Raw genomic sequence first — 140130 nt, forward strand, 5'->3', positions numbered from 1 at the left:
TAATCTGTTTGGGGGATAATTGTATTCCTTCAGTACTTCAGTTATGACCTAGGTAATGTACAGTGTCTAGAGATAGTTGTTATCTTTCATTAGAGACTTTGTGTCTCTTTTCAGCTAACTGTTATAGGAAATAAATAGAATCGTTTATGGACGCCTCTTGGAGAACTGAGCACAGCAAGAGTTCATCTACATATGGTAAAAGAGTTGATTGCCTGGGGAACTGGAGGGTGCTTAGATCTTGGTGGAGCACTTGAGAGAAATAAGAAGGGGCCTCTGTGGACCCTTGAGACATGAGTGTCCAAGTATATTGTTGATTGTTCAAAGTAAAGGCAAATAGATATTGGCAAATAGATTAGCGCAGGGATGCTAAAAAAAATAAGCTAAACAAAGGTCTACAGCAGTGAACCACTTTGAGTCTGGTGAAATTAGTGACGAAAGAGCGTGTGTGTTTGGAACAACTGGGAAATGGGGGATAAGGATCTTGTAAACAGCTTCCCACCCATTAGGGTTTTTTGTGTTAAACTGGGCTCGTACAGGAAATGACTAACCCCTGGTTGATTAGGTCTTGATTGTTGGTGTGAGACCTGTATAGATTCAGGCTTTAATGAATATTGAGGCAATTTAGGAAGAGGTTTAACCACATATTTTACAGAATTTTTACAGTTCTGTGCTTTTTGTTCTCCCAGTGTCAGGACTAGAAGTACCCATAGGTTTGGGGGGCACCTCTGTTACACTAGAGGATTTTTGTTGTAATTCTTCCTCATCTATATCAAGGACAGATTATAACAGACATGAAAGATCACGTTCAAGCCGTAGCCTGCAAAAGGCCCTAGATTCACTAGCCAGAACAGTACTAGACAATAAGATTTTTTTAGATTATATTTTAGCAGAAAAAAGAGGAGTATATGTAGTGGCCAATAGGTCCTGTTACGTATATTTTAATACCACATCGAAGTAAAAAACCTTCTTAGACAAAATTAGACAACTTGGCTCCCACAGGTGTCATCACAAGAACATGGATTCAATCCCTCAGGAAGGACCTTCTCATGGATCCCGTAGGGAATAAGGTCTGTATGGGAGGGATTTTGCTTAAACTCGGTATTATTGTTCTGTGCTCGCTAGGATTTATATTCCGTCTTGTCCTAACTCTGTTCTTGCTGTCTGTCTTGCATCCTTAAGCCCAAAGCCTTGTCCTCATCTTGGGATTTGTGCGTACTTGCAATCAAATGCACACCAGTTTCATTTCTCAAACCCTTGGTGGGCCTGCGCCCGGTATCAGCAGGAAGTAGCCAGCATGGTCTCGGCCCCTCTTTCCTCAAGATTGAGGAATGATCAAAAGATAGGGGAGGGGACTTCCCTGGTGGCGCAGTGGTTAAGACTCCGTGCTCCCAATGCAGGGGGGCCCGGGTTGGATCCCTGGTCAGGGAACTAGATCCCACATGCATGCCACCACTAAGAGTTTGCATGCCACAACTAAGGAGCCCACGAGCCACAACTAAGGAGCCTGCCTGCCGCAACTAAGACCCAGCACAACCAAATAAATACATAAATTGTTTTTAAAAAGATAGGGGAGACTGAAACCATGCGCCACAGGGTTAATAGAGGCTGGCGACTAACAGAAATTCTTGAGCTTGTTTTACAGAACACGAGATAAATGAACTTGCTTAAAACCCTCTGCTTGTAAAATGCCTTCACTAAGTAAGCTGGCTTTAGTTATTTTTTTCTTTTCTTTTTTCCTCTCCTTAATTGGAAGCTTCATGTACCCTAGGTAATGTATCACAAGACTCCTTAACCACCCCTATAGATAACACCTCTGATATAGGGGATGCTATAATAATGGGGGCTTAAGTTGTTTTTTAGGTAACTGGAGTCAGCTCTTGTCCAGTTCAAGCCAGCTAAGACTGGTTGGGACCACCGACCCTAACACTAGGCCTGCACAGGTGTCTGATGAATGACAGTTTGACATCAGAGAGCCAAAGCCTCCACCCTCAGATTATGCTAAGCACCTCTATTTTTGAACACGCATCCCATGAAGAAGCATGTAACCCAGATACGCCTATGCAAAGCACTGATGACCTCATCTCTTCCCTACCTACAACCACCTTCCCCCAAACCTAAGACCTTTTTTATCTCATAAATATCTCAAGCCCCTCACCTTTGGGTAGGCGGATTTGAGATTCATTCTCCCATCTCCCCATTTGGCTGCCTTGTTGAATAAACTGTTGCTTTGCTGCAAACCTTGACGTATCAACGTTTGGCTTGCTGCATGTAGGGCAAACGACACTGGCTTAGTAACAAGACCAGTGGCCTCCCATCCTATTTTCTGTCTTTTTATTAGCCTGCTAATCTCAGGAAATAATCTGTTTACGAATAGGGCAGCAAGAGCAGATTGAGTGACCTCATTTACTGAATGGAATCCAGAATGCCATCAGAAGAGAGCTTCCAAACGGGCTTTAAAATCTGCCACAGATTCCTCTTTCTTTGTTTGCATGTTTGAATAATAGACCAATCAATGTAGGCAGGGAACACCCTAGGCTCAGTTGCCACATTGGGAGATTTTTCTGGTCTATCAGAGGATCATGTTAGAGATGGAGGATCTTAACATGTGTTTTGGGGTTTTTTTTGGCCGCACCCCTGTGGCCTGTGGGATCTTAGTTCCCTGACCAGGGATCTAACCCGCACTCCCTGCATAGGAAGCGTGGAGTCTTGACCACTGGACAGCCAGGGAAGTCCCGAGACTGAGGATCTTGAATATCATCCTCAGGATGATGCCATTCTGCTTCCCACGTCTGTTTTTGGGCTTCACCAGGTCCTACCAACACAGACACAAGTTGGTAAAGATCTGGCAACCCAGGATTCTAAACGTTTCAACAAAACCTTTGGGGATTAGAAAATTCTTTAACGATGGCTCCTTAGTCTTTTTTTTTAAATAAAAAAAAAATTCATTTTTTTTTTGACCGCATTGGGTCTTAGTTGCAGCACACAGGATCTTCGTTGCGGCATGCGGGATCTTTCGTTGTGGCGTGTGGGCTCTCTGTTGCAGCATGTGGGCTCCAGAGTTCGTGGAGGCTGTAGTTGCCGCACATGGGCTCTCCAGCTGTGGCTCGCGGGCTTAGTTGCCCCACAGCAGATGGGATCTTAGTCCCCCACCAGGGATTGAACCCATGTCCCCTGTATTGGAAGGCGGATTCTTAAGCACTGGACCACCAGGGAAGTCCCTTGGTTTAGTCTTTGACCAAGGAGTGAAAGCTGTCTGAGGAGGATCACCTGCAACCTCAGGCCTTTTTATTTCAAAAGGTAACTATTTAATAGTCTCCAGAGTGGAAAGGCTGTCCAGACAGGGAATGAGTAAAACGTGAACGCTCAGGCAAAGAAGGATAGAGGGGAGCAGAGTCCTGTCAGTCCTGTCATCTGTTGTCTTAGGTACCTCTGTTGTCTTTCACTTTTCACCAGCCTTCGGTAACAAGTCCTTTAATGAAGCTATTTTGGAATCTTGATGCCTTTGGGAAGTTCACTTCAACCAATTGAAATAGGCATCCCATTCTCTTCATTGAATTCGTGAACCCTTACTTTCAAGTGCAGTTCTTAAGTGAAGGATCTCGTCTAACTGGAACCTTCCCTCGTTGTAACTCTAGATTGTTTTCAGTCAGATTTGCCTATTTTTATGGATATCTATATCTTCCGGGACCATAGTTTTTAGACATAAAATAAGCAGGTGTGCTGGAAGGTGGGGCGTTTAACTCGTGAGAACTTAAGGACCCCATTAGCTAAGCCTTTGGGTTTCTCAGAGCCGAATCAACACCTAAAAGGGATGCGCCCCTGGATTGGGGATTGTATTGCATCTTACAGTGTAGCTTATTGCATGGACATTTTCTTGAGATTGGTAGGTGACCTACTGTCCCTCTAACCCATTCCTTGACCAACTTATCCTAACACGATGTCTTTGGGTTTGATGGTGAGCAGGTCTTAAGTGCTCGATCCACACCCACCAATTTTTGCGGCTTTTTGACCTCTGAGGTCCCAGTCAGCAGCAACTCTCACTGATACAAAACAAGACAAACACACACATGCCCTTTCATATATTGGCAATAGCCCAGAGATGTTACCGCATCCTGGCCAAGGAAAGGTCCTGGGCATACCATGAGCAACTCCCAACATGGAACTGGGGACTGGGGAAAGGATTGAACCAGCAGACCCCAAGGAATGGGAACTGCAGGCATCTTCCAGACAAATGGGAAACTGTAGCTGTCACCAGCTGTTCCCGACACGGAACTAGTGATTCCAGACAAATGGGAAACTAACTGGAAAGCCGAGTGGATCAGGAGCTTGACGCAAACAGAACAGAACTCAGGACCGAGAGAAGCCCACCCGAGGCCCTCGGAAATGCTGAGAAAGACAGTGAGCTCAAAGGATTCACGGGGTACTACACCTGTGTTTCTTGCTGTCCCCAAAGCCGTCGGAAGTCTCCTTTGGTCCCGCTGCTGCCACCAAACCTGTTAAATAACGAGAATTCAACTGAGTAAATTTAAAGATCAAACTGGCTTTATTCAATGATTCATGAATCGGGCTGTGTCCCATCTAGCAATAGAAAGGAGCTCCACTGAGCTGTAGAAAAGAAAAGGTTGTTAAAGGCAGAAAGAGGGTGGAAAAAAGGACCTTCTTAGCGAAGAATTCATTGTTTGAATTCATCCTCCGAAGGGGATGGAAGGGCTTATCGGATGAATTACCTCACTAGTGCTGACCAGGCGATTCTAGGTTGAATGGTTAAAGGTTACATTCTGGTGGGGTTGAAACTACAATTAGGTCTGTTATTAAATCTCGTTTTGCTGACCTGGGGGTTAGCACAACTGACTCCATTTGGGACCTGTTGTCTTCTTTGTATCACGGTTGATGAAATATTTCTAGAAATGGATAGTGGTGACAGTTGCACAATATTGTGACTATACCTAATGTCGCTGAATTATATATATGCTTTAAAAGGGTTAAAATTGTAAAATTTATGTTACGTATATTTTACCACGATAATTTATTATTAAATAATAATAATTTAATCATATAATAATAACTAATTTTAATTATTATTATTAAATAATATCCATAATAAATAATAATTATAGTTTATTATTATTAAATGATAAATACTAAGAACAAGTGAAAAAAAATATAGAATTTGCAAAAGAGGAACGAGGAGGAAGGTCACGTAAAGCCGCTGTAAGGGCTTTGGCTTTTACGCTGCCCAAGCAGATAATCTGTAGGTCAGGTTCTTCAGACAAACTGTGCATTGACAAAACCCTCTAGCGACAGATCGCTGTTATCAGTTCTGGCTCCCAGCAGCATCTAGGTTGAGTTCAGTGACCCAAACGGTGGTCATCTGTGGGCACCCTTTGCCCAGCTCTGTGGGCTGAGAGACTGGACGTACACCTGCTCTGCAGGGATTCAGGACAGACATTAAGCCCAATTGTGGCCCAATTAGATAGGGGCGGTGCTAGGACCGATGGGCGAGGCTACTGGTTAAAATAAAACCCCCCAATGGGCGTGGCTAGAGTGAGGGGCGGGGCGGAATTCTTGACTAGCAGTGTGGGCGGGGCTAAGGCGGAGTAGTCAGGCCAGGCTTGAAATAGCTGCTCCCAAAGAAAGCCTCGTTGGCCCTAGGTTGGATGACTTGTTAGCTGGGGTTGTGATGGAGTCGGATTGGGATGTGCTGAGAGTGCGGGGAGGGTTACCGCCACGTGCCTGCTGCTGTGGGCGACTTGGGGGGCGAGCTACACAGTCTATGTTTACCTGCTGCCCAGGCACGCCGGGGCAAGCCCTGGCTCCGGGCGCACAGAGCCTGGGCAGGTGAGGAAGGAGGGCTCCGAGCCAGGCAGGTAGGGGTGGGGACAGCAAGAACGAGGACAGATGACAGGTGAGGGTCCCTAATCAGGGCAGAGGCCAGGGACTCCTGGAAGAAAGACAGGTGAAGGCTGGAGCAACTAGGGCAAGGGAGGCATGGAATGCATGAAGTTCTCGAACCAGGAGGGGTTGGGCTTCAGTGAAGGAGGGTCCCAGAAAAGGTGCAAAAAGGGACAAGAGGGACAGTGGAGGGGCTGATAGGGGGCTGGATCTGGGGGTGCTTCCCTCCTGCCCTCTTTCTAGTGGTGACAGGAGCCACCAACGGCATCAGCAAGGCTTATGCACATGAGGTGAGCCAGGGCTTGGCGTGTGTGGTGGGAGAGCTTCTCCTGTCTGTCTGTCTGTTGTCAGCTAACCCTATTAGACTGAGAATTGTGTGCCTTATCTGGTTCCCTCAGACGTCCTCTCCTCCAGGAAGCCTTCCCTCTGCTCCCCAGGGTGGGGGTGGGTGTTTACACTGGGCTTCTACAGACCCTTGATGTTCTCCCATCATTGCCCTGATTTGTTCATTCAAAACATATTTATATACCCCCTCCACGTGCCAGGCATCTTCTAGGTGCCAGGGGTACAGCAGTGAACAAAATAGATTTAAAAAAAATCAAAAGACCTTGCCATCATGAAGCTTATGTTGAAGTGAGGGGAGACCGGTGTAAATAAGATAAACAAATGACACGTATAGTGTATCAAATGGTTGTAAGAGTTAAGGAGAAAAATAAATGAGGAAAGGAGAACAGGGAGCCCTGGGGATGTGCACGTTCCAATTTTTATATAGGATAATTAGAAGTGTCACTGAGAAGGCAGCACTGAGCAAAGAACAGAAGGAGGTGAGGGAGGGAGTCTTGTGAATAACTGGGAGAAGGAATTTCCAGGGAGAAGAAACTGCCAGTGCAAAGGCCCTGAGGTAGGAAGCATTGCTTGTTGGAGAAGCAGGAAAGGGGCCACTGTGATTGTATCAGAATGAAAGGGAGAGGGGAACAGTAGGAGACGAGGGCAAAGATGCAATTTCAGGGCAGATCATGGGGAATCTGGTAGGTTATGGTGGAGACTCTAACATTTACTGAGTGACATGGGTTCTGAAGAGGGATGCGATACTATAGGAGGGTGAGGATGGAAGCAGGGAGATCAGCTAAAAAGCTCTTGCAAAGTCCAAGCAAGAGATCTTGATGACTTACACCAGGATGACAGCATAGAGGCATAAGAAGTACTTGGATTTTGGATTGATTTTGAAGGTAGTGCTGACAAGATTTATTAAAAAGATTGGATGTGGAGTATGACTCCAAACTTCTGACCCTGTAACCCGAAACCTTGCTAAACTCAGCTCTTCATTCTTGTAGTCTTTTTGTGGATTTCTTGGGATTTTCTATGTAGACAGTCATGTCATCTGTGTAAGAGACAATTTTATTTCTGACTTTCCAATCTGTATACCTTTTATTTCTTTTTCTTGCTTTATTGTACCGCCCAGGAAATTAAATAGGATGTTCAGAGGAGTGGTAAGCGTGAACGTCATCGTCCCTTGTTCCTGATCTTAGGGGAAAAGCATTCAGTTTTCAACCGTTAAATATAATGTTAGCCGTAGGTTTTTAAAATGTACGTATGTGTGTATGTATTTATGTAACCTTTATAAGGTTAAGGACGTTCCTTTCTATACCTAGGTTGCTGAGAGTTTTTATCATGGATGGAGGTTGACTTTTGTTAAGTAACTTTTCGGTGATTGTTGAGGCGATCATACGGTTTTTCTTCTTTACTCTGTTTATAGAGTACATCACATCAATTGATTTTTCAAATGTTGAACCAACCCTGCATTCCTGCACTAAGCCCCACTTGGTGATTATTGATTATCCTTTTTCTGTATTGCTGGATTTGATTTACTAATATTTTGTTGAGAATTTTTGTGTCTAAGTTTATGAGAGATATTACTTTATAGTTTTCTTTTCTTGTAATATCTTTGTTTGGTTTTTGGTATTAGGGTAATGCTGGCCTCATAAAATAAATTACTATAAAATTTTTGACCAGAATACGTCAAAAAATGCAGCTGCTGTTACTGCGATGGAGTTGAACTGAAGGGAGGACCAAGTTTGGGGGAAACAGGAGGGAGTTTCGTTTTGGACATTCCAAGTTTGAGATACCAATTAGGTATCCAAGTTGAGAAGTTCCAGAAGTTGGAAATGCCATTCCGGAGTTCAGAGGGGAGGTTGGGGTGGAGATATAAGTGGAAGCATCATCAACATAACGATCTCATTTAAAGTCATGAGACTAGATGAGGTGCCTGTGGTAGCGGGTGTTGATGGAGAAGGGGAGCACAGTCTGAATCACCCCGGAGTGCTCCCTGGAGCACCCAAAGTTAAGAGGTTCAGAAGATGCAAAGGCACAAGAACTGAGAATGGGGGGGAAACCAGGGTTGGAAGAGAGGTCTTGGAAGCCACGGAAAAGAATGTTTCCAGGAGGGGGTGCTGAATGTGTCAGTTGCTGTTGGGAGGTGCTGAGAATACAGCACTGGGTTTACCATCATGGAAGTTATTGGTGACCAGAGTGGTTTGGGTGGCGTGGCGGGTGTGGGAGACCGATTGGATTGGGTACCAGAGGGTATGGTAAGAGAGCCAGGATAAACAATCCTCTCTTAGAATGCTGAGTCAACTGCGGTGGTGTGATGAGACATGGGCCAATGCCTGAGCAGAGAAAATGAGAGAGATTCTGGTAGGATTTCCTGCTGATGGGAATCATCCAGAAGAGGGAGGGGTTTTGATGAAGGGGGAAGATGGGGGAAAGCTGGAGTGATGGCCTTGAGTGGACAAGGAGGGAGGGGAGGCTAGTGCATGAATAGAAAGGCAACCCTGGTGGAAAGGGAGAGAACTTGCGTCTGGATGCAAGTCAGCCGGTAGTGATGGCCACTCTGAGTCGTTGCCATCTGGGGACCGGTCTGTCCCAGCACTGCCCTGTGAACCCCAAGAGGGCAGGGCTGTGGCTGTGCTGGTCAGCCCCACCTAGCACAAGGCCAGGCACAAGCAGATTCTGGACAAATGTTTGTTGAATGAATAAATGCCCTTCACAGCATCAACCTCTCAGACGCTGGAGCTGTTGAGATGTTTGTGCCCAGCCCCCCTCCAAAGCTGATGGATGCTCAGTCCCACATAACATGTCACCCTCAGACAGGCAGGTTGAGAGGGTCAGATATGCAGCCAAACTCCACAGATATTGGCTGACTTTGTTTCAAGCAGAAGGGCATTCAAGGCAAAAGGAACAGCATGTGCAAAGGCCCAGAGGCAGGAAAATTCAGGTGGCGATCTTGGGACTAGATGAACTATCTGCTGTGCCTGGATTCCCATAGAGGGCCACCGGCAGGAGAGACAGCTGAAGACTCAGGCCGGAGCCAGGCCACTTGAGGCCACGGTGAGGAGTGTAGTTTTATCTCAGAGACGCTGGGGAGTCAAGGCAGGGTCTGAGTAGGGGAAGGCAGGAACAGGTTTGTATTTCAGAGAGAACCCTCTGGCTGCTGAGTGAGACTGGGTCTATCTTGGGCATGCTGTGTCCCCAGCACCGCCCAGCAAAGAGCAAGGGCTCAATAGACACATTTTGAATAAATGCATGAAGGAAGGAAGGTATAAAAATTATTGGATTCTTATGTCACTGAGAATAAAAGCCAGAGTCTTTACTGGGGCATTCGAGGCGCCATGATCTGGGCTCCTGTACAACCGGCCACTTCATTCAGTGCACACTGGACTGTATGGCGTCCTCGAAGCTGCCAGCCGTTGTGCAAGGGCCTTTGCACTTGGTGTTCTGTCTGGAATAGTCTTTCCCCAGAATGCATGCTCCAGGAGGGCAGACTTTCGTATTTCTCTTTTGTTCACCTCTGCATCCACAGTGCGATAACACTGTAGCACCCTGTCAGCAAGCAGTAAATATTTGTGGCTTTCGTGAATAAATAAATGAATGCATCCCCTGCAGCTCGCCGGGAGAGGTCTGAACATCGTCCTCATCAGTCGAGACCTGAGCAAGTTGGAGCACGAGGCAAAGGCGATAGGTGAGGAGGGGAAGAGGGGAGCGGGTTAAGTTCTGGGTCAAGGGCTGGGGCTAGACGGGGGCGTGGCTGGGGGCGTGGCTGGGGCGTGATCCCGGACGAGGTCTGTAGGTGGCCGAGGCGCTTGCGGGGAGCTAGCTATGCTAGCTATGCATCTATGCATCTGGGGCCATCATATAGGGGCTGGGGCTGAACAGGGACGGGGGCAGAGGTCGGACCAGATTCCAGCTAAGGGCCTGGCTCCCACTGCCCTTCCCAGAGAGGCTTCATGGCAAAAGCACACGAGTCATCCAGGTAGATTTCACCAGAGGCTTGGAGATCTACGAGGCCATTGCGGCAGGACTGAAGGACCTGGAGATCGGAGTACTGAGTACGTCCCTGTGCCTGTTGGGAGGAGCGCTGCCCTCAACTGCCCCCGAGCTCACCCTAACCCGGAACTCTCCGTGGCCGCCCTCCCTTTTGCCCCTACCCCGTCTCCCTGGGACCGTTGGAGTGAAACAAGCAATTTGTCCCCTCTCACTCAGTAAACAATGTGGGCAAGCAATACGCACCTGGCTTGAGGAAACTGCTCGACTGTGAGGACGTCGCCAAGTGAGTAAAACCGAGTACTAGTCCGCGGGTGCCTCCGCCTCACACGGCTCCCTCTGTTGGAAAACCCGGCGCAGCACACTAGCTTTGTTCATTGTTTTGAGAGCTACAAATCTACGATGTCTAGGACGTGAAGGAGGTCTCTCCTTCCATGGGGCGCCCTTCTGCGGTGCCCAACGGGGACCACTGTTCAAGTTGAGTCTGCTAACTTTAAGGGGAAATGAGCCACGTGGGAAAGTCAGTGCCTCAGTTTCATATCTATAAAATGGGAATCCATATTTTTGCTGACCTCACAGGGCTGATATGACAATGATAAAATGATGCACCTAAGCCTAAATTGTGTGCTCCGTGAATGTGGGCCATTATTATTAGACACAGACAAAATAGGAGATCAGGACGGCTTTTAGATTTTACATATTATTATTTCAAAAGTAATGCATAGGGCTTCCCTGGTGGCGCAGTGGTTAAGAGTCCGCCTGCCGATGCAGGGGACACGGGTTCGTGCCCCGGTCCGGGAAGATCCCACATGCCGTGGAGCGGCTGGGCCCGTGAGCCATGGCCGCTGAGCCTGCGCGTCCGGAGCCTGTGCTCCGCAACGGGAGAGGCCACTACAGTGAGAGGCCCGCGTACCGCAAAAAAAAAAAAAAGTAATGCATAGGCTCATTTTAGAAAATGTAAAGAGAGGCAGTCTGTGTATTCTGCCTCTGGTGTTAGAGGAAGTTGTCGTTTAAGACTAACCCTGCAAATGAGAACGATTAGGAGAGCTGGATAAAATATTTTTAAAATAACTGTTTGGGGGCTTCCCTGGTGGCGCAGTGGTTGAGAGTCCGCCTGCCGATGCAGAGGACACGGGTTCGTGCCCCGGTCCAGGAAGATCCCACATGCCGCCCAGCGGCTGGGCCCGTGAGCCATGGTCCCTGAGCCTGCGCGTCTGGAGCCTGTGCTCCGCAACGGGAGAGGCCACAACAGTGAGAGGCCCCCGTGCCGCAAAAAAAAAAAAAAAAAAAAAAAAAAAGTAAAAATAACTGTTTGAAGGCATCAAACTACTAAGGCAATGAGGAATTGTCGCACCAAGATTTGAGAGAAGAAAGAATCCAAGAGGGGGGAATCTGACATTTGAAGCAACATTTCCCTTCAAAGTGGATGAGCGTTTAAGAGGCAAAGCAGAGCTTTCAACATAGTGTGCGAGCTGCAACAAATAATGTAGTGCAAAGCTTTGGAAAATATCCCAGGCTTTAGGCTGGGATTCTGAAAACTATAATCCGGGAGTTAGGGTAAAGTAGGTTTCATAGGAACTGAAGCCAGGTTTTAAATGATCTCGATTCCCGTCGGGATTAAGTTGATCTTATATTTTAGCGCCCCCTAGTATAGCTGCCGTGGAGAAGCAAAACCAAACCAAACCATTTTTAGAGAAAAACGATGTCGTCCAGGGACTCGAATTAGCAATACGATTTTTTAAATATTAAATATCCAGCACTCAACAAAATACAACCAGGAATATTAGAAGAAAAATCGTGATTGAAAGCAAGAGAAATAATAGGTAATGTAATGAGGTCCACATGTAACCAAGATAATGGAAATAGCATAGATTTTTTTAAAGAATTGTAACATATATAACATAAAACTTGCCATTTTAACCATTTTAAAGTGTGCAACTCAGTGGCATTAAATACATCCACAGTGTTGTAAAGCTGTCACCACTATCTGTTTCCAGAACTTTTTCATTCATCCCAAACAGAAACTCTGGTCCTGTTAAGCAGTATCCCGCCATTCTTCCCTATTCCCCACCGCTGGTAGCATCTATCTCTCCTTTCTGTCTCTGTGAGCTTGCTAATTCTAGATACCTCATACAAGTGGAATCATAGAATAGTTTTCCTTTTGTGTCTGGCTTATAGCATAATGTTTTCAATTTCATCCATGTTGTTAGCAAGTATCAGAACGTCATTCTTTTTATTTTCTTTATTTTGAAGTTATGGCAAATATACATAACTTAAATTTTGTCATTTTTAACTATATTGAAGTGTACGGTTCAGGGGTATTATGTACATTCAGATTGTTGTGAAACAATCCACCACCAGCCACCTCCAGGATTTTTTCAACTCTTTACCTATTAAACAGTAACGCCCACCCCCCCATTCCTTCCCACCCACAGGTCCTGGAAACCACCATTCTACTTTCCGTCTCTATGAATTTGGCTATTCTAGGTGCCTCATATAAGTGGAATCACACAATATGTGTCCTTTTGTGCCTGGTTTATTTCATTTAGCATAATATTTTCAGGGTTCATCCATGTTGTAGCATGTGTCCCAATTTTCTTCCTTTTTAAGGCTGAATAATATTCCATCATATGTGTATACCACATTTTGTTTACCTCTTCATCTGTTGATAGACACTTGGGTTGTTTCCACCTTTTGGCTGCTGTGAATAATACTGCTATGAACTGTTGGTGTACAGATATCTGTTTGGGTACCTGCTTTTAATTCTTTGGGGCATATACCCAGAAGTGGAAATGATGATGCAAGATTGGTCTGGCTAATCTCAGGGTCCCTTGAGATTCCATATCAATTTTGGGCTGGGTTTTTCTATTTCTGCAAAAATGCTGTTAGGATTTTGGTAGTGATTGCACTGACTCTATAGATCACTTTGGGTAGTACTGACATCTTAGCAATATTAAGTCTTCCAACCCATGTATATGGGATGTCTTTCCAATTTGTATCTCTTCTCTAATATCTTTCAGTAATGTTTTATAGTTTTCAGTATATGTCTTTCTTCTTTGGTTAAGTTAATTCCTAAGTGTATTTATTCTTTTATTCTTTTTGATGCTATTGCAATTGGAATTGTTTTCATAACTTCACTTCTGGGTTGTTCATTGTTCATGTAGAGAAATGCAACTGAGTTTTTGGTGTTGATTTTGTATCCCACTTCTTTGTGAGTTTGCTTATTAGTTTTCACTTCTTTTGTGGAATCTTTAAGATTTTCTACATGTAAGATCATATCATCTGCAAACAGAGATAATTTTACTTCTTCCTTTTCAGTTTGGATACCTTTGACTTCTTTTCTTGCTTAGTTGCTCTGGCTGGAACTTCCAGTACTGTGTTGAATAGAAATGGCAAAAGCAAGAAGTGCTTTCAGTATTTCACCATTGAGTGTGATGTTAGCTCTGGGCTTTTTATATTATTATATGTATTATTTTATGTGCATTATTCATATCTTTATTATGTTGAGATAGTTTCCTTCCATTCCTAGTTTATTGAATGTTTTAATCATGAAAGGTGTTGAATTTTGTCAAATACTTTTCTGCATCAATTGAGGTGATCATGTGATTTTTTTCTTTATTCTGTTAATGTGTTGTGTTACATTAGTCAAGTTTTATATATCAAACCATCCTTGCATTCTAGGAACAAATCCCACTTGGTCATGGTGTATAATCCTTTTGATATGCTGTTGAATTCAATTTGCTAGCATTTTGTTGAGGATTTTTGTGTCAATGTTCATGAGGGATACTGGGCTGTAGATTTCCCTTCTTGTAGTGTCTTTCACTTTGGTATCAGGGCAATGCTGGCTTCATAGAATAAGTTAAGAAGTGTTCTCTCCTCTTCAATGTTTTGGAAGAGTTTGAGAAGAATTGGCATTAGTTCTTCTTTAAATGTTTGGTAGAATTCATCAGCAAAGTCATCTGTCCAGGAATTTTCTTTCTTGGGAAATTTTTGATTATTAGTCCAATCTCCTTACTAGTTATGGGTCTATTCAGATTTTCTATTTCTTCCTGATTGAGTCATAGTAGGTTTTGTGTTTCTAGGAACTTATCTATTTCATCTAGATTATCCAATTTATAGGTGTACAGTTGTTCATAGTACTCTCTTATGATCCTTTTTATTTCTGTGGAATCAGTAGTAATGTCCCACTTTCATTTCTGATTTTAGTAATTTCAGTATTTTTTTTCTTAGCCAATCTAGATAAATGTAAATTTGGTATGTTGAGTTTTAATTTCTATTTTCATTTGTCTCAAAGTATTTTTAAGTTTCCTTTGTGATTTCTTCTTTGACCCATTGGTGTTTGAGTTGTAGAAGCTCTTTATATATTATGGTTATTAATCCCTTATCAAATGAATGATTTGTAAATTTTCTGCCAATTTGCAAGTTGCCTTTTCACTCTGTTGATAGTATCTCTTTTTTGTGTGTGTGGTACGCGGGCCTCTCACTGCTGTCGCCTCTCCCGTTGTGGAGCACAGGCTCCGGACGCGCAGGCTCAGCGGCCATGGCTCACGGGCCTAGCCGCTCCGCGGCATGTGGGATCTTCCCGGACCGGGGCACGAACCCGTGTCCCCTGCATCGGCAGGCGGGCCCTCAACCACTGCGCCACCAGGGAAGCCCGATAGTATCTTTTAATGTGCAAAAGGTTTTAATTTTGATGAAGTACAGTTTATCTATTTTTCTTTTGCTGCTTGTGCTTTTAGTATCATCCGAGAAATCATTGCCGAACCCAATGTCATAAAGCTTTTCCTCTGTTTTCTTTCAAGAGTTTTGTAATTTTAGCTCTTACGTTTAGGACTTTGATCCATTTAGAGTTTTTTGTATATGGTGTTTTGCTCCACATATTTTGGGGCTCTGTTGTTAGGTCTGTATATCTTTATAATTGTTATATCTTCTTGCTGCATTGAACTTTTTTTAGCCTTTTTTAATAAAATAAATTTGTTTATTTTATTTATTTATTTCTGGCTGCATTGGGTTTTCATTGCTGCGCGCAGGCTTTCTCTAGTTGCCGTGAGCAGGGGCTACTCTTCGTTGCAGTGTGTGGGCTTCTCACTGCGGTGGCTTCTCTTGTTGCAGAGCACGGGGTCTAGGCGCACAGGCTTCAGCAGTTGTGGCTCACGGGCTCTAGAGCGCAGGCTCAGTAGTTGTGGCGCACGGGCTAGTTGCTCCACGGGATCTTCCCAGACCAGGGCTCCAATCCATGTCCCCTGCATTGGCAGGTGGATTCTTCACCACTGCACCACCAGGGAAGCCCTGCCCTGAACTTTTAAGAAATAAACCTCATTCTTATTAGGGTACTGCAGATTAAAACCAGAGTGAGATACAACTACACAGCCACTAAAATGGTTAACGCTAAAAATATTGTCAGTGCCAAGTGTTGTTGGGGATGTGGAACAACTGGAATTCTTCCTTTTTTTTTTTTGGAATTTAAATATTTTTTAATTTAATTTCTATTTTATACTGGGGTATAGTTGATTTACAATATTGTGTTAGTTTCAGGTGTACAGCAAAGTGGTTCAGCTATACATATACATATATTCATTCTTTTTCAGAGTATTTTCCCATTTAGGTTATTACAGAATATTTAGTAGAGTTCCCTGTGCTATACAGTAGGACCTTGTTGTTTATCTATTTTATATGTAGTAATGTGTATATGTTAATCCCAGCCTCCTAATTTATCCTTCCCCCCTTCCTTTCCCTTTTGGTAACCATAAGCTTGTTTTCAAAGTCTGCAAGTCTGTTTCTGGTTCATAAATAAGTTCATTTGTATCATCTTTTTAGATTCCACATATAAGTGATATCATATGATATTTGTTTTTCCCTGTCTGACTTATTTCACTTAGTATGATAATCTCTAGGTCCATCCATGTTGCTGCAAATGGCATTATTTCATTCTTTTTTATGGTTGAGTGGTATTCCACTGTATACATGTACCACATCTTCTTTACCCATTCCTCTGTCAATGGACATTTAGGTTGTTTCCATGTCTTGGCTATTGTGAAGAGTGCTGCTATGAACATTGGGGTGCGTGTATCTTTTCGAATTATGGTTTTCTCTGGATATATGCCCAGGAGTGGGTTGAGTAGAGAAATAAAGCATGCCGCCTTCATACGATGCAAAATTATAGCAGTGAACATGAATGAACTTCTGCTACACATAACACGGAAGAATCTTATAAACATAGTGTTTAGCAGACAAAGCCAGAGATAAAAGGATACATACTCAGTGATTCCACTTAAATGAAGTTCAGAACTGAACAAAACTCTTCTAGAGTGTGTTAGAGGTCAAGACAGTGGTTAACTGGGGAAGAGGCAAGCGTAATGACTGCAGGAGATGAAGAATCTGGGAAACTGTCAATACTTTCTTTATGTGGGTAGAGGCTAAAGCTTTGTGTTCATTTTTTACACTAAAGATTTATGCACTTTGGTATGTGTATGGTATACATTTATAAAAATCTTTACTGATCAAAAAATCCAAAGAGAGAAGTTTATGAAATGAAAGTGAAAATTTCCCTTCTCCCTCCAATCCTATCCCCCCAAAGTGACCCCCGATTTAAAATGTGGTAGTTTTTTGTCTCTGTGCATAGAGAAGTATGTACATGGATCTTTTATCCAGATGGCGGCAGCCTATTGTTCTGCACTTTACCTTTCACAGGTAGGCGTGTATCTTGGGGATTATTCTAATCAGAATAATTAGCTGACCCATTCTTTTTACCTGGTGCGCAGTGATCCATCCATTGGCTACCCTGTGTTTATTTAGTCATCTCAGTATTGATGGGCATTCAGGGTGTTTCCTAGTATATGTGACTACAAATTGTGTTGCGATGAATATCTTTGGACATATGCAGTTCCCACATGTGTGAGTATCTTAGAAAGGAATAAATTTCCAGAGTGGAGTTGATGTGTCAAAGTTTATGTGCATTTTAAATTCTAGTAGAAGCTACGTTTTAAAAATGTGTTCCAGGGGCTCCCCTGGTGGCGCAGTGGTTGAGAGTCTGCCTGGCGATGCAGGGGACGCGGGTTTGTGCCCCCGTCCGGGAGGATCCCACAGGCCGCGGAGCGGCTGGGCCCGTGAGCCATGGCCGCTGAGCCTGCGCGTCTGGAGCCTGTGCTCCGCAACGGGAGAGGCCACAACAGTGAGAGGCCCGCGTACCACAAAAAAACTGTGTTCCATATTAAAAGAAAAGTAAACTAGAAAATATCAGAGTTGTGGCAGGGCTGGTGAAGGGAAGAACTGATTGGTTCCATTTTCTTCCCCCAGAAATTCTTGGATGTTATAAACTGCAACATGATGTCTGTGGTCCAGATGAGTCGGGGCTGGGAGGGACTGGGTCCAAGGTCAGCGAGCTCTGACCACTCTCGGTGGTCCCCAGCGTCCCCCAGAACTGGGCCTGGCATAGAGGAAGTGCTAGAGGAATACTCCCTGAGGGAAGGTAGGGGGATAGGAGCGAACTTGAGGAGGGGCAGGAGTCTGGGCAGGTGAAAGCAGTGGAAAGGGAAAGACAGGGTCCTCTCCATTCCTCCTGCAGATGACTAGGATCGTCCTGCCCCAAATGGTCACCAGGTAAGGCGCAGTCTCTTTGTCTTTCACTCGGGATCTTCCCTCATCCAACCTCCGGGCTTTTTCCATTCCCCAGCTGTCCCATCCACATTTCCGGTTCTTCCCCGTCTCTCTGATCTTTCTCAAATTAGGACAGCGACTAAGGGGTGGAGGTGGGAAATCACTGGGACCCTCTGTGCCCTGGCAATGACTCCCTTCCAAATGATGCTTCCTCCTCCAGGGGCAAAGGTATCCTCATCAACATATCTTCAGAACTGACAGGAGCCCCTCTCCATTTGCAGCGACGTATGCAGCCACCCAGGTACCCAGACCCACAGATCAGGCCAGGGCTGGCTGCCATGCTGGGATTCCTGCAGTAGCCCTTAATTCTGGCACTGAAGGTTATGGTGGGAAAGGCTTGCACGCATGTGTGTGATGTGCCACCTGAGTCTGAGGCTAATAATAGTTCAGACAGACATCTGGGGCACAGTCCAGTGGACAAGCCAGGTTTTTCGTTCGTTTTTTAAGAGAAACAGAGGCTAGGGGTCAAGAGAACCCGTGAGGTGGGAGAAAGGGAATTCAGAGACTGGCCCGGCTGGAGTGGAGAGTGAGTATATGGGAACAGAGGGAGGGCTTAGAGCAAGGAAGCTTTCAGGCGTTACGGTGAGGACTTGGGCCTTGAGGGAGGGGCCCCTCCTGGCGGTAGAGTGTTCTAGGATCAGGGACGGCGCTGGGGCAAGGGCGGGCTGGAGGAGTTTGCACGGGGAAAGCTCTTGGCCCTGGGACCCTCCCTCTCCTTCTCCGCAGGCCTTTGTGCGAAGCTTCTCCGTGGCAGTGGGCGCAGAGTACCACTCCGAGGGGGTCACTGTGCAGGTGCCTGACTCCGCGGGGACTGAGCTCAAAAGGGACAGCAGTGGCAGCTCAGAAGGGGAGGGCTCTGAGGGGGGAGGAGCTTAGAGACAGCTGAAGGTCTTAGGAGCAGGGGCGGGGTGGGGTGGGGTCGGGGGGTGCGTCTGAGAGAGGACCGAGACTCAGACTCGGAAGAGCTTCAGTGGATGTAAATCAACTATACTTCAATAAAATAGAACGGAAGGAGGGAAGGGAGGAAGGAAGGAAGGAAGGACCTTAAAAAAAAAAGAATAAGATGAGCTACCTTGGAGCCACGATCGGAAGCGGTGGGTTCTCGAGGGGGCGTGGCCTCGAAGGCGTGGCCGGGGCGTGTCTGGGGCGTGGTCGGCAAGAGAAGTGGGACTCAGGGATTCTCGGAGGGGGCCTGGGAGCTTAGGCTTAGGGGGAGGGGAGTTCTTTTTCTTGACTCCCTTCCTGCCTGCAAACAGTAAGCCCCTTTTTGGTTGAAACAAATCCCTTGAAAAGCGGGCTGCTCGAAGTCCCGAGGACTTCGCTTGGCAGGCGTTGGACACACTTGGCCTCACCTCCCAAACCCCTGAGTGCCTCCGCCACGCTGTGCAGGTGCTTTCCTGGGGCAATCCTAGGCAGAGAGCTGGATGCGACAGTCCCTGGCCCGGGTCCACTAGCCCTCAGAAAGGGGGAGACGTCCAGAGAAGGGGCGGGCCCCCACCCCGGGCTGGGGAGCCAGGAGAGGAGATGGGGGACTCAAGAATGGGGGGTGTCTTGATCCTCGGTACCTCTCCTTCCCAGGGTTTCCTGCTGACCATCTTCCTGCCCAGTTGGTTTTTTCTCAGTCGCTGGGGATTAAAGCTTTTATCTCTGTTGGTGAGCTGGAATAGGGCACGGTTTCTTCGTCACAGAACTTGACTGAAGGCCTTGAAGAGGCGTGGCCACATGTCCGTCGTTCCCCACCCCCACCCCCGCCCCCTCCAGAATCCTAGGCCAGGGCTGTAGTTAGCAAAGACTTCCCACACATGGAGACAGATGGACAAGCAGACCAATGAAACGTAGTCGGACCCCCGAACACCCAGAAATTTACTAATAACTGCAGCATCTCAAATCTCTGGCAGAAAGATGGAGTTTTTAATATGTGGCGCTGAGACTACATAGACATTTGGAGAAAAACAAGCAAACAGATATATACATACATAGATACGTACATATATAGACTGTAGCGATGATGGCTGCACAACTTTGTGAAATACTAAAACCCACTAAATTGTACACATTAAAAGGGTTAATTTTATGGTATGTGAATTAAATCTCAATTTAAAAATCTCAATAAAAATATTTTTAAAATAGAGACTCCCTGTGTGTGTGTGTCTGTGTGTCTGTGTGTATACATATATGTATAAAATTGGATCCAGTCCTCACACCATGTACCGGCATAAACTGCAGATGAATCAGAAATCCCTAAATCCCTGTGTAAAAATAGAAACACAACAACTAGAAGAATCCACGAATGAATTTCTTTCCATCTTGGGAGTGGAAGAATCTTTCTTATTAATACTGAAAATTAAAAGCAGCAAAAAAAGCCAAAACCAAACAAAAAACCACTAACAAATATTGAACTGTAGTTAATGATATGCAGGCTGAATTATTTAGGAAAAGTGCACTGATGTCAGCAACTTACTTTGAAATGCATTTAAAAGTTAGACAGAGCGAGTAGAAATATGGTTAGACAAGTATGGTAAAATGTTAGTAGAATCTAAGCGGTAGACACATGTACACCTCTTTCAACTTTCCTGTATATTTGAAGTTTTTCATAATAAAATGCTGGGAGAGGGACTTCCCTGGTGGTCCAGCGGTAAAGAATCCGCCTTCCGATACAGGGGACGCCGGTTCGATCCCTGGTCGGGGAACTAGGATCCCACATACCGTGGGGCAATTGAGCCCGCGTGCTGCAAACTACTAGCCCTGGAGCCTGCGCCCAGCAACTAGAGAGAAGCCCGCCCGCCACAACGAAGAGCCCCTCGTGCTGCAACGGAAATATCCCGCATACCTCAGCGAAGATCCTACATGCCACAACTAGGACCCGACACAGGCAAAAAATTAAAATATAAAAATAATAAAATAAAAATGTCTTTTAAAAATGCTGGGGAAAATCCAGGAGCAATAAAATTAAATTTATAAATAAAACGTCTTAAGCAGATTTAGAAATTACTTAAGAAAAGATGATACGCTTCTTATTATCACATTTCCGGAGAAGGACGGCTCGAGCCCTGGAGAATAAACGGACTTTTTTGCGGAGAAACGCGGATGCAGACCATCGAAGAGACATCATAAAGCGGCCCTGATTTTGAGCTTTCGCGCGGGTGGTTGTGGGTAGCGCGCCCAAGAAGGAGGATGAACGAGGAGCGTCCCCGCGCGCCGAAGGGGCGATGCTGGTCGCCGCGACCCTGGCAGGAGCTGCAGGCCCTGTGCTAGGAGCTGAACGTGGACGAGGGGAGCGCAGCTTAAGCCCTGGAAGACTTCGCAACTGTCCAGGGCAACTACAGCCTAGAGGGAGAAGTAAGTTGTACACAGGTTGGCTTGTTCATTATATCTTGCCTGCCTCAAAAGCATTATTCCCACGGTTGGAAAGGGTATCATGGAAGGAAATTGTGTTTCACTTACCAGAATACTACCTTCAGCTAAATTAAGTTTAATACAGTTTTTTAGTAAAATGAAGAAGTGGATGGACCTGTCTAGAATTTTGTGAACGTATGGAAAGGCTAGAAAGAAATTTTGAGGGGTCTACTGTAATTTTCAAAAACGTTGAGCCAGTTTCTTTTTTTATATTTATTTTATTTATTTATTTATTTTGGCTGCGTTGGGTCTTCGTTGCTGCACGGGGGCCTTCTCTAGTTGCAGCAAGCAGGGGCTACTCTTCGTTGTGGTGCACAGGCTTCTCATTGCGGTGGCTTCTCTTGCCGCGGAGCACGGGCTCTAGGTGCGCGGGCTTCAGTAGCTGTGGCACTCGGGCTCAGTAGTTGTGGCTCGCGGGCTCTAGAGAGCAGGCTCAGTAGTTGTGGCACACAGGTTTAGTTGCTCCACGGCATGTGGGATCTTCCCAGACCAGGGCTTGAACCCGTGTCCCCTGCATTGGCAGGCAGATTCTTAACCACTGCGCCACCAGGGGAGCCCTCTTTAACCCTCTTTAATCTGCATCCATTGCTCATCTTTTCCTTGTGCTGTGCGACATTAACATTTTTGAAGCAGAAATATTTTGAAGTTGAAAAACACAATAAGTTTTATGGAAGAGAGATTGATGAGAGGAATAAGATCTTATGCAGTTGAGGCAGTGTCGAGAAGGTCCAGAAAGGGGAGTTAGGGGATCAGTGGAAAATACCAGTCAGCCTTCTGGAAGCAGTAGTGCAGGTGGACAAGTCAGAGCTTTCAGGAAAATCTGGGAAGTTGTATATCCAGCTGCTAGAGTGGTATCACGAAGGACAGCTGGTGAGGAAGTCTGTGGAAGGCATCTGGTCGTGGGCCTGGGGTCACTGTTGGTCAGCAGGGCAGAAAGTTGAGAGGAGATGAGCAGAGTTTGGGGGAAACAAGGTCCCTGTGCTTTTTCATCTCTCTTTCTCTACACTGAACGGGAGAGTGAGAGCAAGCTGGAACCCACTGGCACATCTGTGTGGGTAGAACAATGACCATATGTGGGTAGAACAATGAGCAGGCTTCACTTCTTCCTTTATATTTTCATGCAATTTGCTCTTTCAGCCAACTCTAACCTAGTACCATACAGGGAAGAGGGAGTCTAAGAAAGAGGGGTCCTCCTTAGCCCAGTTGACACAGTACAAAACCACCACAAAAGTGTGCCCTGTTTTCTCTATTTCAAAAGAGTTTTTCTGAGATTGGTACTCCTCCCTTAATTGTCTGGAAGATTTCACCAGTAAGACCATCTGGGCCGGGGCTTCCCTGGTGGTACAGTGGTTAAGAATCCGCCTGCCAGTGCAGGGGACATGGGTTTGAGCCCTGGTCCAGGAAGATCCCACATGCCATGGAACAACTAAGCCCGTGCGCCACAACTGCTGAGCCTGTGCTCTAGAGCCCGCGAGCCACAACTACTGAGCTCGTGTGCCACAACTCCTGAAGCCCGCACGCCTAGAGCCCGTGCTCTGCAACAAGAAAAGCCACTGCAATGAGAAGCCCGCGCACCGCAACAAAGAATAGCCCCCCCGCCACAACTAGAGAAAGCCTGCGTGAAGCAGCGAAGACCCAATGCACCCAAAAATAAATAAATTAAATAAATTAATTTAAAAAAAAACATCTGGGCCTGGATTTTTGTGGTTAAAGTTTTAAATTGTGGGTTAAATTTCTTTGATAGATATAGGACTATTCAGATTTTCTATTTCTTCTTGGGTCAGTTGTGGTAAGTTTTTTTTTTCAAATAATTTTTCCACTTCATCAAAATGTTCAAATGTATTGATATGAACTGGTTCATAATATCCTCTTATTACCCCTTTCATGCTTGTAGGATCTATAGTGATGTCTCATTTTGAGTCCTGATATTGGTAATTTTTCTCTTTTGTTTTTCTTCATTGGTCTTGATAGGGATTTATTGATTGTATTGAGCTTTCAAATAGACAGCTTTTGGCTTGTTGACTTTTATATTGTATATTTGTTTTCTATTTTGTTGATTTCTGCTCTTATCTATATTATTTTATTTTCTACTCTGTTTTAAATTTGTTTTTCTTTCTCTACCTTCTTAGATCTTTGATTTTTAAATTTTACTTTTCTGATACATACATTAAAGCTATACGTTTCCCTCTAAACATAATGCTTACAGTATCCATAAATTTTGCTATGTTACGTTTTTACTGTCATTCAGTTAAAAATGATTCCTTATTCCCATTTTAATTTCTTCTTTGACTCATGGGTTATTCAGAAATATGTTGCTTAATTTCCAAACAGAGATATTCTAGTTCTCTAACTACTGTAGTGCTCTAATTTAATTCAAAAGTGATTGGAGAGCCCAGAATATAGTCTATTTTGTGATGCCCTTCTTTATCACTGATAACTTTCCTTGCTTTGAAGTCTGCTGTGTCTGAAATTAATATAGTATATATTATAAAAATAATAGATCTGTTGGCAAAAAATTCCCTCAATTTTGGCTTGTTGCGGGAAGTCCTTATTTCTCTTCCTTTTTTTTTTTTTTTTTTTTTTGCGGTATGCGGGCCTCTCACTGTTGTGGCCTCTCCCGTTGCGGAGCACAGGCTCCGGACGCGTAGGCTCAGCGGCCATGGCTCACGGGCCCAGCCACTCCACGGCACGTGGGATCTTCCCGGATCAGGGCACGAACCCGCGTCCCCTGCATCGGCAGGCGGACTCTCAACCACTGCGCCACCAGGGAAGCCCCCTGCCTTGTAATTTTTTCTTGATAGCCAGACATGATGTGCTGGGTAAAAGGAACTAAATAGACCTTAAGCAATGTGGTGGTGAGGTGTAGGTCGGGGCGGCAGGGGAAGAATTCTACAATCCTATGATTGGTCTCAGTCTTTTGGTGAGTTTATGCCTCTAGACTATGAACTTCACAAGTGTTTTTAATTTTTTTCTCCCTCTTAAGTGGGAGAGTATGACTAGTGTGGGCTGGAGTTGGGTATTCCCCTTCCCCAGGTGAGTTAAGCTCTGATAATACCCCAGCAGGTTAGGATCTGGTTAATTAGTTCTCCCTGGGGCAGGCCTTGTTAGGAAGAACAGAGAGCTCTGATGAATTTCAAAATGGTCCTTTTTCCCCTCCGCCTAAAGCACAAGGGGATTTGTCTCTAGTATTTACTGTGGGAACCAGCTTGAGCTCCTGGAGGTAAATCTCACAAAATTGTGGGGGGCCCTCCTGTGACTGGGTACCCCTGGAGTTTTTTTTTTTTAATTAATTAATTTATTTATTTTTGCGGTACGCGGGCTTCTTTCACTGTGTGGCCTCTCCCGTTGCGGAGCACAGGCTCCGGACGCGCAGGCTCAGCGGCCATGACTCACGGGCCCAGCCGCTCCGCAGCATGTGGGATCTTCCCGGACCGGAGCACGAACCCGCATCCCCTGCATCAGCAGGCGGACTCTCCACCACTGTGCCACCAGGGAAGTCCCTATTTATTTTATTTATTTTTATTTTTGGCTGCGTTGGGTCTTCGTTGATGTGCTTGGGCTTTCTCTAGTTGCGGCGAGCGAGGGCTACTCTTTGTTGTGGTGCGCGGGCTTCTTACTGCGGTGGCTTCTCATTGCAGAACACGGGCTCTAGGCAATCAGGCTTCAGTAGTTGTGGCTCGCGGGCTCTAGAGCACAGGCTCAGTAGTTGTGGCACACGGGCTTAGTTGCTCCACGGCATGTGGGATCTTCCTGGACCAGAGCTTGAACCCATGTCTCCTGCACTGGCAGGCAGATTCTTAACCACTGCGCCACCAGGGAATTGCCCCCCCCCCCTTCCTGGTGTTTTTAACTCTCAGAGTTGCCCACACTGAGCCTCCAGATTCATCAATTACAGCTCTGGTTTTCCTACCCTGGCACTGGTTCCCGCAGCAGTTTCTGCCCATGAGTCTCTGCTCTGGTAAGTTTTTATTCTCTGTATTCACCTGTTGGGTCTCTCCAGTCTTGGGGGCAGTGGTTTGCCCTGTGTCCTCACCTCTCTTAAGGATCCTAGAAGTGGTGATTTTTCAGTCTGTTCAGCTTTTTCCTTGTTAAGATGGAGTGGTGACTTCCAAGCTCCTTGCATGTGAAGCTGGAAAACAGAAGCTACCTAAAGGGCCATATATGCTTGAAAAGAATGTACATTCTGCAGTAGCTGGATGTAGTGTTCTATATGCTTCAGTTAGTTCAAGCTGATTAATTGCATTCTTCAAATCTATATTCCTTATGACAGAGTTTTTGCTTGTTCTATCGGTTACTGCATGAAGCATGTTAAAATGTTTAGCTATGATTGTGGATTTGTCTACGTCTCCTTTTAGTTCTGTTAACTTTTGCTTTATGATTTTGTAGATATTAGGTGCATGCAAGTTTAGGATTGTTACATGTTCCTAAAAACCCATTTAAAACTATGAAATGTCCCTCTTCAACTCTTGGGATACTTCTATCTAAAGTCTGCTTTGTCTGATATTAATATGGCCACACCGGCTTGCTTTCTTTGGGTTAGTATTAGCATTGTATCTATTCTCCCTTTATTTTACTCTAAATCCATCTGTGATTTTATATTTAAAGTGTATTTCTAATAAAGAGTACTTAGTAGGATCTCCTTTTCTCTCAAGTCTGACAATATTTTCCTTTAATTGGAGTGTTTATTTTCATTTACATTTAATATATTTGGTGATATAGTTGTGTTAAAGATTACTGTGTTAGTTATCTGTTGCTGTGTAACAAATCACCCCCAAATTTACTGGCTTAAAACAACAGCAGTCATTGATTATCTCTCAGTTTCTGTGGGTTAAGAATTCATGAGTGGCTCGTCTGTATGATAGTTCAAAATTTTCTACATCCTTGCCAACACTTGTTTTTTGTTGTTTTTTTAATTTATTTTTTAAATTTATTTTTTATTTATTTATTTTTGGCTATGTTGGGTGTTCGTTGCTGCACGTGGGCTTTCTCTAGTTGCAGCGAGCGGGGGCTACTCTTCGTTGCAGTGCGCAGGCTTCTCATTGCGGTGGCTTCTCTTGTTGTGGAGCACAGGCTCTAGGCGCGCGGGCTTCAGTAGTTGTGGCACGTGGGCTCAGTAGTTGCGGCTCGTGGGCTCTAGAGCGCAGGCTCAGTAGTTGTGGCGCACTGGCTGAGTTGCTCCGCGGCACCTGGGATCTTCGCAGACCAGGGCTCGAACCTGTGTCCCCTGCATTGGCAGGCAGATTCTTAACCACTGCGCCACCAGGGAAGCCCTGCCAACACTGGTTATTATCTGTCTTTTTTATTGTTGCCATCCTAATGGGTTGAAGTGGTATCTCATTGTGGTTTTGATTTGCATTTTCCTAATGACTAATGATCTTGAGTATCTTTTCACGGGCTTATTGGACACTTGTAATTGGACACTTGAGAAATGTCTACTCAGATCCTTTGCCCATTTTAAAATTGGGTCGTCTTTTTATTATTGTTTTGAAAGAGTTAATTACGTATTCTAGATACAAGCCCTTTATCAGATCTATGATTTGCAAATATTTTCTTTCATTCTGTGAGTTGTCTTTTCACTTTCAATTTTAAAGAAGTCTAACTTATCTATTTTTCCTTTTGTTCACCTTGCTTTTAAAAGGTTGCTACCACTGGTATAGACTTCTGGGTTAACAGTTTGTTTTCTTTCAGTGCTTTAAACATGTCATTCTCTTGTTTTTTGGCGTCTGTTATGGGTTGAATTGAGTCGCCCAAAAAAAGATGTGTGGACATCCTCATCCCTAGAATGCAACCTTATTTGGAAATAGTGTGTTGCCAATGTAATTAGTTAAGATGGGGTCATAATGGGAAAAGGTGGACCTCTGATCCAGTATGACTGGTGTCCTTATAAGACGGCCATGCAAAGACAGAGACACAGGGAGAGTGCCATGTGAAAAGGAAGGCAGAGATGGGAGTTCTGCAGCTGCAAGCCAAGGAGTGTCCAGGGCTGTCAGAAGCTAGAAAGGAAGGATTGCCCTAGAGAGCAGGACGCTGCTGACACTTTGATTTTGGACTTTTAGCCTTCAGAATGATGAGACAATACATTCTTGTTTTAAACCATCTAATTTGTGGTACTTACGGCAACCCTAGAAAACTAATACAGCTACATAGTTTCTATTGAATAGTCAGACACACTCAGAAATTGATGTCTTTTTTAAAAATTTATGGAAGCATAGTTGATTAACAATGTTGTGTTAGTTACGCTGTACAGCAAAGTGATTCCGTTTTATATGTATATATTCTTTTTCGTATGATTTTCCATTATGGTTTATCACAGGATATTGAATATAGTTCCCTGTGCTTTACAGTAGGACCTTGTAGTTTATTCATTCTGTATATAATAGTTTGCATCTGCTAATCCCCAACTCCCAATCCATCCCTTCCCCCACCCCTTGGCAACCACAGTTCTGTTCCGTATGTCTGTGAGTCTGTTTCTGTTCTGTAGATAAGTTCATTTGTGTCATATTTTAGATTCCACATATAAGTGATATATGGCATTTGTCTTTCTCTTTCTGACTTACTTTACTTAGTATGATAATCTCTAGGTCCATCCATGTTGCTGCAAATGGCAAAATTTCATTCTTTTTATGGCTGAGTAGTATTCCATTTTATATGTATCTAATACCACATCTTTACCCGTTCATCCATTGATGGCCACTTAGGTTGCTTCCGTCTCTTGGCAGTTGTAACTAATTGTAACTAATCTACTGTGAACATTGGGGTGCATGTATCTTTTCAAATTAGTGCTTTTAGTGGTTTTTTTTGGATATATACCCAGGAGTGGAATTGCTGGGTCACATGGTAGTTCTGTTTTTAGTTTTTGGAGGCAGCTGCATACTGTTTTCCACAGTGGCTGCATCAGTTTACATTCCCACCAGCAGTGTAGGAGGGTTCCCTTCAAAAAAGCTTCTTTAGAAATTGCTTCTGCGTTCACGTTCTCTCTTGTCTCCTTATGCTACTCCAGTTATACCCGTAACAGACCATTTAACAGTGACCCGCATGTCTCACGCGCCTCCTTTGTTTTTGACTTCCGTTCTTTTGTCTTGGAGCTTCATTATGAATGATTCCTGTTGACCTGTCTTCAAGTTTACTGTTCTTTCCTTCTGTTAGCAGTAGTCTGCTGTTAAATCCATCAAATGAGTTCTTTTAAAATTAACATTATAGAAGTATAATACACGTATGATAAAAATGCTCACACTACCCTTGTTTGGTTCACTGAGTTCTGCAAAATATCTGCCCTTCCATAATCACCATACAAATCAAGGTACAGAGTGTTTTTATTATCCTCCTTCCAGCCAATCTTCCTTAACTCCTCCAGGCAATCAGAACTCTGATTTAGGTTATGATTGATTAGCTTTGCCTATGCTAGAGTTTATATAAATGAAATAACATCACGTGTACACTTTTAGGGCTGGCGTCTTTCTTTCAGCATAATGGTTTTGGATTGACCCATGATGTTGCATGGATATGTCCTGTTCCTTTTTATTGGGTGGTATTCCTTTGTATGAATATACTGCAGTTTGTTTCTGTTCACCTATTAATGAACATTTGAGTTATTTCCAATTTTTTGATTTTATGAACAAAGCTTCTATGAACATTTGTGTAAAGTCTTTTTAAAGATATATATTTATATTTCTTTTGGACAAATACCCAGGAGAATTCTGAATCATAGGGTAAATGTATATTCAACTTGACAAGAAACTCCCAGTCTGTTTTACAAAGTGCGGGTACTATTTTAGACTCCCTTCGATACTGTGTGAGAGTTCTGTGAGTTCAATACTATGAGAGCTGTAGCTGCCCCATACTTTTCCAGTGTTCGGTATTGTCAGTCTTTTAAAATTTTAGCCTTTCTAGAAGATGTGTAGTGATATCTCTTTGTGGCATTAATTTGAATTTCCCTGGTAATCGTAGATGTTGAATATCTTTATATGTTTGTTGGCCATTAATATATCTTATTTTGAGAAGTGTTCAAGTCTTTTGCCCATTTTAAAGTTGGATTTTAAAAAATCTTTTCATTATTAAGTTGTAAAGATACTTTATATATTCTGAATTCAGCTGATTTGGTAGAAAACATAATTACACATATTTTCTCCCAGGTTCTGGCTTACAGTTTCATTTTCTTAACTTTGTCTTCTGAAGGACAGAAGTTTTCAATTTTGATGTAGTCCCCTTTATCTTTTTTTTTTCCTTTTATGGTTAGTGCTTTTAGTGTCTTGTCTAAAAGCCTTGGTCTCCGCCAAGTTCGTGAAGATTTTCTCCATTTTTTTCTAGAAGTTTTATAGTTTTAGCATTTATATTTAGGTCTATGATTCATTTGAGGTAATTTTTGTGTGCATTGTGAGTTAGCTTCGGTTTTGTTCATGCAAATGTCCAGTTGTTTCAGCACCGTTTATTGAAAAGACTATCTTTTCCTCTCCTTGAATTACACTACGTATTTATAGAAAATCAACTTTGGGTCTATATTTGCACCTCTGTTCTGTTTGTATGATATATTTCCTTACACCAGTACCACACTGTCTTGATTACTGTAGCTTTAAAAAACATTTTATTGAAGTATAGTTGATTTACAATGTTATAAATATATATTCTTGGGCTTACCTGGTGGCGCAGTGGTTAAGAATCCGCCTGCCAATGCAGGGGACCCAGGTTCGAGCCCTGGTCCGGGAAGATCACACATGCCGCGAAGCAACTAAGCCCGTGTGCCACAACTACTGAGCCCTCGTGCTGCAACTGCTGAAGCCCGCGCGCCTAGAGCCAGTGCTCCACAGCAAGAGAAGCCACCGCAATGAGAAGCCCGCGCACCGCAACTAAGAGTAGCCCCCGCTCGCCGCAACTAGAGAAAGCCCACGCACAGCAACGAAGACCCAACGCAACCAAAAATAAATAAATAAAAATTTTTTTAAAAGTCATGCCAAAAACTGAAGAAAACGTTTGCAACACATATATTTAATGAAAACCTTGTCTCCAGGATATATGAAGAACTCAATAATTAATTAAAAGACAAAACACCACAACAAAAAACAGGCAAAAGCCTTGGACACTTAACAAAAGAAGATATATGAATAGCCAGTAGGCTCGTGAAAAGGTGTTCAATATTTTTAAACATTATGAAAATTCAAATTAAAACCACAATGAAATGCCACTACACACCTGCTAGAATAGTTAAAATTTTAAAAGACTCTCAATATCAAGTGTTGACAAGTACAAAGAATAACACCTTCCTGGTGCTACACGGGAAATAGCCCAAACGTCCATCCATAATAGAATGGATAGATAAATTCTGACAAGTTACTACCATGAAATCCCACAGAGTAATGAGAATGAGCAAAGTACCACCTTCACAACAAAGCGGTTGAATCTCTCAAATGCAATGCTGAGTGAAAGAAGATAGAAACCAGAGTCGCTGGAATGTATGATTCCAACGATATAAAGTTCATAAACTGGCAAAAGTAATCGATGGTGTTGGAACCAGGATAGTGGTTACCTTTGGGGGGCAGAAGTGGTTGGAAGAGGGTTTAAGGGGGAAAGGTCTATGCCTTGACCCATTTTGGTTACATAGATTCACTCTGAAAATTCATTGAGCTTTGCACTAATGATCAGTGTGCCTTTCTGTAAAATCCAAAGAGGATAGTTTTATAAATCAGAAAGTGGTAGCCTTTCTTCCTCCAATCCTATTCCCCAGAGGTAGCCATGGATACAAATTGGGTAGTGTCTTTATCCAGTTAAAAATATATTTACTGAGCTGTCTCCACTGTCCCTCACTTTGCATTTTTCACGTAACAGTGTATCTTGGAGGATGTGGCATATCAGAACTGTGAAGAGCTGCCTCCAATCTTTTATCAGTTACGTTGTATTCCATTGCGGGGAGACCCAGTATAAACAGTCAGCTGTTGACTGTTTTCCATATTAGCCACTTTGAGCAGTGTAGCAGTGTCCATTTTGCACCTGTGTGAGTATTGCAAAGGGATGCATTCTTAGAAGTGGGGTTTCTGAGTTCAAGGATATGAGCATTTTAAATTTCCCTTTGAAAACCGCTCCATGTATAACAAAGTGCTTTAGGCGAGACTATAAGGAAATGTGGGAGAGCTATTGATACCATTTTCCGCCTCAGGGCCTCTGGGATCTTGTGAACTGCAAGATGATATCTGTGTTCCAGGTGAAGGTTGAATCTCAGAGCAGATGCTTCTTCCTCCAAGAAGCCCTCCCTGATTCCCAGACAGGGTCAGAGAATTCTTGGGCTTCCCCAGCTGCCTGAGCTCCCCACGTCTAGTCCTGACCACTCTGAATGATAGATGTGTCTCACCACACACACACACCCCCGACTTGTCAGTTCCATAAGAGCAGGGCCAAAGCTGTTGAAGTCACCACAGTGTCCGCAGCACCACCCTGCACAAGGTTGGGCACAGAGGATGAACTCGGATGGATGGATGGATGGAATTTATAGGACTAGAGAGAGTGGAGACTCAGAGCGGACGGGACTCAGCTCCCAGGGGCTCAGAGAGGGGGGTAGAGACTTGAGGATTGGGAGGGGGGCTTCCAGAAGGGGACAGGGTCTCAAGGAGAGAGATAGAGACTCAGAGAAGGGTGACATCTCAGGGATAGGCATGGGAACTCAGAGAGGTGACTGGGGCTTAGAGACAGGAGTTAAAGCTGGCGAGGACCACGGATGCTCCGATAGGGGGTGCAAGTTGCAGAAGGCCAGGGAGCTGAGGCGCCAAGGCAGGGTGCGGGCTCGGTAAGTTCCCTCCTTTGTCCTCCTCCTTTTGCAGACAGCGAGACCCAGGCTTGTCTCCTCAAGCTTGACACCTGCTCAGATCTGGAGGGCTGGGGAGGGGCCCAGGGGCTTTGCTGGGGCAGCACTGGACGCCGTTGATCTCTCCCCTACACCTCAGGGGCGTCTTCCACACTGTTCATCAGAGAGGCATTGGGCTGAAAAGGAGGGTCCCCACCCTCTCTGGGCAGGGATGGAGGGGAGGGGGCGGGAAGCCCCAGGGCAGTGTGGATCCTGACCCCTGGTGCCTCTCCTTGCCCAGAATTTCCCGCCCAGGTGGCTTTTGGTCCTGGCTGCAATTTCACGTTTAGATGGAGTTGAATTATCCTGATCCCAGTTGACTCAAGCCCAGTTCGAGGAGAGGGCATGGCCACCGGGAGGCTCCCTGCCTCCCTTTCCATCTGGACCGTGGCCATGGACAGTCGCCTCCCCATCTGGCTTCATCTTTCTCCCCAGTGATGGGGCCGCTCAGCCGCTTCCTGGTTGTGTGACCAGGGTGACCGTCAGAGCCTTGGGGACCTCATCAGTGCACCAGGGAAAATAACACCATCCACCTCACGAGGGTTGACGGGGATAGGACCAGGCAGTGAGGCACAGGGTACAGTGAGTTAGGAGCACGTTTGTCCTGGCACGCAGCGGGGCTGGCAGACAGTGGCCAAGAGCTCTTGGAGTCTATCTGATTGGGGTTCAGATTCCAGCCACTGCCTCTAACATACTGTCCTAACCTTCTGAGCCTGCTTCCTGTCTGACAGAAACAGTCCCTTCTCCCAGGGCCAGGGGGATGGTGCCGTGAGATGTTCTGCATCTCAGACACACTCAGGGAACCCCTTGCACAGAACAGGTACCCAGTAAACAGTTGCCGCCCTGCCCCAATCCCACAGCCAGAAATCACCTCCGTCTGAATCCAAACAGTGAGTATTTTACAAGCGCTGTCTCTGGGTTAGGATCTGAGCCAAACGCCTCACACACAGCCTCCTCGCTGAGCGCTCCCAGCCCACTCGCTTGGCAGCGGGGCTGTTGTCAGAGCCTGGGGTGAGCAGGAGGGGTCCCGCCCCTGGCACTCGTTGGATGGTGACTTTAGCTGCACTCCTGCCCCCATCTGGGCCTCTGTCTCCAAACCTGCAGGTTTGTTGAGCGAATCCTCGGGAGCATCAACTGTCAGGAGTCTCTCCCCCATTTTACAAACATGGAAACTGAGGGAGTTCCCTGGTTGCCTAGTGGTTAGGACTCCAGGCTTTCACTGCCGTGGCCTTGGTTCAGTCCCTGGTTGGGGAACGGAGATCCCGCAAGCCGTGCAGCGAGGCCAAAAAAAAAAAAAGAAAAAAAGTGGAAACTGAGGCTCAGGGTAAGGTCAGAGCTTCTCAGGGGACCAAGAAAATGTTTGTAATCTAGAAAAAACGTGGAGCACAATGTTCATAACCAAAAAGTAAAGAACGCCTAAATGTCCGTCAGCGGATACATGGGTAAGTAAAATGTGCTGCATCCAGACAGTGGAATGTTATCTGCCGATAAAAAGAAATGATACACTGACACGTGCTACAACATGATGAACCTTGAAAATATTATGCAGAGTGAAGGAAGACAGACCCCAAAGATCACTTATTTATTCACAATAGGCAAGGTACAGAAACAACCCAAATGTCCGGCAGCAGATGAACGGATAAAGAAAGTGTTGTATAGCCCATACGGCAGAATATTATGCCGCGTTTACAAAGAAGGAAATCCTCCCATTTGTGACAATATGTTTGAACCTGGAAGCCATTACGTGAAGTGAAATAAGCCTGTCACAAAAGGACAAATTCTGCCTGATGCCGCTCACGTGAGGTATTCAAAATACTCAGACTCTGGGGGTGGGGGAGGGATGGATTGGGAGTTTGGGGTTCGCAGGTACAAACTACTATATAAAACAGATAAACAGCAAGGTCCTCCCGTAGAGCACAGGGAACTCTAGTCAATATCCTGTGATCAACCATAATGGAAAAGAATATGAAAAAGAACGTCTATATATGTTTTGCTGTGCAGCAGAAATGAACACAACATTGTAAATCAACTATATACGTCAATAAAAAATAATAAAAAATTAAAATACTCAGATTTGTCAAAGTAGAGAACAGATGGGATGGGATGGGGAAGTCCAAAGATCTGCTGTACAACATTGTGCCAGTAGTTAACACTCCTGTATTGTGCACTTAGAAATGTGTTAAGAGGGTAGATCTTATGTTGTGCTCTTAACACACACACACACACACACACACACACACACACACACACACACACAAGACCACGTATTCTGTGATCCCATTTATACGAAATGTCCAGAACAGGCAAATCTACGGAGAGAAAAAGTAGGCCAGTGGTCACCAGGGCCTGAGAGGCATAGAGGGGTTGGGTTGATGGTTAAGGGGTGCAGGGTTTCTTTGCGGGGGTGCTGAAAAGTTTCTAAAATTGACTGCAGGGGTGATTGCACTGAATTGTGCACTTCAAATGGATGAATTGTCTGCTGTGTAAATTATATTTCAATACAGGCATTTTTAAGCGGGGCATCCAAATCTGAAAAGAACCCGGCCAAACCAAGGTGAATACATCTTTAATTAAATACGTACAAAATGTTCATTCCTCAACTCCTCTCTTGTATATCAATGACGTTGAAAGTGTCATTTTAGGACGTCAAGTGAGGTGCCTATATCCTCTGGGCATCTCACTTTGTCTTGGGCAAAGAGAGGTTAAGCAGTTCCTCAGAGAGGGACGGGAACTACAGCCCAGAGAGGCTCAGCTTCCTATCCGGCGTCACACAGCCCTGGAGCTCCAAGAGTCCCGAGTCCCCACCTTCAAACGTGAGTTCAAATGTGCGTGAGGTTTCCAACCGCAGCTTCCACGCTGACCCCTGGCTGCCTCCTCCTTCCGACTTCGCAGGAAAAAAGAAAAAGCCATGCCATGTGCGTGAGGTTTCCAACCGCAGCTTCCACGCTGACCCCTGGCTGCCTCCTCCTTCCGACTTCGCAGGGAGAAAAAAAAAAAGCCACGCCAGGAAGCATCCATCACAGGCTGTCCAGCTGGGGGGAGGGGCAGGGGTCAGCGAGGAGGCGACCTCAAGGGCTCCGTGGGGACCAGGATCCGGCAGGGCTGGGGGTGAGAGGCTGGAATTTCTCCCACCCTGACATTTTCCTGCGTCAACCCAGGAGGGCGCCCTGGATGCCGCCAGCCCTGCCCCCAACCTCCTTCCTCTCTGGATACAGTTTCCCGGCTAAGGATGAGGGGGGCGGGGGGGGGGGGCTTGCCAAGGTGGAACCACTAGGCCCAGGAAAGAAGGCACTTTGGGGTTGACAAAATGAGGGACGCTGGCTCAGAGAGGCCAAGGGCCTGCTGTGGAGTCACGCAGCCTCGGGAACTTGGTGTAAACAGGGCGGCCCGGCTGCTCCTGCATTGCAGGCCCTGCCTCAGCCACCACTGCCCTGCCCAAGAGTTGGACCCTAGCCCGGCCTTGGGCGTGTGAGAAGCCCTTGGCCCTGGTCCCTGCCCCGGGTCCTTCCTCCCCCCCACACACTGGGGACTCAGCCCTTCCTTGTGTTAAATAGAAACCTCTTTATTCTAAGTATCGTACGTTCCTTAATACATTGGATTGAGGCCAGACCTTGAGGTGAGGGGAAAGGGGGGGCCTGGGATATTTCTGTAGAGCCTTCCAAAACACCACCCACCACTCACGGGGCTGGGGAGGTGGTGCTGGGAACGGGCTTCATGGCCTCGGGCAAGTCCTTGCTCCTTCGGGCCACTTTCTCTTCTGTACAGGGAGTTTGGGGGTAGGTGAGGAGACCTCTAGTGATCTTTCCTCCCAGGGGTCTGTGGCCCCAGACAGGGAGTCAGGAGGATGTTCTGTCAGCAGCAGAGATGGGGGGGCACTGAGGTGGAGCCGGGAGAGTCTCAGTGTTGGGCCCGGGGCCGTGATGGAGATGGAGATGGAGGCCGAGGCCAGGGCAGGCAGGCCAGCCGGGAGAGGGAGAGGCGGCCCAGGAAGAGAGGGAGGCTGAGGCAGAAAGGCGGCCGGGGCACGGGGATGTCTGCAAAGAAGGCACGGTCCCGGGGGGGCGACAAGTTTCCCCCCTCAGAGAGTTCCAAGTCCCGGGCCACCGCCAGGATCTCGTGGCGGGCGACTGTGTGGTGCAGGCCACGGATGTCCAGGAGGGCTGCCACGTGCTTCCGCCTGGGGGTAGAGGAGGGGACAGGTGCACGGGGTCCTCCAGATACACTCCCAGCCCACCTGTGGGCCCCACCCGGCCGTCTGTTCCAGAACCTGCCTTAGCTCTGGAGCCCCTTTGCTCCCTCTGGATTCCCCCTCCATACCAGTCCCTCCGAGATCCCGCCCTCCCACCAGCACCCCTAGATCCCCCCCTTCATACCAGCCCCCCTCCAGAGCTTCCCTTCCAAACACTTCCAAATCCTCCTACTCACAGTGGATTCCAGAACTGTCACCTCCCAACCCAGCACAAGGATATTCCTTCTTGCCGCATCTCAGCTCCTGATTAAAATAACCTTCCATCTTCACCCCCAACTTGGCTCAGACAGCTCCTGAATTTCCATTCCGGTACCCTTGCACCTGTTTAAGCTCTGGACTCTAAAGCAACCCTTAACCTCATTTTCACTTTCATCTCAAACAGCCCCACGGCATCACTCAAATCCAGCCCGGAAGTGCTCACCCACAGCCCTACCCTAACCCTCACCTCACCCCAACGCCAGGTCTGGAGTCTTCACCACTGCTGTTCCAGAGCCCTCATCCAAATTCAGCCTTGGAACACTCACTTCACCTCTAACCCCTTCCTGGAATTGTTCTCAACGAAAATTCTCCCCCAGAACTTAAAATTCACCTTGGGGACCCTCACTCCAACCAGAAACTTTGTGCTCAAAGCTGGCTCTGTTCCACAACCCTCGCCCCTAAATCCAACACAGTGGAAACTTCCCTTCACCCCAATCTCAGCTCCAGATCCCGGATCCAAAACTCAACTCCAGAACCACCATCATATTTCAACTCAAGATCCTGCCCCCAACGTTCATTTCCAGAACTTTCATCTCAAACAGAGTTCTGGGGTCTTCACCACCCCCTTCAATCCAGCTCAGTCTCTTCACCCTCCTGCATCCCAAGTTTGGAATCCCCACAGCTCCAAAACACTCATCCAAAATGGGGCTCAAGAACCTTCCAGCTCAACAGAGATGCAAAACACAGCCCCCAAACTCAGCTTTGGAACCCCTCCTCCCAGCCCAGCTTGAGACCTTGCGAACTCAGCTGCATATCCAAGTTCAGATTCAAGTTCAGAAACCCCAACCCAGCAGGAATGCCGGGACCCTGGCCCCCATGCGACTCCAGGGCTCTGTGCTTTCCCAAGGACATAAGCCCCACACCTCAGAAGTGGAACCGCCCATCCTGAATCAGTTCCAGAATCCTCACCTTCAGCCCCACGTCCTCCACTTCAACCCAGCTGATGCCTCACTCCTGGGTCCTGGGGGATTGTCTCTCTGCATACAGAATGTCTGCCCGACTAGCATCGCAGGACTGCCGCCACCTTATGCAAGTGGCAGTGTTGTGTGGTGGTCAGGTGTACCAGCTTCAGAGCCCGCTGCCTGGGCTCAAGTCCCCACTTCGCTGCCGGCTAGCTGTGACATTGGGGTCAGCTACTTAATTTCCACCTGCCTCGGACGGTGCTAGGCACTCAGAACAGTGCTGCCTTTGACGTGCAAAGATTTTCTCAAATAGCTTCTCTTCTAAAATAACTCTTACATGCCGCAGCCTTGCGGCCAAAAAATAAAAAATAAAATAAAATGCTCAAATACTGCCTACAATAAATAAATAAATAAATAAAGTAACAGAGTGGGTAGGTAAGATGCTTTCTTAGGTCTGACATAAGAACTCAATAAGCAAGAATTGGTATTGGTACTGCTGTCACCACGGATGATGATTAATCAGCCCCCAATAATCCTACGAAAAGAGTATTATTGTCCCCATGGATCAGAAGAGGAAACTGGGGCTCAGAGAGGATCACAGAGAAAGGAAATGGTCCATCAGGATCTGAACGGCGCCTGCCACTGTCCCAGTGCGTGTGCGCCCGTGTGCCCGTGCGTGTCCCCGTGTCCCCCGCGGCTCCCCAGCTGGGCCGGCCCTTCCTGCCGCCGGGCGGCCCCGCGCCCCCCTGCCCTGGGCTTCCTGTGACTGCTTGTTTGTTTGCGAGCCCTGGTGGCGGCGGCGGCGGCAGCGACGGCGGCGGCGGCAAGAGAAGGAGGGAAATCGTATTAATAATGCCCTGGTTCCAGCAGGAAACGGCCGTCAGACACGCTCGCCGCCTCCCTCCCTCGCCCAAGGGGCAGGAAACGCAGGGACGGATGCCAAGGCTCTCCGGGAGACCTCGGCCTGGCGGCCGCGCGGGCAAAAAGGAACCAAGCCGGCGTGGGGGTGGGGATCTCACCTGATGTCTGGGTAGTCCCGCACCAGCATCCCCACCTCCATCTGGATGCTGGGCGTGTCTTCCAGATGCAGAACTTCGGCCAAACGGGGCACCACGGCGTCCAGCCACGAGGCCTGGGATTCCTGCATGGGAAGACCCCGGGCTCACACTCAACACCCACCCCCTCGAAACAACAGCCTCCCAAGGCCTCGCCTCGCCTGGCAGTTTTCTCGTCCGTAAAACCGGGCAGAGGGCAGACTGCAGTCAGAGGTTACCTGGAACCTTTGGAAATTTGAAGAAAAATCCATAATATAACCTACTGCCAGTTTTGCAGATAATTTGGGGCTCGGGGACACCCCTCAAAACCTATTCTAAATTTGCAAAATGTTACCGTTGGGGGAAACTGCATAAGGTATGCCAGCGATCTCTCTGCATTCTTTCTTATAACTGCATGTGACTCCACAATTATCTCCCCCAAAATTAAAAAGAAAATTTCAAGGACTCTAGGTTAGAAACTCCTGGAAAAGCGGCTGAGTGAGACCCTTCCCGTCCAGCTCATTACAACTGGGTACAAATAAGATTTGCTGACTTTTAAATGCTTGGATTTGGGAACGCTAAGGTTCTGAGTTTCTCTTGCATTTAGCGACTATCTGTGCTCATAATAATGGCTAATGTTTAGGTCCTAAGCCCTTCTAATGGGACTTATCTAATCCCCACAACAAGGCATAGGGACCATTTTTCTCTTCATTTGTGCCCAGAGCGCTCTCTCTTTCAGTTAGAAAGGCAATTTTTACCCTCAGAGGGCGAAGATCAGAGTGTTACTATTGGCTGCAAATTGGGTGAGGGTCTTATTCTAAGCCCCCGCCCCCGGCTCTCGAGTCTGGGGATTCCCGGAAGCCAAAGTTTTCCGTAGTTTCGGAGCCCCCCGCCCCCGAGGCCGCACTGACCAGCCGTCGGAACAGCCTCTGCAGCTGCGCCGCGTCCTCCCGGAGCCTGCCAGCCACGCGGCTGCGGGTCCGCGCGGAGCCGCAGCGCAGGCGACCGCGGAACAGGGGCCGCACGTACTCGACCAGCGCCCGCCGGTGCAGCTCGGCCACCAGCTCCTGGGGACCCGGGAAGACGCGAGGGGCTGTGAGCCGCCGGTGACCCCCCTTCCCCGCTTCCCACCCGCCCGCTCCCGCTCCGGACACCCAACGGGAACCCCTGCCCACCCCCAGCCGCCGGCGGCCCTCCCGGCTCCCAGTGGGTGACCCCTGTCCTGCTCCTCCTAATCAGCTCGCGGACCCTCCCCCACCGGCCCCCAGAGGGTGCCCCATCCCAGCCCTCTCCGCTTTCTCCGGAGCTCCACCATCCAGAGGCCCCAACCCCGCCAGCATACCGCGCTACACCCCGGTATCCGCGGGCACCCTCCGCGCAGACCACAGGTAGAGCGCCACCTATCTCGCCCTGAGAGAGCTTCTCCCCACCTAGAAGGGGTCTCTCCCCTCTGAGCGCTCTAGCTCTGCTCTCCCACCCTCCCCCCACCGGCCCCGGGTCCTCCCCTGCGTCCCTCCCCCGCACAAGCAGATGCACCTGGTAAGGCTCATCTTGCATCCTGCGCAGTGCCAGGGCCTTAGCGCCCAGCGTGCCCACGATGCCATCCAGAGCCTCCGAGCTGCTCAGCCACTTCCTGCGCATCAGCTTGCTGAAGTGCGGCTGGGTGGGACAGAGTGGGCAGAGGGTCACAGTTTGCCTCCCTTCCACCCTCTTTCTTCATAGATCAATCCAACACTTGTTCTCAAAACGCTGCTCCGAGCTGAACCAGGGCTGCGCAGTGCTGGGGAGACAGCAGTGCGGAGACAGTCCAGCCCTGACCTCCTGGGGCTCTCAGTCCAGCCCTGCCCTCCTGGAGCTCTCCTCCAGAAGAGGAGACAGACCCGTTCCCCAGACAGTGACCATTCAGAGTGGCCACGGCTGGAAAGAGGGAGCCCAGGGGTTTAGGAAGCCCAGCCTGAGTCAGCATAGAGAGTCAAGGAGGGCTTCCTGGAGGAGGGGGCACCAGAGCTGAGGCCAGGAAGATGGTCACTGTTAGCCAAGTGAGCGGTGGGAGAGGGAGTGGCTCAATCCGAGGTGAAAGCCAGTGTGAAGAAGGTTCAGATTTCAGATGGGCTTGCGGGTCAGAGGACCGGAAAGAAGGTCAGTGTGGCTGGCAAGACCATCTATATAATTCACGGGCCCAATGCAGAAATGAAAATGGGAGACCCTTTGTTCAAAAGTATTAAGAACTTCAAGACAGAGAGAGCAGAACTTTAAACCAAGCTAGGACCCTTCTAATCAGGGGGATGCGGGGGTGGGGGGGGGCCTGTATGACTGCCCAGTGAAGAGATGGGGCTGGTCAGGTGAACCGAGCAGGGCACACAGGCCTCCTGGGCTTGGGAGGAGCCTCGGATTTCTCTTGAGGGCACTGGGGATCCATGGCAGGTTCTAAGCAGAGGAGGGAGAGGGTCAGCTTTGTGCTTCACCGAGATGGCTGGGAGGGGGCAAGACTGAGGCAGAAATGGGGGGTCTGGAAGGAGGGGAAGGGGTGAGAAGGATGAGGAGGGGGAAAGGAGGATGCAGGTGGTAGAGTCATAGGATGTAGTAAGTGGCCACCGGTGGAGGGAGCGGAGGGAGGCATCTGGATCCTGGAGGTGGGATGGGCAGTGGGTCTGTCCCTCAGATGGAGGCTGGGAGCATGAGGTGCCCGGATACCTCTGGGGTTGGTGTCCATGGGGGTCTGAAGCAGATTCCTATCCCACTCAGCCCAGCACCCCCTTCCTGCTTTCTCATCCCATAGTAGCCCAATTTTCTGAACCTCCAAAATTGAGGCCTGTGGGCTTTTGTTGGAAAGCAGGTGTGAATCAACTGAGCTGACGCTCTTGGTACATCACTCAGCTCAGAACGTGTTGCTGTTGCTATAAACTCTGTACATTTATGAAGTTCCCTATCGGCCAGTACCCGAGGGCCAGGACCCAAGCTAAGTACTTTATGGCCACAAGCCCATTGCTTCCTCACAGCCATCTGAGAAGCCTGGAATTCCTGGGTCCATTTTCCAGATGAGCAAACATAGACCCCCAAGAGGAAAGCCATTTGCCTAAGTCCCCCTACCTGGAAGCCGTACAGCCAGGCCTGGAACAAAGACTGTACCCCCTTCCCCCCAACACTCACTTTCATTCCCATGCTTGTCCATTTAGTCATTCAACAAACACTCTCTGAACCCTGCCTGTGGCCCAGCCCTGGGTGGATCACGGGGGATACATTAGAGAGCGCTTGGGGGCACAACACAAAAGGAGATAAACAGAACTCCAAGCGCCGGATAATCATAAGCACTTGGGGGCCTCTGAATTCTGACCTGATATTTGACGATATTAAGGAATGATCGCTCCATCTGTTAGGTAGGAAAATGGCATTGCGGTTACATTTGTTTACAAAGGCTGGGTTCCTTATCTTTCGGAGATACAGGCTAAAGTGCTGATGGATGACGATAGGATGCCAAAGATGTGCTTGAAAAGAATCCAGTGGGCAGGGGAGGTGGGGGGAGAGGTGGAGTTGATACTTGCTGGAGCTGGTCCACAAGAGGTCGTTCTGTCATTCTGCCTACTTTTGTGTATGTTTGAAATTTTCCATAATAGAAAAGTTATTTTAGAAACATTCCAACAAATCCTTGCCCTTGAGAAGCTGACATTCCAATGGGAGGAGACAGATTGGAAAAAAAAAAAAAAGCAAAGGATATAGCATGGCAGGTGGTGATAAGTGCTTTGGAGACAAATAGAGTGGCGGGGGGGGGCATATGGGAATCTCAGGGGCTTCTATTTTAAACAGGGCAGTCAGGGGAGGTCCTTCTAAGAAGGTGACATTTGAGTCAAAACTTGAAAGAGGTGAGAGAGGGAGCTTTGTGGCTATTGAGGGAAGAGTAGTCCAGGCAGAGGGAACAGGTGCAGAGGTACTGAGGTTGGAATGTGTCTGACGCGTTAAGGAGAAGCGAGGGGCAAGGAGGAAAGTGGGAGGGGATGAGGTCAGAGAGGGAAAGGGCAGACCATGTGGGCCTCGGGGGCCACAGGGAGGACTTTGGCTTTTGCCCTAAGTGAGCTGGGAGCCATGGAGGGTTCTAAGCAGAGGTGGGACACAACCCGACGTACAATGTGGATTGAGCACGAATCACAACCAGGGACATGCACACCTCTCAGTTCCATTCCCGGGTACTCCCACCAGCTCCTCACCCCGCTCTCACCCACCTCTGAACCTAGTCCCCTCTGGGCATGTGCAGGACCCCGGGGATGAGTGAATGAGGCCCTAGGGTCTAGGAGAGGCTGGGCAGGGATTTGGAGGACCTCAGTGAGGAGGGGTTCCACCCAGTCCCCTAGGCCCCTTCATGCTGATCGCTCTCTATCCTCCCCCTGACCATATCCTCCCACCTCTTCCTTCCTGCGCCCCCCCGTCCCCCTAAACGGCCCAGACATGGCCATCACCCCCCCACCCCCTCTGCTTCCCGAACACTGAGTCATGGGCTGAAAGGAACTGCAGGATGGGGCGGGGGCACTCCCCTGTCCTGGCCCCGGCCCCACCCAGCCCACTGCCTCTCTCACCTGCAGCTCCTGGAACAGCAGGTCGGTCAGGATGCGGTGGCAGAGTCGGGTCACTCGGTCCAGAGCGCTGGCTGCAGCTTCCCGGGCCGGCTCACTCTCAGGGGGTCCCACCCGGGCCAGGCGCTCCGCCAGAGCCCTGTGGGGATCAGTGGAACCAAAAGTCAAGGAGCCTCAACATCTCAGCCCAACTGCCTGGACCTGTCTCCCATGAGACGGACCCTATTTTGTGGGGCATGGGGGCAACAGGTCAGATGGGGAGCTGGGGGAAGTCAGGGGCTCTGGGGGGGCCTGGGGGCTGAGAAATATCAGGGGATGTCTGGAGGGTTGGGGGTTGGGGGGGCTCTGTGGAATGGCTGGGAGTCTGGGGGATGGAGTGGGGAGGAAGGGGTCTATTTCGCTCGCTACTTTCTGGATGAGAGTGGGGATGCTTCCATCCCAAAAGTCTGTGCTTCTAAAGGGCTGTAATTCTAAAATTCGACCCTTCTCATTTTCTGTCATTGTAACAGTTGATGACCCTCTCCATCACTGAAAGGAGAATAACTTGGTTTAGAGGGCTACTGGGCACTTTCTGCCCACATCCCAGCAGATCCCCTTCTGAGAATGTATCCCTGGTCCCCACACTTGTGGGAGTTGACAGATGTGCCAGGGTTTTCTCTACAAAAGAGTGGAGGCAACAGTCCATCCACTGGGGACAGATGAAATGAATGACGGCACGTCCAAGCGGTGGAAGACAGTTCAGCTATAAAAGATATAAAAGAAGCTGGTGGGAACTCTTCAGGCACTAACAGAAAGATTTCCAAGGTGTTAAGTGGAAAAGGACAGAGTGTGTTCAATATTCTACCATTTGTATTTTTTTAAAGGAAAAGTAATAGATGTACTTGTATATTATGAAATATGCATATGCATGGCTATCTATGCATATGCATGAAGTGTGTCTATGCATATATACACTTATTTACACATATTTACTGGTAAATGTATCAAATACCCCTGGAAAGATACGTGAGGCATTAGCAATAACTGGAGGGAAGGAGTGGGGGAGGGAGGCTTTTCACTGTGTGCCTTATTGTACCTTGAATGCATTCCTAATTTAAAAAATTCAATTAAAAATAAGTTAATAAAAAGGTAAAGTGATATAACTGAATCGCTTTGCTGTACAGCAGAAATCAACACAACATGCTAAATCAACTATACAAGGAAAGTATTATAAGAAAAAAATGTTTAAAAAAATGTAATCCCTAGAGTCTGGCTTCTAGGTTCCTGTAATTCTAACACTCCCAGGTTCTGATTACTCTATAATTCTAGTGCTCTGTGATGCTATGGTTCTTTCTAGGACTTCCAGGTTTTATGCTTCTAAGGTCCCCTGGATATGCCTCTCGGGGCTAGCTCTGCGATCCCCACCCAGGATCCAGGCACCCCAGTTCAGCTTGTCACCCAGGACTGGCCTTCTCGCCCACACTGTGGGTGCTCTCACCTCAGGGGGGGCCCACAGTTGACCAGGGAGATGGTCCTGCTGATATAGGTGTCGGGTAGCAGCTCCCGGACTCCTGGGTTCTCATGGAATCGTTCCACGCGCTGCTGGAAGCTGGTGAGAGGAGAAAGGGAGGACGGTAGACCGATGGAGCAGCGCTGGATAAGGGTTCCTGGCTGGGCACTCAGCCCAGCAAAGCCTGTGATCTTCACAGAGGCGCCCCTGCCCATCCTGACTGGATTCACTTTCAGCTCTCCTCTCTCTGCTGGCTCCCGGGTCCAGATGCCCCACCGCCACCCCAGCCCTGCGCCCTTCCCCCCAGCCCTCCATACCTCTGCAGGAATTCTGCCAGCCCCCCCAAGCAGCAGTGGGCCATCCGCTCCCCAAACTCCTGGCTGATGCGGGGCGCTCGCTCTGTGTGCTCTTCCAGCAGCTGCGTGGTCCAGGGGGATGAGAAGTGATGAGGAGGCGAGGTCCCACTTTCCCACTGGTCACCATCCAGCTGATTGTCCTTCCTCTTCCCCGCCCCCTACCTCACACACATCCTGTGCCAGGTTGCTGGACCGGTCCTCCGCACCTGCCCAGTGCCCCGCGTCCTCCTGCAGCACTCGAAGCAGGGCTGCCCGTGTCTGAGCCTGGAGTGGGGAAGTGGGGGCAGAGGCAGGAGTCAGAGTCCCTGGGAGCCTCTCCCTCCCTTTCTCACACCACGATTCCCCCCTCTTCCCCGCCGTCCTGCCCCTTAGCCCCCCTGCAGCTCTGGATTCCACCTATGAGCTCATCAAGGTAACGCTGGGGAGAGAGCCTGGACCAGAAAACTTCCCCAGCCCCTTCCATTCCTAAGTCTACAATTTGGCATTTGATACTGAGTCTGTGGTTTTAAGCCTCCTCCATCTAATAGCCACAGGGTTTAAGGGCTTATTCTCTCATTATCTGATGATTCTAAGACTCTGCTCTCAGGTCTGCAAGACAATTCTTTCACGACTTCCAAATTCTGTGATTCAAGAATTCCAAGTGTCTAGGATTCTAAGGTTTACACATCTCTTGATTCTCTGGTCCTATGTTGTCTTCAATTCAGTGAGTCTGAGAACGTAGACTTGTTCGGTCCTGAGATTCAAAGCTCTCAAGTTGCAAAGATACTGATTTCTGTGGCTGGGGCAGGACTGGCTTTTAGACCAGAAACACTCCTGTGGCTGGGATGGCTGTTTACAGCTTGGACCATCCTGCTCAGCGGTGCCTGTGCCCGGCCAGTTATTAACCGTGTTTGCTATCAGCCCTGCTTATATGCAGAGATGCTTTGACGCCCTCCTTCTGTGAGTCTTTGAGTCTGCGAGCTGAGGTTCTGTGACTGACTCTCTCTGGCTGTAAGATTTGAAGTGTCTGAATGTACTGAACCTTTACTGAGTGTCTCCACGCCCGGCCGACTGCTTTAGATGCACTGAACATAAGACAGAAGTGATCAGTATGGGCTTACATTTCTATGTCTGTTGGACGGAACTCGGAAGTCCACAAAGGGCAAGGGGAGATGGAGATAGGGAAAGGGGGTGGAGAGAGGCCCCCAAGCTCAGTGTGACCCCCCCTCCCTCTGCAGAGCGCCTCCGGCTCCCTAATCAGCAAAGCCAAGTTCCAGGTACCTTAACGTCTGTGACACATTCATCCTCCAAGCCACGAACGGTGCCAGGGGACAGAAGGGGCTCCAGCTCCCCATTTTCCAGGGCGACCATGTCCACCAGACCTAGGACCTCTCTGGGGGTGGGGGTAAGAAACAGGGGGGGTGGTCTGTGAGAGGTGGGGCTGGGGAGCTGAACCCCTCCCCACCTCCATCCCTCCACAGCCTGTGTGTTTGTGACCTGGGCCTCTCCCTTCCTCTCTCGGGGCCAGCTTTGCTCATCCCTCAAAGGAAGTCTCTGGAATTGTTGCTCCCCTGGCTCCAGTTCCCCGAGTCAGCTCCCTGATGGATGGTGTCCGGGCAAGACTCGTAGGGGTCAAGTCCAGGCTCTGTGACCTGGCACGCAAGGTCTCACCCGCCAGAGCTTCACCAGACAGAAGCTCCCTTCCACCTCCGCCCCTAGTCCCTACGTCATCACCTAGCCTTGGAGGCCTCGCCACTCCAGCCCTCACTCCCAGCCTCTACCCTCTTGCATGCCCAGGCCTGTGCCGTGCCATCGCTTTCCCCACACCTCCCCACCACCCCTGCACACACCAGGCCTTTGCTCATGGCATCGTCTCAGTCAGAATCCCCATCTCCCTGCAAATCAGACTTAACTCATGTCTCACCATTCCAGGCTCTCTATCCCGCCTCCATCTCTCATGGATGGCATGTGAGTGTCATGAACATATATTCCCAAATGGGATCTGGACAGGTCAGTGTTGGTAACTGTGGCCTTCCCATTCTTCTGGTGACAGCATCTTGATTTCGATGAGGGGCCACCCACTCCCTCACCCTCCAATGTGTGGTTTGGGTGTGGCTAACTCCCTTTTCCCTGGAGCCTGTAGGGACCCAGTCATAGCTGATCACCGTACCCCATCCCCCAGCCACAAGAATGGAAATGTTTTAAGATCCAAAGGCTCGATGGTTATAGGAGTCTAGGACTGGGAGGGTCAATGGTACTCAGGTTCTAGATGCTAAGATTATAGAGTTCAAGGGACCAAAAGTGCTACCATCCTAAAACTGGAAGGACTGACAAGTGTCAGAGTTCTAGGATCCGAAGGGGGGATGAAGCTAAGATTTAGGATTCGAAGGCTCGTTGGCGCTAACGTTCTAGGGTTGAAATTGTCATCAGTTCTAAAGTTCTAAGATTGGAAGAGTCATCGGCGCTTGTGCCCTAGGGTCTAAGGCGAAAGCAGTGTAAGGGTTCTAGAATTCCAAGGGTCAACAGTGCCAAGATTTTAGGATGAGAAGGGTCATCGGTGTTAAGTTTCTACGACTGGAAGGGTGGGCAGTGCTAAGATTCTAAGAGTGTACTGTTGATGATTCTAAAGATTGTTGGACTGGAAGGGTCAACAATGCTAAGATTCTAGGACCGGAAGGATGGCGGGTGGTAAGGTTCTAGATCAGAAGGATCCCAGTTGCTGAGGTTCTAGCGCGGGAAGCGTGGAGAGCGCTAAGATTCTCGGGTTGTAAATGTCACCAGTGCTGAGCCTGGAAGGGTCAACGATATTAAGTTCTAGGAATGAAGGTCCAGGAGGGTCCTTAGGTTCTGAAGGGGCCGGGGCTGGAGGGAGTGGGGGAAAGCGAGGGTTCTACTCTACCTTGGGGCAGCCGATCCCTAGGCCCCCGCTCACCTGGGGTACACCTGGTTATGCCAGTGCAGCAGCGCGTAGCGGTCGGCCAGCGGCAGCCTCCGGCGGGCGGCGGCCCCGATCCACTCGGCCAGCGCGCCGTGGTAGCCGCGCAGGTAGACGCCAAAGGCGCCCAGGCCGGCGGGGTAGGAGGGCGCCAGGCGGCCCCGCACCACGCCCATATCCTCCAGCAGCCGCCCCCGCAGCGCCTCCAGCTGCCCGGCCAGGCCCCCGGGCGCCCCTGGCGCCGCAGCCTCCAGGCGCTCCCGGGCCGCACGCGCCACCGCCTCCGCCCAGCGGGCGCGCAGCTTGCGGGCCGCCTCGGGTCCCCGGCGCCCGTCCGCCGCCTCCTCCTGCACCAGCACCTGACCCAGCTGCGCCACGGCGCCCGGCCCGGCGCCTGCGCCCGGCCCGGGGCCCGCCAGCGTCTCGCGCACCAGCGCCCACAGCTCGCGCTGCAGGGCCTCGTACAGCAGAGCCACGTCCCGGGCCCGGCGGCCCCCGCCCGCGCCCTCGGCCTTGGGCGGCCCGGGCGCGCCGCCCCCCGACGACGCCAGCTCTTCGGCCTCCAGCTCCAAGATGTGCTCGTCGGCCCGCGCGAGCTCGCGCTGCTGAATCAAGCTCAGGATCTCCAGCACTGTGGGCGCAAAGCGGGAGCTCAGGGGCTGGGAAACCGGGCGGACGGCGGGGAGAAGGCGAGGGGAAGAGGGTCGGGGGAGGGGAGAGGTGGGGGGCAGAGAGGGATGTGGGGGCATTTCAGGAGAAGGGGAAGAGAGAAGGCTGTCAGGTGAGGGGCCTAGGAGAAGGGAGGGGGCGGAGAGGGAGGAGGGAGCAAGGGGGAGAGCCAGGGCAAGGGGGAGGGGACAGGAGGCGGTCAGGGAAGGGAGGAGGGGGGTTGGCGATGGGAGAAGGCGTCTGGATATAAGGAGGTCAAAGATGAAAGGGTGTCTGATTCGGAAGAGGGTAAGATGAGAGGAGGAGTCAGAGGAAGTGGGGTTGAGGGAATGAAGGAGAAGGAAAGGCTTAGGGCTTGGGGTAAGGGGTCAGGGCTACGAAGAGAGTATCAGGGGGTAGGTGAGGCTGTGGGGAGGAGTTAGGGGAGTTGAGGGCGGATGGGATAGAAAAAGGGCATCAGGGTCAAAAAGAGGCATCAGAGGAAGTGGGGCGGCCAAGGGAGGACAGTTGGAGCCAGGGAAGGGGGAGAGGGATGGAGAGAGCCAGTGGACTGGGGGGCAGGGTGGGGGCATGGAGGTGGGAAGAGGGTATGAAGACCAGAGATGGGTCTTTTGGGGGTGGGGACAACTATAGGGGTGACCTGGCTCTCCGATGATTTCACACTCCCCCAGGAGAGGGGAGTCATGGGCTCGGGAGGCCCCTGAGTGAAGGCAGAGGGTCCCAGTGGCCCAGGGTTACCCCCAACACCTCCAGCCCCCTCCGCTTCCTCCCTGGCAGAGAAACTATTTCCTGGCCAGTGCTATTTCTGCCCATCCGTTTCCAGAAGGCGGGGGCTTGAGTCACTCCCTTCTCACCTCCCTGTGGTGCCCTCCCAGTCCCTAGGGAGCAGGGGCTGAAATAGCTTCTGGCGCAGGATGTGGAGGGCATCAGGCATCAGGTTGAAGGAAGGGCTCTCCAGTGATGGGGCAGCGAGGGCTGTCCATGGGGGGAGGGTAGGAGTGGGGATGGGGGTGGGGGGATAGAGGCAGGGTGGAGGACAGGGTTGAAGGAAGGTGGGGATTGGGCAGGGCTGGGGCTGGAGAAGCGGATGGGGATGAAGGTGGAGGCTAGGATGAGGGAGTTTAGGGTTAGGGTGAGGTTGGGGCTGAAATCGGAAGAGGGGGATGGGAAGGGAACTGAGAATGTCATCTGGAGTTTGGGGTAGGGATGGGCTTGGAGATGAGTTTAGGTGAAAGTTGAGGATGGAAAGAAGGTAGAGATGGAGGCGAGTTTGAAGAAGTCTGGACGTGAGTTGGGGTTGGGAGGAATGCAGACAGTTGAAGTTGGAGGTTGTAAATGGGGGGTTAGGATTGAGACTAGGGATGGGTGTGGAGATGGGGTTAAGAGGTTGAGTTTGGGGTTAAGGTTGAAAATGGGGGCTGGGAGTGCGACTAGGACTGAATGAGGAAGTTGGGGAGGTGAATGGGGTTGAAGGGGGATGCTGAGATGGACCTGGGGTTGGGGGGTGGGAGTGAGACTGAAGAGGAGAAAGGGTTGAAGTTGCACACAGGGATGGGATTGAGGATGGGGTGAGAGTAGAGGAATGAGCTATGGCATGGGACTGGACCAGTTGGCGGTTGTCACGGTGTTGGGCATAGCAGTGAGGTTAAAGATGGCATTTGGGGCTTCCCTGGTGGCGCAGTGGTTGAGAGTCCGCCTGCCGATGCAGGGGACGCGGGTTCATGCCCCGGTCCGGGAAGATCCCACATGCCGCGGAGCGGCTGGGCCCGTGAGCCATGGCCGCTGAGCCTGTGCGTCCGGAGCCTGTGCTCCGTGGCGGGAGGGGCCACGGCAGTGAGAGGCCCGCGTACCGCAAAAAAAAAGAAAAAAAAAAGATGGCATCTGGCGAAAGGGATGGATTGGGAATAAGCATGCGGATGTGCCTCAGGTGGCGATGGCTGATGGGGTTGGAATAAGTATAGCTGGAAATCAAAAAGGCATTGAGGAAGACAGTGGGGTTTGGGTTAGTATTGGGGTTGAGGATACGACAGGGGTGGTGTTATGAGTGGAACTGTGTTTGTCCCCCACCCCAAGAAGAAGAGATATGTGAAGTCCTAACCCCCAGTACCTCAGAATGGGATCTTATTTGGAAATAGGTAATCTACAGAGGTAAGCAAGTTAAAATGAGGTCATAGGGTGGGCCCTGATCCATTATGACTGGTGTCCTTATAAGAAGGGAAACTTGGACACCAAGATAGACATGCACAGAGGAGAAGATGATGTGAAGACAGAGAGAAGGCCATGTGTGGACGGAAGGTGGGAGGGATGCCGTTACAAGGCAAGGAACGCCACTGATTGCCAGCAAAGCACCAGAAGCTGGAAGAGGCAGCTTTGAAAGGAGACGGGATTGAGGTTGAATTTGAGGATAGTAACGGAGAGAGGGTTGAAACTGGGGACAGGGAGGGGATTGGAGGAGATGAGACCGAAGTTGGTCATTTGGTTGTTGTTGGACAAGGGGACGAGGTTGAAGGCAGATGGAGAGAGGGACAGATTGGGCTGGGGGTGGAGACGGGGCTGAAGCTGGAGCTGGTGATGGAGATTAGGACCGCAGCGGGGACGGGCTGGCCATGTCCGTGGAGGTGGGCAGATGGAAGCTGGAGATGTGAATGGAGATGGGGTCACGGGTGGAGACACTGTGATTCTCCCAGGTCTGGGCCAGGACTCCCGACTCACCTGACAGCGGCTCCTTTATCTTCGGGGGCTCCGGGACCTTGGGCGGGGGCTCAGGAGCCGCCTCGCCTGCGGGCACCACCCTCTCAGCCAGTGACGCCCGCCGGGGCTTGGGCCCACGCCCCAGTCTCAGGAAGGCCAGTCTCCGGGCAGCCTCCCCAGCCGCCTCCTCGTCGCCCTGGGCTCGGGTCCCCTGAAGCCTGGCCAGGAGGCCAAAGTCTGCTGAGCTCCTACGGATCCCCGGTGTCAGCACCCGGCCCAGGAAAGAGCGAGGCTGCCCGTCCCCAGGGCTGCCCGCCCGCCGGCCAGGGGTTCTGCCCAGCCGGAAGGGGGCCAGGCCTGCCAGCTTCTCCAGGGTGGCACGGCGGCGACATGATGTTCCGTTGGGCAGGGTCTCCAGTTCCCCAGCCTCCTCTTCTTCCAGCCCTGAAGCTTCCTCAAAGGGGTTCCGAGAGGACCTCAGGGGCAGTGTCCCCGCCCGGGACATCTTAGAGTCTGCCAGCCCTAGACTCTTCAGGATGGGCATTTTGACAGGCGGGGACCTGGGGAAAAAATAATGGACCATCGGTGGTGTTGATGACAATGCCTTTGTGTACCCAGCACTTTGGGGCATGTGTGCCAAGCACTGGTCTGAGCACGCACTTACCCCTTGAGTCTGCACAATCTCATGAAGAGAGGAACGTCACTATGCCCATTTTGCAGATGAGGAAACTGAGGCTCAGAAGAGCACAAGTGTTTGCCTAAGGTCCCACAGTGATTCGGGTTTCAAACCCAGGCCTGTCAGATTCCAGACCCAGTGTTCTCTCCCCTGAGCATCGGCGCCCAGACCCTTCCCTTCCCTTCCTCCTGCCCAGGGGTGTTCATCATCTTAGTGCACCCTTCTACTCCATGAGGAAACGGGCTCAGAGAGGGGAAGGGTCTTTCCCACAGTGGCACAGCCAGCGAAGGGCAGAGACTGCATGGGGACCCAGGCCCCACCCCACCGTCTACCCAGGTGTCCTGTTCACACAGTTGGGCACCTGCTTCGTCTCCCCTGTCCAGGCAGTACCCCTGTCTCCTCTACCCTACCCCATTCATTCCTTCAACAAACATTTTACTGGGAAATGCCCAGAATACACAAATCCGTAGAGACAGAGAGAAGATTAGTTGTTTCCAGTGACTGGGAGAGGGGGACTGGGCTGTGACCACCGAACTGGTACAGCGTTTCCTTTTAGAGGGATGAAGACGTTCTAGAATTAGTGGCGATGGTTGACAACCTTGTGAATGTACTAGATGCCACTGAATTGTACACTTTAAAACGGTTAGTATGGTAAATTTTATGTTATGTAGATTTTAACACACACACACACACACACACACACACACACACACACACACACACACACACACTGATTAGGTATTTACATGGGCCCAGCCCTGAGCAGGCCCTGAGGACGCAGCAGTGGCCAAGGCAGACCCAATCCCTGCCCTCATGGAGCTCGAAGCTTCCTGAGTCCTGCCCATTCCTTCTCCTAGATCCGTCTCCTACCTCTTCGTGGCCCCTGCCCCAGTCCAAGCCCCCTCCTGCTTCCCTGCTGCAGCCTCCCCCCTGATCTCCAGCCTCTAGTTCTCCAGTCTACCTTGGAGGACCTTGTTAAGGCTCAGACCTGCCCCTCCCCCTTCTCTTAACCCTCCATGGCTCCCCAGTGCCCTCGAGACGAAATTCAGGCCCCCCTGCTTGCCTGCTGTACACCTCATCAGCACTACCGCACCTTCTCCTCCTCCTTACCTCAGGCTCCTCTGGGTTCCAAGCACTGTTTATATGTGGAGGCCTGTTCTCCATGTTCCATTCACACTTCAGGACCCAGCCCCAGTGTTGCCTCTTCCCAGATGCCCAGGCTGAGTCAGGTGCACCCCCCTTGAAACTCCCACTCTGGGTCATCACTGTCTGGGGATGCGTCTGTGTCCCCCACTGGGCTGTGAGCCCCAAGAGGACAGGGGCGGGGCTGTCTGTGTCCCCAGCTCCCAGGGCAGGCACTCTGGGAATGAGTGGGTGCTAAACAGGAAGGAGACAAGGACTTCATTCCTTGTGGTAGAGGAGGAATGATAAGTCAAAACGGAGAGCTCAGCAAGGAGCAGGCCGCGCAGGGCCTTGAAAACCGTTAAGGAGGGCCTTGGACTTTCTCCTGAGGGCGCTGGGAGCCACAGAAGGGCGCTTTTGAAAATGATGAAAGATTCCAAATGTTCAGAAAAGTATAGAAAATAAATTTAATAAACACCCCTGTGCTTACGATCCTAGTAGCTGCATCTAATGCAAGCATTTTCTCTTTTGGGTTCATTTTTTTTTTCTTTTAAGAATCAAGCATTGCAGGAATTCCCTGGCGGTCCAGTAGTTAGGACTCTGCACTTTCACTGCCAAGGGTGCGGGTTCAATCCCTGGTCTGGGAACTAAGAGTCAAAGCATTGCAAATGCACTGAAGCCCCCCAAGCCCCTCCCTGATCCCGCCCACTCTAGCCCTCTCCCAAGGAAAACCGTCCAAGCGGACTTTGACCCTGTGCCTGCCTACCCAGACTGGTATCCAGAAATAATGTATTGTTTTACGTGGTTTCGAACTCTCCATAAATACTGTCATACTACATGTATCCCCTGCCTCTTGCTTTTTTTTTTTTTTTTTTTTTTTTTGCGGTACGCGGGCCTCTCACTGCTGTGGCCTCTCCCGTTGCGGAGCGCAGGCTCCGGACGCGCAGGCTCAGCGGCCATGGCTCACGGGCCCCGCCGCTCCGCGGCATGTGGGATCTTCCCGGACCGGGGCACGAACCTGCGTCCCCTGCATCGGCAGGCGGACTCTCAACCACTGCGCCACCAGGGAAGCCCCTGCATCTTGCTTTTTTTCCCTCACATTTTACATCTGAGGTTTTCCATGCCTGTCTCTGTGGCACTAGTCAAGTGCTGCACACTATTCCACCGTATGACTGTGACCGCTCCGTGTTAAGGGTGTTCGCACATCCTCCCATGGCTGGACACGTAGGTTGTTTTGAACCGGGACAGGTTCTGAGCAGGTTAGGGACAGGGTCAAGATGGGGCAGTGGGTGTAGGAGTGCACGGGGGGCCTGGGAGGAAGGCTGCTGCTGCCGGGGCCCTGAGCTGGCTGAGCCATGTGCAAGAGCATCTCCTTTCCTGGTGGGGACGCCCCTTCTTTCCTCCCTGACCTCACCCTCTACACCTTAGCCATTGTTTCTCAAGCCTCCTGTTTCTAGAAACACTGTCCCAGCCTCTCTCCAGCCTCCATGGTCCCCAATCCCCCAGGGAGGCAGTCACCATGGCAACCCTTGCCTGGAACCCCCATGGCTGTGGGCAATCGATACCAGCCCCCCTCCCCATACACACACTATTCACACACTGATTTCTCCGTCTTTCATCTTCCAAACTGGCCTCCACATGCCTAATCCCCAGAATGGCTCCATCATCCCCCCGAAAAAAATCCACCTCCCCCTCAAAACAAGGGCCTCCAATTTCCCTCCAGTTGAAGTCAACATTACCCAAACTGGATTTTTTTTCACCCATGCTAGATTTGACATTCCCATGCTGGCTCCCATATCCACCCCGCAACTGGATCCCCCTCAAACCATTTCCAACATCCTCAGACCTGGCTGCAACATTTTCCCAAAACTGGCCCCGACGTCTTTCCCCTTCCTGGCTCCAACACCCACCTCTGCAAACTGACATCCTGCCCCCTCCAGCCCCCTCGTCTGCCTCCCAGTGCCCGGCCCCTGACTCACTTCCGAGGCATCCCTCAAGCCCCCAGCCTCCCAGCTGCTGCAGGATGTCTTGGCCACCAGAGCTTCCCTCTCTGGGCTCCTCCTTCTCTTCCTCACTGCCAGCCTTTCCCCAAAGTCCCAAACCCTCTGCCGGCCAGCCGACCTGTTTGCAGAAGTCATCACCTCCAGGCCTGTGTCTGTATCGGGGAACTGCCCTTACAAATTGTGTCCAGTACAGCCGCAATCCAGACCTTGCCGCCAAACAATTCTGTCACCAGCCCAGCCTGTTTCAGGCTCATCCACACCTTCATTCCCAACCTCATCCCATCTGCATCCCAACCCTTGTTCCAGCTCCATCTCCAAGACCCCACCTCATCCCTCTCTGGCCTCAGCCTTCCCACCTGAACTCAGAGCTTCCGACCCAATGACATCTTGTCTCTCCTCTCCCTTGGCGGTTCCAAGCTCTCCGTGACTCCCTGGCAACCTAGATCGTCAGAGTCCCCAAAGTCTTCCCTGCACCCTCCCCTGCTCCCCCATCTCCTCCCGCTACCCTCTTGCTGGTTGGCACCCTCTCGAGGTCAGGTCCTAGAGTTTCTCTTTGCCCCCAGCCTCTCCTGGCTTCAGGGCACACGTTCTCCCAAATTCTGGTCCAGCCCCCAATGCAGAGCGCCCCAGGGACGTGTGAATCCTGCCCCCTCCTCCCACAGACTCACCTCCTTGTCAGTGTCCCTCTGTCCGTGCTGCTGTCCTGTCCTGAGACTGCTTTAGCCAGGACTGCTGAGAGCTTGGATCTGAGGAGGGGGGGGTTAGAGGAGGTCAATTTCCTGTCAGGAAACCCCTCCCTCTCTGGGGCCAGGGGCGGGAAGGACTTGTTATCTGTCTGCCCTATTCGGCCAGGCTGTGGTTGGGCTGGGAAGAAGGACAAGGCCGCAGTCAGGTTCCCACCCTCAGCCCCCAACCCCAGGCCGGAACTGGCACCCCCCCACCCCCCGCCTGCTCTTCACACCTCCCAAGGTGACAACACCATCCTGGGTACCCCGGGAGACACCCCATGCTGGATGTGAGCCCGAAACTCTCTCTTGTGTTCCCTGCTCTGGGGTAAAGACATGAAGGAAGGTTCTGCTGGGCCCAAGGGCTGGGATTGGAGCCCTAAGGGGGTGACCCTGGGCATGACTTTGGAATTGTGGTTCTCTCTGCCTAAAAGCCCCTGTCGCCAGGTCTCCATACGCCCCCCCACCCCCACCCCCGTTATCATCCAGGTCTCAGCTCCAGAGTCCTTTCCTCAAAGGAGACATTCCCTGACCAGCACTAGTACTTCTGCCAGCCCTGTACTCTCTCTCCCCAGGGGACATTGCTCTGATTTGCGAGTTTATAGCACCTTCTACAATCTGAAATGATCAAATTCCTCTGTCTCCCTGGTAGATTTTCTAACTGTCCCAATGGAATATAAATTCAAAGCAGATTTTGCTTACCTTGTTCATCTGCTATCCCTAGATGCGTGCCTGGCACGTAGTAGGTGCTCAGTAAAGATCTGTGAACTGATTGCACCAATGGGGATAGATCAGAGCTAAGGATTGGAAGTTGGGGATAGAGATGGCAGGTCTGTTGGGACTGGGAATGGGTTGCAGGTTGGATGGGGTGAGATGCAGGATTAGGGTGACTTTTAAGGCTGGGTTTTAGGTTTAGGTGGCCCTTTGGGGGCTCAGGCATAGCATCCCAGGTGTTTGGCCTGAGAGAATGATCACTTGCCTCAGCAAAACTGGGGTTGGGATGAGGTAGGGTTGACATTGGGGTCAGGGGCTGGGCTCAGGGATCACTGCTTTCCCCCAGCCCCAGCGAGGGCTCTGTAGACATTAGGTTGGGATAAGTGGATCAGGGGTTAAGATTCCAAGGTCTGAAGGCTTCAGTTCAAGGATTGGATTTGCCAGGCAATGGGCCCTGGGAAAGGGGCTGGTTTGCTGGCCTAGAGGGGAGGGGGAGAAACAGTTTATGTCCTCCCCAAATCAGTGTGGACCTGTGGTAATCGGAAGGTGGCCCGAGCTGGAACCAAAGTGGCCTGTTATGGGCCGTGGCCACTGTTGGATCTCTCCCTCTTTTTTTAACTTAATTTTTTTAGTGAGATAGAATTCACATGCCATAGAATTCACCCTGTTAAAGTGTGTAAGTCAGTGGTTTTTAGTACATTCACAAGGTTGTGACAACCATCACCAGTATCTAATTCCAGAACACGGTCACCAAAAAGAAATCCTTGTAACCCATTAGCAGTCCTTGGCAGCCCTGAATCTACTTTCTGTCGCTAAGGATTTCCCTATAAACGGAATCATACAATAAGCGGTCTTTTGTATGCTTCTTTTGTTAAGCATGATTTTTTAAGGCTCATCCATGTCATAGCCTCCCCTCTTTAAGCCTCAGTCTCCCTATCTGGGAAATAGGGTGGGGATGATACTGGGAACTGGAGAGCCAGCGTGCATCCCGCTGTGTGGTGGGCAAACGTGTATAGGAAGGTGATCTTCTGCCCCCGTGTGGTGTGTCGGAGAACTGCAGCTCTCAGCGCTAGAGCTGGGATGGGATTGGGCTGATTCAGCTCCCTATCCCCAAGACCCCACCCCTCATCCCGCAGAACCCTTGAGATCCCAGAGCTTCTAGAATAATATCCTGAACTCCTCCCTCTCTGCCTTCCACCCTCCCTGAGACTCCTCGGGCTCCATTTGCTGAATAATAATATCACCCATTTAAGAAATTCTAATCTGTTCCCACGTGAAGCACTTTACTTACATAGTCTCATTAATTTGTTGCAGACAAACTTTGCTGCTATTACCATCCAGGGATAGGGGACCGTAGTGGTTAAGAGCCCAAGTTCTGGACTTTGGCGAAACTTGTGTTCAAATCTCAGCCCTGCTGCTCGCCAGCTGTGTGACCTTCAGCATGCTGCTTTTCCTCTGGAAGTGGGGGTGGTAAGGATGGTCCAATCTCATGGTGTGGCAGAAAGGATAAAGTGCTCAGAGCCTGGACAGAGGAAGCCTCTTGAGTCGATGTAGCTGATAGTATCAACCAGTGATATACTGGTAAATGTGTAACAACCAGCTCTCTGGGGAATGAGGGTGGAAAGCCTTGCTTTGTAGCACTTGCCAATTTCCATGGTGTAAATATTCCACCATGGCTAATTTCAAGCTACCAGGGTGACATCACTGAAAGCGTTTCGGGAGGAAGAGATGTGCAGTCACCCCTTACATAGCAGTTTCACTATGTGAATACAATAGATGTAAATAACCTCAGGATCACACATAGGAGTAAAATGTAAAATAATGAGTATTTATTATCTTTGTTTTAAATATAATTTATTTAATTGTATGTTTGCATAATTTAATTTTTAATAATGGCTGTTTAAAAACCAGTTCCAAAATCTCGGAGACTTCAAAACTCAGCTTGCTTGAGCTGGCTCCAGCACACTGCTGTTATTGTCACACCCATTTTTTAGAAAGGGAAACTGAGGCTCAGGAAGATGTTCAAACAGACAGGGGCAGGGCATAGGTCCCATGCAAGGGCTGTGTGATTCCCAGGCCAGGACAATGCCCCTCTTTCTTTCATCCCACCCTGATCTAGAGGGAATGCGTGGTTCCCAGGGCACTGTGTGATGTCAGCAACGCCCTTGACCTCTCTGGTCTCAGTTTGCCCATCAGGAGAATACCTGCGCTGAGTTCCTTTGCACCTACTTCAGCCCCGCTACGAAAGCAACATGCACATCCTCCCCCTCACTTTATAGACTGTGAAACTGAGGCCCAGAATGAGACCTGGGACCCCAGCTGGGGTGCAGAAGAGACGAGACTGCAGCCTGCCCTGAGTCACAGAGCTGGACAGAGTGAGACCTGGGACCCCAGCTGGGGTGCAGAAGAGACGAGACTGCAACCTACCCTGAGTCACAGAGCTGGACAGAGTGAGACCTGGGACCCCAGCTGGGGTGCAGAAGAGACGAGACTGCAGCCTACAACCTTGGGGTCTGGAGTTTTCTGGGAGGTGGGAGGCAGCATTGCTAGATAGGTAGGTCACCCTTCCTCAGTGGCTCCGCCCATACACCATCCCCCCAGCATCCTTAGCCCTCGGTCCCCAGAGCTTCCTGGACTGGGGAGAGGGGGGCTGGGAGGGAGAATGTGGACAGCGCTGCCTGCGTGGTTCTTGCCTCTGAGGGCTTCTCTGTCAGTCCTGTCTCCATTCTCTTCACGGGTCTCTGCATCTCTGTCTCTCCCTCTGTCTCCGTGCGTGGGTCTGTCAATCCCTGTCGCTCTCTGTGTCTCTGTTTCTCTCACTCTGTCTCTTTGTATGTGTCTCTCTTTCTACGTTTCTCCCTCTTTCTGCCTTTCTCTGTCTTTTGGTCTCTCCGTCCTTTGGCTGTCTTTTCACCTCTTTGTGTCTCTGTTTCTCCCCACCTCTGTCTATCTCTGTGTCTCTTTGTCTCTCTCTTTTTGAGCTTCTCTATCTCTGCGTCTCTCAGTATCTTTCTCTGCGTCGCTGGCGCTGTGCCTTGGCGTTTCTCTCTCTTCTCTTCCGGTGAGTCTCCACTCTGGTGAGAACACGCTCCCCCTCAACGCGCCCAGACCTGCCTCTGCCCTCAGAGCCCCCGGCCGGCCCCGGCCTGCGCCTTTAAGTGCCGGCAGCAGGGGGCGGGGTCTTGACGGCCCCGCCCTGCCCGCCCCTCCCCCTGACGTCCCTTCCTCCCCGGCCCCTCCACCGCCTCCCTCCGCCGCCGCCCGGGCCGGCTCCGCGCCCCCTCCCCGGCCCCCGCCAGCCCGCCTGCCCGCCGCCCCCATGGCGCCCCGGGCCCCCGCTGTGCGGGGCCACTAGGACCCTCGGCATCCCCTTCCCTGCCCCGCCCTGCCCCCTCTCCCACGGCGCGAACCCGGGTGTCCACGGCGCCCAGCTTTTGAGCTCGCGTCCCCAGGCCGGCGGGGGGGGAGGGGAAGAGAGGGGACCCCGGGACCCCCGCCCCCCCCACCGACCCGGCCGCTCAGTCCCCCGAGACCCGGAGAAAATGTCTTCGCGGACGGCTCTGGCCCCGGGCAACGATCGGAACTCGGACACGGTGAGTGGGGCCCGGCCCCTTGGGGAGCCCCGGCTGGGTCCGGCCGCCGGACCCCTCGCCCTGCTGTGTCCCTCGCCGCGCGAGCCCCTACCCTCATTTCCCCGGCCCGGCCTGGCTCGCCACCCACCGACCCCCGCCCGGACTTCCAGGCCTCTCGACCCTCCCCCACTCCTCAGCCCAGCCCGACCCCTGGGGGCGCCCCTCTCGCGGGACCCCTGTCTTGTTCCTTTGCAGACCGCTTCCGCTCGGGTCTCTTCCCTCCAGGAAGCCCCCTCCCCTGCCTTGCAGGAGCCCCTCCCTTCTCCAGCGGGTTCTTAAGCCCCTTCCCCTCCAGGCCTCCCGCATCCGACAACTGGCCCCCTCCCGGATTTGCCGGGCTCTTGACCCTAAGGCCCAGCCCGGCCCTCTCCCAGGAAGGCCTGGCCCAGTCCTGCTTCTGCCTCTGGCCTTCCCCGTCTGGATCTGGGTGCCGGGCTCCCCAGGATCCCCCGTCCTCTCATAACCAGCTTTCCGGCCCTCCGGGATCCTCCCGGCTCCTGTGGGCACCCCCTCACAGGAAGCCGGTTCCACCTTTCCTGGGCCGAGGGTCCTTTCTACCTTGTTCAAGGTCTCTCCACTTCCAGGCCTGGTCCCCATCTTCCAAGCAGCCCTGTCCCTGGATTCCCAGCATCTCCAGTCTCCCCAGATCCCTCCAGACCCTCTCTGGTCTCTTCCTCTCCCAGGAAGCCTTGGCCTCCAACTTCCAGGCCCCCAGCTCAGTCTCGGATTTCTAGGCCCTGAACCAGTCTGACTCCAGGCCTCATCCTCCCTGTATCAACTTCTCCACTTCAGGCAAGCCCCCTCCCCAAGCCCCCAACCCCTTGACCCCACTCCTAGGCCAGGCCCCTCCTCACAGGATACTACCTCATCCCTTAGATCTCCAGGCCCCCATCCCTTCCGCTGCCCCAGGGCCTCCCCCTTCCTTGCCAGGGGTCTGGCCTCCCAGGGAAACCCCCTCCCCAGCTTCAGAGTCCTTCCTCAGCTCACAAGGCCTGGCCCCAGATCCTTCTTCCAGAAAACTCCTGGACTTGCAGCCTCTGGTCTTGCCCTGGCTCTAAGCCCTCTTCTCTTGGGGTCTGTCCGCTGGGAGCTTTCTCCCCAAGTTCCTCGGCCTCTTGACCCCCACAAGGCTCATTTACTCCTTGGATCTGCCCCTTGCCCGGGAAGCCCCTTCCTCAGGATTTCAGGCCCCTGGACTTCTCTCTGGTTCCGAGTGCTCCTAGAAACCCCTTTCTTAGACTTCTAGGAGTTTCCTCAAGACCCAGGCCCCTGGCTCAGGTATCCTTGTCTCCTGACTTCCATTGTCCCATGGCTTGGACTCTTCCCACTATTCCCAGACCCCCCTGTTCCTACACCACAGCCAGGAACAATCCCAGAGAGACGACCCCCACCCCACCCCGATTTCCCTGATTTCTGGTTACTCTCACTGCTTCAAAAGACCCTCCCACCAACCAATGCCAGACTCCTCCCCAGCTGGAGTCTTCATCCCTTTCCAGGCCTTCTGCCAGGTCCCTGCCAGTCCTCAGCCACCCTCACCCCAGATCCCCACCAGAGATTTGTCTCTGTCCCTTCCTCTGGTAGGACCCTGCCTCCTAGAGATCCCCCATCACCACCACCACTGCCGTCACGACCCGTCATGCTGCAGGCCAGACTCTGATTTGGAGTCTTCGATGAGAAACCCACCTCTCCCCCACCCCAGCCCAGTCACTCCAGAAAGTGACAAGGAGCCCACAGGCCTGGGTTCCTGTGCTGCTTCTGCCAGCCACTTTGCACTGTGACCTCAGGCAACTGGCTCTCGCCTTCTGAGCCTGCCTCCTGCCCCGCAAAATGGGGTGATGGCTTGAGTCCCTCAGAGGGTTAGTCGAGATGATGGGGGCAAAGCCCGACCTGTAGGATGCACTCCACACATGTCCGCTGCTGTTGTGAGTGTGGATATGATCCTCAACCCAGGGCTGTCATTGGTGGTTATGGGAGCTTGCAGACCCACTCCCTGCTCGGAGCCTCAGTTTCTTCACCTCTAAATGGGGTTGATGGTAGCACCTCCCTGTTAGGGATGTTATAAGGAGCCAAAAAGATTATGTGAGCGAGACGTACAGGGCCAGGCCTATTGTAGCTGCTATTATTATTATTGTTGTTGTTATGACTTTGATTTTTCAGAGAAGTGTAAGTTCAAATCTAGTTTCTGTCCGTCCCTAGCTGTGTGACCTCAGGCAGGTTACCTCACCTCTCTGAGCCTCAGTTTCCTCATCCGTAAAACAGAGCTTGTAGGAGCACTTCCTCCTCCTCTTATTGTTCAGATTTGTGCATCATGGGGACTTCGGGAAGGCTAATTCTCCCCTCTCCTCCCAGCTCCAGTCTGTAAGACCTGCTTGTCAGTCCTGGCAGAGGGTCACCTCTCTCCGTCTGGAATCTGAGGTCATAGCCCCCTCCTCTGCCACCTGGTTACCATGATGACAGCCATGTGGGGTCATGCTCCCCCACCCCAGGTTCCAGGCCCCCCACCGCCCAGCCTCTCTGGAGGTTCCCTAGCAACAGACCCGGTGTTGGGGCACCAGCCGGCGGGAGGGAGCCAGGCCAGCTGGTGGTGCTGGCCAATTTTAGCTCCCGCCCCCGGCCCCTGAGGGCCTTGTCACCCACTGCCCCAGCTGCCCCTTGCAGGGGTCCCTCAGCCGCGCTGCCTTCAGTGGGGTGCCAGCCCAGCCCCAGCTGGCTCCCCTCATACCACCTGCTGGGGATTCTTCTCCAAGCCCTTATCTGGGTGAGAATCAGAGGTCTTATCTGCTGGGATCTCCAACTCCCTTCCTGCCCTCCCCGGGAAGGAGGCCTGGGGGTGTGAGCAGCCCGGTGGGGGATGTGGGAAAGAGCTTGGGGCTCAGGAGTCAGCAGACCTGGGTTCGAATCCTAGGTACTCTGCTCCTCCTGTTCTGCGACCTTGGGCAAGGTACTTAACCCTGCCCTCGGCCTTAGGGTCCCCATGTGGAGCGTGCGGGTCATAACTGCACCCACCGTGGAAGTCAGGTGAAGGCGTGGTAGCAGCAGGCATGTGGTTAGGGCTCCAGCAGTGGCGGCTGGCTTTCTGCCCCTTGCGGGGAGCATTACCTTTCTGCTTCTTAGGAATGAACTGTGTGACCTTGACAAGGCACCGTCTCGCTGCAAGCCTCAGTTTCACCTCTGGAGTGTGGGGATACAGGTGCAGCCCTCATTGGGCTACCGTAGGAATTAGTGCAGATGAGTGCTTTAATGCCCAGGATTTGGCCAGTAGTAAAGCCTACTTAACAAAAATGACAGGAGTGTGAGACAGTGTGGCATGGCAGCGGTGAAGACGTCAACTCTGGGGTAAACTGTCTGGGTTCAGGTCCCATCTCTGAGCCTCAGTTTCCCTACCTATAAAATGGGAATGATGGTGCCTTAATGGCCAGTGCTCATTAAATGGTGAGCCTCATCACTGTTAAATGGCCCGGCAGATCCCTGCAAGGAGCAGCCCGGGTCCTCCTCTTCGTTGCCTACCTGGCCTCTGTCTTCCTCAGCTCCCTGTGTCCTCCTGTGTCCCACCCCCAGCCTTGGGAAGGGCGCAGGGACAGCCCAGGGTCTGAGCAGAGCCGTCTTGGCCAGGGCCTCTGTCACACACACCTTGGGCCCCAGCGCTAAAAGGGAGGCACAGTCCCTGGGGCTCACAATCAGGACAGGAGAGCCAGGAGCAGGCAGGTGACCTGCGGGGGAGAGAGGCCCAGGAGGGACGGGATGGCAGGAACGCCACGTCGGGGACAGATCGTGGCGTATGTAGCGTGGGAGTCAGCGGGTGAGGGCGGCGATGGAGCAGCAGGGCGGTGCCGCCCCACGCCCACCCCAGCGAGGAAGCAACAAAGTTTCCCACAGAAGGAAGGTTAACAATGCGGGGCTACAGTGTCAGGGCGAAATAAAAGACGGTTGGTTACAGTGTTTGGAGTAGAATTTGGGGCAATAAGGATCAAAAGAAAGCATTGCAGGCAGTTAACTGGAAGTCAGGTGTTGAAATAGGGCTTGCCATAGAATTGGGGGCTGGATGGGGACAGTGATGGATAAAATGGAATGTTGGGAGCAGTGAGGGTTGGGCTAGAGGGTTGAGTCCAGACTGAGTTGGCGTTGATTGGGGTTGAGGGCTGCAGCGTTAGAATACAGTATCTTGGAGCTGATGGAGGTTCTAGTAATTAGAAAAGGAAGTTGGGGGAGTGGGTAGACTGATTGCAGGGAGGGGTGAAGAAGAGACCTGATACCTGGGGTCCCAGGTGCTGCAGAGTTGGGGGAGCCCCAGCATCTTTGTTCTTGGAGGTGTCTTTTCACAGAGAAATATGGGGGACCTTCTCTCTGGCGTGGGTTTGAAAAGCGCCACGAGGGGACCAGTGGCCATGGCTGGAGTTAACCGCCCCAGCACACAGGTGGATTGGATGGGCGCTGCCCACCTCTCATGCTCCGTCTCCCCCGCCCAGCATGGCACCCTGGGCATTGGCCGCTCCTCGGACAAGGGACCGTCCTGGTCCAGCCGCTCCCTGGGTGCCCGCTGCCGGAACTCCATCGCCTCCTGTCCCGAAGAGCAGCCCCATGTAGGCAACTACCGCCTGCTGAGGACCATTGGGAAGGGCAACTTTGCCAAAGTCAAGCTGGCCCGGCACATCCTTACCGGCCGGGAGGTGAGTGAGGGGAGAGGGCGGGGCTCGGGGCAGAATCCTGCAGCCCTGGCCCTTGGTGGGAGGTAGGGAGAGGTCGGGCTTGGCCCTCACTTTGCTTTGTGACTACATGTAAATCTCTCACTCTCACAATAGAACATCTCACATTTTCCCAGAACAACTCAAGTAGGAAAAGGGAGCCAATTTCAGGCATCCCTGAAATTGTTGGGCTGTCTCAGATCACAGGCAAGCCATGTGTAGTGTTTCTAAGAAGTCATATGGGTTTTGTATCTAAACCTAGGCCGCCTCCCTGTTTTAATGGTGGACTTTGGTCCCACCAAACCTTCCAGGGATCTGGATTGAGAACACAAGAGGTTTATTCATGTCTACACAGTCTCACTCTCCCCACTTCGTCTTCCAGGATGGGTATATGTACTGAGTATGGCAACATTATTGCAGAAAGGGAGAGGACACATCTAACTCACACTTAATGGGAAAAAAAAGACGGTGGGTGGGTTTATGACCCCTCTGCACCTCTTTCAATTTTAGAGAAAGTAACTGGAGCAATTCATCCTGCCCTCACGCTGTCTGTGCCATACATACAAAAGTCACCAGGCCCCAGTGGTTTTATGGGCAGATTGTACCAAACATTTCATTTTTATGCTAATATCTCCAGAGACTAAAGAAAGAGGTTCCACTGCCAGACAAATTTTATGTGCTCTTTGGTGACAACAAAACCAGATAAGGCATAAAACGGTGGGCCCGTCTTACATGTGAATATAGGTACAAAAGTCTTAAACAAAATATTAGCAAAAAGAATCTGACAGATCAGTTAAAGAAAGCTGTGTGGTGACAAAGCTGGGTTTATCCGAGGAATGCACAGTTCTTTTCAAATTGACAATTTATTCGTGTACTTCGCCACATTCACAGGTTCAAGGGCAGAAACGATGTGATCATCTCAATACTAGCATAAAAAGTGCTTGACAAGATTAAAAACTCATTTGTGAAAGTACGAAGAAAGCTAAGGGACCCTCTTCCCCCACAAAGAGCACATTGTTCCTCTCATGTGGTCTTGAACGTGATTCCAGGGTTTTCTAAAGGAACAGAGCCTCCTGAGGGAAGAGTTCTGTAATCCAGTGGATCTGGGGTGATTGGGGGGGTGACCCCAAAACCCTTTGGGAAGACTAAAGACCTAAGCTGGATTACGGCTCTTGAAGTGCTGTACCCCAGTGTGAAATTCAAAATAAAAACTTAACTAAACTTCAGGATAAGTACAAAGAGGGTTCAGTAACGTTCTGATTTTTCCTCCATGATGACTACCTCAAAGCTCTTTCAGAGCTTTCTATAGATTTTAAGTGTTTAAGAGGTTGGCTGTCAGGCTGCATAAGTTCAAGTCCCAGCCCACAAACTTACCAGCCAAGTAACCTTGGCCAAGTGACTCTGTGTCTCGGTTTCCCCATTTGTAAAATGAGGATCACCTCATAGGGTTGTTGTGAGGATTAAGAGAGCTCTCATTTGTGAAGCGCATAGACCTGACCCATGTGACTGCTCAGTAGACGTGAGGTCTGGTTATTATTTCTTGTTCCACAGTTTGTGCCTTCAAAACAAAGATGCTGATGGGTGAATGGTCTGAGATGCCCTCCCAGAGGGGCCCCCTCAAGGTCTCAGTCACCCTCACACTCACTCACACAGGCCCTTGGAGCCGCCCCACCCAGGCCCCATGGTGGTATAGGGGATATACTTCCCTGCAGAAGTCAGGGTAGCACTGGACATGGTAAAAACAGCATGTGCAAAGGTCATGAGGCTCAGAGCCCACCTCCACTAAGAATGGCCCAGGTTGAGAGCTGTCTCTGAAAAGGGACAAAGGAAGGATATCCTAGGGTGATCTGGGTTGGGGGAACCTTTCCCAGCTCGAGGGCCTGTGGTACCTAGACCTTTCCCCCCTTTCTTCCGTCTCTAGGTCGCCATCAAGATCATCGATAAAACCCAGCTGAACCCCAGCAGCCTGCAGAAGGTGAGGCCCAGGGAGAGGGAGCAGGGCAGGGACAAGGTTGGGAAGAGGGTCCTCGAAACGGCCCACCCTCATCTTTCTCTTTCTTCCTTTCTTCCAGCTGTTCCGAGAAGTCCGTATCATGAAGGGCCTAAACCACCCCAACATCGGTGAGGAGGGGAAGGGAGTGGGCTCGGTGGATACCAACCAGGGCACTTGGGAAAAGAGAGTTGGGGGAGGAGAGAACTGGCCGTGATAGTAATTAGAAAGACCTGTTTTTTCGTAGCAGTATCCCTGCTCCCTGGCTGTGTGACCTTGGGTGAGTCACTCAACCTCTCTGAGCCTCAGTTTCCTCCTCTGGAGCGGGGGGTGATAAGAGGGCTTACTTCAAGGTCATTGCGAGGATTGGGTAAGGTCATGCATGCAAAGCACTTAGTTCGGAGCTGAGCTGTGGGAGCTGGTCTGATTCTTGTCGTCAGCAGCATGCATTGTCACTGTCATTGTGATTAGGCAGAGTGGAGAAAGTGGGGTCTTTACAAAAGAAACAGGATTTAGCCTGGCCTGAACGTGGCCGTAGCATTTATTCATCCATTTGTTTATATATACTCGGTGAATACTTATGGAGTGGGCTGCTTATGTGCCAGACTCTGGGGCACAGCGGTAAAGAAAACAGGTAGAAACCCCTGGCCTCATAGAGCTGACATTCTTGTGAGGAAGTGGAGAAGGTGGTAATGTGGGGCCAGGGAGTTTGGAAAATCTTGCCATCAGTTGGGAGCCATCGAATGTTCTTGAGTAAGGGGTGTTATGCTCAGCACATGCGCAGTTACAAAGTGCTGGTGGAGGGTGAGGGGTCTCTTCTCTTGTAACTCCCCGCCCCCATCCCCTGGCCATTGCAGTGAAGCTCTTTGAGGTGATCGAGACAGAGAAGACGCTGTACCTGGTGATGGAATATGCAAGTGCTGGTGAGGCTCCTCCCCTCCCCGCCCTGCTCTCTGCGCCCCCCCATGCCCCGCCCTGACCCCGCTCGGCCTCTGCCCTGCAGGAGAAGTGTTTGACTACCTCGTGTCACACGGCCGCATGAAGGAGAAGGAAGCTCGAGCCAAGTTCCGACAGGTTGGGGTCACAGCTGCGGGTGGGGCTGGGAGGGGAGCCCCAGTCCCTGGGGACGAGGGTCTGATTGCTGGGTGTGGGTCTGGGCTGTCCAAGGACCTGGGGGCGTGGCTTAAGGCAGGGTGGGGGTGAAGGTGGAGAGCTGGGTGGCTGTGGGCGTGCAGATGCCCAGGTGTGAGGATACCTAGGTGGAGGGATGCAAGTACCCAGGTGGGTGGGCAAGGTGTGCCAGTGTCAGATGTGTGGGTATGAAGGTGTGCCCCGTATATAAGAGTGTGCCTAGGAGGGCACACAGGTGCCAGGGTGCTGAGGTGTGAGTGCGGGAGTGTAGGTGCCCAGGTGTATAGGTGTGTAGCTGTGTGGGTAGAAGTGCATGTGGCAGCTGGGGTGTATGGGTGAGGGGGGCCCAAGTGTGGGTATCTTAAGTTTGTGGGTAAGAGGGCGTGTGGTGTCAGGTGTGTGGCAGTGAGGGTGCCCAGATGGGTAAGAGGGCGTTCAGGTGTGAGGGTTTGGTGGGTGAGGAGATCTGAGCGAGGGTGTTGGTCCGGGACTGTCCATCTGCTGGATGCAGCTGTACTGGGTGCGCGGGGCTTAAGCCCTGGTATGTTGGGCCATGTGTCTCTCTGTAGCTGTGCGATGTTCTCATGCGTGTTTCTTGACGTGAACATCAGGAGGGGCCCGTCCTGTTGTCTTGGTGCTGATGTCCTTGCTGGGAGGGTGTCCCGGTGTCTGGGTACCAGGATGTCCGGGTGTCCGGGTGGAGGTGTGTGTCTGTGCAGGTCCCACATCACTTCCTGCTGTGGCCGAATTGGGGGGTGGGGAGGGGCACCAGCATCACAGCCTGTGCTTGGGGAGGCCCGGCGTCCAGAGCTCAGTTGAGGGGCGGGTTCATGGGGTCTCTGAGGGAGGCCGAGGGGTTTGGGAGCCATAAGTAACTGACCTCCCCTCCTCTCCTCTCCCCTCCCCTCCAGATTGTATCGGCTGTGCACTACTGTCACCAGAAAAACATTGTACACAGGGACCTGAAGGTGAGCCTCCCAGCTCAGCCCACAGACCCCTGCTTGTCCCCAGCACTGCCCCCCCCATCCCCTGGGGTGCCCTGTACCCTCCACCATGTTCTCCTTCCTTTTGTCTTCGTGCTCCTCCCTCAGCATCCAGAGCCCCTTGACTTTTTCCCAAGCTTTTGTGGCAAAAACAAGGCCAGCTGATGGGGGAGCAGGTGGGGGATGGGGACAGGAGGAGTGAACAAAGGGAAAAGAAACAAAGTGTCCCCGGAACAGCCTCAGACTGTTACATGCCTCCCGGACAAGGTCACTGGAATGCAATAAAGACTTAGTCACTCCCCGAGCCTCCGGGAGACTGCAGAATATTCAGGAAACTTCAAGAATTGAGATCTTAGAGCCCCAGAGTCACACAGCCTCCAGGGTCTTAGAATCACAGGCATCTTCGAACTTGAGAAGGACCTTTGGGAGGGCTAGTGCCCCTCGGGGAAGGGACTTAGCAGGGCCTCCCCCTGCCCTACCCCCACTGCCCGGCCGAGCTGAGCAGGGGCAGCTCCTTGTCCCAGGGCCCCTGCTCCACAGCCCCCCCCAGAGAGAACCTCCTGTCTCAGGACTTCCCGTCCTAGACCAGCGAGGGAAACGTTTGTCTGGTGCGAATCAAGCTGTCTGTTGTCTTCACCGTGATTTCTTGAGCATCTACTGTGTCCCAGGCCCTGGTCTAAGTACTTAAGGAAGTGCTTCTCAAGGTTTCTGTAGCAAAGGACCAGGTTTGTTTGAGTATTTGCAATGCCCAGTCCACTGTGGACAGGTACTTTGGTAAAGTATAATAAAAATGAAAGGAAAAGAAAGATGTGCAAAATACAAGCCCGATTTTTAAGATGATTATTAATAGATTCAAAAATCATATAATTCCACTGTCAAATTGCTGTAGACGTTTTGAAGCACTCCCTCTCTCTGTACTGCCCTGATGTCCCCACACAGCCCCCTGAGGAGGCACCTTGGAGGCTTGGGAGTTTGTCCTGCAGCGGCGGTGGGGGCGGGATGGGGTGGGGGGGAATCCATGGTGAACAACCTGGAGGAGGCACGCTCCCTGGTGGAAGGTCCTGGAAGTGGCTGAAAGGGGATTTGGGGATACAGTCTTCAGGGGGACCAACCACGGGGACCAGCCCAGAAGTGAGGTTGGGGCTGAACTGCGGAGCCTCAAATGCCGCGAGGGGGAGTGTCACCACTGAGCAAGACAGAGATGCCAGTAGATTGAGGTTTGGGGAAGATCCCTCTGAAGTGTGTGTCTGTGTGGGTTCTAGCCCTTCGCTGGGCCAGAGGTGGGGAAGGGTGGTACTGAAATACACCAGGAAGTAGGGAGACCGGGAGGAAGCCAGAGATGCTGGGCCAGGGAAGGGCAGTGGTTGGGAGGGGCGAGGCATGCTCAGCAGTCTGAAGGGTGGCTTCATGCATCAGTTTGTAGTCAACAGCAAGCTGGAAGAGGCGGGATGCCGGAGGCTCCTTCCACGCTCGGGCTGTGGAGATGGCAGGCCTCTCTCGGATTCCAGCTCTTCCACTTTCATGCTGTGGGCATGAGGCGGCCTCCCTGAGCCTCAGTTCCCTCCCCCATGAAATGGCAAATAACAAACACGTGCCGCCAAAAATAGACAAAACCTTATAACGGTACAAAGTATTTCCTGAGTGCTGACTCTGTCCCACGTGGTAAGCACTTTCCAGTTAACCCTGCATCCGCCCGTGGGGCAGGTGCTACGATGACCCTTCGGTTTACACATCGGAAACTGAGGCACAGAGAGAGCCGGTAATCCACCCAAAGTCACACGGTGACTGAGTGGTGGAGCTGGGATTTGAAGCTAGGATTCTTCCGGAATCTGTACTTTAACCCCACTGTATGTAGCCACTCTTAAAAATGATAGTCTAAAAGCCCGGCGCACAGTAGGTGCACAATAAATATTATGTAAAATGATCGTTTTCATTTTTGTAAGTCTTGAGCGATCCGTCCTCATTTTTTTTCTGCTGGGTGAACTGAGGCTCTGCGAAGGGCAGGAGGTTGCCTGAGGACTTCCAGCTCTGCAGGCCACACGGGATAATAGAACTAACGTTACATAGCACTTACTCGGCATGAAATAATCGTTCGAGGACTTTTCGCGGAATAATTCACTTAATTCTCAAACGTCCTTGTGAGGTGGGGACTATGTTTATCCCCATCTTATGGATGAGGAAACTAGGCCCAGAGAGGTAAAGTCACTGCCCAAGGTCACACAGAGAATAAGGGACAGGGCCACAGTCAGACCAGGTCAGCTGGCTCTGGCGCCGCACACGTCCACCGTCTGCCCTCTCCTTGCCTCGCAGGCCGAGAACCTCTTGCTGGACGCCGAGGCCAACATCAAGATCGCCGACTTTGGCTTCAGCAATGAGTTCACGCTGGGCTCGAAGCTGGACACGTTCTGCGGGAGCCCCCCGTACGCCGCCCCGGAGCTGTTCCAGGGCAAGAAGTACGACGGGCCGGAGGTGGACATCTGGAGCCTCGGCGTCATCCTGTACACCCTCGTCAGCGGCTCCCTGCCCTTCGACGGGCACAACCTCAAGGTGCTGGGCGGGGCTGGCACGGGGGCTGTGACTCCCCCGGGGAGGGTCTCTCTGGCCCTCACGGTCGGGCCCCTAAACACCTCTTCTGCAGAGGGCTGGAGGGGTGGGGCCGAGGTCACAGGGCATGATGGGGGTCAGGTAGGACCCAGGTCCCCACAGCCTCACGGCCAGCCCAAGTGGACCAGGCTGTGTCGGGGTTCAGGGTGTGGGCTTGGCCGCCAGCAGCCTTGGGTTCAAATCCCGCTCACTCACTCATTCACTCAGTACATAGTTATTGCTTACCGTCCACGGGTCAGGCTCTGTTTTAAGTTTTGCTGACACAGGGTGAACAAAAGAGACAGAAACCCCTGCCTTCACACATGCTGCTCCCCAGGCGATCCTTGAAAACACGCTAAGTGGGAAAAGCTGGTCACAAAAGACCACCCGCTGTGGGTTCCCCTTCTATGAAATGTCCGGAATAGGCAAACCCGTAGAGACAGAAGGCAGATCGGTGGTTGCCTAAGACTAGGGAGGAGCGGGGGTTGGGCTACAGAGTTTCTTCTGGGGGTCGATGACCATGTTCTAAAACGGATTCTGGTGATGGTTGCAACAACTCGGTGAATATACTGAAAGCCATTGAATGGTGCACTTAAACAAACAAAGAACGCTGCTCTCGTGGACCGACATTCTTGCAGCAGAGCCAGGCAGAAAATAAAATAATAAGCAAAATATATAGCACGCTAGATGCTGGCCCGTTCTGTGGAAGGGGTGGGAAGCGTGGGCTGAGTTGTAGTGTTGGGGCGGATTTTTTTTTTTTCCCTTTGAACTTTTTATTCTGAAACATTGCCGGTCAACAGAGAAGTTGTCAGCCTAGAACCGGGGACAGGTGGGTACCTTTCAGGAGATGCTCCGGTTGCCTGCGGCCACGTGTGCCACGTGAGCGTCTATATATGCTCGTGGTACCGCTGTCATCACCGTTACTGATGGAACACATGGGAATCAGTTGCAGACACAATGCGCCTTCATCCCTAAAGGCTGCATACAATAGGGATCTCATGAGACGCGGCCTTTCCCCATCCACGATCACGCTCGGGAAATCCAGCGCTGTTGTGTTCCCGGCCTCTAGCCCACGGCCCATGCTCGGGTTGCATCAGTCATCCCGAGAATATCCTTGGCCACCGTGTCTTCGGCTCCAACATCCGCTCAGGCGCCCTCATGGCGTCCTGTTGTCCTGTCTCTAGTCTCCTTTCATCTGGAACAGTCCCTCCACCGTTCTTTGTGTTCCATGGCACGGCAGTGATGAGTTCAGGCCAGTCATCTTGCAGAAAGAACCTCCCTCAGTCCGGGCTGCACAGTGTGTCCTCACGCTTGGATCCAGGTGGTGCATTTCGGGGGGGAATTCCTCAGCGGGAGTGCTCAGGCTGCTTGATGTGGCCGTGAGGAGCCGTCAGGGGATCAGGGAGGTCATTGCCGAGGACAGGCCAGCAGAACCCTGAGTGATGAGGACGAGGACCCCTTCGTCACAGTGGCATCGGCGAAGCAGCCAACTCCGCCGAGGCCATCTCCACCTCGGTTCAGTGAGGACCCTAGGGTACGAACCTCACAGCAGCAACTCGAGGACTTGCTGAGATCACAGAATAATCTTTCTGAGCCCCACGCATGAAGCCAAGAGAACTTTCCAAGGGGCCAGACCTGCCTCTCACCTGCCCCAGGCCCTTGCCACCTCCTGTTGTCCCAGTTTCCCCACCAGGCACCCCAAGCCTTGCTGGGTGAAGGAGACATGCAGTTGGGGGCAGATCCCTGCTCTGTCATTTCCTTGCTGAGTGACATTGAACAAGTCCCTTTCTGAACCTCCGTTTCCCCACCTGTAAGATGGGGACAGTTACAGCCAGACTGGGTGTGTGAAGCCCTTCACAGGGACCTGGCATCTGCCCAGGGTGTCACGCTCGGGAGCTGCCCTGGTGGTGGTGTCCGTGGCCTGATGGCTACTTCTCACCATCACGTGACAGAGGCGGCGTGGAGTGGTGGTTACACAGCAGCACAGGCTCCGGGCCTTGACTGCCTGGCTTTGGACCCTGGCCCTGCCACTTCCTGGCTGCACAGTCCCAGAGCAAGTGACTTAACCTCTCTGGGCCTCAGTTTCCTTGTCTGGAAAACGGGGCGTCCTAACCCTGCTTCACAGCATCCTTGTGAACACAGATGTCATATGTGTAAAGCGCTGAGAACGATGCCCAGCGCCGGGTGAGTGCTCTGAAAGCGATCCTCATTACTATGAAATATTCACGACCCTTCAGGCCGTGATGATCTGCAGGCTCCCCAGGCACAGGCCGCATCCAGCTCTTTAGGAGAAGGCCCCCGGAGGGAGCTCCCAGCCCAGGCCCCGGCAGAGGGCTCCACCCCAAGAGGCCCCTTGCCCCATTCACCCTACCGTCCATTTTCTGTCTACCTCCGTTCTTTATTCAGGATGGAAGGGGCTCTCCCTACTGCCATGCCATGGAGCGTGGGACTTATGTTTTCTCTCATAACCTTGGCAGGGCCCTCCTAAAAGGCCCTTAAAAAAAAAAAGTCAGCATATAAATCAGTGCTCATTCTTTGAAACTGCCAGGGCCTCATAGCTTTTTGGAAAGCCATGGGGGATGGGGGGCAGGATGCCCCTCTCTCCTCCCCTTTTGTAAACCTAGTATTAAAAAAGCACTTGCGGGTACTTCCCTGGTGGCGCAGTGGTTGGGACTCCGCCTGCCAATGCAGGGGACGCGGGTTCGTGCCCTGGTCCGGGAGGATCCCACATGCCACAGAGCAACTAAGCCCGTGTGCCACAACTACTGAGCCTGCGCTCTAGAGCCTGTGAGCCACAACTGCTGAGCCCACGTGCCACAACTGCTGAGGCCCGCACGCCTAGAGCCCGTGCTCTGCAACAGAGGCCACCGCAATGAGAAGCCCATGCACTGCAACGAAGAGTAGCCCCCACTCGCCGCAACCAGAGAAAGCCCGCCCGCAGCAACGAAGACCCAATGCAGCCAAAACTTAATTAATTTTAAAAAAACACTTGCGGAATCCCTGGCGGTCCAGTGGTTAGGACTCCGCGCTTTCACTGCCGAGGGTCCAGGTTCGATCCCTGGTGCTGGAACACCACAATCCATGAGGTACGGTCAAAAAAAAAAAAAAAAAAGGTACTTGCTCTGGACATGACTCGTGCTAGGCATTTACTCCTACAGGCTCACTCCTACCCCGGCCTGGGGAGTGAGTGCTGTGATCCCTGTTTACAGATACGGAAACTAAGGCCCCAGAGGCTGACTCACCGACCCACCTCCCCTCTTATCTGGCTTATAGAACTCACCCTCTCTGTAAGATTAACTCAGAGTGAAAAGTTATATCACTTTTTAAAAAAACTTTTTTGAAAACTGCTGCATCTATGACAACGTTCCCGTTTTACAGATTGGAACTGAGGTCGGCAAAAGTGGTGGGGTTTTTCCCACTGCATCAGGGCTGGGACTTGGAGCTCCTATCACTTTTGTTGGGGGATTGGGAGAAAGGTGTGTGTGTGTGTGTGCGTGTGCGTGTGCGTGTGCGTGTGTGTGTGTGTGTGTAATGAAAACGGGTGGGGAGGCGGGGCGGACCCCTCCCCCAGTAACCCCATCCCCCCAGGAGCTGCGAGAGCGAGTCCTCAGAGGGAAGTACCGGGTCCCTTTCTACATGTCAACAGACTGTGAGAGCATCCTGCGGAGATTTTTGGTGCTGAACCCAGCGAAACGCTGTACTCTCGAGGTAAGCTAAGCCTCCAGCCCCGCACCCCTCCCACTGAAGCCTCCTTGACTGACACTATTCCTCCCTCTCCCGTGCCCGACCCGCTGCTGGACGGTGAGGGGAGACAGGCAGCCCAGGAAAAGGCTCCCAGGCCCGTCCTGACACCGCCCCCCAGACAGCCTCGCCCACTCCCCGACATGCCAGTAATTAGCTAATGAGCTGCTAGAATGATCACAGGGTGCCAGGGACCCAGATGATGTGGAGGAGGAAGGGTGGCTTCAGGAGGCTTCAGCTGGGTGGGTGAGGGATAGGGCGAGGAGGTGCTAGCTCTCAGGAAGCTCTTGATTCTGGGGTGCTAGGCCTTGGAGGTGGGGGCGGGGCAGGGCAGGAACCCCATTCGGGGGCCTGCGTGGGAGGTGGGAAGCTATATTTTTCCCAGTTCCTTCTGACATCTCTCTTTCCCCTTCCCTGTCCTGCTCCCGATTCCTGTAGCAAATCATGAAAGACAAATGGATCAACATCGGCTATGAGGGTGAGGAGTTGAAGCCATACACAGAGCCCGAGGAGGACTTCGGGGACACCAAGCGAATCGGTGAGGGTCAGGGAGAGCAGAGCCATAGGCCCCAGAGCCAGGGGTAGGAGCTTCCCAGCACCTACCCCTTTGGTTAGTGCATCACAGAAGTTTGCAAGGCAATTGGGGAGAGCAGAGAAGTCTGGGCTCCAGTCCCTGCACCGCTACTTTCTAGCTGGGTGACCCAGGGCCAGTGGCTTCCCCTCTCTGTGCTTCTGTTTTTTCATCTATAAAACGGGATAATCAGAGGGCCTATCTCATAAGTTTGTTATGAATATTCAATGAATGAATTTATATAAAGCACTTACATCGGGCATGTAATAAGTGCTTTTGTGTTGGCTTTGACTATTAAGACACAGGAAATCACAGTCACTTCCAGAAGAGTTTGGTCAAAGCCATCAGTAATCTGCATGTTTGAGAAAAACTCCCACCTTGGCACGTGCCTCACCCTCCACCCATTTGGTCCCAATTCCTTCAGCCTGGAGCCCTCGAACATTTGACCCCAAAAGCATTAGCCCTGGAAGAGCCCCTTAGGAACCATCCAGTAACCTTCATTCTACAGCTGAGGAAACCAAGGCCACCATCAGATCTGACTGTATTAATCAGGACTTCCTGGTTGCAAGTAACAGAAAACCCAAGCCATTCTGGCTTAAACCAGATAATAGTAATAGGTTGAACCATGTGAAATTGCCATTGTAATAGCTCAAAAATTGTTAATACCAGCAATTTCATGTGTTTTAACCTAATAGTGGTGTTATTCATTCACATAACTGAAAAGGCCAGGGTATATCAGCCTTCAGGCACAGCTGGATCCAGGTGCTCAGAGACAGTTGTTAGGGATCTTCTCAGTGGTGGCTTCTTTCCCAGGCAGCTCTCCCCGCCAGGAGCAAGCTGACAGCAGCATATCCTAGTGGCCTGGACACCCCATCCGGAAGAGAAGCCACTTTCCTAATGTTCCAATAGAAGCCCTAGGGTGGTGCCCATTGACTACCCCTGAACCAGTCAATTTGACCCTGGGGATGGGACACTTTTATTGGCCAGAACTGGGTCATATGTCCACCCTAACCAATCACTGTGGCTCTGGGTATGGAGCATTCTGATTGGCCATACCTGGGTCATCTGCCCAACCTGAACCAATCAGTATGGCCTTGGGGATGGGACACTCTGATGGTCCAGACCTGAGTTATATGCCTGCCCTTGGGGCTTGGAGCAGGCAGGAGTCAGCCAGGTGATCTGAGCTGGGAAGAAATGTTCTTCCAAGGAAAATCAGGGTGCTGCTGGCAGAAGGAGGAATGGATACTGGACAAGCCAAAGCGCAGGCATTCTGTGATGCAGAAACGAGTGGAAGGGAAGGATCTGGGGAGACTGAACCTCCTCTCCATCCCCCTCTCCCAGAGGTGATGGTGGGTATGGGCTACACGCGGGAAGAAATCAAAGAGGCCTTGACCAGCCAGAAGTACAACGAAGTGACCGCCACCTACCTCCTGCTGGGCAGGAAGACTGAGGTCAGAAGGCGTCAGGGACATTTGGGATGCGCGATGCCCGGGGTGGGGGGACTTCTGGGGCAGAGGGGACAGGGGCTGAGGTTCCTCATCTGTCATCTTCCTGCAGGAGGGTGGGGACCGGGGCACCCCGGGGCTGGCCCTGGCACGGGTGCGGGCGCCCAGCGACACCACCAATGGAACAAGCTCCAGTAAAGGCACCAGCCACAGCAAAGGGCAGCGGAGCTCCTCGTCCACCTACCACCGCCAGCGCAGGCACAGCGACTTCTGTGAGTGACGGCCCCACACCCCCACGCGCCCTCCCTGGTCCCAGGGCCTCGGACCTGCGTTACGTCAGGGCTCTCTGGCTGGCAAGCGGCAGAAACCTGCTCGCGCCAACTGCAGCGAAGGGAGGAGTGCCTTATAAAGGGGCAGGGACACTGCGTGAAATTTGGAGGCAGTCAGGCTCAGTAAGGGGTTAGAAACTGGAAAAGCAGCCAGACCCAGAGCAGACACTCTGTGTCTTGCTTCTTCTCTGCTCGTCTGTTTTTTCCTTTCTTTCTTACATATCCTGCTTTATCTTTTTCCCAGTCTCTTAACTCCTTACAACTCGGTTTTAGAGGCCAGCTCAAATAATAGCTGGAATCTCTCTGGTCCACTTGATATCAGGGTCCAGTTGGGATCAATCCACCTGACTAGGACACAGGATGACACATTGTACAAAATGGCTGCTGAGAGCCTGCCCTCTGGCCTCTCCTCCTTACGTACTAGTGGGAAGGGAGTGGGCAGACACCTGATTGTATCCCACATTCTGCAACTAACATATATCTCATCCCCTGCAGACAATAGACCCACCACCACTACCACCACAAATGAGACGTGGGAACTTCCAAGAGGTCTCTTGCCTATACCCTCATCAAATGTTAATCATCCCCACTATTTTTCAACAGCTTTATTGAGATATAGTTCACATACATTGAAAGTGTGCAGTTCAGTGGCGTTAGTATAGTCACAGATTTGTGTATCCTTCACCACAGTCAACTTTAGAACATTGTCAGTACCCCATAAAGAAACTCCATAACCCTTATTCATCTATTTCAAATCTCCCATCCAGCCCAACCTCCAGCCCCTGACAACTACTAGTCTATTTACTATCTCTGTAGATTTTCCTAGTCTGGACATTTCATAGAAAATGGAATCATACAGTATGTGACCTTTTGTGACTGGATTCTTTCACTTAGCATCATGTTTTCAAGGTTCATCTGTATCGTAGCAGTATCAGTGCTTCATTTCTTTTTATGGCCGAATGATGTTCCATTGCATGGATATACCATATTTTGTTTATCCATTCATCAACTGAGGGTCATTTGGGTTGTTTCCACCTCTGGTTACTGTGACTAGCATTGCTGTGTACATTCATGTACAAGTTTTTGTGTAGATGTATGTTTTCATTTCTCTTGGGCAAGTACCTAGGAGTGGAATTGCTGAGTCATATGGTAACTCTACGTTTAACAGTTCAGGAACTGCCAAGGTGATTTCCAACTTTCCGTTATTTTTGCAGCCCTACTTCTCTCTAGGGGTGAAATTCTTTACTCTGGGACGGGCACTAGTACAGGGAGAGGGGAGTCAGGGAAGCTTAGCATCAGTCCTGAGCAGAACCTGCTTTGTTCTGGATGGTCAAGCCGTTCCCCTCCCCTGGATCTCCTTTTCCCCACCTATAAAATAGCGAGATTGGCCCAGAGAGTCCCTAAGAAGCTTGTGACTCCAACATCCTACGGTTCGAACATGGTAACCTTTAAAAATAACCCACATGGAGGCCTTCTGGGTTCTGGGGTTCTCAGGATAGAAGATGGTTTATGAGTGTCCTGTGTCCATCGTTGTAGAGCTTGTTATGGTTCTGGGACTTTTGCGCATTAAGTTTCCTGAGGATTTAACATGCAGAAGTTCTGACTCTCTGAAGTTCTAGAACAAGTTTAACCCCCGGGTTCTAAAACTGTAAATTCGCAAGATGTTCTAAAGAACAAAATTTGTTTTGGTTTGTTTTTGAAACTGTTACACTCACATCCTTCAAAACTTGATAGCGCAGGAAGGGTAGATGGTAAAAAAGTCTTTGTCCTACACGTATCTTGCAGCCCCCAGTCTTCCTCGGAGGCACAGCCACCGTTACCGGTTTTATATCAATTCTTTCAGAGAAGTTTCATTCATATATAAATATATAAAGAGAAAGATGTGAAAAGAAGGAGAAAGAGAAAACTTTTTAAATGCATAAAGATGGATAAATACAATATTAATATATTAATATACTATAAAGATATATTCCCCCCTTTTAATAGAAATGATAGCCTTTGGGCAACATTCATTTATAAACAAGTATAGATAAATAGATATAGTTAAACACTTCTCCCCCCTTTTTTTTTTTTTTTTTTTTTGCGGTACGCAGGCCTCTCACTGCTGCGGCCTCTCCCATTGCGGAGCACAGGCTCCAGATGTGCAGGCTCAGCGGCCATGGCTCACGGGCCCAGCCGCTCCGCGGCATGTGGGATCTTCCCAGACCAGGGCACGAACCCACGTCCCCTGCATCGGCAGGCGGACTCCCAACCACTGCGCCACCAGGGAAGCCCTTTTCCCCCTTTTTATACACATGATAGCCCACTGTAGACCTCATACCTTGCCTTGCCTTTTCTACCTCACAATCTATCTTGAAGATCTTTCTGTATTGGAACATTTTGTATAGTTGCATAGTATTCCATTGTGTGACAATATCTTGACTTACTTAGTTATCCCCATATTAAGGGGCATTTAGCCTGTTCCCAATCTTTTGGCCTGAAAAAAAAAAAAGAAGGATGCAGTGAATGACCTGTATGTGTGTCATGTCATTTATGTGGAGCTTCTGGGTCAGTATATATGTTGTCACTTAGGTATTATCAGAATGGCCCATGCAAAGGTTGTAGCCTATGTGAGGAATTCTAAGGTTCTAAGGATCATCTGGAGTATGTTTTGGCTTTTCCAGGTGACGCCAACCCTAAACTGTCCCCTCCCTCTACCAGGTGGCCCATCCCCTGCACCCCTGCACCCCAAGCGCAGCCCAACCAGCACAGGGGAGGCGGAGCTGAAGGAGGAGCGCCTGCCAGGCCGGAAGGCGAGCTGCAGTGCCGCGGGGAGCGGGAGCCGAGGGCTGCCCCCCTCCAGCCCCATGGTCAGCAGCGCCCACAACCCCAACAAGGCAGAGATCCCAGAGCGGCGGAAGGACAGTACGAGCACCCCTGTGAGTGGAGGGGCTGGGGGATGGGACCAGGGGTGCCACCATCTGTGGCCCAGCCTATCGATGCCACCTGGGTCACATTTTTCAGACTCTGCCGTTTCCCATCCTGTTCCCCAGACCACCACGTGGGACTCTTTGTTTTATCCATTCAGTCGTTCACTCAACAGACATTTATTGAGTGCTCTCTCTGCCTAAGCTTGTACTTGATTCTAGTGTATAAATTAGGATTCAGTGTCAGAAAGAAGTACTCTGTGCTTTCGACGGGAAGGAATTAATACGGGGAATTAGGTGTGGTGCTTACACAATTGTAGGAAGGGCTGGAGGGGCAGGCAATAGACAAGACCTACAAGAATGACATATTGCCACAGCAGAATTGACCCACCAAGGGAGCTGCCGCCTCTGAGGCCACCTCTAGCTCTGTTGAATTCAAGAACATACAGTCATGGCTGCAATGCAAGACTCAGAAACTTCATTCTCCAGAAGAAGAGTCTCTGCTGCCCAGAAGTCTGGAGAACCGGCACTGGTGCCCTGCTGAAGCAAAGACCCTCATCTCACGGATTTGCCTGTGTGAGCCCAAGTCAAAGGGGGCAAGAAAGTGGCTGCCACCCCTTTTCCACCTTCCAGATCATGAGTGCAAAGATTGGCAGAACCCATTCATATCCAGAACCTGGGCTGCAGAGGAGTTTCTGGGGAATGTAGCGTTCAGCTTTGTTGCTTCTACAGCTCCTTAGCATAATATAATACAAGCTAAGGGAACCAAAATATCCTCCTCATCAGAGACAAGGGTGGAGACAAGTTACAGGAAGGTGGTCAGGACGCTGAAGCTACATAGACCAGAGTTTGAATTACACTGATGAGCTGTGTGACCTTGAGCAAGTAACTTCCCCTCTCTGAGCTTCACTGTTCCACCCTGTGAAAATGAGCTCATCAAAGAACGTGGGTTGTTGGGAGGATCTTGTACAGTCTTCACACAGTGTCTGGCTCAGGAAGCACTCAGTGAATGAGAACTGTTGTAATTGTTGAAATAAACCCACACTTTAAGAAAGTAGAAAAGGAACAGCAAATTACCCCCCGACCTGGGCACCCAGAAAAGCAGTAGAAGGAAGAAAATGATAAAGAGAAGAAAAGAAATCAATAAAGGAGAAAACAGATGTACCCTAGAGAAAATCAACAAGCCAAAGTCTGATTCTTTGAAAAGATTAATAAAATCAATGGACCCCTAGCAAGACTAATTAATAAAAAAGACAGTACATGACATTGTAAATCAACTATACTTCAATTAAAAAAAATAAAAGAAAAAATACAGCAAACACAAAATTACCACTATCAGAAGTGAAAAAGGGAACTTTGTTCTAACATAAAAAGGTAGTAAGATGGCATTAGGAACTACTCTATGCCAATAAATTTGACAACTTAGACAAAATGGACAAATGTCTTTAAAAACACAGTTAACCAAAACTGACACGAGAAGAAATAGAAAACCTGAACAGTCTCAACATCTTCCCATAAAGAAAACTCCAGACCCAGATGGCTTTAAGCTGGTGGAAGTCTTCCACACACTGAAAGAAGGAATAATACCCAACTTAGGCAGACTTCCAGAGGGGAGAAAGAGGGATCGCTTTCCAACACATTTTGTGAGGCAACAGAATCCTGATATGCCATTTCTGTCCTCAGAGAGCTCCGTGCAGTAGGGGCTGGGGACCACAGATGTGGTCAATCAGAGTGATCAAGGCTGTAGCAGGGAGTGCAGCTGACTCAGCCTGGGGCCAGGGCACGGATATATGATGAACTGACACCTGAAAGATACCTAAGAGTGAGTCAGAGGGAAAGACAGGAGGCATAACCAAGCAGATAAGACAGCACGTGCAAAGGCCTTTATGAGGAGAGACAGCACGGCATGAATAAGTATGTTTTTCAAAGTTTAACGTGGCTAGAGGTAGGGGAGAGCTGGGAGAGGAGAGGGGGGTGAGGCTGCCCCTGGGACCCTTCCCTGACCTTCTCTCCTCCCAGCTCCAAGGCCTTCTATGACTCTCAGCCTACATTGCTGGGATGGCCCACTAACCCTTCATGTCTTTAGCCAAAGTACAATAAACCACCTACTCACTTTCAGTTCACACACAGGCCCTGCCTCATTCCTTTTATTTTTATTTATTTCTTTATTATTATTATTTTTGGGCTGCGCCTTGCAGCATGCGCAATCTTAGTTCCCTGACCAGGGATCGAACCCGGGCCCCCTGCATTGGGAGCACGGAGTCTTAACCACTGGACTGCCAGGGAAGTCCTCCCTGCCTCGTTCCTAATGAGGGAGGCCATAGAGGGTAAAGGGGGATTAAGGGGTGTCCCTTTGCTCCCTCACTCTCCTCCCGGCCTTGTCTCCTGCAGAACAACCTCCCCCCCAGCATGATGACCCGCAGAAACACCTACGTTTGCACAGAACGCCCGGGGGCTGAGCGCCCATCCCTGTTGCCAAATGGCAAAGAAAACAGGTATGGAGGGAGGGCAGCAACAGGGAGGGGGCAGTGGGGTGTAGGTGAGCAGGGCCCCCTTGATCTCAGATGATAGATGCGGGGAGGGGGTACCATGGGGACTGGGGAGTCTGTGTCTGCCCTTCCCTTGGCAGAATCTACCCACGTCCTCCCTCTCCCAGACTCCCCTGAAAATCCTCCACCCTTAATTAATTAGTCATCAGCACCAGGAAAGCAGTCTGCCCCATTCTCTGCCTACGAGCCTTGGGAACCTGAGTTGATTCTTTTTTTTTTTTTTTTGAATGATCCATTTTTAGAGCTGGAGAGAAGCCCCAGATTGTCACAGCTTCAACATCCTCTGGTTGGCTGGGTTTCAAACTTCTTTGCCTGAGTCTGTTCGGTCTCTTTCAGCTGGCATGTGAGGGAAACCAGCACAGACTGGCTGGAGCATAAAAAGGGAATGAATTGGTTCACATCACAGTTCAAGTCTGGGAGTGGGGCAGGCTTCAGGATAATGACACTGCCGCCCACCAGGACTGGCAGGCATGACGCCGAGGTGCCCTCTGGGAAGCACCTGATAAACAGATGCAGGTGTTACTCTTTGGGGGGGGCAAGGTAATGGAGTGGTTGAGGGCAGTGATTCTGTGACTCCTCAGCTCTGAGTTTGAATCTTGCCTCTTAGCTCTTCGGCAGGTGTCTGAGCCTCCATTTCCTCCTGTGTAAGATGGGGCTGATGTTCTCTGCCTCCAGACCCTATTAGAGGGGTCCAGTGGAGATCAGGTGTGTCCCTGTACCTGGCACAGGGTCTGAGACACAGAAGGCATTTGATGAGTACGAGCTTCTTTGTGGTTGTTAAATAAAAGTAAGAACAGCCAACATGTTTCAAGCAGTAACCATGTGCCAGGCCTCTGTACATTAGCTAGTTGAATGCCCCTAACAATTCTATGAGGTCGATCCTGGTATCTCCATTTTACAGCTGAGGAAATGAGGCATAGATAGCTTAAGTAACTTGTCCAAGGCCACACAGCTGGTAAGTCAAGGAGCAAAGATTCCAGACTGACTCCAGAATCTGTACTTGTAATCACTATAACATATGGCCTCCCAGTTCTGGCCGAGAGATAGTGTATAGTTAGATTATAGATTCAGGAATGAAAAGACCCCAGAGTGCAGTGGATGAGACGGAGGTTTAGTCCTCTGTGATGCAGCCATCCAGAGGTAGGAGGCAGTGTCCTCCAAGGATTCAGGACCAATCTCAACACGAGGCTCCGGCTCTGGATCTGAGGCCACTGCACCAGTTACCACTGTTTCGCAACCAGCAAGTAGGGTGGAAAGAAAGTGGAGTGCAAACTGCTTTCTTTTTAGAGGCATGACCCAGAAATGGTACAAAGCACTTCTGTTTATATTCTGTTGGCCAGAGCACGGTCACATGACCACCCCGAGCTGCAAGGGAGGCTGGGAAATGTAGTATCTGGCTGGGCAGCCATGTGCAATGTTCATACTCTAAGGGATTTGGTCACTAAGAGTAAAACAAGGTGTATGGATTCTGGGAGAGAGGTAGTGGTATCTGCCAATCAGGGCTCCCTCTTTGAGATCCAGGCTCGTCCCGGCTCCCTAGGATAGAAATTGGAGGTCTGGCTCCTGCTGTCAGGACTGGGAGCCTCAGAGGGCCTAGAGGAGGGTCCTGGGTTAGTGGAGCCACCTCTGCCCACACAGCATCTTGAGAGAGTTAGGGAGAGGGTGCCTTCCTCTTTCTTTTCACCTGTTGAAACGTTTTCATAATGAATGTAGGTCCCCTTGATGTTCACATCTATTCCTTTCCCGCGATTGAATAATAGCAAAGTGTTTGCACAGTTGGTTTGGTTCCTGAGGTTTGGATGGCAAATGGCAAGGGATTCATCCAAAAATGTATCTGAATCTATTCAATTGCCGAGTTTGGAGAGAGGAGAATTGGGATAGGGGACAGATGGGAGGGGGCAGAGTTTAAAGAAAGGATAGTTTGAAGGAGGGATGACTTAGGAGTTGAGACGAGGTGGTAAGACAATACTAGGGTTGCACAGCGCACAGCCTGCACAATGTACACAGCAGCCCTGTCTCTGAGCGCCAGGTTGCTAGAGGTTTCTGATCTCAGGAATGACGAGTGGAGAAGCAGGGGGCTGGGGGCTTGGCCTGCCTCAAGGCCCCACCCTGACTTGTACCTCTCTGCCCACAGCTCGGGGACCCCACGGGTGCCCCCCGCCTCCCCCTCCAGTCACAGCCTGGCTCCCCCATCAGGGGAGCGGAGCCGCCTGGCACGCGGCTCCACCGTCCGCAGCACGTTCCACGGTGGCCAGGTCCGGGACAGGCGGGCAGGGGGCGGGGCAGGTGGGGGCGTGCAGAATGGGCCCCCCGCCTCTCCCACACTGGCCCATGAGGCCGCACCCCTGCCCACTGGGCGGCCCCGCCCCACCACCAACCTCTTCACCAAGCTGACCTCCAAACTGACCCGAAGGTGAGCCCCACGGGATGTGGGGTCTGGGGAGCGGGATAGGGGGGCTGACGGGGCCTAACCTGTCTTCTGCTCTACTCTGCCTCTGTATCCCCACGTCTCCTCCTCTTCCTCCGTCACCCTTCGCCTCCCTCCTCACGCTGCAGGGTTACCCTCGATCCCTCTAAACGGCAGAACTCTAACCGCTGTGTTTCGGGCGCCTCTCTGCCCCAGGGATCCAAGATCAGTAAGTCCCCTCCCCCTCTCTGCTTTCACTGGCTCTGCCTCTCTATCTGCATGTCTGACCTGTGTGCGGGCCTGGCGGGAGGGGGCGCTGGGAGTCGGGTAGGGGCTCTGGTGGTTCATTTCCTCACTCAGTTAATAAACAATAGTCTGGCCTCTGGAGCCAGGCTCTTGGGGTTCAGACCCGAGCTCTTCTGAGTGCCCTTAAGCAAATGACCTAACTTCTCTGGGCCTTACTTTCCCCTTCCCTGAAGTGGGGATAGTCATAACCGTACCTTCCTCATAGGGTTGTCGTGCGGTGAGGTATATCACTAAGCGAGGTGATGCGCGGACTGAGCTTAAAATCTTGCCTCGGAAAATGCTTTATAAATATTTACTATTACTATTCTTTGAGTGTCTACTGTGTGCCTGGCACCATCGTGGGCCCAGAGTAAAGTGAACAAAAGGGATAAAATCCCTGCCCAGGACATTCTACTAGGGGACCCAGACAGTAAACAATAACTAAGTAAAATATATATACTGTCAGGTAGTAACAAGTACTAAGGAGAAAAAGGAAGCAAGGAAGGGGGGGTCAGGGGTGTGGAGAAGGGAGGATGCGGTTTTAAATGGGGCAGGCCTCACTAAGGAGGTTTCATTTGAATACAGCCTGAAGGAGGTGTGTGTGTGTGTGTGTGTGTGTGTGTGTGTGTGTGTGTGTGTGTGTCCGTGTGTGTGTCCTTCTATATGTAGGTATGTGTCTCTGCCCACCCCACCCCCTCTTTTGTCTTCCAAATCCTTCAGTATCCTTCCTTCAACCTGCACTAACCATTTCAGACGGGGCTCCCCTTCTGGGCATGGAGAGGGAGATCAAATCCTGACTCCCAGCCCTCTCCAGCCCAGCTCCATACAGCAGGGGGGGACCAGGGCTGAGGCAGGGGCTGCCCAGAGTCCTGGAACCAGTGGGTTGAGGGAGGGGCCCCTATGTCCAGATTAGACACTCTTTCCCCCTCCCCTCCCCTAGGGTCACAGACGAACCTGAGAGAATCGGGGGACCTGAGGTCACAAGGTGAGTGCGTGTGCCTCCCCTGAGTGCCACACCAGCCCCTCCCATTTTGCCTGTCTCAGACCCCACTTGTGTAAGTACCTCACCAGACCCTTAGATGGGGTCCAAGCCTCATCCTCATCCTCCAAGGCCAACTTCCTGAAATGTCCCTATGACCCTCCCTTCTCTGCTGGCTCCTGTTACCCACCCCGCCCCCTTGATTTCCTCTCATTTCCACCTCCATCCCTGAGCATTATCCCTTGACCATCTTTAACTTCAGCCTCTCCCATCTCTAACCCACTCCGCCCCCTGTTGACACCACACCTCCTTTCCCCTCTCATCCAATGAGGCACAAGGGTTGCCAACAGCTCTGGGCCATTGTAGAAACCCTAGTGGAAATAAAGAGCCTCCCCAGCAGCTCCAGCAGTCCCAGGACCGAATCTCATTGGCTGGAAATGGGTCACATGTCCATCCCTAAACCCATGCCTGGGACCAGAAGGGTGGAGTATTCTGATTGGTCATACTTAGTGGTATGCTCATCTTTGAACCAATCACAGTGACCACGGGGGTTGCATGCTCTCATTGACCGGAAGTGAGTCATGTGTTCACCCTTGTGTTCATGCCCCACCTAAACCAGAAAGACTAGATCTGCAGTGCCTCTCAAGGGGAACACTCTTTGTATTTTAGGCAAGATTCTTTGTTAGGCAGGGCCTTCTCACACACTGCAGAATGTGTATCATTCCTGAACCTCCTGCCCAACCTAATAAATGCTGGCATTGCTCCCATCCCAAGACATTTTAACAGTCAAAAAGCCCCCAGAAGTTTCCTAATATCCCTTGGGGGACAGTACTGCTCCCAGGTGAGAACCCCTAGTCTAGAGTAAGGTAGTTGTTGGTCCTTCAAGGGAAAATGATTATTACCAGAAGAAGGATATATCAGTTAGGAGACAAGCTGAGCTGCTATAGCAAAGAGACCCCAAAATACAAACAGGAGTAAACTTCTCTCACACACAAACCCTGTGTCCAGGCCAGGCTGGCAGGGCCACTCTGTTCCTGAGGCCATTCAGTGTGTTCCCAGGGCTCTTACATCCCCACCCCTAGAGCCCCGTCATCTTCACGGCCCGGGCTAGCTCGCGCTGCAGCCTCACAGGAGGTGGGACAGGAGAGTCCAGGGCGTGCAGTTTCCTTTGAAAAGGGTGCTGTGGAGTTGCACCCATCGCTTCCACGCACATCCGGGAATTTGGAGACAAGCCCACACCTGGCTGCAGGGGAGGCTGGGAAATGTAGTCTCCAGCTGATAGCTATAGGTACAGCTGATACTCTGTCACTGGGGTAAAAGAGGTTTTGAGGAGATACCTAGGAGTCTGTCCCAAAGTGGGAACAGTGGGTTACCTTCCTCTTCTCCCCCATCTTTAACCCCTAATATCTTCCCACCTCAGTTGCCATCTACCTTGGGATCAAACGGAAACCGCCCCCCGGCTGCTCCGATTCCCCTGGAGTGTGAAGCTGACCAGCTCGCGCCCGCCCGAGGCCCTGATGGCGGCTCTGCGCCAGGCCACGGCGGCCGCCCGCTGCCGCTGCCGCCAGCCACAGCCGTTCCTGCTGGCCTGCCTGCACGGGGGTGCGGGCGGGCCCGAGCCCCTGTCCCACTTTGAAGTGGAGGTCTGCCAGCTGCCCCGGCCAGGCCTGCGAGGAGTGCTCTTCCGCCGCGTGGCGGGCACTGCCCTGGCCTTCCGCACCCTCGTCACCCGCATCTCCAATGACCTCGAGCTCTGAGCCGTCATGGCCCTGGGTCCCCTCCTCTTTTCCTCTCCCACTTCGCTTCGGCAGGAGAGAAAGGGGGTCAAGGAGGGGATTCTCCCTTTGTCATCACTTCAGTTTCCCTGAAATCGGTCTGGGGGCAGAGATTGTCCCCTCTGCTGTTCTCTGGGGCCGCTGGGCAGGAGAGAAGAGCAAAGGGGCTTAACGGGGGAAGCTGGCGCCTTCCTGGAGCCTCCAGCTCGTCCTGTCCCCCCCCCACCCTGCCGCGGGGTACCTGAGGAAACTTTGGGGGCAGGGGGGGCAGAAAGGGAAACAGGAAACTTCCATTCCCCCCAACAGCTCAAGAATTAGGCCTTGGGCAGGGGTAAGAAGAGTTGCTGAGCCTAGAGACTGGATGGAGAGCTGGGGTGGGTGGGGTTGGGAGTGGGGGTCAGAGAGGCAGATTCCTCCCCCCCCACCCCCTCCTGCTCGCACCCCCCTTTCCTGCCCCAGGCTGGCGCGGGGCACTTTGTACAAATCCTTGTAAATACCCCGCCCCCTCCCCTCTGCAGAGGCCTCCCGAGGAGCTGCCGCTCTCACCTCCGGTTTTTAAGTTATAACAGCCCCACCCGCCTCCTGTCAGCCCCTCACCTGCAGCCTGTCGCCCAATAAACTTAGGAAGTCCCCCCTCCCCCACGCTGACCCTGGGGTCTTCCTTCCCTGCCCTCACCTGCAAGTGAGATGAAGAGGAGGTGTGTGACTGGGTCAGTGGTTTCTCCTTTCTGAGCCTCGGGTTTTCTCGTCTGCAGAATGGGAGTAGTGGGGGTGTGAGGGTCAAGGATGATGGTGGAAGAGGGCAGGACAGGACTCGGCCTCATCCACGAGGCCCCAGTTCCTATACCGGACCCCCGTTCATCCATTCACATACCCACTCACATGGTATACTGGACTCTAAGCCACTTCTTACTCCAGCAGTACATTTATTCAATAAACAGTCATTGACCGGTGCCTACTCCATGCCAGGCCCAGTGTGGACACGAGACCCAGGGAGCCCCTGTCTGTCGGGGCGGGAGGGGTGTTCTGATAGACACTAGAGAAACCATTGCTTTGGGGGCCACAGAAGAGAAAGTGAGGGAGTTGGGGGAAGGCACTCCAGAGGAACTGGTGCCGGAGTTGGGCTTTGAAGGATGAGTAGGAGTTGACCAGGTATTGGGTGTGCCCTGGGCACAAGCCTGGAAGTGGAAGTGCATGGTATAGCTCAAAGAACTGTGGGTAATTTCAGGGTGGCTGCTATGTTGGGGGTGGGTGGAGAATTAGCAAGAGAAATGCAGTATTAGGACTCATAATCCGTCTACACTTAAGCAAAAAGGTATCTGTTTGCTCATCTCATAGGCCAGGGGTGCCTGACTTCGGGTACATCTGGATCTAGGCAGCAGGCAAGCTCACCTCTGCTTTTTTCAGTGTGAGATTCATTCTAGTAGTTTCATGCATTAGGCACTCCCTGATGGCAGTGATGACCCCAGCAGTTCCAGGCTCTCATCCTTCCAGCTTAGTTGCTGCAGCAGAAAGCCTGCTGATCTTAGATCATGCGATCGTCCCTGGACCAGTTGCTGTGACTCTGGAGTGGCCTGTGCCTAGAACTGGACTTAGAAGGGGCTCCCCAAAGGAAAGTCAAGAGTAGGAGTAGGAGAAGGGAAGTGGAAGCATGATAGACTTAAGCAGTAGAGGGCTGTCCAGTGCAGAAGGGTGGGGCTGCCTCACCTAGGGCCTTGTGGGCCAAAGGGAGCTGGGCTTTCATCCGAGGGCACTGGGGAGCCACGGAGGGTTGCATGCGGGGAAGAGGCTTAGTCAAACTGCCTCAGTTGCCCATTTAGAGCATAGTAGGGTCAACTGTTGTATTCTTCATGGAGCTGACAGGAAAGTCAAATGAGAAATGCAGGGTGGTAAAGGTTAAAGAGTGGCCAGTGTTGAAAAATTCTGGTTCTGGGGCAGAACCAAAGTCCTGTCGTGAGTGAGGCCAGAATAGGACTCTGGGCAGAGAGAGAGAGAGGGAGGGAGGGAGGGAGGGAGGGAGGCAGGTACCATTTGTGGTAGGTAGGAGGGAAGCAGGTACCATCCTGTGAGCCCTGCCCCCCTCCCCAGTGAGGTCAAGTCTCCTGCCAGGCCCTCCCAAACATACCCACTCCTCCCCATTCCATTGCTACCCCTGTTCTACAGTTGAGAGGGTAGAAAAATGTGTGTGTAGGGGGAACCGACCCTGTCACGAAACCTCAATCCCGGAGGGCTTCCTTTGTGCCCAGCCCTGTGCTGGGGACACAGTGGTGACCAAAACAGCCCCAGCCCTGCCCTCATGGAGCTCACAGCCCAGTGGAGGAGACAGCCGTGTCCTCAGTGATCCAGAGTGAGCGGGGCTGGTATGGGGGAGTCCAGAGCCCGCAGGAGTGCAAAGGGGGAAACTGCCCTAGCCAGGGAGGGCTTCCTGGGAGGGACAGCTTGGCTGTGACGGAGAGAACGATGAGCAGCTAACTAACCAGACACGGCGGGGTGTGGGTCATGTATTCTAGGCAGAGGGAACAGCAGGTACAATGGCTGGGAAGCAAGAAAGCATACAGGTCCTTCAGCAAATGACACATGACTTGAGTGAGTATAGAGTCACTGTGAGAGATGAGGCTGGAGGTGCCGGCAGGGCCTTGAAGGTTGTGGAGAGGCGCCTGGGCTTTGTGCCAAGGGTACTGGGGAGCCATGGCAAGGCTGTAAGGGAGAGGCGGGGGCAGGTTTGTGCTGTGAAGGGAGGGAAGGAATCGGGTCAGAAGAGTAGCGAGGAGGTCAGGACGGGACAGAAGGTGAGGAGAGAAGGGGTGGACCTCAGCCTTATGAGGCGAAATGGGCGGGACAGGCAGGGTAGCTGCTAAGTGCCTGGCCTCTGGATTTGGCTGGCTCAGGCCTTGCTGGCTGGAGTGTGTGTGGTCCGTGTGGCCTCAGGGGTGGAGCTGGGATGAGTGATGGGATCTTCATTGGGGGATAGTATTGTAAAGGGCATCCCCATGTCTAACAGGCCCTGCGCGCCTTGACCTTTGGGGTCTCTTCTAACCTTTCTGTTTTGGTAATCTCTCTGGGAACTCGGACATCCCCGGCCCTCAGTTTCCCTTCTGGAAAATGGAGAGATTTCTTGATCTCTAAGGGCCCTTTACCTATGTGACAAGGTTAGAAAAAGTGCCTCCCCCAGGTCCCTGGGGGCTCTGTCTTCTTAACTCTGCCTCACCTTTTCTTCTGAGGCCTTCGTCTCTTTAGGGGCCCACGTGCTATGCCCTAGCAAATGGAGGCCTCAGCCTATTGGGTCAAGTAGAAGTGATTGACGTGGCCAACACCCAATACATGTTCAGATGTTTCTTGACTTCTATTACCTGCTTCTCCCACACGCGACCCCAAGGCCCCTTCCTGCTCTTTTCTGGGACCAAGCTCTCCAAAAGTCCTATCCTTAAAGACTTCACAGGTATGCTCTGACCCAAGCCCCAGTCTGGAGGAGGAAACAGCTTGGGCAGACATTAAGGTGGGAATTGCAGGGTGTAAGGAACAAAAGAGTATACAGGGGAATCATGGGAAAAGAACTAGAAGGATGAGCCTTCAGCAAATGGTATGAATTTGTTTGGCCTTGAAGAATCGCACTTAATACGAGAGCGTTCTAGGCGACGTGGGGAGCCATGGCAGGTTCTCGAGCGAAGTAAGGAAAGTTGGAAACACTGGTAGCAGCTGTAGAGGGCTGAAGTCGGATCGCACAGAAGGAGGCCAGTGAAACGCATAATGAAGTAGACAGTGATGAGATGCATGGGGGGGGGGGGGTCTCAAACCGGAGGCCGGGCAGCCAGATTCAAGTCTCAGACATTTTTCTTTGGCTTCCGTTTCTCCCTCGCGAGGACCCTGTGTTTGAGATCTGAGCGTGAGTGATGGGGAGCCGAGGCTGGGAAGGGCCCAGGCTCGGCGGTGTGACACTGGACCACACCTCTCCGGGTCTCAGATTCCCCATAGAGCTTTGTAATGTTTGGATCAGACTCTGTACCCTAACTTTGCCTCATTTTAGAGATGGGATAAAGCATGTCTAGCCCTAGGACATGCCTAGAGACGGCAAACCGCTTCGAGGTCCCACAGTAGCCAATTACAAAAGTCTTTCCTCCTCCTCTTCCTCCTCTCCCCCCATAACTATCGCACACAACGCTAAGGCCACCATTGCTTTTATTTGTTGCTTTGAGCGGAGAAAAAGCATGAGCCGCAGGTGAGCCCGGGTGCTCTCCATCAGCCAGAGTGCCTGATGGTGGGCGGAGCTCAGGGAAAAAGAGAGGAGAGCATAAGGGAGGTTATTCATTGGCCGGAACCCAGAGAATGGAGCCCATTGGTTGGAACTCTGGTTGGAACTGGAACTCGAAGGAGGGTGGATAGAGCCCCCGGTAGACTAAACCTTTATAGGCGGGACTCCGGGAGAAAGGGGCGGGGCAAAGGATGAAGGGCGGGCCTCCGGTGGGCCGGGTCCTCCCTTTGGCTGGGGCTCCAGCAGTCGGCGGCGGGCGGGCAGTGCGCCTACTTCTGGGCGGGGATCATGTCGTCGATGGACTGGCCCTTTTCCAGCTTCTTCTCCATCTCCACCATGAGCTTCACACCATCCACCACCAGCTGCACCTGTTCTACCTCCGACGAGCCCAGCCTATCGGCGTTGGACACGTCGAACACTGAGCCCACGGCGGCCGTGTCCACGCCACCTGCGGGAACAGGAGGCCGGGGCTAAGGAGCGAGCAGAGATGCAGGAGCGGGGCCCGGGACGCAACCCCCGTGCCAACGGCGACTGCCGCATGCACTGAGTGAGTGCCTACTGTGTAAAGGTTAAGTGCACGCAGTTTCCTAAGCGTCTGTCTATTCACGGGCCCACATCTCCGGCTTCAGGTACCTCACCCCTCGACCATCCAGCACGGTGGGTAACAGAGTTGAGCTCTGGAGCCGGGCTGCCTGGGGTCGAATCCTGACCATCCTCCCCTTTACAGATTGGAAAGTGAGGTCCCTAGGCGGCCAGGGACATGCACAGTGTATATTAATTATATAACCACGATGGTATATTGACTCATCTGAGATAAGGCGTGCTGATGCCTATTTGCAGAGGAAGGAACTGAAGCTACAGAAGGGCAGCCCTTGCCGACCCCCAGAGCTCGTGGGGATGCCCCACCTCCCCTTCAGCCGCCGCAAAGGGCCGGCCCCAGAAGCCGCAGGAGGGGGTGTATGCCGCACCTGTGCCCCGCTTCTGCAGGCGCAGACGAGTGAGGACTTCCTCGAATTTGGGATGCTTGCTCAGGTGCGCTAGTTTCACATGCACGCCTCCACGCAGCCCGGTGCCCAGGTTAGATGGGCAGGTGAGCACGTAGCCCAGGTGCTCGTTCCACATGAAGGGGTGGCCGGCTTTCTTGAAGATCTCCTCAATCTGAGGTGGGGGAGAGGACCCTGGATCAGCGCCGGCGGGCGACCCCAGATACACCGACAACCCGGACAGGGCTCGGAGGGACAGGGTGTGAGAATGTCAGTAGGGGTAGGATTCTGAGGGGGCGGGTCTGGAAGACCTGGAGGCGCGAGATTCTGAGGGGAGGGGCCCGACCGCACAGGTGGTGGCAGGGTTCTGAGGGGGCTGGGCTTGAGGACGCCGGGAAGGCGGGTTCTTAGGGGCGGGGCTTGAACATAGGGGTGGGGCCGGTTTCTCAAAGGGCGGGGCCTTGGAAAGCGGGTGGGGTGGGTGCTGAGGGGCGTGGCTTGGGTATAGGGAGGAGCCGGGTTCCGAGGGGAGGGGCCCCGGAAGGCAGCTGGGGTGGTCACGTGGAGTCACGCGAGAGGCAGGCACCCACCTTCTGCAACCCCAAGCAGAAGCGGCGGAAAACCTGCTTCATGTTGCCCCCCTTCTCCATGGAGATGACTCGGAGGTGGTCCTCCTCGTTCACCCACACCAGGAAGCTCTTGTTGTCATTGTGCCTAGGTCGGGCGCAGCAAAAGGCTGAGGAATCAGCTCCGCGGGAACCCCATTCCCCTGCGTCTTGCAAACACATACCCACCGCTAGGGGGCAGCGGGCCTGAAGAGCAAGAGGTGGGAGCACCTCAAAGTCTGAGAAGCTAACACCTGTAGACTCTAATGTCACTGGACCTGTGGAATCTCGAATCCTGGGATCAGTGACTTTTAGGGTCTTAATTCTTTGGACAACATTATAGACTCTTAGAATCTCAGAATCTTTGAAAAACGGAAGCCAGGAATCAGAATTGATAGCTCTTCCCATCACATTGTGGCATCTCAGAAAGAGTCTTAGAACTGTAAAACTCTAGGACCTGGAAATGTTTGAAACCACTGAATCACAGAATCGGAAATTAGTGGAATCTAAAAATATTTAAAATCTTGAAATCTTACAACCTACACTCTCCAAATCTTTTGAAACCTAGGTCCTCAAAACCTTTTATCTTTGACCACCAGAATCAGGGATTCAAAGATTCATGGAAAGTCCAGCTAGCTAGCAACAACAGCTGGTAATAAAAATCATACTAATGGCCAATGTGAGCACTTACTATATACCAGGCACTTTTTCCAATACTTTACATAAATTAACTCAATTAATCCTCACGAGAACCCCCAAAGCTATGAATTGTCATGATCTCCATATTATAGATGGGGAAACTGGGGCAGAGACATGTTAAATCGTGTGCCAAAGGTCACACAGCTAGTAAGTGGCAGCGCTGGGATTTGCATCCAGGGAGTCTGGTTCAAGTCTAAGTTTCAAGTTTCCCAAAATGTGACATGCAGACCACAGGGTGGGCAGGGGTGGAAGGCAAGATCATTCTGGATAATTACTGTTATGGTCTTGACTTTGGTGGAAAGTCATGGGAAGGCTGGAGGAGGCAGGGGAGAAGGGGGCCATAGGGCAGGGGCGCCTCACCAGATGCCACGGGCATCGGGCCAATCTCGGGCCATGCCTGAAGCCAGCAGCAGCGGGGACACGGGCTTGTCAAATAGGAAGTGGTCGTCGATGAGCTGCTGTTGTTCCTTGTCTGTCATGTTCTTCAGAGGATAGTATTTCCCCTTGAACTCTCCCGTCAGGCTGTTGAGGGCTGAGGGGCCGCAGGAAGGAGTGGTCAGCAGCCCGCCCCACCTCAAGTGGGGCGCCGGCCCACACTGCTGCCCCTAACGGGCCTGGACCTTGGCCCTCTGGAGGTGCTAAAGGCGCCTAAACACTGTGTCTAAAGCCAAATTCATGACCCCTCCCCAAAACGTGCTCCTCCCCTGTCTGCCCTGGGAAAACCCACACCAAGTGCTCAAGACAAAAGACATGGATTCTCCCCTTCCCGCCACCAAGCCTCACATCCAGTTCACCTGTGAGCAGTAGTGTGCTGGCGCCTGTTCCTGCTGGCTGGCAGGACAGGGAGTCAGAGTCTCAGGAATCCGGGAGCCATCAGTAAACATTATTATAGTATAGTATTTAGAGTATTTGTACATATTCATATGTATTCATAATACATAGTAAATATGTAGTATGTGTATAATAAATATATTTATATAACACATATACATATTTTTATACATTTTATACATTATTTGTATAATACACCACATAATATATTCTATATCCTATACTATATACTATATTATGTTGTTAAAAATAAATTATAAAAACTTACAGTTAAATAAATTATATTTAAAACATAGGGAATAAATACTCAGAACTATCACTTTCTAATGATTTTGCTACACTTACTATTTTCTATGTTCTTGAAGTTATTCTCATCCACTGTAGCTGTATGTTGGAAATGCTACATAACGATGTGCTACTGCACGTTTCCTCCCATTGCCCAGCTCTGTATGATGTCACATGATTAGCTTAAAATTGGCCACAGAAGGAGAGTTTACACCAGAGAAATTGGTAGTTGCTGGCTGCAAATCAGGGCTTGTTTTTTTCTTTGTTTGGGTTTTTTGTTTTTTCTTTGAGAGCCAATTGTTAAACATTTAGCAGAACAACACTGCCTGCCAGCCCTAATAGTTCTACCTCCCAAACATACCCACTCTTTCTCCCCATTCCATAGCTACCCCTCACCCCCAACCCGGACAGCTGCAGTTGCCCCTGTCAGCCTCTCTCCTACCTTTGCCCACTGTCTGCTCCCTGCACAGCAGCCAGAGGGATTCATATTAGTCTGAACCTGTCCCTCCTCTGCTCACCACCCTCCCATGCTTTCCTTCTCCCACAGGGTCAAAGCCATAGTCCTCCCAACAGCCCACGAGGCTCTGCACGACCTGGCCACCCACACCCCTCTGACCTCATCTCCTCCCCTCCCGCCGTCAGCCACTCGGCTCCAGGCACACTGGTCTCCTTCCCACCCCAGGGCCTTTGCACTTGCTGTTCCACCTGCCTGGGATTCTTCCCAAGGTTGGCTTCTTCTTGGCAGTCAGGTCTCAACTCCTTTCTAACGTAGTTCCCGCCAGTCATTCTGGGCCACAACCTTTGTTTCTTGGCTTCATGGCATTTTGGAATTATCTTGTTCTTTTGTTGGTTTCTGTGTTTCCTCTTATCTCCCCACCAGGCTGACAGCTCTGTGAGAGCAGTGACCTTGTCCATCTTACTCATCACGGGAGCCCCAGCTCCCCACACAGAGCCAGAACAACCGTACGTGTTTGCTTAATGGATGAGTGGATGGACGAATAGATGGACGAAGGTCAGGACCCTGGCGCAATTGGGTGTCAAGTCTTGACAGCACCCCCAGGCTTCCACCAGGGGTAATGCTTCCAGCTGTCAGTCACCAAGTACTCATGACTTCCCAAGTTCTTGCAGTGTTTTGGAAAATGGGGGCCCAGGGGAGTCCAGAGACCTGCCCACGGAGGAGCAGAGCCACAGCTGGGGGACCCCGGCAGTGTGTGGGGTGGGAGCTCTCACCTTCCACGGCGAGTTTCTCCACGGCCCGGCGCTCACCGCGGGAGCAGTGGGGGGGCAGCGAGAAGCCCTTGATGCTGCGGCCCGTGCGGACGCGGCTGCTGATCACGTAGTTGGGGTCCAGGTCGTCTCCACCCTAGAGAATGGATGGGGGGTCAGGGCGGGGCAGGCCATCCTGTGAGCCCTGCCCCCCTCCCCAGCGAGGTCAAGTCCCCCGCCAGGCCCTCCCAGCTCTCTCAGGCTCTCTGCTGCTGCTTTGGCTTCTCCCTCCCCACTGGCCTCCCTCCCCACTTCTCTCTCTCTCCCCATTTTTCTCTCTCCATCTCTGTCTCTGTTTCTCCCTCTTCTACATGTCTGTTTTGTACCTGCCTCCCTCCCTCCCTCTCTCTCTCTCTCTCTCTCTGTCTCTCTCTCTCTCTCTCTCTCTGTCTCTCTGTCTCTCTGTCTCTCTGTCTCTTTCTCTGTCTCTCCCCCTCTCCCCACCCCCACTGCCCTCAGCCCCGTCTCCTTGCCTGACTTCGTGTCTCTCTGTCCCTCTCTCTTCCCATCTCCCTCTGTGTTTCTCTCCATCTCTGTTCGTCTCCCTGTCTCTCTGGGCGTCTCCCCCACCTCCTCCCTTCTCCTCATCCCTCTACCCTCTCTCTCCCACCCCTCCCCTCCCCTGGGGGCAGCCGACCTTGAGGTTCTCGTGGTTGAGGTCGGTCTTGTGCTTGTCGGTGGGTTTGTAGCCCCCGTGCCGGTCCTGGATGATGGGGTCAAAGAGGTCCTTGAAAACCATGTAGGACTCCTCGTCACCAGCCACACAGCCCACGGTCATGATGAAGGGGTGACCTGGGGGGGTCGGGGGGGAGGTCAGAGGCGCTAATCCCCAGCAAGGAAGGCCTGGGCTCCCGGGTCCAGTGTAGACTGCGTGTGTATGTGCGTGCGCGTGCAAGGGAATTCACTCGACACCTCTGGGTCAGAACTGAGAAAGCTGAGGGTTGGTAGGAATGGGGAGGGAAGGCTGGGAAAGGTCAAGGTGGCATCTGGGGGGGTGGGAGGAAGGCTGCGGGCAGAACAGAGGAGAAAGAGTCTGGGGGGCCAGTTACTAAAACTATTACCACGTCAGAGTCCCCAAATCATGGAATCTTCCCCTAAAAAATTTCAGAACCTTAGACTATCAGCCCCCACAGATAATAAGAGACTTGAAAGACCCTCTTATTTCCCAAGTGGGGAAACAGAGGCCTGGAGAGAAAGGGCCTCTCCCCTCAATCACACCATGAGTTGGGGGCTAAGGCTAGAAGCCGGGCTCCTGCCCAGTTCCACTCGCCCTGGAGGGGTGTCCTTGGAGAAGGAAGCGCAGGGCTTATGATACCCCCTGTCAGAGTCTGAGTGCTGACGTTGTGCCAGGCGCCGCTCCATGTGTACTGATGCCTATGTTTTCCCAACGTGGGTGCCCATTTTGCAGGTGAGGAAACTGAGGCCTGGGAGGTGCATTAGCTTCCTCAGGGGAGTCTCACATTATACTCCTGCACATTTAGCGAGTGGTTTACCGCGTGCCGGACCCTGTCCCAAGCACCTCACCCATCTCAACTCCTCTGTTTCTCACAGCAGCCCCATGGGTATGGTCCCCATTTTACAGATGGGAAAACTGAGACCCAGGGAGGTGGGATCGAGGCCTGGCAGGCAGCCTCCAGAGCAGCCCCCAGCCTTCTGGTCCCCGTGATGCTCCACCGAGGAGGCTTACCTGGGTTGTCCACACCTGTCTGGATGACGTCGTCCAGAGTGAAGCCAGAGGGCGTCTCCTTGTCCCGCAGCTTCTTGTAGAGCTCGGGGTTCAGTACCTTGGCCATGTGGTTGTTATGTTTGCTGAGGTCTGGGTATTCCTCCTCAGACTTGAAGTTCAGCTTGTATTTGTTGTGGGTGTTACTGAACGGCATGGTGGCGGCGTGGGGGACCTGGTGGGCTGGGCCGGAGGGGAAGATTAGCTCACATCCAGTAGAGACCAGCCAAAGAACAGAGCCAGGCTCTGGGGTCAGGCAGGCCTGAGGGCCAGTCCTGACTCCTGTGCTGTGTGACTTGGAGCCAGAGGAATCCCCTCTCTGAGCCCCTGCATCTCGACAGGATGTACCAAGAGTTTTGTGTTAGGATCTTAGCTCCACCGCATCCTGGCAGGTGACCTTAGACTAGTAACCTTGCTAGAGACTCAGTTTCTCCAGCTGGAAAATGGAGGGGGGAACCCCTCAAGCCAGAGTAGTCATCATGGCATGGGTAAGAGACTCAGACAGCCTGGCTTTGAACGCCAGCTCTGCCACTTACAACAAGCTGTGTGACCTTGGGTGAGTTGCTTAACCTCTCTGTGCCTGAAAGTACTCACCTGTAAAATGCGGGTATAATAGCATTCACCTCATGGAGGTGTTGGAAGGATGAAGTGAGTTAATTATGTAAAGCACTTGGAATAGTGCCTGGAACACAATAATCACTTTTTTGCTCAGCTATTATTATTGTTGTTGTTGTTATTTTAAACTGTGAGGAGCTGGTGAGAAGATGGAGGGTGTTGCTGGCAATGAGTGTGTGAGCAGAAAAGGGACATTCTCTCCATAAAACTTCTTGGGTGCTCAGTCGAGGGATGAGGGGCAGGGTGGGAGTGATGGCTGGGTGCCTGCCCCCACCTCTGTTTGCTGACACCTCTCCTGCAGGGCACAGTAGAAGAACAGCTCAGCCTCTGAGTTTGACAGAACCGGGTTCAAATCCCATCTATGTCATTTCCGGGCTGTGTGACCCCAGGCCAGTTACTCAGCCTCTCTGAGCCTCTGTCCTCTTTGAACTGAACGCTCCCCATGGGGGTGCTGGGAGGATTCTTTGAGCTCAAGCATGTGGCTGGTTGAGCACAGGCCCCAGCGTGGAGTTGGGGCCTGATACCTAGAGGGGTGGCTGCTATCATTGCCATTATTACTGTTATCCACAAGACCCAGAAGGAGGAGGGACCCCTTGGTGGTGGTGGTAGGGATGGGATACTCATTCCCAGCTCCAGGAATGGGAAGCGGGTAGGATGGTGGGGAGGAGACGGGGACCAGGGTGAGAGGAAGGCCGAGGCATCAGGCCAAGGGGGATGGAAACCCACGAAAGCCTTTGGAGTTGATGTCCAGGGCTGGGGATTTATTTTTAGAGTCTGGCAAACTCCTCCTTCCCCACCGCCACCCCCCGCATTCCAGGGGCTCGGCTTGCACCAAGTCAGCAGGCCAGAGACAGGTGGGCCAGGGTGGCCAGGAGGATATGCATTCAGGCTGTGGGGCTCAAGGGCTTTCCACCCAGAAATCCCCCTTCAGGGCATGTCCCCACCCCCATCCCTGCTAGGAACAGGCCAGGAGAAGGCACAGAAGCAAGGTTGGTGAGCCCAAGAGACACCCGCAGTCATAGCCCCAGAGCCCCGCACACACACGTCACCACGGACCCCCCAGATCACACCGTACACGGACCCACACTCGCACACATCCAAGCTCAGGGACACACCCAGGATACAGGTACTCATGCAGGAGCCACGGAAAGTTAGACACAAGGTCACACTGTGTGGAACGCCATAGGGATCCACGAGGTCACCAACGCAAAGACCCCACAGTCCCTGCCGTCGCAGAGACCCTGACAGGTGACACACAGACACCTCCCACAGTTTATGGTACCCAGTTCTGGTGAAAAACCATCATGAACAAGGCCTGGCCCAAGCCCCTTGCAGGGGGTGACAGCTGGCAGCTGTCAAGACTCCTTCCCATTCTGGAAACCCTCCCCAGGACCCTGCGCCGCAGATCACAAGTCACACTGGGAGTCAGGGGCTCACAGGTGGAGGGGACTCTCTGACACAAGGTCCGCCTTGCCACACACTGACCCACCTGTGTGCAGGAGGACATGGGGGAGGACACGTAAGACCCCTTCCAGAGCCAGCTTGGCCTCTGATTCCAGAGGAGGACCCCACTCTGGACCCCACCCCAAATCCCACCCCAGGCAATACCTGGCTGGGATGTGCTGACAGGGGTTGTCTGTGTCCTGGAGGCAACACTGACCCGAAGGAAAGGCCCACAGCCCTGGCCTTATATAGGGGGGAACCCGGGCTGTGCTATTGGCTGGGAGGGGCTGCCCCCCGGGACAGGGCTGGAAGGCAGCTGAGCCTCTCACCTCACCGCCCAGGCATCGTGCCCACCCGGAACCCAGGCATGCCTCGCGCCCATCCCCATGGCCTTGTATGGGCCGCCCCAGGGTCTGGGCCCAGACCCCCCCCCAACCCCCGTCACCACCAAGCTGGTCCCCCGACCAAGTGCTGAGTCGGGCTGGCGGGGACAGCTGGCCCCCCGCCGGGGCCACGGGATAGTGTCAGGGAATGTCCCAGGAACGTAGAAGCCACCCTCCCCTGGCCCTCCGCTGGGCCACCAGCCTCTCCTCAGCCCCCAGCGGCCTTGACCCCAGCAAACAGCAGGTCCTGAGCCCTAGCCCTGGGGAAACCTTGCAATGGCCCCTGAAGGTCAGGTATCTGGTTTTCCAGCAGAGGAAACAGAGATCCAGAGAGGCTGTGTGATTTGCCTGCTGTCACCCAGCTACAGGGAGTATCTGACCAAAGCCGAGGTGGGAACAGGGGTGACCTGAAACCTGTGCTTGGATGTACTTTCCTCCTTGGGAGCGGGTGGGAGAGAAACTGAGGCTGGGCTGAGTTGGGGCGGTTCTAACTCAAAGCCAGGTTGGAGGCGGTGGTCACCTTTCCCACTCCAGGCCACCCGCCTGGTGACACTGGGAGATTTCCGCTGTGGAGGGGACAGGGAGGGACGTGGCCTGCCGGGAAGGGAGGTTATTTTTAGAGCTAGCTCACTGTGTTCTCTGGGGGACCCGAGGTGCTGGGGATGGGGGGGCGCGGGGGCAGGTGTGAGGAGGTGGGGTCACCACGTGTCCGGGCTAATTATAACCAGGCGTCTAGCGTGTCCCCAGGCCTCGCCTCCTTACAAGGGCAGCCGCGAGCCCGGGAGACCAGCCCCACCCGCAGGGGAAGGGGGCTGGGTGGCGGCTCAGGTCAGAGCGCAGGACTCGCTCGGATCCGGGCTCTCAGCACCTCGACCGTGACGGGGGACCTCAAGGGCCGAGGATGAGATTCTGCGGAAATGGGACGGCACAGAGGAAACTGCTTCCTCCGCCTGGAAGGCGCCAAGACTTGGGCAAGCGGGGTCAAGTCCAGGGAGGAGGAGGTTCAGGGAGCGCCCGGATTGAAACAAAGAAGAGAACGTTCCTTTCCCTCTAAGGTTCCTCCCTCCTCCCCGGTCTTCCCCACTTCTTCCCAGGCATAGGGGCACTGATCTAGGGAAAGGGGACCCTCTCTACCTCTCCCTAGGTTACTATTGGGATGGGGAGCTGCCTAGAAAACTTTTCCTTGGGGCCTAGCCCCTGATCTCTCCACCAACGTCCCCCTCCCAGTAAGGTCAGAGTGACAAAGTTCTCCTTCACAGTTAGGGAAACTGAGGCCCAGAGAACTAAAAGGAACTGGTCTAGAATTATTATGCATTTATCATTTCAACAATTATTTATTAAGCACTTAATGGGAACACAGCAGAAAATAAGCAAAACCCCTGCCCTCACGGAGGTGACATTTCAGTGAGAGTAAACAAGTCAATATATGCTCTAATGTCAGGGACAATGGGGCTTTGAAGGAAAGTGACAGAGGGTAAGGGATGAGAGTGATGGCACAGCAGAGGAGATCAGGTCAGACCTCTCTGGGGAGGTGACATGCGAGCAGAGACTGGAGGGAGCCAGCCATGTGGAGATCTGGAAGAGGGACAGCAGGTGCAAAGGCCCTGAGGTGGGAGTGGCTTGGCATATCTGAGAGACAGGGAGATGGCTGGAGGGCTGGAGCAGATGGGGCAGAGGGGAAAGTGGGAGGGAGAAGATGATGTTGGAGAGAAGCCAGGAGCAGACCTATAGGGTCCTAGGGGCCATGGAGGAGTTTCCATCCCACTGTGAGTGGGATAGGAGTCCCTGAGGGCTATGAGCAAGGGAGAGACAGGATCCAGCCACATCACACACAGCTCAGCCCGCTGGACCCCTAATAACCCCTTGTGTGGACATTTGACATTCCTTTTGGCCACACAGCATCCGAAGCCCTTTCTGCGTCTGGGGAGCCCCCCACCCTCTGACCACCTCCTTTGGAGAAGCCAAAAATGTCAGAAACTCAGTTTCCCATAATCCTTTGCAGCAATGGTCCAGTCATGTGACCAGGGCTGAGCCAATCAAACACTCCAGCAGACCTTGTATCATAAGCTCTACCTCCTTTATCTTCTTTGAGTCTCACAGAAACAGTTGGCCTTGGGGAGCACTATAATCTCCATTATATATCTTCCTCCCACTCCCAGCCCCTGAGCCCTTCAGTCTCCAAGGCCTGTCCATCCCTCCTACCCTAGCTCAAGACCTCCACATTCACTCCTGCCCTAGCCTCCTCGCTGGGCTCCTGCCCCAGTGTTGCCCTGTCCCACCTACTCCCTACTTGCTGACCTCTCCTGCTCAGAACCTGCCATGGCTCCCCAGTGCCCTCAGGATAAATGAGTATTTGTTGACTAAGTAAATAATAGTAGCTTTATCAGTCATTTGGAAACCCCTTCACCCAGCTTAAGCAGAAAGGGCTTTCCTACCAGATATTAGGTGCTCACAAAATTGTTGGAAGGGCTGAAGGAGCAGGCTCTAGGCTGGGTGAGGTTGGAGAGAAGAGGCAACACCTCTTGCCCCCAGAATCATGCTTCCTCTGAAAAACTGGATGTGCTAGAAGGAAGTTAGCATGAATATTGAGTGGCCACTCCACATTCTCCACCCTAACAGTTAACTCTCATGGAGCACTCCTATATGTCAAGTACTAGGCTAACTGCTTTACATATGTTAGCTCATTTAACATTCCCAACAATAAGGCTCAGAGAGGTTAAGTGACTTGCTCAAGGTCACACAGCTGGGAAGGGGCAGAGCTGGGAATCAAACTGGCACAGGGCTGCTGAGAGTGGGTTCAGGCTTTGGTAAAGATAATTTTCAGGCCTCTCAGCAAGGTCAGACAATATTGTCAGCCCAGAGTCTCTTTCTGGGTCTTTAGGCCCTGACAATTTGTACCCACATCTCCTTGCCCCCTTCACCACCCTAGCAGTCTGGTTTCAGGATTCAATCACTGTATGTGTATTAACCAATTTAATTCTCCAGCAGTCCTATGAGGTAGATATGCAAATTTTACAGGTCAAGAAAGTGAAGCCCAGAGAAGTTGAGTCACTTTCCCAAAATCACACAGCTGGGAAGTAGCAGAACCAGACTGGACGGAGTAGTCATTCCCTTCCTGATTCCACCTGTTCATGCTAAAGCCTCATTTTACAGCAGATGGATGCTGAGACTGGAAAAGGGCAAGGGATCGCAGACTTCTGGTATCCTCCGGTGGCAGACAGTACAAGAGAGCTTTGTGGGATCTCTCTTATAAGAGCACCAATCCCATTCACGAGGGCTTCTCCTCCTACTAATACCAAAGGCCCCAGCTATTAATGCTATCACCTTGGAAGGTTAGGATTTCAACATATGAATTTTGGGAAAACACAAACATTTAGATCATAGCACCAAGGTATATTGCTAAGTGGCGGAGGCGGGGGGGAAGAAAAAGATATATATATATATACCTGTTGCCACAAAAATGCTGTGAAACACACCACCCCAAAATGCAGGAACTTTGAAATGGATGTGGGGTTGACTGACAGTTGGCTGATTCGGGCTGGGCACAACTGGGAAGCTTTGCTCCATACTCTTATGTTAAAAACAAGACAACGGGCTCAAAATGCTAAGCCCCGTGTCACCAAATCAAGACTTAATGACAGTGTCAGCTCTCCTGGAGATGGAATCTTAAACCACCCACTCAGATCAGCACTAGTTAGGTAATCTGCCTGATAGACCCCTGCCGTCCCTAAAGGAAAGTGACCTTGCAATAACCAGCCTGCTTTTTTTTTCCCGGGTACAGCGTTCCTGTTTCTGCTCCCTCCCACCTATAAAAGTCTTTCATTTTGTTTAGTTCCTCGAAGCTCCTTTCTGTCTGCTAGATTGGATGCTGTCTGATTCGAATCGAGTTTTGCTCAAACTCAATACAATTTTAATATACCTCAGTTTATCTTTTAACACTACAGAGACGTTGTGGTGTGTGGGCCAAAGGGGGAGCAGCCATGCAGGGGAAGCTTTTCTCATGCCTGTGCCTGGGCGCAAAAGGCAACGTTCAAGGCCCCTTAGGTCGAAGCTCAGAACTGGCATGACTGGTACTTGTGCCACTCTGCTATTGACTAAAGTAAGTCACACGACCCCACTCAAAGTCAAGGCCATTGTTCAGTCTACCTCCATGGGTAAGGTTTTTCTCATTTGTGTTTTTCTTAAATGGTCACTCGTTCTCAGACATCCACATACAATTCATATCCCTGGAATATCTCAGGAAGGATATTAGAAACTGGTAATCATGTTGGCTTCTGGGAAGAGTGGGGGTCACGGAGTGACAAAGACCTACTTTTCACTCTGTAGTCTTTTGTTCTCTGTGAACATCCTTTCTGACAGCACTTTACTTCTTAAATTAAAAAAGGGAGTAAATATAATTCACACTGCTGTATGTTATATGAAAGTTAAGAGAGTAAAAATAAATAAATAAATAAAAATTAAAAAGGGGGGAGGCTTTTTAAAAACTATGGCCAAGAGATGAAAATAGAAAAGCCCCCATTGCATCTACCCATTTTCCTGACATGGCAAACTGAGGCCTTAAGTGATTAGATGGGGATTTTGTTGAGTGCCTGCTTCTTTTTTTTTTTTTGGCACTAGTTAATATGAGTTTATTTGGGATGATTTTGATTTTAGAAGGAAGACAAGTTCAAAGAATCGTTTGATAGAAAATGAAACCAGGAGTTAGTTGTAAATGGATGGACGTTGAAAATACATTTATGAGCTAAAAGGTATGACAAATTTCTACCCAGTGTCTCTTTTGTTTTGTTTTCTAATTTATTCTATTGAAGTATAGTTGATTTACAATGTCATGTTAATTTCCGCTATACAGCACAGTGATTCAGTTATATATATATATCTATGTATACATTATTTTTCATATTCTTTTCCATTATGGTTTATCACAGGATATTGAATATATCCCTGTGCTATACAGTAAGACCTTGTTGTTTATCCATCCTATATATAATAGTTTGCATCTGCTAATCCCAAACTCCCAACCCATCCCACCCAGTGTTTCTTTTTTTTTGACATAAGCTCTTTTTATTTTTTTAATTAGCTGTGCTTTATCTTTTTTTTTTTTTAATAAATTTATTTTATTTATTTATTTATTTTTGCCTGTGTTGGGTCTTCGTTGCTGCTTGCAGGCCTTCTCAGGGCAGTGGATTCTCTTGTTGTGGAGCACAGACTCTAGGCACGCTGGCTTAGTTGCTGCGGGGCATGTGGGATCTTCCCCGACCGGGGCTCGAACCCGTGCCCCCTGCACTGGCAGGCAGATTCTTAACCACTGCGCCACCAGGGAAGTCCCCACCCAGTGTTTCTTAATGGATACTTCAAAATGAAACAGTTTGAGATCTTCACATTTGGTTGCTGCATTTTTATTTAATTAATAACTGTCTTGGCCATTTTTCATCTGGTAAAGCAACCTAACCAGGAAAATATTCAGGGAAGCATTACTCACCCTATTGCCAATAAATTAGAACATGGCAACTGAAGACATCTGAGTTTGGTTGGTCCTTGATCTTTTCATGGACCATTAGGAATAATTTCCACAGCGTTCTTGCAAGTGGAGGAAAAAGGTGGAAATGCTAAAAAAATTGAGTCCAACAGAGAAGGCGACCAGGGAATTGGTTATGCTTTGACTGAACTAGAGCTGCCCTCCCCCAGCTAGAATCAAGTTCAAATGCTGACTGCCTTGTTGACTGTGGTCTTGGGTGAGGGATTTCTCCTTTCTGAGCTTCAGTTTCCTCCTCTTTCTTTCTTTCTTTTTTTTTTTTTTTTTGCGGTACGCGGGCCTGTCACTGTTGTGGCCTCTCCCGTTGCGGAGCACAGGCTCCGGACCCGCAGGCTCATCGGCCATGGCTCACGGGCCCAGCCGCTCCAGGGCATGTGGGATCCTCCCGGACCAGGGCACGAACCCGTGTCCCCTGCACCGGCAGGCGGACTCTCAACCACTGTGCCACCAGGGAAGCCCTTTCTTTATTTATTTTTCAGCCAAAGATGCTTCTACTTTATTTTCAATTCTCACCATTACAAGTGTTGGATTCTGCAAGATCATAGTTAAAACGCTTTGGTGTAGGATATCAATTTTACACATAACGGCTGGATCTTTTAAAAAGCCAATTTTGGGCTCTGGTGTTAAATTAAATTTTATATGAATACATGAATTTGAAACTCAAAAACAACCTAAATGATAAAAAGAACTCATCAATACATTTATATTCTCGATCATAAATGATACATAAGTAAGAATTCAACTATTTTTACATCTGCAAGTCAGATGCTATCAAGCCAACTGCCATGTACAATCCATAATCCTCTTACATTTTTAACTCAAAGACAAATAGGAAGATTCAGTACATTTTAATTTCCCAAATGTTCTCAGAAAGAATGATCAGAAGCATCCTCCAGTTTTTTTTTTGAATTTTATTTTATTTTTTTATACAGCAGATTCTTATTAGTTATCCATTTTGTACATATTAGTGTATAGATGTCAATCCCAATCTCCCAGTTCGTCCCACCCCCCCGCCCCCCGCCACTTTCCCCCCTTGGCGTCCATACGTTTGTTCGCTACATCTGAAGCATCGTCCAGTTTTCAAACACAGTTGGGTAAATCCATTTACCCCACGGGAACTACCTGTGTGTGTTGTAAGGTAGTAGTGAAAAACTACGATCCTCTGCGGTAGTGATGCCCTCAATGCAGAAGCCTTCCCTCTTCACATGAAGCGTGTGAATAACAGGAAGGGACAGAGTCCCCTTCATTATTTCCTCAATTATTGGTGTTTTCATAGGATTTTAAATGCCTGATTTCAATTTTACAACAACAATACCAATATTCATTCTGAAAGGTAATCTTATCTTCCAAGTAGCAGATATTAACAACTTCCAACATGATCTCTAGGAACAAGTTGAAGGTTTTTTTTTTTTGGCCACACAGCTTGCAAGATATTATTTCCCCGACCAGGGATCGAACCCGTGCCCCCTGCAATGGAAGCGCAGAGTCATAACCACTGGCCTGCCAGGGAAGTCCCTAATTTGCAGTTCTGAACCATGCTTTGGAAAAACATTTCCAGCAGTCTGTGCAGGATTTATGCCTTTTCCATTATGGGTAATAATTGCAGTTATTGGATGTTGCAGGAACTTTAAATTCTTCTGTTGCGAACTTTAAGACTGCTGTGAAAGGTGTACTTTTGGTAACACAGAGTACTTTGTGGGGCAGCTGAGAGTCTGACGTCAGAGTGATCTTAAAGAAAACCTTTGACATGGCAGACCCAGTCCAGATACCCCACCGATTCCACCGGCTAGCCCCACGTCCTCTGAAGTGCAGCCTGGCCCAGTCTCCTCCTTTTTAGATATGGCAAGTAAGAGTGCCTACCTCAGAGGGTGGCTGTATGGATTCAGGGGCTCTGCTACTCCTTGGCTGTGTGATCTTGGACAAGTCACTTAACCTCTCTGTGCCTCATCTTCTTCACCTGTGGAATGAGGACAATCATAGCAGGTTGGTGTGAAGGTGAACAGAATTAATCTACAAGGCAAGACCTGACATAGGGCCTGTCTTGGGTAAGAACTCAGGAATGCCAGCCCCAGCTGACGCTATGCAAAAGTGCTTGGCACAGGGCCAGCCCAAATGCTATGTGATGAGTGCAATCATCCCTGTTTTATATTTATTTATTTATTGGCTGCCTTGGGTCTTCGTTGATGCACGTGGGTTTTCTCTAGTTGCAGCAGGCGGGGGCTAACTTCATTGCGGTGCCCGGGCTTATTGCGGTGGCTTCTCTTGTTGCGGAGCACGGGTTCTAGGCGTGGGGGCTTCAGTAGTTGTGGCATGCGGGCTCGGTAGTTGTGGCTCGTGGACTCTAGAGCGCAGGCTCAGTAGTTGTGGCACACGGGTTTAGTTGCTCTGTGGCTCGTGGGATCTTCCCAGACCAGGGCTCGAACCCATAGTCCCCTGCATTGGCAGGCGGATTCTTAACCACTGTGCCACGAGAGAAGTCCCCATCCCTGTTTTATAGATGAGGAAATAGGTGCTCAGAAAATCATGGCTTGCCCCAGGTGACATGGAAAGGAAATGTCAAGACCAGGATTTGAATGCAGATCTACCTGGCTCCAATTCCCTCCCACCCCCCACCCCACATACACACACAGTGTTTACCATGTGCCACTCTGTTCTAAGCCTTTTACAGGGATTACTCATTAATCCCCACATCAGACTCACAAAGTAGGTTACACATGTGAGTCCATTTCTACAGATCAGGAACGTGAGGACCAGAGAGGTTAGTTCCTGGCTCAGGGGTCACACAGCCAACAAATGACAGAGCAGGGATTTGCACCTAGGTCATCTGGCTCCAGTCCCTGCACTGCTTCGTAGTAAGCTTGTGGCAGTTCCAGAACCAATGTCGCGTGTCCTGAGGCCAGAACAATGGGGGACAAGGACTCCGCTGCCGCCTTCTACCCTGTTCCCTAGAAATACCTAGAGAAGTTAGAGCGTGAGTTTGAGTCTTATTTTCCATCAGTCAGTCAACAACCATTGTCCCGAGTGCCTTCTCTTGTGTTCGGGCTGTGCTGGGTAGCACTGGGCACACAGCAGGGACTGAGACTGCCTTGGCTCTGTCTTCCCTCCTGGGTCTTACAGTCCTGCATGGGAGACAGAGAAGTGATGACCCAGGATGGGCATGGCTGGAACATGGGAGCCCAGGAGGTTGCAGGAGCCCAGGAAAGGCGTTTCCTCCAGCCTCGGGGTGGTCTGAGAGAGCCTCCGGCAGGAGGGAGCATCTGCATGGAAGCTCGGAGAACAGGGGAGTAGAGAGCCGCGCGGGAATCTGGTGTCTGGTCTACGGACCAACAGCGCCCTCTTCTGGAAGTATCCTTTAGTGCAGCGACCGGTGTACTGCCAGGGTTTGGCAAAGCTCGCCTTGAACCAAATTCGATGATGCTAGAATCCTGTGCGCCCAGGTTTGGCCAATTTATGTTTCTAGGACTTGATTCATTGAGTCAGTCACTCAACAAATATTTATTGAGCACCTAATTGGCGCCAGGTTGTTCTAATGCTAAAGATACCGTGCTGACAATACAGAGCCCTGCCCTCAGGGAGCTGGCATTCTAGTGGGGGAGAACCAATAATGTAACACCATAAAATCAGTAGGTAATATTTGCTAAATGCTTCCGATCCATATATTAACGCATTCAATTCTTACAACCTCGGCTTCCCTGGTGGCGAAGTGGTTAAGAATCCGCCTGCCAATGCAGGGGACACCGGTTCGAGCCCTGTTCCGCGAAGATCCCACAAGCCGCGGAGCAACTAAGCCCGTGCGCCACAACTACTGAAGCCCGCGCGCCTAGAGCCCGTGCTCCGCAACAAGAGAAGCCACTGCAATGAGAAGCCCGCGCACTGGTAGTCCCCGCTCGCCGCAACTAGAGAAAGCCCGCGTGCAGCAACGAAGACGCAACACAGCCAGAAAAAATATTCTCACAGCCTTTGACTACCCCATTTTACAGTTTAGGGAAACGGAGACAGAGAGGTTACTTGTCCAAGGCCTGCGCAGCTAGTAAGTACTGAAATCGGATGTGAACTCAGAGCTCAATTTTTAGCCTCACCAATAATGTGATGTAAGACAACATAGTAATTATAATGTTACACGAAATAATTTTAGGTCCTGCAAAGTTTTGTGAACAAAATCAAGGAGAGAAATGAGGTTGTGTTTTGGTGGGAAGGTGTAATTTAGAAAAGACAGGCAAGGGAGGCCTCTCGGAGTAAGCGGCCTTTGAAAAGGGACCAGACAAACGTCGAGATCTGTGTGGAGAGATGTCCAAGCAGGGCGCACAGTCAAGGCAAAGAGCCGGCGGCTGGCACTGCAAGAAGGCCATCCGTCTGGGATCCAAAGTTTCCAAGATTCTAGTTTCGCTGAGACTCTGGTTTCCAGGCCTCCTGCGCACTGGAATCATCTCAGATTCGACGTGCCCTAAAGGCTACCGGCTACGCGCACGCGAAGTTCTGCGGTTGCCTTAGGGCCGGGGCCGCCGCGCTTAACTTTCCCCGGGCTGTGGGCGGGGCCTGTCTCACCTGTGGGGGGGCGGGGCTCCGGGCCGCCCCACCCCCTCCGGAGGACCCGCCCGCGGCCCGAGACTCGCTGCGCAGCTGGAAGCGGCGAGGCGTGCGCGGCGGGCGGGCGCAGCGCGGCGAAGCAGGACCGGGAGCTGTCTGCGGTCAGGTGGGCGCCGGGAATGCGGGGTGGGAGTCCCAGGAGCTGCGAGGATGGAGGCGAGGGCGGAGGGTGTGGGCTGGGCCTGGCGCACCCCTGGGCCCTCTGGCCTGGAGACGGGGAGGGGCCTTGGGGCCCCTGGACGCCCCCTGTCCCACCCTGGGTCTCCCCGGGGTCTGGAGGCCCAGCTGGGGCCGCGCCTCCTCCGCCGGGCTCAGGTAAACAGGAGCGAGGACGGGGCGGGGCCTGGGGTTGGGAGGGGGCCCTTGTGACGGCCTGGCAGCGGGCGGGCACGCGAGCGGTGAAACCGGGGTGCGCGGGGCTGGACGGGCCGGCCAGGGGTAAGTTGTGTGATTTGCGGGGCTGGCCAGGATGGGGGTCTCCCGCCTGCGAGTGTATGTGTGTGTGGAGATGGTGCGTGCGTGTGCATGAGAGATGGTGTACGAAGCTCAGGTGTGTGTGATGGTGTCAAGCTGTGGGTACAAGTGGGTACAGGAGATGGCCTGTCCGTGTAAGCCTGCGAGGGCACAGAGGGACTGCTTGAATGATGTGAAACTGTTTCAGTGATGTGAAAATGTGGGCGACCTCTGATTGTGTGTCTGTAATGCTGTGTGTGTGTGTGTGTGTGTGTGTGTGTGTGTTTGGCAGGGAGTTGAACTGTTTATAGGGTTAGGTGTGTCACCAAGAAATTGTGTGGCCGTGGTTGTCTCTCTGCCTGTAAGACTGGGGGGGTGACAAGGAGGTGGGCACTACGGGTTCAGGATGGATGCGTGGAGTGTGACTGTGAACATCGTTGTCAGCTGCGCGGTTGTGCGCACGGGGCTCAGCTGGTGAAGGGGAGTTTGCTGTTTGGAGGCCGGCGTGAGTGTGGGAGCCAGCGTGTGTCGAGGAAACAGCCCGAGTGATGCGTGGCTGTGCGTGTCGCTCTGTTACTGTGCAGAGGTTGCGTCTGGAACATTCGGCTCGGCTGTCTGAGATTGTGCGCGATGTCGTGGGAGGTTGTATACGTCCGCAAACTTTCGTGAATGATGGTCATAGTGGTCGGGATGACTCAAGGAACGGGTGTGGTTGTGAGTGTGACTTGCGTGTGGGGTGTAAGACTACATATGGTGTGATATACATACACACACTTATATACGACGTACAGAGAGAGAGAGAGAGAGAGAGAGAGAGAGAGATGGATGGCGATGGAGAGGCTGCAGTATATAAAATCCGCAGGATTACACACCTGCCCTTACTGTGTCTGAGTGGATGTGATTGGGAGCATGTGCACAGGTGCTAAAAGTTCTGGGCTGTTCAGGGGAACACAGTGGCTTGAGTGAAGTAAGCCTGAGAGACTGTGTGCGGAAAGCATGGGACTACCTGTGTCTCTACAGCTGTCTGTGCCATGGGCACCCGCTTGGACGGTGTAAGAGCCTGGCCTCAGGGGTCATTCGCACGTCCGCGTGTGAAGCTCTATAGTGTGTCTGTGTGCGAATCCCTGGCTGGCCAGGTGGGGAGGAAGGAAGGAAATGGGGAGGATGGTGATGGGTCCACCGTGAATCCTGGGAGCATGGAGGAGTCGCTGGGCATAGGATGGAGCGCTAGGTGCTGGCAGGACTGGGGGGGTGTAGGAGAGGGCACGTGTCATGGGCATAAAAGTTCAAGGAGGCAGTACCAGTGGAAGTGGTTTGGGATTTGGTTATCTTTTTGCAGGTGAGGGGGGCTGAGGGAGGAGACAGTTTGTGTGTTGGCTTTTATTTTGTTTTTAAATTTTTATTGAAGTATAGTTGGTTTACAATGTTGTGTTAGTTTCAGGTACACAGCAAAGTGATTCCGTTGTATTATATATATATATATTTCACAATCTTTTCCATTATAAGTTATTACAGTATATTGAGTATAGTTCCCTGTATACACAGCAGGTCCTTGTCGGTTATCGATTTTATATATGTATATGTTAATCCCAAACCCCTAATTTATCCCTCCCCTCCCCTTTTCCCCTTTGGTAACCGTAAATTTGTTTTCTATGTCTGGCTTTTATTTCTGAAAGGAAAGTATACCTGTGTGTTGAGTTGTACTTCGCAGAGGAGAGTGTGTATGTGTTATTTCTGAAAGAAGAATGTACTTGTGTGCGTGCCTTAGTGTGTTGCATTAGGTTGTATCAGTATTTTGAAAGGAAAATGTGGACGTGTGTGAGGGTGTGCTGAGTTGTATTTTTAAGAGAAAGTGTGTGTGTGTGTCATTTCTGAGAGGACAATGTGTATTACGCTGTATTTCTGAGAGGTGTGTGTGTGTGTATGTATGTATGTGACGGCCCCAGAGGCATCGTCACCAGATGTGTCATTGACCTTGTCACCCATATACAACCCCATGAAGTCCCACATGTGAACCCCCCCATCCATTACCATCTGGGCCTCAGACCGTCAGCTGTCACATGGCCATTGTGACATCCATGGGCCACGCCTGCCACACGTTTGACCCAGCACGCCTTGGGCTGGCTGAGCATGTCTGCAGTGGAGGGTGGAGCCTGTTTCCTCTGGGTCTGTCAGGTCCTCGGGCTCCGGGAGCCACCACACGGGGCCCCCCTTCCTGACCTCCCCAGTCTAGAGGCCTCTGCTTCCAGCACCCCAGCCCCTTGGCCCTCTCCTCCTGCCCCACCCCACCCCCAGTGGTCTGACTGGTTCCCAACAAAAACACCCTAAGAATGAGCTCACAGAGAGGCTGCCGCCTCCACGCGTCCTGCCCCACACGCCCAGTGGGCGAGGGCACCTCTGGGCCCAAGGTCACACAGCCGGGAGTGCTGGGCCAGGGTACCCAGGGTCCTTGGGGTGGGCTGGGTGGGAGCCCTGGAGATGGCTGTTTGCCCTCCTTTGGTTAATCATACATAATGAGGTTTTGGAGTTGCCCTCAGGGCGGGGCCCTGGGCCGAGGACAGGGAAGACTAGGTTTCCAGTTGCCCGCTGGCCAGGATGGGTGTGGGACAGGGTGCTGGCCGGAGTGAGGAGAGCACGGAGGCAGAGGGCTGGCCGGGATGGGCGGACAGGGAGAGGGTTGAGGGGACCTGTGGCGTAAATGGCGCGGAGGCAGAGGGGCTGACTTGCCTGGCCCTGGCAGTGACCCCCTGATCCCGGTCACCCCCAGAAGCAGCAATGTCCGTGAAGGTGGCGGCCCCGGGAAGCATGGGGCTGGGCCCAGAGCACCTGAGCCCTGAGGAGCTGGTGCAACAGACGCGACAAGTGGTACAGGGGCTGGAGGCCCTGCGGGCAGAGCACCGGGGCCTGGCCGGGCACCTGGCAGAGACCCTGGCAGGACAGGGCCCGGTGGCTGGCCTGGAACTGCTGGAAGAAAAGCAGGAGGTGGTGAGCCACTCACTGGAGGCCATCGAGCTGGGGCTGGGTGAGGCCCAGGTATGAGGGGGCCAACTCAACTATGGGGGATGTGGCTCAGCCCTGGGGGTTGCCCAGGGATGAGGGGGCCAGGTGTGCTGGAGGGGGCAGCCTGGGGAGAGCGGGGACTGGGGGAGCCAGGCCCGGGATGGGGAGGCTCCAGTCCTGAGGTGGGATCCCTGGGCTGCACTGGGGATGGGGTCCTTGTGTGCGACAGGGACCCCTGAACCACGTGGGGTCCTTCCATGGAACTGTGGGTCCTGGGGAGACTTTGGGGTTGCACGGGTGGAATGTGAAGTATCCTGAGTGTAATTTGTGTGCCTGGGTGACATCAGAGGGGTCCCGGGGCAGGACTGGACTATGGCCCTGAGAGCCTTTGAGCATCCCTGGAGCCACAACGGAGGAGTCTCTGTATAATTCGGGGCACCCTGGAGAGAATGGGGTGCTCTGGCTTGATCTGAGGCCCTGGGCTGGGTCGGGGGTGAGAGGGACCAGGCCTCTGACTCGCCACCCCCGCCTCCCTGGCAGGTGCTGCTGGCCCTGTCGGCACACGTGGGCGCGCTGGAGGCTGAGAAGCAGCGGCTGCGAGCGCAGGCCCGGCGGCTGGCCCAGGAGAACGCATGGTTGCGGGAAGAGCTGGAGGAGACGCAGCAGCGGCTGCGGGCCAGCGAGGAGGCTGTGGCCCAGCTGGAGGAGGAGAAGAGCCACCTGCAGTTCCTGGGGCAGCTGCGGCAGTATGACCCGCCGGCGGAGAGCCAGGTGCTGCGGGACCCAGCAGGGCGGGGGCCATGATGTGCTGGGGACCCCGCACTCCTTAGATACCCCACAGCCCCCATCCCTCCGTGGTGCCCCCTAGTGCCCCAGACCCTCCAAAGAACCCCCTGACCCTCTGCAGAGCCCCACAAATCCCAAACCCACTAGAACTTCCACCGAAGGCCCCCATCTGCTCCACAAAGCCCGAGGATCCTCCCCAAGCCCTCAGGAGACCCCTGACCACCACCACCCTCAAACCCGGGGATCCAGGACCCCAGTCTCTGACTCAAACTCCCAAGCCTCATGACACCCACTTTCCTGTCCTCTCTGCAGCAGCCCGAGTCCCCCCATCAGCAGGACAGCCTGGCCTCCCTGTTCCCCAGTGAGGAGGAGGAGAGGAAAGGTGGGTGTGGGGGGGGCCCCCCCATCCTCAGCCAGGAGGATGAATGGCCCAGGCTGGGGGGGATCTCTGATTCGCTGGGCCCCCAAGGCCTCTGAGGGAGGATGGGGAAGGTCAGGGCGGGGTGTCAGGAGGATGAAGCAGGGGGCTGTGGGGGTGACAGCGGGCAAGTGATGCTGGAAGCTGCAAAAGCAGGCCTGCCATGGCCCCAGGAGCCAGGTGGCTCCCATGTTTCTGTCCCGCAGGCTAGGACACATCCCACGGGCCAGTAAGATGCCTGTGATTCCAATCTCAGACGTCAGAACAGGGGCCCGTGGTCCCAGGGGCCAGCGAGGCAGCTGTAGCTTTGGGGTGCATGTGTCCCCTCATGTGGGGCTGGAGTAGGAGGCCTGCAGTGACTGGGTGCCCGGCACCCCCAGGTCCCGAGGCAGCGGGGGCCATCTCTGCTCAGCAGGGTGGCTACGAGATCCCGGCCCGCCTTCGGACCCTGCACAACCTCGTGCTCCAGTACACGGGACAGGGACGCTACGAGGTGGCTGCACCGCTGTGCCGCCAGGCCTTAGAGGATCTGGAGCGGAGCTCGGGCCACTGCCACCCTGACGTGGCCACCATGCTCAACATCCTGGCGCTGGTGTACCGGTGAGGGCTGCAGCCGCCACGGCTGGAGGGGGCAGGAAGCGGGGGGACCCTGGTGTCCTGCTCTGCCAGCATAGGGCACCAGGGGTGGTGGTGGAGAGAAGGGGCAGAGCTCTGGGGAGGCCACTCACTGAGACCCAGGCAAAGAGGAGTCAGCATGGGCAAGAGAGACCACAGTGGAGTGGGGAAGAGACCTAGGGTGGCAGAGGCTTGGCAGCCAACTGGGAGTGTGGGGACCCTGTGCTAGACTTGGCAGGTATGGGGACCCCCAGAGGGGACCCCCAGAGGATGCCACCCATGCTTGCGGGATTCAGCCCAGCCCGTGGCCCCTGCTACCCCAACCTGGCCAAACCCCCTCCACCCTCGGGCCACCCCGCAGGGACCAGAACAAGTACAAAGAGGCCACAGACCTTCTCCACGACGCCCTGCAGATCCGGGAGCAGACGCTGGGCCGGGAGCACCCCGCGGTGAGCGCCGGCCCAGGAGGGAGGGCTGTGGGCTGTGCCTTCCCACCCCTGACCCGCCTCTCGCGCCCTGCAGGTGGCCGCCACCCTCAACAACCTGGCCGTCCTCTACGGGAAGCGTGGGCGTTACCAGGAGGCGGAGCCCCTGTGCCAGCGCGCCCTGGAGATCCGTGAGAAGGTCCTGCCCCACCCGGCTCCCGGCCCCTGTCCTGAGCGGCTCTCACCCCTCGATCCTGATTTCAGCGCTCCACTCTGTGGCCCTTGCATGACCCTGACTTGCTCCTGTGACCTCTGACCTTCTGTGCCCCTCCCGTTTGACATCGTGAGCCTCCAATTTGAACCTAGAGCACCCAATCCCCTGACCCACCACCCTTGACATACCAATGACTTCTGTTTGGTCTTGACTTCTGACTCTCATAGGTCACCTCATGCCCCCACCCGGTCCCGACCTTCCAACCCCACGTGACCAGTACAGCCCCAGCCTTGATCTACCTATTTGACCCATAATCATGCGGTTTTGCACCACCATGACCTCTGACCCAACTACTCCCCAGTTTGACCAGGCAGTTCCTGCCCTCTGCCCCCAACCTCCTGTAGTTCTCCAGCCACTTCAATCCTATAACCACCAACCCACGACTCTCATTGCGGCTGTTGGCATCACGTGGCCCGCCAACCCCGGCGGGCCCCAGTGACTTGTGATCCCATGACTCCTAGGTCCTGGGCGCCAACCACCCGGACGTGGCCAAGCAGCTCAACAACCTGGCCCTGCTGTGTCAGAACCAGGGCAAGTTCGAGGAGGTGGAGCGGCACTACGGCCGGGCCCTGAGCATCTACAAGGCCCTAGGTGGGCCTCATGACCCCAACGTGGCCAAGACCAAGAACAACCTGGTGAGGGTGCCTTGGGGCGTGGGTGTCTTGGTCCTGGGGCCGCGGCACTGGGGAGCACCCATCGGCTGGAGGGTGGGATACCACCGAGGCCAGGGGCCCCACCTCTGCCCAGCCCTCGAGCTGTCGTCCCATGAGACTCGGCTTCCAAGCTGGGCCCTGACTGGTGAGGTTGCTCAGCACAGAGGACACGGAAGCATCAGGAAACAGGCAAGTTGGTGGCAGCCAGAGAACAGCTCCAGTCAAAGAGGAAGCCAGAGAGACGGGCTGGGAGCAGATGAGAGCGTTTATTGAGCTAAACCCCCTTCTTAGGACTTTGCCTGTACTATCTGTTTCTTCAAGAGCCCTATGAGGTAGGTGCTCCCGTTGCCCCATTTTGCAGGTGAGGAAACAGGCACAGAGAGGTGTGTCACTGGCTCAAGGTAGAGTGGGGAACAGGTTCCTGCTCTGAGTCAGGAAGTCACCTACCCTATGGGAAGTAGGTGGGGTTGGGCTCCAAGCCCACCCTGCTGTCGGCCAAGGCCTGGAGTGTGGGGTAAACCTGGGTTTCTTCCTGCGGGGGCTGGAAGGATGTGCCTGGGTGCAGTGCTGGGGCCTGGGAAGCTCCCAGGTTTGAGCCAAGATCACCCAGGCTATGCCCTCCCCACAGGCCTCAGCCTACCTGAAACAGAACAAGTACCAGGAGGCGGAGGAACTGTACAAAGAAATCCTCAGCAGGGAGGCCCTGCCTGCCCCTCTCGGTGAGCCCCCAGCCCCTCCCCTCTCCCCCAGGGGGCTCCTCAGCCTCCCCACCACAATGGCCCCATCTGTTCCCCAGGAGCCCCCAACACAGGCACAGCTGGTGATGCAAAGCAGCAGGTGAGGACAGGCTCTGCCTTGGCTCCCAGGGTGGAGGTGGGTACCGGATGGAATGGGGGGGACTGACCCGTGTCCCTGGCGCCCTCCCCAGACTTTTCGTCGGAGCAGCTCGTTCTCCAAGCTCCGAGAGTCCATCCGGCGGGGAAGTGAGAAGCTGGTCTCCCGGCTCCGAGGCGAGGGGGTGGTGGGGGCAGCCGGGTGAGTGTTGGGTCAGGTTGGTGGCCGAATCTGTAGCCCACCCCTCTCCCTGTCCTGCTCAAGAACCTTCCATGGCTCCCATCTCCCCTGCCACACATACAATCAAACCTGGCGCTGGAGTGGTCCCTCCCAGGGTGGGAGCCAGACACTCCTGGGCTCACTTGTGCCCCACCCACCAACTTTCCTTTGTAGGATGAAGAGGGCCATGTCACTCAACATGCTGAACATGGATGGTTCCAGGGCTGCTGGGAACCAGGTGAGGGGGACACCCGGGTCAAGGGTGGAGTGAGGGGCCACACTGACAGGCCCAGAGGCAAGGGAAGGGTGGAAGTGGGCAGGCTGGCGGTGGAGTGAACGCCAGGATAGGGAGCATGGGTGGCTTTTACTTGGGTAGAGGTGGGGGAGCGGATGGACTGGAGTCAGGGTGGATGTGGGGACAGGAGGACGAGCCACGCGGCCGTCAGGATAGACGAGCTGGCAGCCAGGCTGCTGGGGAGTAACCCTAGGGGCAGCTGCAGCAGAGCTGTGTCCGGCCCCTCACCCACCCCCTGTGCCTGTCCCCAGTTCCCCAGCCGGCACCTGGGCGAGGCCTCTCGGACCCTCAGCGCCAGCACCCAGGACCTGGGCCCCCGCTGAAGGCGACAGAACCACGGGCTGCGGCTTCTCAGGAGGAGCGGGAGAGGGAGGGGAGGAGGGGAGGGGAGTGCTTTCATCTCCCTGACTCGCTCCCACCCCTCGGGGGCACCCAGTGTCTTGGGCTTCCCCGCTGTCCTCTCCTCCTGTGATTAAAGGCTGTAGACTTGGCAGCCAGAACGTCGCCTGAGGTGTCCTGCAGGGACCTTTAAGCGCCTCCCCCGGAGGCGCCCTCCAAGCTACTGGGACCCAGGGCCAGGTAAGGCTCACGAGGCGCGGCCAACTCCTTTTATGGCCCCGCCCCCGCCCCGCTACAGCTGCTGAGCGATCTGCTCTATCCTCCGCAGCGTCTCCTCCGACTCCAGCTGCTCCAGGCTGAGCAGGGACAGGCCCAGCTGATCCTCCTGGTGGGGGGCAGGTGGGGGTGTCAGCTGCTGCACTTCCTAACACAGGGGTCCACAACTCAGTAGGGACAGGTGGCCCGCCCGGGGGGGCTACAGGACAGGACGCTTGAATTTCAAAACACCTGTATAACCCAGGGCATCCCGTCCCTGTAACCAGAAGATGGGCCGAGGGAGGGAGGCGGCAGCCAGAGAGCTGTGTCCAAGCTAGAGAAGGACTGGCTTTCCAGAGGCCCACGGCCAGCTCGGGGCTCCCACTGGAGACACACGCTCTGGCTGTAGCCCTCGACCCTCCCCGCAGTTCCAGTTCCCAGGCCTGGCGCGCCGGTGCACCCAAACCCCTCTCTGTCGGGGGCAGGGAGCAGGCTGGGCTTGGGGCTCGGGGAGAAAGCCAAGGGCCCTTCCTGCAAGAGGAGCTTAGGCGCCGCGGGCTCACCCGGTGGAATGGCTGTGCCATCTGCCTCAGGAAGTACTTGGCGACCTGGACCCCCTCGTCAACGGTCAGGTTGAGGTTGGCGTCGGTGAGGTGCTCCTGGATCCAGCGGGGCAGTTTGCCCCGCTTGTCGGCCCGGGCAAAGCGCTGTGAGTGGGAGAGGGAGGATGTCAGGACCCTGGCAGGGGGAAACGACTGGGGGAACAGCCTGGTTGGCAGGGGCCCCGGAACCCGCAACTGGGGGAACAGCCTGGTTGGCAGGGGCCCCAGAACGCGCACCTTGTCAGCAAAGACCATGAGGCCGTAGTCAGTCTTGCCCCTGATGGCCCGACCCACGCACTGGGCCGCGTGGCGCATGGCATCGAAGGTCAGAAAGTCGTTCTCTCGAATCTGGAACTGGTCCCGAAGGTATTCCAGCCGCGCCTGCGGGTGCAGAGATGTGTGAGGAAGGGACGTTGCCCCCACCAAGTCCTAGGGAGAGGGCCCGACAGAGGCCTTCACGTCCTACCGCCCCCAGGTGCTGCTCACCTTGAGAATGCGGCTCTGGGTGTAGACGTAGGGCACCCCAAACATGATGACGGCCCGGCCGTAGTGGTGCACTGCGGGACACAGGAGGGGGAGTGAGAGGGCTGAGCTCGCGGGGCCCGGGAGCTCATGCTGTTTGAGTGACTGCACCCCAAGTGCCCTGCAGAGCACCCAGGGATGGAAGGAAGGGGAGGCCCCCGTGCGTGCCCAGGCTATGGGCCGCCGGTCCCCTAGGGGAGCAGAAATGGCCAGACATCCACGCAGGCGCTCGGGGGAGGGGAGAGCCTAGTCCACTCACCAAAGTCAATTCCCTCAGACACTTTGCCTCGGGCCACCGAGAGCAGGATGGCCCCACGGCCGTTCTCGCAGGCCTGGGGAGGGGAGGCCAGGACACGAGATGCGTCACCTCGGAGCTGCCTCCTCTGGCCCCTCTCCACCCTGGGCTTTCCTCTTCCCCCGGTAATACCCACCTCCTGGTACTTCTCCAGGGCAACACTGGTCTCAGCCCCATCTTGGGTCTCAATAAAGAGCAGCTTGTTCCTTTGGATGTTCTCGAGGATGCCCTTAGGGAAAGACACCAGGGAGGCCAGGGTGTGGGCTGGCAGAAGGATTAAAGGACAGGGGGTCCTGTCAGATTCCCGTGCAACAGACCACTTCTCTCCCCAGGCCTCAGCTTGACCACTGGAGACTTGGGGAGGGTGGTGGTACTGTCACTTCTTTGGAAAACCCCGTGACCCGGGGAGGGGACCAATCCTCATCCTTTGGACGAATGGAACAGGCATGCGGCTCAAGATGGCCCATCGGGATGCAGGTGATAGGTGGAGAGGCCAGGCAGAGCCAATCAGAGGCTGACTTGAGATTTCATATTTGACACTGAAATAGATGTGTGGTATGAATAAAGGACAGATACACAGATGGACCAGTGAGACAAAACAGAGGGTCCAGAAACACCCCCACACACAGATGGTCACTTGTGCCACTCAGTGCAGGGAGCTCTTTTCAGTAAGTGGGGCTGGAGCAATGAGATTTCCATATGGGAAAAAAATGAATCTTGACCCCTGCCTTACATCACACACAAAGGCAAATCTGAGGTACCTCACAGCCCTTAGATGGGAAAGCTACAACTACAAAGCTGCTAGAAGGAAACACAGGAGCCCATCTTCGGGACCCTGGGGTCGGCAAAGGCTTCTTAAATAAGACACGAAAGGCACACAGGATGTGGCGCTCAGGTGGCTGACAGCCGCCTTTCCCACTGTGTGGAAAGAGCCTGACGACAAGACCAAGGTCTTGGTTGTGCGTGAATGAGGTTCCCACACATTGCCTGGTGCTAACATTAGACAAGTTCACTCGTCTCAGCCCAAAGAAGCGCCCTAACTTCCCCGAGAGCTGGGCCCGTGGTGCATTCAGAATCAGAAAGGACAGGGCGCCCCTTCCCCATCCACATCCTGTTGGGTTGCCAGTGCCCAGCCGTGGTGAGCTCCATTTCCCCATGACCTCACCCACACGCTCCCCAGAAGGGGCTCCTGCAGGTTCTTTGACCCGAGCCTGTATCCAGCCTTAATTCTCCAGAACCTTCCTCTAGAGGCGCAGCACCCAGCTAGAGTCACACCTGCTACCCAGTGTCTCGACACCAAGCTGGAGAGGCTGTCAGGAAGTAACCCCAAAAACCCATAAGGTGGGATGTGGTCACCTCTCCTGAGGGCCACACCTCTGAGGAAGGGGCCCAGCGAGGCTGCTCATGTCTTAGTTCTTAACCTGGATGTTGGGAGAAGAGTGAACGCTATTTATTCTTTAAACTGTCCATCTGTGTTTTATATGCTGTCCTATCACCTATGATACATGTCACCATTTAAAACACAAGAGGAATGAAGCCAACACACAGGGGAACAGAGCCAAGAGCTGAGACAGGGGCCTTCTATGGAGTGAGTAGCTGGGCGTACCTGCTCGTACCAGGAGGCCACGGTGCTCTCCATGTACTGGTAGCTGGTAAAGAAGGCCACGATGCCATCGGGCACCACAGCGGACATCTCCAGCAGGAGGTTTCCGTAGTTCCGGATCACCGCTGTGAGGGGTCAGAGGTTGGACTCTCTCCTGGCCTGGTTCCACCTCCCCACTCCCTATCAAGAGCGTTCCTGTCTAATGGCTTGTCTTGAATTTGGGTTCCTAAAAACCCCACTGAGGCCTCTGTAGGACTGTTCAAACACACTCTGCTTTTCCTTGGGAGGACGGCACCCCCAAACCCCTGAAGATAGGCGTGGCCATGGGACTTGCCACGGCCGAATCAGAAAGGGCCACACGTCACTTCCAGGTGAGAACCTTTACGAGGCAGTTCACAATTCACCACGATCCCTCCTGTCACAGCTCAGCACCACAGTCATGTGTCCAATGGTGGAAGCTCCCAGCACGAGACATGGGGCAGGCCCCCACCAACCCACGATGGCACGGACTGTGGGCGAGAAGTACCTCTGCCTAAAGCCACTTCGATGTGGGGGTATTTGTTACTGCATCATGACCCAGCCCACGCTGACCGCTCCACCTGCCCTCCTGGGACCCATACAAACCATCCCCTGTGGGTACCATACCGATATCTTCCCGGGTCTCAAACTTGGAGCTGATGGCCACCTGGTCATTGCCACGGCCAATGATCTGGAAAGAGCAAGAGAGGTCAAGATCAGGGAAACAGCCGCAACCGCTCCACCGTGTGAGCGCAGGCGGCCTGCTAGCGCTGTTCTAAGCTTTTTACAGACACAGGGCCATTGAATGAACCCTCAGCTGTTATCTGCATGGCGCAGATGAGTAACCTAAGGCTCACAAAAGGCGTGTCGTGTCGCCCGCCCAAGGTCACAGCAGGGACTGAACTGAACCGAAGTCTGCCCATGTGTCTCGGCAGCAAGTACCCTCTTAGCCCGTGCCGGCCTCCAGCCAGTTGGTTCAGAAGTTGCCTCTCACCCCCAGCTCGACAGCCACTGTGCAACGCTGCCAGCAACCTCACAGAAGCACGACGCGGTACATGGCCCATGGTCAGCACCAGTCCACAACCCCTGAAGGGCAATTCAGAAGCGAAAACGCTCTGGAAACTCCAGATGTTTAAGTTTGGCACGAACTCCTACAGCAGCAAAACCTGCCTGGAGCCTATTCAGAGTCCTGACGTATCTCCCTTAGTTAGACTCTTCAAAACATTTGCTGAAATATGACTCTCACTGGAGGGACTTGCCCAGACCCCACTGGCAGTGTTTCCAGTCTGGAAAATTCTCAATTCTAAAACACATCTGGGGAATTCCCTAGTGGTCCAGTAGTTAGGACTCCATGCTTTCACTACTGAGAGCCCGGGTTCAATCCCCGATCAGGGAACTAAGAGCCCACAAGCCGTGTGGCGCAGCAAAACAAAAAACAACAAACAAACAAAAACCACATCCGGCCCAGGGACTTCAGATACGAAACTGAGGGCCCATGTTACGATGTACATTTTACAAAGAAGGGGACCAAGGCAGAGTGGAAAGGTCACTTAGCAAGGTCACAGCCAGACGATGAACCGGGCAAGGCCACGCTAACCAAGTACCGGGCCCTGGGCCACAAAGGCCTTTCACACCTGCTATCTCACTCAATCCCCTCAACCACCCTGGGAGATCACAGAGGGGGTGTTCCCATTTCACCCATGAGAAAGCTAAGGCTTGGGGCATCGAACTCAAGCCCAGGTCTGTCTGAATCCAGAATCCCACAGCTACCTGAGAAGTGGCAGGGAGCAGAGGGAGGAAAGGCAGCCCTCATTCCCACCTCCCCTCCCCCATCACCTCACCCTCTCCCACGCACCATGGGGCAGAGGCAGACCCGAGCCAATGTCATGGTGAAGGTTGCCATGGTGACGGGGTGGAAGTCCAGGATCTTGGGGTAGATGTCCAGCGGGGACAGCGTCTGTACCAGGGACAGCAGGAGGGATCTTAGCAGGACTGGGCAGGAATCAGGAGTCCCCCCGTGGAGGTCTGGGGGCCAAAAGGGCCCTCACCCCAGATGTGATGATGACGGACTGGAAGCGCTCAAACACAGGTTTGATGGCCAGCGAGGCGTCCATGCAGCTGTGAGGAGAAGACAAGGGTGGTGAGTGCCAGGCTGGGGGCCCCAGGCCCCTGTGGTCCATTCACACCCCCTCTGGGGTCAGGTCTCACCTGAAGTGCAGGATGGGGTTGGCGATGGTTGGGGTCCTGTCGTCAAAGGGCTCAATGATGATGGTGAAACCTACAGGGGGCCGGTGAGATTCCCTGGGCGCCAGTCATGACCATGCCCACTAGGCCACCCCCCACCTCTGCCCCCCACTTTCTCCTCCACCCCAGTCCTCCTCCCCCCACCTTCCTCAGTGAATGGGACCAGCCACCAGCAGCCCAAACCTAAAACCCAGGCATCTGAGTCCAAAATATACCCCAACCCGCCCACTTCTCCCCAGGGCCGGCACCTGTGCAAACGTTCAGAGGACCCTGAGCCAAGAGTACCAAAGGCTCACCCCTCACTCTCCCGGGGCTGCAGGGGCCCACCCCCCAACTCAAGCCACAGTCTCGAACCTTCTCCTACCACCTGTCTGTCTAAGCCATCAGGAGGCTGGTCAGCTCTGCCTCCAAAGTCTAGCTGCCCACTTCCCCCACCCCCGGCCCAGTGCAGCTGCCATCGCCTCCCGCCTAGACCACTGCAGTCGCCTCCTCACTGGGCTCCCCGCTCCCACCCTGCTCCCTTCACAGCAGCCAGAGGGACTCTGTGAACTCCTGAGTCAGTTCACAACTTGCCCCTTCTCAGAGCCCCCACACTCCTCCCAGGGTCCAGAATTGCCTGTGGGATCCTGCCGCGATGACCCCACTTCCTCCTTGCTCACGGGCCTCCCGCCTCACTTTCAAAACCACCAGGCTCATTCCACCCCGGGGCCTTTGCACTTGCCCCACTGCCTGGCAAGCTTCCCAAGGCAGCTGGCTCCATTGGGTCATTCGGAACTCAGCTCAAACGTCAGCTCCTCAGAAAAGCCACGCCAGCCATGTAGGTGTTCTCCAACACGGCGACATGTTTGTTTCTCACGAAAACTATCAGTTTCTGGAATCATCTTCCTTACCTGTGTCTGCATCTCGGCTCCCTGTCTTCCCAGCTAGCACATAAGTTCTGGGAGGTCAGGAATGAGGTCTTTCTTGGTTCCTGCCACTTCCCCAGGGCTGGGCCTGGCCCATTTGTTGAACCAATAAATGAATGAATGAATCCACGTATTCTATTTCACTTAGTAAAAATTTTTTTTAAAAATCAAGTCCTCTGTGCCTAGCCCTGTGCTGAGGATGCAGCAGTGACTGAGACAGCCCTGGTCCTGCCCTCTCAGGACTCACAGTCCAGTGATGGGGACACAGATCTGTCCCCACAGAGTGACCACTCTTGAGTGGGCAAGGCTGGGACGGGGAGCCTAGAGGAGGGCCTGGCCCAGCCTGGGAGTCAGAAGGGGCTTTCTGGAGGAGGCGGCGGCATTTCTCCTGAGCCGAGAACTGAAGGATGAGGGGGAGACAGCTGGGGGCTGAGGAACGTGGGGAAGGACGTTCCAAATAAAGAACGTCAGGTGCTGGGAGACGGCGAAGTGGGGAACAGAGGAGAAAGACAGACCGAGAGGCAAGACGGGGTGGACAGGGGGATGGGCGCAGAAGGAAGCTTCCGGTGAGACTTGCTGCCGATCGGCCCTGGGGTGGGGGAGACGGACTCACTATCCTCCTGCCAAGGCCACACCAGGCCGCAGGACATCAGGCAGGCCTGACCTAGTTTCCTAGATAGAGGAGTAATCCCCGGGGATCAGACCGAGCCCTTGGCCAGCTTAAAGCTGAGGAAGCGGAGGGAACGCTCCCCTCTCCCCTGGAAATCCGAGCATCCTCCTCGACTCCTCTCCCCCAGGCCCCGCACGGCCAGGCACCAAGTCCCGGCCGCTTCAGCTCCCACATCTCTCTCCAGCCCCTCCTTTTCTCTCGTCCCGCACTGGCCCAGCCTCTGCTAGAAGAAACCTTCTAAAGCACAAATCTGACCCTGCGTCTCCCTTGCTCAGAACCTGCCATGGCTCCCCAGTGCCACTGGGAGCAGCATGACCAACCCTGACCCCACCCCTCGGTGTGAGCGAGCAGACCCCCCACAGAACCTCTCCGGCCTCACCTCATGCCTCTGCCCACCCCCATCCTTCTCCACTCTGCAGCCAGAGGGAACCTTTGAACACGCAAATCTGAGCGCGAGGCCTGCTCACTCGAGAGCTCTTCGTGGCTCCCCGCTGTCCTCAAAATAAAGCCCAAACTCCCGAGCCCCACCCTACGAGGTCCCGCCAGTCCGAGTCCCAGAGGCAACCCTCCAGGCTCTGCCAGATCCCGATTCCGGGCTGGGGCCGGCAGAGGCAGGAGAGGTGAGCTCACCCTTGGCGTAGGTGCTGACGAGCGTGGCGAAGTTAGCCAGGAGGGTGAGAGGGGAGAAGTCGGCGAGATCCGCGATCTCCAAGGTGTGCAGGAGCGAGCGGAGGCGCTCGGCGCAGAACCTGGCGGGGTGGCGGGATGGGCTGAGGGAAGGCAGCGGGCCCCAGAGTCCCCTCCTCGCCCTCAGAGGACGTGGTCACGCACCGCCTCCCCCGCCGCCTGGCAGTCCCGTGAGGGCAGGGCCTGGGTCTGTGTCAGTCACCTCTGTGTCCCCACCTTGTACAAGTGCATGTCCCACGGGGCCACAGCCACACGAGGGCACACACGGAGCAATAGTCACACGGCCCACAGAGTCGCAGTCATGTCACACGAGATCACACTCTCACATGCAGGTACTCGGTCAAAAGGGGTGACCCAGCATCCCACAGTCACAGCGTGAATCCCGCATGGCCACACCGTCATATACTCATGCCCAGAACCTCTCGCAGTGTCTCAGTCACACCCACCACCCTCGGTGACACTCACAGCGTCAGAGTCCCACAGGCTCACAGAGGACAATCTCACACACCCTCACAGAGCCGTACACGCAAGGCCACCCAGCTGGAGGCTCTCACCCCTCGGGGACAGGCGGTGGGGCAGGAGAACCTGGCTTTGGAGCCAGGCAGACGGTCAAGTTTAAAACCGGCCTCCTGAACCTCCTTTCTTCAAGTCTGTCTTCTCTTCCCCCAAGCTCGATCAGGTGCCCCCTCTGTGTTCCCTCAGCCCCCAGGACTCCCCCATCCCAGCCCTGGGTTGGCCCTATCTGGGACGGGTGTGTCTCCCCAACTGAACTGTGAGCCCCAGGAGGGCAGGGCCAGGGCTGCCTCAGTCATCACTGCGTCCCCATCACAGAGCAGGCACTCAGAACACGTATCATGTGGCTAACTAAGATTCCCTCTGTCCTCAAAAGTCTCTCAGCTGTGAGAGAAAGTTGAAGCCACACCGAGGGCTCCCCACCCCCTCAGAGGCAGAGCAGCCAGGAGCTCTGGAGCCCTACAGGCCGGACTTCGAGTCACAACTGCCATATGCAGTGCTGTGTGGCCCTGGACAATGGCTTCTCCTCTGTGGGACACAGCGTCCTCATCTGCAGCACGAGGCAAGGAGAGTATTGACAGTATTTTTTTTTCTTTTTTTTCTTTTTGGCCGTGTGGCATGTGGGATCTTAGTTCCCCAACCAGGGATCAAACCTGTGCCCCCTGCAGTGGAAGGGCAGCGTCTTAACCACTGCACTGGACCGCGAGGGAAGGAGGACACTGTACTGAGATTCCATGGGATGTGGACCATAAAGCACTTAGCTCATCATCAGTGCTCTAGACCGGGTAGGTTCCTGGCATCGCTGCCCTGTCATTTAACCACCACAGGAGGGACTTCCCTGGTGGTGCAGTGGTTAAGAATCCGCCTGCCAACGTAGGGGACACGGGTTCGAGCCCTGGGCCAGGAAGATCCCACGTGCTGCGGAGCAACTAAGCCCGTGTGCCACAACTACTGAGCCTGTGCTCTAGAGCCCGTGAGCCACAACTACTGAGCCCGCATGCCGCAACCACTGAAGTCCGAGCACCGCAACAGAGAAGCCAGTGTAGGGCTTCCCTGGTGGCGCAGTGGTTAAGAATCCACCTGCCAACGCAGGGGACACAGGTTCGACCCCTGGTCCAGGAAGATCCCACATGCTGTGGAGCAACTAAGCCTGTGCGCCACAACTACTGAGCCTGTGCTCTACAGCCCGCAAGCCACAACTACTGAGCCCGCGTGCCACAACTACTGAAGCCCGTGGGCCCAAAGCCCATGCTCCGCAACAAGAGAAGCCACCGCGATGAGAAGCCCACACACCGCAACAAAGAGTAGCCTCCGCTCACCACAGCTAGAGAAAGCCCAGGTGCAGCAACGAAGACCCAATGCAGCCAAAAATAAATAAGATAAAATAAATAAATGAATTAAGAAGGAAAAAAAAGAGAGAAGCCAGTGTAATGAGAAGCCCGTGCACCGCAGCGAAGAGTAGCCCCCACTCCTCTGCAAAGGAGGAAACTAAGGTTCAGAGAAGACCAATGACTTATGCAAAACAGCAAAGGAAAAGCACAGGAAACTCCATCCCCACTCCCAGGTCCATTCGCTGCCTGCCCTGTGACGGGGAGACTGACCCTGCCCCCCAGATCGCACTGAGGGGCTGCTCCGGCCCACAGGGTGGGGGCCGGGGTCGCAGGGGGGACGATGAGAGGCACTGATGGGAGGAGACAGGGGTCTGGGGGGAGGGCCCCATTTTCTCCCGGCTCCCACTCTGCTGAGCCTCATCAGGAGCCCCTCCCCAGGGCCGTTCCCTCCCCTTCCCCTGGGGCCTGGGGCAGGAACACCTCTGACCTCTAGCAAGGGCCCAGGGGCCTCGCCACCCGTCAGCTCCTCCACCCTGCCCGCCCCCTGTACACAGCCCCTCCATCAAACTCTCCTCAGGTAAATTCTCTGATCGAGCCATGTGCCGCCTCCCCACCTGGGCCCCAGGACCAGCTCGCGGACCTGCCCGCTCTGCCCCACGAGTGTCACACGTGCGCCCCCCCACTCTTCCCTTACTCCTGATGCTGGTGACACGGGGACCCCAGGCCACAGGCTGGGAGGACGAGGCTCAGCGAGCGCCGGGGCCGGCCTCGACGCCCCCCACCCCCAGCCGCGGAGGCCGCACCTGAGGGGCTTGCGCTGGATGCACACGCGCTGGGCCAGGCCGCTCAGGAAGGCGGGCGGGCTCTCCTGCGCCACGTGCTGCACGCGCAGCCGCCACTTGATGTACTCCAGCAGCCGCCGCAGGAAGCCCAGGAAGTGCTCGGCCGTGCGGATGGAGCCCGGCACCGCCTCTGCGGGGAGAGGGGCTCAGCCAGGCGCCGCTGGGGGTCCAAGCGGCAGGGGTGCGGGGGGCGCGGGGGCAGGCCGCGGCTCACCCTTCAGCACCTCGTCGGGCAGCACGGGGTTGGCCAGGTGGGCGTCAGTCTCCCGGGCGGTGCTGGCCTCCCGCAGCCCCTCCACCAGGCGCCGGTACTCGTCCCGCAGACGCTGCTCGTCCGTCTCCTTGATCCTGCGGGGAGACCAGGTGTGGGCAGAGCTGGGGACACTTGGGGGGCAGGTCAGGCGCCAGGGCCTACCGGCTGCAGCATCCCCACCTGAGCACCGTCTTCTGCAGGGTCTCCAGGTTGCCCTGGCACCGATCCAGGGTCCGGCGGGTGAGGTTGACACTCATGGAGTCGATGCAGACATTGTCTGGAGGAGAGCGGGCAGCGGGCCAGGCTCAGGCAGGTGGACGCAGCGGCAGCCTGAGGGGCTGGCATCGCCTCCCTGCCCTGGCCCCCTCCCTCACCAATGTTGTGGGCCTCGTCGAAGACGACGACGGCCTTGCGGGCCAGCTCCTTGGACACCAGGTCGGCAATCTTGGGGTCCAGGAGGTAGTGGTAGCTGTAGACCACCACGTTGGCGTGCAGGATCTGGGGGCCGAGGCGGGCAGGGTCAGCCCGGGCCGTCTGCCAGCACCCAGCCCTGGGGCCCTGCCACCGCCGTCCACACCACGATGCCACACCACTGCCCCACAGGCCCACAGAGGCGAGGCGAGGCAAGAGACACAGGCAGATGGACAGACAGACACAGACAGGCACGCAGAGACGAGGCAAGACAGACACAGGCAAGGCACAAATACATATACGCAAACGGATACACTGACAAACAGATACAGGCACAGACCAATAGGGAGATCTAGGCAGATAGACAGATGGGCAGGCAGCCTGTAACCCTCACACACGCCCCTCTGCCCGACCCCTGCTGGCCTCCTCACTGAGTATCGGGCAAGGAAGTATGGGCACCAGCCCTGGCGCCGCCCCATGGCCTTCAGGTCGTCCAGATTGTAGATGCCAGCAGGGAGGGGCACCTGGCGCCCATGGACATCAAATTCCTATGGGTGAGAGGGTACCTGGGGTTCAGGGAGGTTGGCCGTTGCTAGCGGTCCCACCCTCTGTCTCTCACCGCTGCCCCGCAGGCACCTCGTAGAAGCGGCAGTGGGGCAGGCTGGGGTCCCGCTGGTACTGTGCCCTTATGTAGGAGGCCGTGAGGCTGTGGCATTTTCCGTCGACGTCCTTCCCAAAGCGCAGGGGCGTCACCTGAGGGGCCAGGGAGCATCTTAGCACCGAGAAAGGCTGAGAGGCCCAACCACTCCTTGAATCCGGGGCTCAACGCCTAACGCATAGGCGGGACAGGAGGCTATCCTATTCCAACCGGGGTGAGACTTGGGCATTTGTGGAAAACTCGAACCTCAATCTGCTTTGTTATTAAACAGTTAAGACACCGAGAACCTACTGCAGGGATGCAAGAGTGGTACAGCTGTTACGCCCTCATTCTTTTCAAAATGTTAACCTCTATATAATGCCAATTACATCTCAATTTTTCAAACTATTAAGGCTTGAAGATTCTTTAGCATGTAGATGAAGGATAACTGCTTTATCTTTTTTTTGTTGGCCGTGCCACATGGCATGTGGGATCTTAATTCTCCAACTAGGGATCGACCTGCACCCCCTGCGTTGGAAGCACGGAGGCTTAACCACTGGACCGCCAGAGAAGTCCTGCTTTACCTTTATTTATTTATTTATTTATTTATTTTTCTGCTTTATCTTTTAAAATGCTAAAACAGCCAGAACTTTGGCAAGGTCCAAGAATCAGAGGAGGCTCTGATCTGATCGCAGTTTGAGAACCTGCCTTACCTCTGCCCTGCTCCGAGCCCTCTGAGGCTCCACTGGTGGCACCGTCACAGCCCAGGGCTCCCTGTCCTCAGAACAGAACCTTTCCCTCACCAGAGGGAAGGCTCCGAGGCTGCGACCCCTCCTCTCCCTTTCCATCAGTTGCCAAGGCTTTTTTTTTTTTTAAATCTTTACTGAATTTGTTACAATATTGCTTCTCTTTTATGTTTTTTGGTCTTTTGTCTGCCAGGCATGTGGGATCTTAGCTCCCCGACCAAAGGCGAAGTCTCAACCACTGGACCACCAAGGAAGTCCCTAGTTGCCAAGGCTTATACTACTTCTTTCTCTTTCTTAAATGCCTTTACATTCTATTTTTTTTTAATTAGGTAATATAAATACGTCGTATGGGACTTCCCTGGTGTCCAGTGGGTAAGACTCCCTGCTCCCAATGCAGGGAGCCCGGGGTTCTAATCCGGGTCAGGGAACTAGATCCCGCATGCCACACTAAGAGTTTGCATGCCACAACTAAGGAGCCAGCAAGCCCCAACTAAGACTCCACAGACCTCAACTAAGAAGCCCACATGCCGCAACTAAGATTCCGCACGCCACAACTAGTAAGTCCTCATGCTACAACTAAAAGTTCACATGCCTCAACTAAGAAGTTGGCATGCCGCGACTAAAGACCCCACATGCTGCAACGAAGATTCCACATGCTGCAACTAAGACCCGGCGCAGCCAAAAATAAACAAATAAACAATAAATACCCCCAAAAAAATCACACAAAAAAACAAATACATTGGGGCTTCCCTGGTGGCGCAGTTGTTGAGAGTCCACCTGCCGATGCAGGGGACGCGGGTTCGTGCCCCAGTCCGGGAAGATCCCGCGTGCCGTGGAGCGGCTGGGCCCGTGAGTCATGGCCGCTGGGCCTGTGCGTCCGGAGCCTGTGCTCCGCAACGGGAGAGACCACAAGAGTGAGAGGCCCGCGTATGGCAAAAAAAAAAACCCAAAAAAACAAACAAAAAAAATACATTGGGATTTCCCTGGTGGCGGAGTGGTTAAGAATCCGCCTGTCAATGCAGGGGACACAGGTTCAAGCCCTGGTCTGGGAAGATCCCACATGCTGCGGAGCAACTAGGCCCGTGTGCCACAACTACTGAGGCTGCGCTCTAGAGCCCACGAGCCACAACTACTGAAGCCCACACATCTAGAGCCCGTGCTCCACAACAAGAGAAGCCACGGCAATGAGAAGCGTGCGCATTGCAACAAAGAGTAGCCCCCGCTCACCGCAACTAGAGAAAGCCTGCGCCCAGCAACAAACACCCAACTCAGCCAAAAATAAATAAGAAAAATGGGCTTCCCTGGTGGCACAGTGGTTGAGAGTCCGCCTGCCGATGAAGGGGACACGGGTTCGTGCCCCGGTCTGGGAAGATCCCACATGCCACGGAGCGGCTGGGCCCCTGAGCCATGGCCGCTGAGCCTGCGCGTCCGGAGCCTGTGCTCCGCAACGCGAGAGGCCACAACAGTGAGAGGCCCGCGTACAGAAGAAAAAACAAAACAAAACATGGTACAAGGTACACAATGTTAAGTGTCATGTATGCTCCCACAGAAAAGTATTTTAAAACTACGAAAACTTTATCTAGGATTGAAGCAGAGACCCAATGGCAAATCTATTTTGAAGAACTAAATTCAATCCAAATGAAAACTACAGCTATGCTTTTAAATCCTTCCAAGGCAGAAGGCATGTGGAGGGACAAAACCAAGATGGAATTATCTGTTGCAATCTTTAGCATTATCCAGGTCACTCTATATATCTGGAGACAACTAAGATACCATCCTGACATACAGCAGAATACTACTTATACACTTACCACATTTCCAGAAAATCTAATCCAGTTAATTAATTCTCAACTTCTCACTTTCCTAAGGGGGACAGAACCACCACCTGAGCGTGTTCTGGGCACACGCATACATCCATTTGCTACATGGTTCCTCTTCATTTATGCCTCTAAACTTAAAAGTCATAATTTAAACTTTTGTTTAAAAGAAAGCATCTTGAAATTTTGCTCCAGAGTCTGTGGAAGCTTTCATATCTCCCAATCCTCCTTGCTATCGGATAACAAAGGCTGAATAGAGTTATGTTCCTTAATTCCACGTAGCAACAGCAGGATGGCACAAAGTCGGCTGTCCAAAAAGAAAGAGCCAGGGATATTTCTGCACTACAGCATCACCAAGAATGGGAAAGATTCCCATCCATGGGTTTCAACACAGTGCTGGGGTGCCACTGCTCTTTAGTCATCATCCACTATCTATATTATTTCTCATACATTCTTATAAATAACATTACATAATATATATTCTGGGACTTCCCTGGTGGCACAGTGGTTAAGACTCCACACTCCCAATGCAGGGGGCCCGGGTTCGATCCCAGGTCAGGGAACTGGATCCCACATGTATACCTCAGCTGACAGTTCACATGCCACAACTAAGGAGCCCGTGAGCCACAACTGGGGAGCCCTTGTGCCACATCTAAAGAGCTGGTGAGCCACAAGTAAGGAACCCACATGCCACAACCAAGACCTGGCACAATCAAATAAATAAATAATGTAACAACAACAAAAAATATATATATATAAATAAAAAATACATTCTTGGAATATATTATACCACACTAAAGAATTACCACACTAAAGCACTTAAAACCATGCCTGGAGCTCAGTGACCCCAATGGTTTTGTAACTTAATGATAACAACTATTTTTCTATGTATCATATATTAATATTTATTAATATCACTATAATTTCTAATATTCTTTTTTTCTTTTTGGCTGTGCCGTGTGGCTTGTAGGATCTTAGTTCCCTGACCAGGAATCGAACCCGTGTCCCCTTCAGTGGACGCACAGAATCCTAACCACTGGACCACCAGGGAATTCCCCATAATTCCTAAAATTCTTTTAGCTTTTCATACATGTGAAGGGCTATACATGCATTATCTTGCCCAATCTTTTTTTTATTATTGAAATATAATTGATATATAACATTATAGATCAGTTTCAGGTATACAACATGATTCGATACTTGTATATGTAGGGAAACGACCACCACCGTAAGTCTAGTTAACATCCATCACCATACATAGTTACAATCTTTTTTCTTGTGATAAGAACTTTTAAGATCTACTCTTTTAGAAACTTTCAAATATACAATACAGTGTATGACTTACAGTCACCATGCTGTACAGCTGTCCCTCAATATCCAAGGGGGAATTGGTTCCAGGTCCACCCCATGGATAACAAAATTAACAGATGCTCAAGTCCCTTATATAAAGTGGCGTAGCACAGTTGGCCCTCCCTATCCGCAGGTTCTGCATCCACAGATACAAAGGGTCAACTGTACGTTATGTGACTTATTTATCTTATAACTAGAAGTCTGTACTTTTTGACCCCTTCACCCATTTCGCCCAACCCCACCCCCTTGCCCAATCTTATCAACAACTGTATGAAGCAGGTGATTAATTATCCCCATTTTACAGAAAAGAGGACTGAGGTCCCGAGAGCAGAAACCACCTATGCAAGAGTATATGGCTAGTACATTTCAGAATCAGGAAACCAGACCTGCCAGCCTCCAGGAGCTGCCCCCTTTTTTTTTTTTTTTTTTTTTTGCAGTACGTGGGCCTCTCACTGTGTGGCCTCCCCCGCCATGGAGCACAGGCTCTGGATGCGCAGGCTCAGCGGCCATGGCTCATGGGCCCAGCCACTCCGCGGCATGTGGGATACTCCCGGACCGGAGCACGCACCCATGTCCCCTGCATCGGCAGGCGGACTCCCAACCACTGCGCCACCAGGGAAGCCCCAAGGAGCTGCCTTTTTAACTTCTCTCAGGCTGGGGAAAGTGGGAAGGCTCCCCAGCGGAGGTGTGCCTGGGCCATGACTGATAAGTCGGCATTTGATGAGTGAGAAGAGAATTCTGTGCATGGCACCTGCACATCTCCCTGAGATGTCTGGTGTGGGTGGGGATCTAGGACTCCTGGTTGGATGGCAGAGTTTCCTCTATCCTGAGGCTTAGGGCGAGGGGAGGAATGGGCACTCACCTCGGGATGAATACACAGGTTCTTTCGGGAGCTCAGAGCCAGCCCCAAAAACGACAGCTTCTCGCCCTCCTGTTTCTCATAGAAGTTGAGTAACTTTCGAAGTTCTTCAATCACCTGTTCCAGTTGATAAGGAATGGGGGACTTGGCCTCATTGAAAGCCCCAGCCCCTTCCCCAGCTTCCCACAGGCCCCCAAAGCTATGATGGCAACCGCCAGGGGGACCGCTGGGTTAGGGGACAGTGAGGGGCACTGGGATTGGTCCCAGGCTCACCTTCTCAATCTCAGGCACAGTCCTCGAACAGTAGATGAGTTTAGTCACCTCCAGTGGATATGCCTGCCGACGACAATGGGTTCAGCCTCAGGCCCTGTCCAGCCTCCTCCCTCCTCCCCCTCCACGGGCCCAGTGGGTCACTTACCCGCTGGTACGCCATGATCAGGGCCAACAGGGACACTGTCTTCCCAGTGCCTGAGGGCATCTCCAGGACTCCATGACCCTGCATGATTCGGGCAGGAGGAACAAGACACAGGCTCTCAGAACTTCAGGGACACAGACTCCGGGAAACCACTCCCGCCGCGAAATGCCACCATTGGAATAACAGGACAACAGAGCAGTTAAAAGTCTGGGCCCTAGGGGCAGTGGATTTGAACCCCACTTCTGCCACTTTTGTTGAGTGGTCTTAGGCAAGACCGCTCAACCTCTCTGGGGCCTCAGGATCCTCATCTCTAAAAATGGGCCTAATCTCTTCTTCATAGCATGGCTATGAGAATTAGTGAGAAACTGGGGGTTAAATACTTAGGACAGTGTCTGATATGTAGGGAACCTTTTTTGTTTTAATTTGGCAAGCACCGCCACAGCACTTACTCTGTGCCTGGAACTATTACTGAGTGTCTTACGTCAGGGTTTCTCAACCTCGACTCTCTTGACATTTTGCGGCCGGGTAATATTTGATTGTGAGGGGGCTGTCCTGTGCACTGTACAATGTTTAGCAGCATCTGTGGCCTCTACCTACTAGATGCCAGTAGCACCACCACTCCACTAGTACTGACAATGAGGAATGTCTCCAGACATTGCCGAATGTCCTCTGGGGGTCAAAATGGTCCCCAGTTGAGAACCTGCGCCTTACTTAGTGAATTAACCCCTGTAGCCCTCATATTCAGCTGAGGTAGGTACTATTACTATGCCCATTTTACAAAGGTGAAAACTGTGGAACTGGGAGAGTAAGTGATTTACCCAAGGACACACAGCTGTGCGTAGTCGATTCCAAAGTCTCTATCTTCCTAAGCCAGCCACTGAGCAGCTGAGCGTTTGACAAGTGTCAGCTGCTTCTATTATTAACTATTATTATTTGAGATAACAGAAAGTTTGGCAGCGCTGGCTTCCCAAGGACCTCAGATTTCTAAATTCCAGACGTCCTGCAATCTCAGTCTTAGACGCACGTGCGGCAGCCCCCGCCGGCAGATGGGCAGCAGGGGGGCCGGCCCACCCACCTTGGCATCCAGCGTGCGTTTGAGCTCCAGCATGTATGAGAACTGCTCCGGGTAGATGTAGTCGTATGGGAAGTAGACCAGCAGCCCGTCCACGTTGAGCCTGGCGGCGGGGGCTGCCGGGTCAGTCCCCCGCCCCCTCAACCCCTCTCCAGACTCCACACTCCCCTGCCGTCGAACCGAGAGGGGTTACCGGCCCGCTGCCCCCCGCCCCCGGATATCCCCCAGTTCTCCAGAAGTCTCCGGGTCCCTTCTGCATCTCGTCTCTGACCATCCCCGTTCCCGCCCCGCGGGTCCCCGCGGCTATCCCTACCCCTCCCCTTCAGCCTCCCCTCGCCCCGCCGGGACCCGGGGCCTGCCCACTGGCCCCTGCATCTTCCAGGCCCCCACGCCCGCTCGCGAGCCGTGAACCCAGGAGCCCCTCTCACTTCATGGCGCCGGTCGCGGCTTGAAGCGGCGTCTGCCCGCCTCCCTCATGAATATTCAGTAGAGGCAGGATCCGCAGGAAGTTCCCGAGGTGCTACTCCACCTTCGTCACGACTCCATTGGCTGACCCCGCCCGTCACTCCACTGCGGCGAAGTCAATCGGGATAATGCGCGTGCGCACGGCAATGCGGGGGCGGGCTCCGGGAGACGCGGTGCCGGAGGCATCGCTGAGGATCGCCGAGTACCAAGAACAAAACATGGACGGAAGAGGACCGAGAGAATCGATCCCATTCACTGGGTCCCGGTCTACCGGCATCTGACCAGATCATCTGAGTAGCGAATACATACTCAGTTTCATTCTATTATCTTCTTGGTTTTAAGATGTCTTCCTTTCCCCCACACTTTAACAAAGTAACCAGGGCTGGAATGGGGGAACCCAGACAAGGTTCCTGCCCCAGCCTGGGGGATCAGAGAGGGCTTCCCGGAGGAGTCATCTCTGAGAACTAAGGTGAGGAGTAGGGATGAGGCAGGGTAAGGTGGGGCAGACGACACTGCAGGCAAAAAGGAAAGTGGAAAGCAGGGAACTAAGCAGCAAGATGGGGCTGGAATGTGGCTGAAGGAGCACAAACTTCTCTGAAGTGGAAGACATCACCATGATTTATACCCAACTATCTGAAGTCGCGTGTGTTTGCTCTCCCCAGTTTGTTCTCCTCGCACATGGCACTGCAAGGAGCATCTCTGTGGTGTCTCTTAAGGCTCAAGGTCATGTCAGCAACCTCACTAACTGGCTCAACACCCGCCCCTACCACCACCACCGTCATGAGTTCTACTAGCTCCCTAGGACTTATTCTCAGAGCCTTTGCCTAACTTTGGAAGTATATTCTCATTCGTATGACTGTGATAAATGTCATTGGTTGATGTAAGGGTCATCATCGCCACTTTAGAGGCGAGGAAACTGAGCCTCAGAGAAAAACTTGCCCAAAGGCTTTACAGCTAGGCCAGGTGCTGCCTCCCAGCCCACCTTCATCCCTGCCCTGCCCACTCTGGGTCGTCACTCTCTGGGGATGTTTCTGTCTCCCCCACTGGACTGTGAACCTCAGGAGGGTAGGGCTGAGACTGTCTTGGTCACCACTGTGTGTGCTTTTTGCCACCCAGTACAGGACATGCACAGAGCAGGGGCTCAGTGAATATATGCTCGAGTTCCTTACAGTCTGCCCTCCGTATCCATGAATTCAGAACCCGCAGATACAGAAGACGAACCGTACTAGGCCATTTTGTATGACAGGCTTCAGTATTCACAGATTTTTGGTATCCATGGGGGTCTGGAACCAATCTCCCCCGCTTATACCAAGGGACGACTGTATTTTCAATCTGCTGTTGGTTGAGCGGAACCCATGGATGGTGAGGAATTAGTGTATTGCATTCCTTAGGATACATCACTACAACAAGCCCACAGTCAGGGGGAGGGGCTACTGAAGGGCATGAATACCTGGGAGCAGGGGTGATTGACAGCAGCCAATTAGAATGACTGCCTCCTGCCTCCTCCTGGCCTTTGTAGTCACTATTCTGTGTCTGAAAGGCTCTTCTCTCAGATCTCTGCATGGCTTCTTTCCTCACCTCCCTCAAGCCTTCCTAGAGTCTTCCTCAAGAATCCTTTCCTCAGCGAGGCCTTCCCTGACCACCCTGTTTAAATTGCA

The 140130-nt window shown here is 52.5% G+C and overlaps 5 protein-coding genes and 1 pseudogene across 7 annotated transcripts; 3 read left to right on the plus strand and 3 right to left on the minus strand.

The window, feature by feature from the left end:
* Window positions 1–5680: 5680 nt before the first annotated feature.
* On the plus strand, window positions 5681–35319 carry LOC309976337 (very-long-chain 3-oxoacyl-CoA reductase-B-like; annotated as a pseudogene). The gene is made up of 11 exons: window positions 5681–5838; window positions 6136–6182; window positions 9835–9910; window positions 10167–10270; window positions 17509–17553; window positions 17777–17811; window positions 18029–18109; window positions 18595–18660; window positions 19162–19257; window positions 19447–19521; window positions 35251–35319. The product of its transcript is annotated as a very-long-chain 3-oxoacyl-CoA reductase-B-like (transcript).
* Window positions 35320–35989: 670 nt separating this feature from the next.
* Window positions 35990–55734, minus strand: EXOC3L2 (exocyst complex component 3 like 2; the record flags this gene model as incomplete). Its single annotated transcript, XM_082861913.1, has 12 exons — window positions 55689–55734; window positions 51241–51779; window positions 47857–48490; window positions 46206–46317; window positions 45108–45209; window positions 44907–45007; window positions 44578–44688; window positions 43104–43239; window positions 40072–40194; window positions 39447–39602; window positions 38521–38642; window positions 35990–36269 (listed from the first exon to the last, which is right to left on the minus strand). The coding sequence occupies exons 2-12, from the start codon at window positions 51761–51763 to the stop codon at window positions 35990–35992; spliced, it is 2400 nt and encodes a 799-aa protein (XP_082718039.1). The 5' UTR covers window positions 51764–51779; window positions 55689–55734.
* Window positions 55735–59821: 4087 nt separating this feature from the next.
* Window positions 59822–88652, plus strand: MARK4 (microtubule affinity regulating kinase 4). Its single transcript, XM_082862011.1, has 17 exons — window positions 59822–60052; window positions 64558–64758; window positions 66695–66748; window positions 66846–66894; window positions 67621–67686; window positions 67767–67837; window positions 68806–68862; window positions 71188–71424; window positions 75049–75168; window positions 75640–75739; window positions 77114–77223; window positions 77330–77489; window positions 80247–80464; window positions 82844–82947; window positions 85136–85414; window positions 86634–86678; window positions 88093–88652. Exons 1-17 carry the CDS (start codon window positions 60002–60004, stop codon window positions 88427–88429), a joined length of 2259 nt encoding a protein of 752 aa, XP_082718137.1. The 5' UTR covers window positions 59822–60001; the 3' UTR covers window positions 88430–88652.
* Window positions 88653–92965: 4313 nt separating this feature from the next.
* Window positions 92966–99245, minus strand: CKM (creatine kinase, M-type; the record flags this gene model as incomplete). Its single annotated transcript, XM_082862133.1, has 7 exons — window positions 92966–93144; window positions 93665–93854; window positions 94270–94393; window positions 95344–95515; window positions 97330–97462; window positions 98003–98157; window positions 99053–99245. The coding sequence occupies 7 exons, from the start codon at window positions 99243–99245 to the stop codon at window positions 92966–92968; spliced, it is 1146 nt and encodes a 381-aa protein (XP_082718259.1).
* Window positions 99246–114877: 15632 nt separating this feature from the next.
* KLC3 (kinesin light chain 3) lies at window positions 114878–119944 on the plus strand (the record flags this gene model as incomplete). Of its 2 annotated transcripts, none has more annotated exons than XM_082862459.1 (12): window positions 114878–115135; window positions 115643–115873; window positions 116201–116270; window positions 116687–116906; window positions 117283–117370; window positions 117444–117545; window positions 118082–118255; window positions 118902–118992; window positions 119070–119110; window positions 119202–119308; window positions 119501–119588; window positions 119873–119944. In XM_082862459.1, the coding sequence occupies 12 exons, from the start codon at window positions 114878–114880 to the stop codon at window positions 119942–119944; spliced, it is 1542 nt and encodes a 513-aa protein (XP_082718585.1). The 2 variants fall into 2 exon arrangements, with proteins under 2 accessions (XP_082718585.1, XP_082718586.1); XM_082862460.1 differs by having other exon boundaries at window positions 119501–119564.
* Window positions 119945–120147: 203 nt separating this feature from the next.
* Window positions 120148–138104, minus strand: ERCC2 (ERCC excision repair 2, TFIIH core complex helicase subunit). Its single transcript, XM_082863347.1, has 22 exons — window positions 138011–138104; window positions 136939–137016; window positions 136794–136856; window positions 136524–136637; window positions 131748–131864; window positions 131543–131659; window positions 131075–131198; window positions 130881–130977; window positions 130662–130795; window positions 130409–130577; window positions 127705–127823; window positions 125464–125533; window positions 125304–125373; window positions 125111–125212; window positions 123883–123946; window positions 123241–123362; window positions 121771–121863; window positions 121599–121671; window positions 121304–121374; window positions 121055–121198; window positions 120779–120922; window positions 120148–120345 (listed from the first exon to the last, which is right to left on the minus strand). The coding sequence occupies exons 1-22, from the start codon at window positions 138041–138043 to the stop codon at window positions 120253–120255; spliced, it is 2211 nt and encodes a 736-aa protein (XP_082719473.1). The 5' UTR covers window positions 138044–138104; the 3' UTR covers window positions 120148–120252.
* Window positions 138105–140130: the final 2026 nt, after the last annotated feature.

This window comes from Leucopleurus acutus (assembly GCF_964270905.1).
Source record: "Leucopleurus acutus genome assembly, chromosome: 20".
Taxonomy (NCBI): domain Eukaryota; kingdom Metazoa; phylum Chordata; class Mammalia; order Artiodactyla; family Delphinidae; genus Leucopleurus; species Leucopleurus acutus.

Bases quoted from the DNA above. Each gene is read 5' to 3' on its own strand.
- ERCC2 (XM_082863347.1), bottom strand. From the start codon at position 138,043: ATGCTGGAGCTCAAACGCACGCTGGATGCCAAG. The intron at 136,638-136,793 runs GTGAGCCTGGGA...CAACTGGAACAG, and splicing joins CTGTGCCTGAGATTGAGAAG to GTGATTGAAGAACTTCGAAA. The intron at 125,213-125,303 runs GTGAGGGCCCTT...TCCCTGGTACAG, and splicing joins CCGTCATCATCACATCTGGG to ACGCTGTCCCCGCTGGACAT.
- MARK4 (XM_082862011.1), top strand. From the start codon at position 60,002: ATGTCTTCGCGGACGGCTCTGGCCCCGGGCAACGATCGGAACTCGGAC. The intron at 60,053-64,557 runs GTGAGTGGGGCC...TCCCCCGCCCAG, and splicing joins ACGATCGGAACTCGGACACG to CATGGCACCCTGGGCATTGG. The intron at 77,490-80,246 runs GTGAGTGACGGC...TCCCTCTACCAG, and splicing joins GCGCAGGCACAGCGACTTCT to GTGGCCCATCCCCTGCACCC.